Source organism: Bidens hawaiensis, unplaced genomic scaffold, assembly GCF_021521415.1.
Source record: "Bidens hawaiensis isolate Kalapana, Puna unplaced genomic scaffold, B.hawaiensis_p1.1 tig00001440_1, whole genome shotgun sequence".
Taxonomy (NCBI): Eukaryota; Viridiplantae; Streptophyta; class Magnoliopsida; order Asterales; family Asteraceae; genus Bidens; species Bidens hawaiensis.
Window position 1 is genome coordinate 976,442 of NW_027491081.1, and position 144,179 is coordinate 1,120,620.

A 144,179-nucleotide genomic window follows, 5' to 3' on the forward strand; every position below is an offset into this window, starting at 1 on the left:
AACTTGGTATCAGAGCCATTGGTTTTAAATGAATTAGGATGTCTTTAAAAGATACATAAAATATAATCGGTAGCTCAAGTATTATAGGATCTGAATATCAACTAATAATATATAGTGACGAGATCTGGATGAACTTGGATGGACAAGTGAGTTATTATGGTCCGGAACATAATAACAGACTTGTCCACACGAGGGAATTCAGGGGAAGTCACGGGGAACATTAATAGGTAAAATCGGCAACATATGTGTAAGTATATGATAATATTTTTATGTGACAAGGTTGTATAAATGTGTGTATATTAATTTAATTATGATTTACATTATGAAAGGAACTATATGTTTGCTAACTTGTGTACAGGTAAGGATGTCAAGATCACGAAGTTTATCAGTAGAGGAGGACCCGGAGGAGGCCAGTTCCGGGGACTCTAGGAGTTTACGCTTAGCTTCCAGCACCGAGCCTACTGAGACTAGCCATAGGAGTGCTAGCTTGTCCTCCCCTGCTAGGGTTACCAGATCCCCCACCCCACCCGCACCACAGGTTACCCTTACCCCTCCCAGACCCGGTCCCTGCCTCACGGCGCGTATCAGTGTCCCTTATGTCCCACCTAACTTTACCCCACCCAGTTCCACTTACCACAAGGGCGAGTCCTCCCGCCCCCAGCCCGGGCCTGTGCCTCCACCCGTGTGGGGTACCCCCAGGCCGGTGAGGGATGAGCGTCCCTCCGCTGAGGCTGCATGGCTCCGAGTGCTCACCGAGCAGATGAATGAGCACACCACCGTCTTGACAGTGGGTATTCAGAGGAGGAATCACTTGGCGGACTGCATACTGGACACCCAGCATGCGATCTCTCAGCTGAGGAGGGAGGACGCCTACTCCCAGTGGATGATTGACCGGATGGAAACACGGATCCGGGGTTTGATGGCAGTGTTAGTGGGGATGGTGGCAGTGTTGGTGTGGTTGGTATACCACCGTGTTTAGATCATGTTAGGGTGGTAGTAGTCAGGGTCCGCTTTTTGATACTCTGTGTTAGCAGTTAGTGACGATGCTAACATAGAGTGAATATTTGGTAGTTATAGTATAGTCACTAGCCCATAGGGGGTCTTTTTTTTGGGGACACCATTGTAGTGGTCAAATTTGCTACCAGTATGTTTCTAGACCAAGCGCTGATGTGGTGGAACACGGTAGTCCAAATAAGGGGACAAGATGCTATTAATCGTATGTCATGGACTGAATTAAAAACCCTCATGCTAGAGCATTTTTGTCCTAAAAGTGAGATTCAAAGGTTGGAACACGAGTTATGGAATCTGGAAATGAAAGGAGCGGACCATGTGGGATACACGAATCATTTTAACGAACTGTCCCGCTTAGTTCCGTGGTTAGTTACACCGGAAGCGAAGCGAATTGAACATTATATCTGGGGACTGACCCCTGCTATGAGAAGTATAGTGAATTCAGTAGCCCACCCAACATTAGAAAGTGTTGTATCTCAAACGGGTGTCGTTACTTTTGATCTGATGAGAAGTGGAGTGATAAGGATGCCAGGTGAAACAACAAGTTTAAAACGAACTGATTATGGGACAAGAATGCAAGGAAACCCTCAAAGCAAACGGGCCCGTCCGAATACCCGAAGTTATGTCATGACCAGTTCTAATGTAAAACAAGAGACCTATAAAGGGACGTTACCGAAGTGCAGAAGATGTAACTTTCATCATGTGGGTGATTGCAAACCGATCATTTGTCAGAAGTGTGTAAGAACGGGACACTATGCCCCTAACTGTAGAACCCCCACCAACACTGTTAACCGTCCACCGCAATCAACTCAAGTACCTCGACCTCAACCAACCCGCCCACAACTCAACCAATAAACCCCACCTACCACGAACCTCCGTGCCTGCTATGAATGTGGCAGTACGGAACACTTTCGGAGATACTGACCCAATCTGAACCAGGGTGCAGTGAGAAGGCAAAACCAAGCACAAGCATCAACCTCCAACGCAGCTAGGGGACGCGCGTTTGTATTAGGACCGGGTGAAGCGCGTCATGATCCGAATGTGGTGACAGGTACATTCTTAGTTTCGGGTCAGTATGCTTCAGTTTTGTTTGATACGGGTGCCGATAGAAGTTTCATATCTGTTAACTTCTTACCTTTAGAAAATATGCCGGTGAGTGAACTAACAAAACCATATACTATAGAACTCGCTAACGGTAAGTCTATACTTGTTAAGCGAATAGTCCGAAACAGTTCCCTTATCCTAAACGACCACCCATTCCTTATTGATTTACTTCCAGTGGAATTGGGAAGTTTCGATGTTATAGTCGGTATGGACTGGCTATCTAAGTATAAAGCTGAAATTGTCTGTAAGGATAAGACTGTTAGAATACCTCTTCCGAATGATGAGGCTATGATTGTTCAAGGTGAGAAATCTGGTACGGTATTGCCTCTCGTATCCCAATTTAAGGCATTAAAGTACTTGCGCCAAGGTTGTACATTATACTTGGCGAGCGTAACAGTTAAGGAACCCGAGGAAAAACGAATGGAAGACATCCCAGTGGTACACGAGTATTCAGATGTATTCCCCGATGAGTTGCCTGGTTTACCACCGACTCGACAAGTTGAATTCCGTATTGACTTGATACCGGGAGCAGCACCCATTGCTAAGGCACCTTATCGACTTGCACCTTCTGAAATGCAAGAACTGTCCAACCAGTTACAAGAATTACTGGACAGGGGTTTTATCCGACCTAGTTACTCACCGTGGGGAGCACCAGTGTTATTTGTAAAGAAGAAAGATGGGAGTTTTCGAATGTGTATTTATTACCGGGAATTGAATAAAGTGACTATAAAGAATAGATACCCCTTACCTCGAATTGATGACTTGTTTGATCAGCTCCAGGGTGCGAAGTATTTATCAAAAATTGATCTTAGATCTGGCTATCATCAAGTAAGAATTCAGGAAGAAGATGTACCAAAAACAGCTTTCCGAACTCGGTATGGTCACTATGAATTTTTGGTTATGCCGTTTGGGTTGACAAATGCACCTGCAGTGTTTATGGACCTCATGAACCGAGTTTGCAAACCTTACCTTGACATGTTCGTGATAGTGTTTATCGATGACATTTTGATATATTCGAGAGGTAAGGAGGAACACGAACAACATTTGCGGGAAATCTTAGAATTATTGAGGCAAGAGAAGTTATACGCAAAGTTGTCCAAATGTGAATTTTGGCTACAAAAAGTACAGTTTTTGGGACACATTGTGAACCAACAAGGAATCCAAGTCGACCCCGGTAAAATTGAGGCCATTAAGAATTGGCAAGTGCCTAAGTCACCAAGAGAAATTCGCCAATTCTTAGGACTAGCCGGGTATTATAGAAGATTCATTTAAAACTTTTCAAGTATTGCCCAACCTCTAACTCTCCTAACCCAAAAAGATCGAGCGTATGAATGGGGAGAAGAACAAGAAATGGCCTTCCAAACGTTAAAACAGAAGTTATGTGAGGCTCCAATATTAAGCCTTCCAGATGGAACTGATGAATTGGTGGTATATTGTGACGCATCTCGTAAAGGTTTAGGATGCGTACTGATGCAAAGAAAGAAAGTAATAGCATATGCTTCCCGACAATTAAAAGTACATGAAAAGAATTATATGACCCACGATTTGGAATTGGGAGAAGTTATCTTTGCATTGAAGATTTGGAGACATTACTTGTATGGCACCAAATGTACCATCTATACTGATCACAAAAGCCTACAACACATATTTGATCAGAAAGAGCTAAACATGAGACAAAGGAGATGGGTAGAACTGTTAAATGATTATGATTGTGAGATTAAATACCATCCGGGTAAGGCCAACGTAGTAGCTGATGCTTTAAGCCGAAAAGACAGAGTCAAACCATTAAGGGTACGAGCACTCGGAATGATTGTTCAAAGTAGCCTAACCGAACAAGTTCGTGTTGCACAAGACGAAGCCGTAAAAGCAGATCAGTTAGAGAAGGAAGAACTACATGGGAACGAAAGGAATTTTGAGAAGAAAATTGATGAAATATTCTATTATAAAAACCGGGTGTGGATTCCTACACTTCATAAACTCTGCGAGCTTATTCTTGATGAAGCACACAAATCCAAATATTCTATTCATCCAGGTACTGATAAGATGTATAAAGATGTTAAAGAATTTTACTGGTGGCCTGGCATGAAAAAGGATATAGCCGTGCATGTAAGTAAATGTGCAACATGTGCAAGGGTGAAGGCGGAATATCAAAAACCTTCGGGAATGTTACAACAACCTGAAATCCCACAATGGAAATGGGAACAAATTACCATGGACTTTGTGACGCACCTTCCTAAAACCTCCCGAGGACACAATGCTATCTGGGTAATTGTTGACCGATTAACCAAATCCGCACACTTTATTCCCATCCGTAACAACTACACCACCGAAAAACTCGCTCAAATTTACATCGATGAAATTGTATCCCGACATGGAGTACCTCTTTCGATTATTTCAGATCTAGACAGTCACTTTACTTCACATTTCTGGCAAGCAGTACAAGAAGCCTTGGGAACCCGAATCGACCTAAGTACGGCTTACCATCCCCAAACCGATGGTCAATCCGAACGAACCATCCAACCCTTAGAATATTTACTTCGTGCTTGTGTACTGGACTTCAAAGGGAATTGGGATCAACACCTCCCGCTCATTGAATTCTCTTACAATAACAGTTATCACAGTAGTATACAAGCAGCACCTTATGAAGCTCTATACGGGCGAAAATGTAGATCACCACTATGTTGGACGGAAGTGGGTGATACCCAAATTTCAAGGTCAGATTTAATTCAGGAAACCACCGATAAGATTCACCAGATTAAGCAAAAATTGAAAGCTGCCCGCGACCGACAAAAGAGTTATGCCGATGTTCGCAGAAAACCGTTATCCTTTTAAATAGGTGATCAGGTGTTTTTAAAAGTATCGCCATGGAAGGGTGTTATAAGATTTGGAAAGACTGGTAAACTAGCCCCGAGATACATCGGACCTTTTGAGATTATTTCAAAAATTGGTCCCGTAGCTTACCGATTAAAACTACCCTTAGAACTGAGCACTATTCATGACGTGTTTCATGTATCGAATCTGAAAAAGTGTTTGACTGATGAAACGACAATAGTACCACTGGAAGATGTTCATATCAACGAAAAGCTCAACTTCGTAGAGGAACCAGTAGAAATTGTAGACGGGAAAACCAAACAGTTACGACACAACAAAATTTCATTGGTAAAAGTTCGGTGGAATTCAAAACAAGGACCCGAATATACTTGGGAACGAAAGGACGAATTCCGAAAGAAATACCCACACCTGTTCCCTAAAAAGAAAACCGATGACACATTAAATTTCGAGGACGAAATTTCTTAACGGGGGGAGAATGTGACATTCGTGACAAAACGAGGTATACTATATTCATTACGTAACAAGTAAACGATAAATCGGTTAATTCGTAGTGCTTAAACGAGTAACCGACCGATACTAATTATGACTCGTATACATACTGAGGGGTCATATACGAGTTATATATATATTATAGAGGCTAACATATTGATATTTAGGCCCCAGTACGTTTAAAACTCCTTAAACGCAAAAAGGTTTCGTTTATCGATATGCTATAAGCTTAAACGCAATCGTTAATATCAAAACGAGCATTGTAGCATCCGATAAGCCGAAAAAGATTTATAAAACACTTATATGACATGTTCTAAGCAATCCGTGAAAATATTTGGAATTTTACAATGAGTCAGTACGTTTTTCTTATTTTACAAAACTAGGCTGAAAAACACTCGTTTTCGCGCTGGTTTTCGCACTCGAACTAGTTTTCTTGCAAAAAACCGAACCTGAACTAAATTTTGGACCGAATTTTACGTGTGACACGGAAACCTAGGCACCATTGGGCCAAAAGGAGGCCCAATGGGCCCTTATAAGCTTGCGGCCGCAAAAGGGGACAGCCCACCCCTTTCTAGTATCTTTTATATATAAAAATATTAAGAAGATATTTATAAAGAAAAATTTCCAGAAATCAGCAGACATATTCTTCTTCATCAAGTTTCATCAAAACCCTAAGGTAATTAGTGATTTTTCCTTGATTTTTAACCATGATTAACATTGTTTAACCATGAAAAATTAATCCTTGATTAGTTTTAAACATGTTTAACCATCCAAAAACCATAAAAATCAAGTAAAACCATGTTTTGATGTTAAACATGTTTACAAACCAGGAACATATATTTTTTTGGTCAAAAACGCGGATTAGAACATGAATACAACGTTTTTACGGTTAGAAAGTTCGGTTTGAACCCAAAACCGAAACCCTAATTATCAAGGCTGTCACATGGATGATTTATGCTTGGTTTTAACCTATATGATATGTAGATACACTGAGTTTGCAACCCGAGACCCGGAGAGTCGTTTAAGCTAGCAAAACTCATCGAAAACCGACAAGGTAAACCCGTAACACTCGTTTAAGGGCTGTTTAGTATTAGGTTGTGACATGCTTGTTGTTAGCTTGTGAAAATTTTCAGGGACATTAGGGATCTTTTAAGTGAGTCCCTGTTCAAATTTGGTAATATTTCAATAAACGGAGAATATTTGGTGAATTTATTTCCTTTTATGAGCGTTTATTTGGGAAAAATAGCTAAACATATTGAAAAATTATGAAACTTGGTTTTGGAGTTTAATATGTGATGGTAAGATCACTGGTAAAGTTTGGGGATAATTGGAAATGCCTATGTATGGTTTGTGCAATTATGATTTAACCGAATCTTAACAGCCGAAAAACGCACAAAAAGGCATTTTGTCAAAAGAGTTAGGTTCTGGAGATTTTGAAAGGGCTATGTAATAACATTGAGGCCATTTGTAAAAATTATCGGATTTTTAGGAGGTCGTTTGATATAAACGGGCCATTTATTACACGATTATAACCTATTAAATGAATTTTTATAAGTAAATAATTAATCATAAAATTTCTGAAAATATTTTTAAAAAATTCTCCATGTCTTAATGTATTTATAAAAAAATTTACATAATTTATGTATAAGTACATATTTAGTAATGATTAATCAAATATTTAAATTATAATTGTTTTAACGAAACCGGCAGTTTTGTGTTTAACGGACTGACTGGTATGTCAAAATGTCAAAAGTGGTCAAATATCATATTTTTGAATGATATTGATATAAACGAACTTTCTACGAGAATTCCGGACAATTCGGGTGGATTGTACGCGTTTTGTATAATCAAACCCGTGTGAAAACGGAAACGAACCCTGCGATCAAACCAGATACCAAAACATTAAAATTCTTTAATAAATCAAATCATTTTATCAATCAATATATTTACTTAAGTTTATGTGATCTTACCTAATCCCGAAACGCATAAACAATCAACTTGGCTAGGCTCGGGAAACGGTGAAACTGAGCCAAATCCAGTTTTTAACATTTCATAGTATATAACGTCACAATCTAAGACTATGGTCATGTTTTGGGCCTAACAGCTATGACCAGACTAGTTATACAGCCCGATTTGGTTTAAACGTTGTACTAGTATTAACAGTACGATACCGGTTATAGGATTCAAGCTATAATCGAGACATTCTAGTTACCGATACGTACCACCAGCTCGAACAACATTAAGGTGAGTTTCACGACCCCCGCTTTCTAAACTGTTTTACGAACTTTTGGGGTGAAAAGCATGTTTACATATACTTATATACTTGAAAACGTGTGATGATGTGGATTATCTAAGTACTAACACTTGACAAGTCCCCACAAACACAAGTGATTAACTTCGTGCCGGTGACGTGTGGATAGTACTATCGGTTTGACAAACCCAACTGACAGAGCCGGTGGGGTATGCCGGAACATGTTAACCCAGTTGCACATTGTCATTTAAACTTCTTACATACTGCTATGTGGTGTTAGACATAGTACATACTTGGGGCAAAGTGGCTGTTAAATGCCAACGGGAGTGCATGGGCAGGGGTGGCCATGTGTTTTAGCTCGTTTTGGTTTCACTTGTGGCTTAGGATAATACATCATACACATACATGTATACATACACACTGTAAATTTTACGAACTCGTATACTGATTTCGTTGATACTCATGAAACTTGAAACTCACCAACTAGACGTAGTTGACCCGTTTTAACATGCTTTTCAGGTAAAGCGAAAGTGGAATGAATTGCTTACATGCTTGGTGTTAGAAGGAGAGTTGAATAGCTGTGACTAGACGCATAAATATAATATTAAATAAAAAGCTCGTAAACCGGTTTTGTGATTCTCTTCTAGTTTGTAAACATAGTACCAACCCATGTAATATGATGTAAATTAGTTGTTGAATTTCTTTATAAACAATGTTGTTGATACCAGTGTTATCTGTTACATTCCCGTATTACGCTTCCGCAACTACCTAGTCGGGTTGTGACAAAATTTCAATCATTTCTTCATTTTCCCATGGAATTATTGGCTCATCAACTGGTTCAGGTTTTACTTCCACATGGGTTGGTGTATCATCAGCTGTTTGCTCAACCTGCTCCTTTAGTTTCTCTCTCAAGTTTCTGATTCTTCTTTTCTTAGCAGGAGGTTCATCTTGATTTCCTCTTTCTTGCACAATGGATGGCTCAGGTTGCAGTCTCTTCATTTGATCTTTCTTTTGGAGTTTATTATAGAGTGACTCAACAGCAGCCTCATTCAGGCTATCCACTGTCACTTATGCCATTTCCTTGTCTAACAAATAACCACACTTCCCAGCATACCTTTTTCTCAAATTATTAAGTTTCTCAGCTAGTCTATCTTCTTTTACAAATTCTTCTTTGATTTCTCCTGTGTTGTTGTATGCATCTCTGAGTTGTTCAAATTTGAAGTGGGTCAAATCTTTTTCTGAATAGCCATGTTTTCTCAGATAGTCTCTATACTTCTGGCCATCTCTGTTCTTTTGTTGTCATAGTTTCTCAATAGTGTCCCTTTGTTTGTTCAATCTTCTTTGTAATTCATCATCATTCAATGAAGATATGCTTTCAAAACTTATTCCAAGACCCATCAGCTTGATAACTAGAGAATTTCTCCTTTTAGCTTCAATCAAGCTCTGCTCAATGCTTCTCCTTTGATCTTCAGTTACTGTCACTTCAGGAGCCACAACATTAGCACTTTCAACATTAACCTGGTCCCTTTCATTGTCATCATCATTATCATTATCAGATTTATCAGATTCATCCTCCTCCTTTGTTGTTTCATTGACTGCATCAATTTTTGTTCATATGGAGTTGGATTATCAGGGACTGGAACATTTGGTACTCCTTAAACAAATTCTTCAGGCCTCAATGTTTGTATTGGAACTGGCCTTAGTGGATTTGTTTCATCATCATGTGTTTCCACGAAATATCTATTCTTTTCATCCCATCTCCTCTTTGTTCTTAATTCATCCCCTTCAGCCTGATTATCGGCTTTTCTTTTCCTTGAGTAAGTCTTTTCAAATCTGCCAACATTCTCATGAATCTTTGATGCTTTAGCCATCATCTCCTCAATTTTTTCTTCAGTTGGTTTTTCAGGTTCCTTTTCAGGTTCCTGTTGAGGTTGGCTTGTGGATTGTTCAAACATACTCACTACCAAGGCTAAAGAGTTATCAAATTCGTCAGTTCTCTTTAGATTTATCAAAGCTTCAATTACAATTTGATCATTAGCCTCCTCTTCATCAATCACTTTGTTAACATTGGCTTGATCAATTAGAGCTTCCTGCTCTGCTAGTTCTTCAGGATTTCAAGATCTGGGCAATTATTTCCCTTTCTCTTTTTTCTGTCACAACATTTTCAAACTCTTTCCTGGCAGCAGCAGAAGCTTCATCTTCTTCCTCATTCAACCCTTTTTTTAACAAGATTTGCCTTAACAGGCTCTTCTTCATAGGCTTTTTCTTTCCCTTTATCCATTCTTCTTTTTATGTCTTCCTCAGTTTCAGGTGGGAAGTCATCAATATCCCTATCTAACTCGTCCATCTCTTCATCATGCTCTGCCCTCTTGGAGCTTTCAGGTTGTTCAATTTCAGTTTCAGTAAGTGTAGGCTCCTCAATAGCAACATTATCATTAATAATTACTTCAGTTTGTCCTTCAGTTAAAACATCAGTGGCCACATCAGTGGTAGCCACATTTTCATCAACATTCATCATTTCATCTTCAACCTCAGTCTCCTTCTCACTTCTTTCCTCATTATCATATCTGTTTAACACATTCAAAATTTCATTATCAACATCATAGTTCTGCTCATCTCCCTCAGACTTGTCAGCCTCATACTCTTCATCAATTATCCTCCTTTGTTCACTATCCTCATCATCATCATAGGCATTCAACAAACAAGTCAACCTATCAGCATCTTTATCATTTGCATCCTCCATCACAACATCATCAGCATTGACAATAGCATTAATTGGCTCAATTATATTCTCCCCCTGTTTTGGCTCAATTGAATTCGTTCAAGAGCAACAGCCAACTGATCCTTCAGCTCATCATTTTCTTTTCTTAACTCAGAGTTCTCTCCCTTCAGATCAATGTTTTGGCAAATAATGTCAAAATTTCTTTGTAGTATGGAGGCATTTGATGGAGGGGTATTGGGTGGTGAAGTTTGTAAAGATTCTGGTATAGGAATTGAGGTTTGGGTTTGTGGTGGGGATTGTGTTGTGGTTTGAGGTGTTGTTTGGGATTTGGTTTGAGGTGGGGATTGATATAATGGTTCAGTTTGGGTTAGGGTTAGGATGGGAATTTGAATGGGTGGGGTTTGGGAAGTTTGATCTTGTTGTGGTGATGAAAAAGGTGGTGTTTGTGGTGGAGTTTGGTAGGTTTGATTAATGGGTGACGGTGGGTAGGGTGGTGTTTGTGGTGGTGTGCCAAATGGTGTTGATGGTTGTTCCGGTATAATTTGATACTCCCTCTGAGGTTGTGCAATTACCTCAAAGTTTGCATCACCCCCTTCCATATTGACAGCATCATCATTATCATCTCCATCACTATTAGAATCATCTCCTACTACACCAACTTCTTCATTTTCTGACAATAGCTCATGTAAGCGAGCAATTCGAATATTCTCAACAAACAACCAAGGTAAATCTTCATACACCTCTTTTGGATTGAATCTACTCGAACTTGCCTGCTTTTCAATTCTTTTATAAGTATCAGGGTCTTGCAGAGCATGAGTTGTTCCAACAGTTGGTAATCCTTCCAATTCTTGATTAAAAATGATATGTAGGAACCTTGGATATGCCAAAAACTTTTGCTTGTTTTTCTTATTCATGTTCTGAACCATTCCATCAAAGATCATTATTGAAAAATTGAATGGTAGATTGAAAAGCACAGCCACAGTTGCATTGGCTAAATCCCTGCTCATCAGGGTCCATGATCCCTTCCGTGGAGCAAATCCATGGATGATATGGTGGATTAAAAACTTGTAAATGATCGGGAACATCCCCTTTTGAAATTGCCCATCATGAATATTTCCTTGTTAGCCCATGGTTTTAACAAACACCTTCAATAATTTTGCAGTTGTAAGACGGATTGGGATAGGGTTATCATCATTCAAGAGCAAACATCTTCGAATCATTGCTTCAGTCACCCGAATTTCTTGGTTTGAAACTGTTGCTTCAATCCTTCTTCCATTTATATCATCAAGAAACCTCGCTGACCTCCAAAAATCTAGCGAGTGGTTTCTGTAGATAATCGGATTCTCCGTTAAAGCAAATCAGATGTTCGATCGTTGCAACCATCGTATAATCGGTGCCTCGTCTTCATTATCAGGCATAAATTCCAGTAGAGCGCACATATTGTGCTTATGCTCAAATGGATATGTCGGTTGATCTTCGTTTGCCATATCTGTAAAACATAATCAAACATATCCTAAAGTTCATTACTTTAAGAAATTTCAAGTTATAAAACTGAAGAAAAAAGAAAGAAATGTCATTAAGAACCTGTTCTTCGACAAATTTATAACCTACACACAAAATAGAGAGTTAGCAAACATACATAATCAAAGCCCATTATCATCTAATCGTGGTCGGAAAACATATAATTACTGCTTACCGAGTCGGAATTAGAGGGCTGATAAGTTAGGGTTTGGATTAATCGTGAATGCGATGAGTCGGTTTGGGTTTCTCAGCGGAAGGAGAGAGAGAGGGAAAATAATGTTAAAAAATTTTCTCTCACTCCCTCTCATATACCTTTTGAAAGTGATTTTTAAATGTCTTTTGTTGTTTAGTGAGCTATTAGCTGTCAAATAGTAATCTTATCCATTTAACATTTTACACATTTAAAAATATCCAACTCTAAGAGTAAAATATAGCAAACCTTGCTCAGAAAAGTCAAGTGATTCTTGCAAATCATGCTCGGTATATTCCACTTGCTCAAAGCTTAATCGGTTATATGTTGGTACAAATTAGAAGTTAAAGTGAAGGAAGCTTACTTGAAATACAGGATTGCTTGAGAACTAAATCACAAGTTAAAATAATTAAGTATTAAACATCAAGCAGGCAACCTTGCTAGGAATCAACTAAGATACCCAATAACATTCTTCTAATTACTTACCTTGCTATTATCACCAACCTTACCCGAAAAAGTAAACAATTCACACATAATCAGTCGAGTATACTTTGATGCAAAGTATGCCCGAAAAACTTTCAATAATACAAAGTGTGCTAGAAGTGAATTCATAACACAAAGTGTACTCGGAAAGTTAGATTGAAATTACCCAAGTATATTAGGGGAACATTTGAAAATTCAAGGTGTGCCCGAAATATAAAGTGTGTTCGGAAATCAAGGTTTGTCCGAAAACACTTGTAATTTCAAATAAACATATTCACACTAGTCATTAAGTGTGCTAGAATTTGAAATTTACTAGATTCAAGCATACACTTAAAATTACAAAGCTTGCTAGAATTCATTTAAACAATAAAATCACAAGTGTGCTAGATAGTCTAAAACATTAAAGCTTGCTCTGTCATTCATTCACACAGCTTGCTCGGTTGACTAAAGGTGATAAAGCTAAGTTCACAAAGCTTGCTAGTGAATAGTAACATATTAAATAGCTTGCTAGTAAATAGTTGTGCAGTCAAACAAAACATCAAGCAAGTTCAAAAATCTTAACTAAATAAAAGCTTGCTAGAATTATCATATACAACATATAAGATGCAAAGCTTGCTAGAAACAAGAAATATCTCATAGTTAAGTGTGCCCGAAAAATTTATACTTGTTAAAAGATTGCTAGATCACATACTCACATGTTCAGACATCAAGCATGCTCGGGAAGTTAGAATTTTAAGTATACTCTACCCGAAAAGTATAAACACTTCAGAGCATGCCCGAAAATCATAAACTTGGACCAAAGTGGCTAAGCTTGCTCGGAAAGGTTATAAAACATCAAACCTTGCCCGAAAATACATATTCAACTGTTTTGTGTTCGGGAACGCTAAAAAACATCAAACCTTGACCGAAAATACATATTCATCTGTTTTGTGCTCGGGAAAGCTAGAAAACCTCAAACCTTGCCCGAAAATACATATTCAACCTTTTGAAGGCAAAATGAAAATCTCTTTTTTTTTTTACTTAAACCAATAATCAACTATATTTTTTTCATTAAAGATCATAATTTAAGAGCAAATGGTGCATTTAGAGATCAAATTTCAGTCATGTTTCCTTTCAAAACAATTTCTTTCTTTTACTGAAAAGATCTCAAGTATGGGATCATATTGACTAAGTAGCTTTTTCAATACTTCATTCTTAGCATTATTATGACAACATAGACAGGTTAACAACAGGTCTATACTTAGCATGAATTTCATTTCCTTGGTGATATGATTAATGTTCAATTAAGATGCATAATACTTAATGGATAACACATATTGTTTTCTGATGCTCCATATCTATTCTCAAGAATTATTTGGCTTTTTCCAGATCACCCCGATTTGACTTTGACCCCCTGATTTTGGTTTAAAGGAAAAATTTTAATGACAAAACTTATTAGTTTTATTTTTCTTTTCAAATTTGCAAACATATTTGAGGTTGAACGTTGGACTTACTGTTTAGAATAACAAGCCTTTAATTTGGGATGTTAAAGGACTTATATTATTGCCTCACCCCTGTAGTTCTATTATTAACCCTCATGTTTGTGTTTTTCTCAAAAACTTGTGAACATTTATCAACTTTTGGTTGATTAAAAATTTAAAATAACTTGTTCACTTTTGTTCTTTGTCATTCTCAATAAGATATTTCATTTTGGGGACCAAATACCAACAGGCTCGTGTATGACTGGATATTCACTTTTCTGCCTATCATTTGGAAAGATTTATCTTGGAACATGCATAGAAAACAATGTAACTCCACATGAATCTTAGTAGTTTCTTTCTGTTTATATCACCTTAGATTTTACACATCATGAGAAAGCAACCATACATGTTAATGACTGTACTAAGTGCCCTTTCAGTCTATTAAATCCATATGATTGGCTTAAGTAGTCAATGTACTATCATTTCCCAATTTAACAGATTCAATCACCCCACTTACTCTTAGCTTCCAGGTTAATGGCTATCCTGACAGTCTACAAGTAGTCAGCAGGACCAAACACACACATAAGTATATGTCCCTTAGGCTTAAAGTCAATGGCATAGTTTTAAGTTGAAGAATAAATTACAATTGCCCCACTTGCCTTCAGTCTTTGGACTAATGGCTATCCTTTTAAGTCTACAAGTAGATGATAGGACCAAACACATACACGTATATGCTCCTTAGACTTTGTCAAATGACATAATTTTCAGCAAAAGTAATTCTTTTGAGACTTTTCTTTTAAAAACCTTCTTTTAAGCTTCTTTAAAGCTTGAACTGAATAGTTTGATCATATCTCTACACCATAAAAAACTTGCTCATGTTTTGACCAAAATAATGTGATTATGCAAAATACATTGGAAAATTCATTTGATCATTTAATTTTAACATAAAAACTCATTTTGACACAAAAAGTTGTAACCTATTCAAATCTTAATCATACATAACATCATAAAGACAAGCAGACAATACTAATATTCAAAGTCTAGCTTATCCAAATAACATCATATGATCAGATAATACACATATTCAAGCAATTAACCAAGGATATCAGATAAGCATACACATTCAAGTAGTTCAAATCAAGAGCACTCATCATGACATCACAAGCACACATCAACTGATAAACATGCTAATGTATGAAGGATAAAAAATTTTGCACACATAATCAAATAAAGCACATACCAGTTAATCATGAAAAACATCATATTCAAACACATACACATAGACAACATTCAACAAAACTTTGAAAAGATTGTCAGTTTGCACAGTTAAGCACACATCATAAATCAGACTTCATCAGAGTTGATCATTCCCAGGGCTTTCAGAAGAAAGTTGAATCTGGTTCTATCAAGTGGTTTTGTGAATATGTCAGCCAAATTCTCACTTATATCAACTCTGGTTACTTCAATTAAACCTTTTTCACTACAATCTCTTATGAAGTGATGTCTGATTTCAATGTGCTTGGTATTGAAATGTTGCACAGGATTCTTAACAATAAAAGATGCAACATTGTTATTAATATAAATAGGGGTGTTTAGAAAGTTCAAACCATAGTCCAGCATCTGATTTTGGATCCAGAGGACTTGTGCACAGTAGGCAGATGCAGCACTGTATTCAGCTTCTGCAGTTGAGATTGAGACAGTTGTCTGCTTCTTGCATTGCCATGACACCAATTTGTCACCTAAAAGTTGACATCCTCCTGAAGTTGACTTTCTGCTTATATTGCGGCCATCATAGTCACTGTCTGTGTAGGCTGTCAGATCAAAAGACTGGTTCTTTGGGTACCAAATTCCCAAGTCAGGTCTTCACTTCAAATATTTAAAGATCCTCTTGACAACATTCATGTGAGAGACCTTAGGGCTTGACTGGAATCTAGCGCAAACACATACTGCAAACATGATATCAGGCCTTGAAGCAGTTAGATACATCAGTGAACCAATTTTTGCTTTGTATTCATGTTCAACCACGGGCTCCCCCTTTTCATCAGCTACCATCTTTTCTTTTGAATCCATGGGAGTTGAAGCTGTCTTCAAATCATTGCACTTGAATTTGTCAAGAATGTCTTGTACATACTTAGACTGGTAAATGAATATCCCATCAGCCTTTTGTTGAACATGTAAACCAAGGAAGAAGTTCATTTCTCCCATTGAACTCATGCTATACTTGGATTTCATCACCTCTTCAAACTCCATACACATCTTTTCATTGGTTGACCCAAATATAATGTCATCCACATAGACTTGTAATAAGAGCAAATCTCTTCCTTTCTTCTTGTAAAAGTGGGTCTTGTCAATAGCTCCCCTTTGGAAACCATTTTCAAGTAGGTAATTTGACAGTTCATCATACCAAACTCTAGGAGCCTGATGTAGTCCATACAAGGCTTTGTTCAATTTATACACCATGTTAGGATAGATAGGATCCTCAAATCCTAGTGTTGAGAAACATACACATCCTCTTCTATCTTTCCATTCAGGAATGCAGATTTGACATCAAGTTGAAATACCCTGATATTCTTCGAGGCAACATAAGAAGATTCTTATTGCTTCAAGTCTTGCAACTGGTGCAAAGACCTCTTCAAAGTCAATCCCTTCTTCTTGTAGGCATCCCAAAGCTACAAGTCTAGCTTTGTTCTTGATCACAATACCCCTTTCATCTCTTTTATTTCTGAACACCTATTTTGTTCCAATTGCATGTCTGTTTCTTGGCCTATCTACAAGTTCCCAAACCTTTAGATCTCTAAATTGAGCCAACTCCTCTTGCATTGCTTGAACAATGTTCTTTGGTTCTGTTTGAGATAGGAAGCATGAGTACAAGCAAATATTTGCAGTTTCAGAGTGACTTTTTGTAACTCTTTCATATATATTGCCAATGATATGTTCAGAGGGATGATTCTTTTCAACATAAGGGGTTTGAATTAAAACATCAGTTGACACAGTTGTGCCAAGATTTGATTCATTGAGTTCTGGTTCTTCCATGCTCAAATCAGGTGATGAATCATCAACTTCAGGTGTCTCTTCATTGATCTGGCCTAAGGTGGATGCACCATTGTTTCTCAATCTTATTCTCTCAAACAGATCTTGAAACCCTGAACCTGTAGCAGTTGCTTCTTCAGTTTGATTGTTTAGATGCTCCTCATTTTTTACTTGATCATTTTGCACTTCTTGATTGTCTTCGTCATCATTTGCTTCATCTTGTACTGGACTTTCATTATTTTCTTGATTGTCATCTTGAACTTGATCAACATCTGTCCTAGAGGAGTCCTTTATGAATGTATATTCCTTTTCTTTTCTTGTGTTGGTACATGATGTCAGTAGTTCAGTATCTAGTGTCTGTAATCGTGTTATTTGGATTTGTATTGATGTTTAAGCGAACTTGTGAGCGAACTTGTGAGCGAACTTGTCTCACAAGTTCGCCTGATATAGGCGAACTTGTGGAACAAGCGAAGTTAGTGACAACTTCGCCTAAACATGTTAGGCGAAGTTGTCGTATGATATATAGGTTAGCCTACCGGTTATTTGAAAATCAAGTTTTCAGTACGTGTAATCGGTGATTGTATATCACGTGTTATTAGTTGCAATACAACGTGTTTTTTGAGTATTGTAACGTGTGTTTGCTTGTGTTTAACGTTTATCGATTCTACGCTCGTATCGTCTTACGTAGGGATTCCGCACCTACGTAGAACGAGATATTTCCTTGTAGATTCGGCTGGGAACCTACAATAGGTATCAGAGCTTTTGCTCGTGATTGTGTGGTTCGGGATTATCACACGGGTGTAGAAATCGTTCCGTTCGACTATTCGCGGGACGAGTTTACGTTGGAATACCGAGTTTTTGTGTACTACTCACCTCACTCCACCAAAAACAACCCATTACACCTTCTCATACCTCGCAAAATGTCAAAATCAAACCTGCAAAAACGTTGTGTTAATCAGGCGAAGTTGCCGCCACTGTTTGTACGGTTTAGGCGAAGATTTAAGTTTAAGCGAAGTTATTAACAACTTCGCCTACCTCACAAGTTCGCTTAACTTAAGCGAAGTTATCTGCAACTTCGCCTAATCAGGCGAAGTTAAGAAGAAGCGAAGTTAAGAATTCAAGCGAAGTTAAGTTTAACTTCGCCTATTGGTACTGTTCTGAATAATTGAACATTTTTTGTTTGTTTCTTTGAGTGTTCGTTCGTATATCCTCCAAAGATGACTTCTATAAATATTACGGAACTGGTGAAAATGGAGGTGGAAGCAGGTTCAGCTACTAAGGCACCGAAAATGCTTAAGGGTACCGATTTCGTGGCTTGGAAAGATCGGTTTGAGCAGTATGTTAAATATCAAGATGCTAAGATGTGGGTGTGCATTCAAGATGGATACATTCCACCAACGGCTTTGTATGAGGGTCGTGAACAAATTAAGAAATACAATAAGATGGAAGAGGAAGAAAAGAAGATGTATGAGGCTGAAAGCAAAGCTCATGCTGCGATAACAATGGCTCTTCCACAAGAGATTCTTCACACCTTCAGGAAATATAAAACCGCCAGAGAGCTATGGGAAGCGCTTGAAAACCGATATGAAGGTAATATGGGGATACGTGCATCCAAAATTAAGCTACTCAAAACCCAATTCTCGGTGTTCAAGCATTTGAAGAATGAGTCACTTGATGATATCATCACAAGGTATTAACACTTAATGACCGAACTCAGGAACTATTCAATTGACTATAAAGAAGAAGAGATTGTGGAAAAACTTCTTGATGCTCTCCCACCGAAATGGGAGATGTACACTGTCTTGATGAGAGAAGATAAAGAGTTTGCCAACATTGACTTGGAAACAGCAGTCAATAAACTACGAACTTTTGAACTTAACATGGTTCGAAAAAAGACATCAACTGATCAGGTTCAGGATCCGGGAATGTATGGTGCGAAAGTTAATTCAAGTTCAAGTTCGAAGTCAGAATCATCTGCTTACTACTCAAAGGGAGACTCGAGCTCTAACTCAACTCATGATGGTCATGTAACTCTCAACATGGATGGTGATGTGTGTTTCGTAGCTGGTGGAACAAATGCTTCTAAACCTCAAACAACAAAGGGTAGTTTTTCCTCAAGTGTTCCGAACAACAACTACTCTCAGATGCCCATGAGTGTTAAATCTGCTGAACAACAGTTTGCTCTCAATGCATCTTTCATTGCTTCTTACGAAAATTACATTAAAGGTAAAATTGTTGACCCTGCAACTTTAGACGAAGACTATGATCAGATCGATGCTGATGATCTGGAGGAGATGGATCTGCAGTGGCAGATGGCGATGATAGTAAGAAGAGTCAAAAGGTTTATGAAGAAAACTGGTAGAAAGTTTGTTGGCGAAAGACCAGGGTTTGATAAGTCAAAGGTTCGGTGTTATAACTGTCAACAGAATGGACACTTTGCTAAAGAATGCACAAATGAACGAGTAGAACGTAGTCAGAACAGGCCAACACAACCGAATGGGGGAAGTAACGAGAATAGGGCGATGATATCCAGACAGAACGGGGAATACAATTGGAATCTGCAAGTTGAGGAAGTGTTCGAACATGCCAATTTGGTTAACATCGAAAATGAAGGAAAAAACAGAGAGACAAGAGAAGATCAAGCTTATATGGTAGAGGTGAATGATCAACTCTCTGAGGTAAGTTCTAAACTCCCTTGTACGAAATGTGAAAATCTGTCTGAACAATTGAAAACAATAACTGATCAGTTTGTTAGTTTGGATGCTCAATTTAAAACAGTAAAAGAAGATCATTATTACACTAAAACTAGAGAAAACAGTTACACGGTAAAAATAAAAGCTAGTGAGAAAGATATCAGAAGTCTTAAAGCCAGTCTAGCTGAAAAAATACAAGTAATTGATCTTAGCTATGAAGTGTTAGAAGAGAAAACCAAACTAATTGCTGAAAGAGATAAACAGATAGCTGATTACCAGGTGAAAGTGGTGGAACTAAACAGAAAGCTTGAGCAATTTAGAAATTCCTCCGCAATACTTGATCACCTCGTAAGTGATCAACGTTCCCCAGTTAAAAGGGGAGGAATTGGATATTCTGAAGTTCCACCACCTTATAATCATAACTATACTTATGATCCTAGTAATCAGAAATCTGTTGATGTTGAAATTGGTCAGACAGTTCCTGTTAAAATTACGATTAAAGATCCAGAAGTTAGTAAAAGCGAAACGAGTAAGCCTGTTTCGAATGTTAAGATTTCTGTTCCTAGTTCTGTCTCATCAAATTCGGACAAGACATCCGAGTCTAGTGAGACAAAAGAAGAGGCAGTGTTACTAAAACGTGGAGAGGAACATAAACCAACTGAAAAGAATTCTCCACTAAACCCGTATGTCCCACCATATGTTAGACAAACGGGCAGGAATGCAACCTCAACATCTAAAACAACTGTTGAGACGAAAGTTGAACACAGGAGTTGTTTCAGATGCAATCAAATAGGACACCTGATTGCTGATTGCCCTCTGAATCAGAGATTCATAGGTATGAGGCCTTCGAAAACTGAGAATAGAGCTAACAGTAATTACTATAATGGTAAGAATGCAAACTAATCAAAGTTCAGATATTGGACTAATCCAGGTTTTCAAAGAAATCGATCTCAGTTTTTCCCTGTTAACAACCAAATCATTAGTTATAATTCATTTAATTCACGAAGGTTTGGATGGCCTCATAGTCAATCTACAAGAAGGTATCCTTTTAGGACTTACAGAAATCATTCTAATACTAACTTTGGACAGCCAAAGTACGGGATGCCTTTTAACAGATTTAATCGACCCAAGACCAATAGGTCTTGGGTCCCCAGATTTTAATCCTTTACTTTAATTGTGCAGGAACAGTTGACGGGTAACAAGAATTTGTTACACGAATGGAAACCTGTTCATGGAGGTAGTGTAAGTTTTGCTGGAGAGAGTGGTGGTAGAATTACTGGAATGGGGACGGTGACAAATGGTAAAATGAAGCTAGAAAAGGTGAATTTCATTGAAGAGCTGAAGCATAATTTGCTGAGTGTGTCTCAGATCTGTGACAAAGATTACACTGTGCACTTTACCAAAAATGAAGCGATTGTACTGTATCCTGGTTTCAAGATACCAGAGGCATGGATAGTAATGAAGGCTCCAAGGGAAAAGAATACATATGTTATGGACATGAGGTCGACTGAGATGGCAACAGAAGAATCATGTCTTCTGTCAAAAGCAACTGAATCGGAGTCCGAGTTATGGCATCGAAGAATGGGGCATATACATCTTCGAAAAATGAACTACATTGTCAAGAATGGGCTGGTGCTGGGTGTTCCCTTGAAAAATTTCAACTTTGAAAACCAATGTCTATCGTGCAAGAAGGGAAAGCAACACAAGAAATCTCATCACACCAAGAAGGTTAATTCAATAGTCAGTACCCTAGACCTACTTCACATGGATCTCTTCGGTCCCGTGAATGTAAAAAGCCTAGGTGGAACATCATACTGCTTGGTGATAACTGATGATTTCTCTCGATATTCTTGGGTATATTTCCTAAAGACATGAAACGGTTCAGTTGGTAATTAACTTGATTACCAAGGTTGAGAATATTATGGGGAGAAAGGTTAAATACATCAGGAGTGACAATGGGACAGAGTTCAAAAACTATCCGATGGAGATATTCTGCTTACAGAAAGGGATAGACCACCAGTACAGCGCTCCGTATACTCCGCAACAAAATGGGGTGGCTGAGAGGAAGAACAGAACGCTAATTGAAGGAGCCAGAACCATGCTGGCTGATTCTAAACTTCCTGTGGTGTTCTGGGCTGAAGCTGTTGCAACAGCCTGTTATATCCTTAATCGAGTTTTAACTGTTAAAAGATTGAATAAAACATGTTATGAACTTATGCATGGTAGAAAGCCTAACTTGAATGGTCTCGAACCATTCGGGTCCCCATGTTCGATATTAAAGACGAACTCAAAATTTGGTGAGATAGCCGATGAAGGTATGTTGTTGGGACACCCAACAGACGAGTCTTTAATCTATTGACCATCAAGGTTGAGGTGGTGTGTAACACTGACATCACAAGTTACAAATCACCAAAACCAAGCACGGGACCCGCTGGGGCTTTCGACTATGATAAGCTTTTTAAATCTTTTAATTTGCCTTACTTGGATTGTGCAGAAGTTGATGAGAGAATAGCTACGAAGATTCTTTATGATGAGGAAGAAAGTGTTGTGCAACTACCGCAGTACGATGAATGTCAACCTTCCTCGTCAAATGCTGTTGATACCCCTGCTGCCTCTACAGAAGAGGAATTCTTCAATCCTTTTCACTCTCAACAACAATCACCCATTGATGAACTATCTTCGAACCTGGAAGACAATCTGCAAGTCAGTTCGGTTCCGACTACGAGTGTTCACAAAAATCACCCTTTGGAGAACGTGATAGGTGATCTGTCCGACGGTGTACAAACAAGACGAAGCTTGAATGAGCACACTTGTGTAAACACAAGCATTAAAGATACAGGCATCATTAACGAATGCTTGTACACCTGCTTCATTAGCCAGATTGAACCAAAGAACTATCAAATGGCTCTCAAGGATAGCTCGTGGGTCGAAGCCATGCAAGAAGAGTTAGCCCAGTTCAAGAAGATGGAGGTATGGAATTTGGTTGCAAAACCGAAGAATGTGCATGCGATTGGCACTAAATGGGTTTTCAAATGTAAGAGAGATGAGAAAGGAATAATCATAAGGAACAAGGCAAGGCTGGTTGTAAAAGGTTTTAATCAGCAAGAGGGGATCGACTACAATGAAGTGTTTGCGCCCGTGGCAAGATTGGAAGCGATTCGACTGTTTTTGGCATTTCCTGCACACAAGGAGATGAAGGTGTTCCAATTAGACGTGAAAAGTGCATTTCTTAACGGTAAGGTCGATGAGGTTGTGTACGTTGAGCAGCCTCCTGGTTTTCCTGACCCAGACTTTCCTGATCACGTGTACAAGCTAAGTAAAGCGCTATATGGGCTACATCAAGCCCCTCGTGCCTGGTATGCAACTCTATCCGATTACTTGCTTGAGAATGAGTTTGAAAGGGGAAAGATCGATAGCACACTGTTCGTGAAGAGAAAAGGAAGAGACCTTCTTCTGGTTCAAGTCTACGTGGACGACATCATCTTTGCTGCGTCAAAAGTCGCCATGTGTCAGGAGTTTGAAGCCGTCATGAAAAAGAGGTTTGAAATGAGTGCTATGGGTGAACTAACTTTCTTTTTAGGATTGCAGGTTGATCAGAAGAAAGATGGGATGTTCATTCATCAGACTAAATATGTCAAAGACGTTCTCAAACGCTTCAAGATGGAGGACAGCACTCCATTTGATACTCCAGTTTGCGTCAACCATAAATTGGGTGCTGATTCAGACAGTGATGCAGACGTGGACCCCACCCCATATCGGGCAATAATAGGTTCTTTAATGTATTTAACTGCATCTAGACCTGATATTATGTTTGCAGTTTGTCTTTGTGCTCTTTTTCAGGCAAACCCAAAGGAATCTCACATGAAAGGTGTGAAGAGGATATTGCGTTATCTCAAAGGCAAGCCTAAGCTAGGGTTGTGGTACACGAAAGGGGGAGACATGGAGTTAGTCGCCTACACGGATTCTGATTATGGAGGATGCAATCAGAATCGGAAGTCGACAACAGGTGGATGTCAGTTTCTTGGAGGCAGATTAGTGTCATGGCAGTGCAAGAAGCAGACCTCAGTCACCATTTCTACCTGTGAAGCAGAATACATGGCAGCATCGAACTGCTGCTCCCAGGTTCTTTGGATACAACAGCAATTGCGCGATTACGGTCTGAATTTCACTCATACTCCTATTTGCATAGATAACACTGCTGCTATGTCAGTAACTAACAATCCCGTAAAGCATAGCAAAACTAAACACATTGACATCCGTCATCATTTTATACGGGATTGTGCTGAGAAGAAATTGATAGTGCTTGAAAAGGTTGATTCGTTAACTAATTTCGCTGATTTGTTTACTAAAGCGTTTGACAAAACTCGTTTTCAAAACCTTGTTGAGCTAAATGGGATGATCAATCCTGAGTAACCGTGTTTTTCGTTTTTACTTACAAAAAAAAAAAAAAAAAAACGTCGCTATCGCTTAGAATTATGTCGGTTGCTTCAGTTTGAAGGACATATCTTCGGATATGTTTGGTCCTCATTTCTGCCTGTAGAGTATGAGGATAGCCATTAACCAGATGACTGAAAGTGACCGGGGCGGTTTATGATGTGTTTTTATTCTTTCGCTGAAAATTAGTCGTTCATACTTAGTTAGAAGGACACATACTCGTATGTGGTCGGTCCAGCTGATCCATTGGATCTTCAGGATAGCCGTTTACCTGAAGACTTCGACTTGATCGGGGCGATAGAAGTTAATTTTTTTTTATTTGGGAGATGAAATAATTTTTCAAGTCTACTACTTCGTAAGAAGTGAATATACAATGTTTAAAAGAAAATTGATCCAACCTTGGAAAGTGATGGACAAACTGATTCTGTGTGCTTAACTAGTGAAGTTATTAGGCCTAAAAGACTTTAGAACAGTCATTGTATGTCATGGTAGCTTTTTATGGTGCGTAAAAGTAGAAGTGATACTAACTAAATCTCCTCGATCTTACGTGGAAACTCTTTAAGAGTTGTGCATGTCTCCATATATATCTTTCCGAATGATAGGCAGAAAAGCGATTACCCAATCATACACGAGCCCGTGAGTGTTCTGATTCCCGAGAAGATGGTGTGTCAAGAAACTGCAGTGATCCAGATTCGGGACTTGCAGTAGTTTACTTGAAGCTGTGTAAATCTTATTATTTAAAAAAAAAAAATTATTTAAGCCTTCTAAAGCTTATAATGTAATACTTATCAATCATGAGGCAAGAAAGAGAACGGGAAGAAGAGTCTAAAGATCAAAGAGTACTTACTATTTAATCAGACACTACGGGTCGAGGTCAACTCGGGGTGACTTGGGGAATGCCAAATAAGCTTTGAGAATAGATAGGAGGCATCACAATCTTTGATGTGTTGCCCATTTAAGTTTTGAGCTTAATTGAACCTAACCCGTATCACAGAAGCGATGAAAACCATACTAAGTTATTTACCTACTTACAACCTGTCTCTTTATGTCATAATACAGCTGAACATGGATCTATGTGACAGTCACTTAATTAGTATGATTCCTGTTTGGATCTTTTCTAAAACATGTTGGTCCCCCGTCAAGACTGAAATTTGATCCCGTGTACTTTATTTCTAAAATTTATTCTACTTATGTCGTTTTATGATTTTATACCTGGTTACTTGGTAGTTGATCGTAACATTTTACTCTTTAAAGGAAGTTTTAAAAGTTAATTGCAAAATGTTCAAAGTATGAGGGTTTGTTTTGTAAAGTTTAATATAGGCGAAGTTGTTTAAACAGGCGAACTTATAGGATAGGCGAAGTTGTTTAAACAGACGAAGTTATGGGATAGGCGAAGTTAACCCTAACTTCGCATGTATAACTTTGACCCTATATAAAGATATTTTTGGTCAAATTCTTCATTATTTTCATAAACCAGCGAAGTTAGCTTTTTAACCATCAAGCGAAGTTCACTGTAAGGGTGACGAGCTGAGGACAAAAAAGAGCAACGATCGAGACGATGATCCCAATGCATCGAAAGGTGCAGGTGGTGAGTTGCCAAGAACTGAACAAGCTCTTGGGACTTCCACATCTCAGGGGGAGTCAACGAGTGCAGCTGGCGGTTTAGGGGGTGATGATGTGGTGGTTGTGGATGCTGAGGAGGTGTTAGATGATGATGTTATGTGTGATGATGATGTGTTACCAATGGAAGAGATTGAGAAGATAGGGGCTGAGATCGTGATTGACGATGAAGCTGAAGAAGGAGAGATTGTGGAGGAGAATGTTGAACATGAAATTCTGGCAGTTGAAAAGTCAGATCTGGGTCAAGATACGGGATGTGATGAGACAAAATGGGAGGAGCAGCCAAGATGGAAAGAAGGCTACGCTCAGTGGTTCGTAAAGACTAAGAAACCGGCGGTCCCTACAATGTTCAAGAAAAGATACAACATCAAGGGTTATGCTGAATCGAAAAAGGGGATTATATGCTGGTTATATGATGAGCAGTTGAGGCTTTTTGTGATTAAACGGTATGATGGGGTTCAGTATTTCAAGATGTTGTTGAGATCGTTGAATACGTTGCCTGAATGTGAAGTGAAGGACTTAGCCAGGTTGGGGTTGATAAACAGGAGTGACGATAATATGGCTAGGATTATTGGGAAGATAGTTTGGAAAGAAAGCATAAAAGAGAAAAAGTTCGAGTTATTAAAGCCGCAGAAGGGAAAGCTAGTTGAAGATAAAGACAGAGGTATGAGAGCTGATGGCAAGCCTTGGATGATAATGAAGTATAAGCCGATCCGGTGTCTAAAAGAAGTGCCGATGAAACAAATGCCCAAGGATGTGCTCAAAGATCTGAAATGGTGGTACGTTGATAGTGAAACAGCTGAAGCAGTGATGGAGGATGAAGATGAACAAGAGCTGATGAAAGTGTATGATCCAATGCACTTAGTGAATTTGTCTCAAGCTGATCTGCAGGTGCTGAACGAGAAAAAGATATTTTACATTCCTGCTTGGAAAGAAGAAGCAAAGAAATATCAAAGAGTAGTTTCAGTTTGTGTACGAGAAGGCGTTCATGCTTGAAGATGGAAGATACAAGATTTTTGAGATTACAAGACACGTGATTGAAGATAGAGATATGAAGCTACTGCCAAGGGGGAGTCTGTTGGTACATGATGTCAGTAGTTCAGTATCTAGTGTCTGTAATCGTGTTATTTGGATTTGTATTGATGTTTAAGCGAACTTGTCTCACAAGTTCGCCTGATATAGGTGAACTTGTGGAACAAGCGAAGTTAGTGACAACTTCGCCTAAACATGTTAGGCGAAGTTGTCGTATGATATATAGGTTAGCCTACGGGTTATTTTAAAATCAAGTTTTCAGTACGTGTAATCGGTGATTGTATATCACATGTTATTAGTTGCAATACAACGTGTTTTTTGAGTATTGTAACGTGTGTTTGCTTGTGTTTAACGTATATCGATTCTACGCTCGTATCGTCTTACGTAGGGATTCCGCACCTACGTAGAACGAGATATTTCCGTGTAGATTCGGCTGGGAACCTACATCTTGCAACCTTTTTCCATAGCTTTTCCAAATCCAATGTCTTTTGTTTTGACTCTTCAAACACACTGGTTTTCAAAAAGGTTTCATCATAATCTTCAGGATAGATCTTAAACGATTTTATTAATTTCTCTAAATCAAATAACCATGATGCACCATCAACTGTGTTGAATTGGTTTTCATTGAAAACTACATCTGAGGATTCAATTACAACCAAAGGATCTTTCACATACACTCTGTAGGCCTTAGAGTGTGTAGAGTAGCCTATAGAGAAATAGTCTAAGGATTTAGCTTGAAACTTGTTCAAGTAATCCTTTGTGTTTAACAGAGAACATTTGCATCCAAAAGCTTTGAAGAACTTGATATAGGGTTTTCTTTTATAGAAAATTTCATATGGAGTCTTGTTGTGACTTTTGTTTATTAGTACCCTGTTCTGAACATAGCATGCTGTGTTAATAGCTTCTGCCCAAAATGTGATAGGTAGATTAGCATCAGCAAGCATGGTTCTTACTGCTTGAATGAGTGTTCTATTTCTTCTCTCAGCAACACCATTTTGTTTAGGAGTTCTAGGAGCTGAGAATTGTTTTGCAAAATTCTTCAATAACACCATTTTTGAACTCGGTACCATTATCACTTCTCATCACCTTAACCCTTTTATCCAATTGATTCTCAACTCTATTAACACAGTTCATAATGAATTCAGCAGCCTCATCCTTTGTACTTAGGAAATAAACCCAAGTATATCTTGAATAATCATCAATGATCACAAGACAGTATCTTTTCTTCCCAATGCTTGGCACACTCACAGGACCCAAGAGATCCATGTGAAGCATTTCAAGCACTTGATCAATTGAGTTGATGAGTTTAGTCTTGTGAGAAGACTTATGTTGCTTTCCTTTCTGACATGAGAAACAGTTGTCATCCAATTTAAACTCTCTTGTAGGTAAGTCAATGATATGCTCACCTTTGACTAACTTGTTCATGTTCTTCAGACTGACATGACATAGTTTCCTATGCCACAATTTTGACTCATTTTCAGTGGCTTTAGAAACAAAGCATGCGCCACCCCTAGAAACAGCATCCTTCATGTTAAGTTCATACAAATTTCCATTCCTTGGGGCCATCATCATGATCATGTCAAGTGGAATAACATACTCAGGCCTTAAGATAAAACAGTGTGAATCATCAAAGCCAACTTTGTAACCTTTATCACACATCTGAGTTATGCTTAAAAGATTGTACTGAAGTCCTTCAACATAGAAAACATTGTCAAAAGTAACTTTGCCATTTGTCAAAATACCTTTTCCAACAATCTTTCCTCCATTCTCATCACTGCCAAATGCCACTGGTCCCTCAAACTTCTCGTCATAGTCGACAAGTGACCTCTTGTTTCAAGTCATGTGCCTAGAACATCCACTGTCCAAATACCATACTTCATTCAGTGTAGTGGACTTTTCCTGCACAATACAGAGAAAGTGATTAGTTAGATGATGATTACAGGGTTTCATACCCTAATAATATATGCGAAGGTTACAGGGTTACAGACCCTAATAATATCTGCGAATGTTATAGGGTGAAACGCACTTTAGAACTTAGAGGTAATTACGTATGTAAGTAAGCTGAAACAAGAAATAATGAAAGTATGAAAGAAAGAAACTATGTACGTACGAATGAAAGCAAGGTAACATGCTAAGTATGTAATTGGTGTCTTCGGATACATATATATGCAAGAATGTGAATGTATTGTATGTTGCCTGATTAACTATAAGTAGCCGATTTTTAGTATCCACGCGGGTTAATTGACTGAAGCAGTTAGCTTGAGGGGGACACATGGCAGGATTGAAAAGGCTGGCATCTGAAGATTTGTCATTATGTTTTGATACTATGTTTATGTTATGTTTTAAAAGACAAGTGATGAATGTTTGTAATGAATGGTTGACCTTTATTATTATTCCGTGAAATTTTTAATTAACTATGATATTTAGAACTTGTTTATGAGTAAATCCAACACCAAAGTAGGGCACCGGGAGTGGGGCCTTACAAGTTGGTATCAGAGCATATGTTCGAGAGAATTAAGCATCCTACATGCTTATACTAGAACAGAGAATGAGGTTTAAGTAAGAAAATAAAGAACATGCCAGTTAAAGAAAGCCATGTGTCACTCAAGCAAGCTAAGTAAAGGTAAAGTATGTGATTAATTTCACATGTAATGTAAGACTGTGTAAGGAAGTTTGCTTAAATGCTAGAGATAGGAGTATATGATTATATGAACTATTTGATTGTCTAACTGTTAAAAGTAAAACCAACACAAGTGGACTCACAAAGGGAAGTGTATTGGACACAATGAGTAACGTGATCAGCTAATCACAACTGGCCACTATTATTACCTGTTAGCCTTACTATCCTTATACTAAATAGTTCCTTGAATGATGACGTTTGTGTTTCCTTATAGAATACGAATGGCTGGAGCAAGAAAGGTCATCATTCGAGGAGGTCGTATTGGATGTCGTGGTAGGCCACATGCTTTCCGAGAACCTTCTGTAGATCCAGTTACAAACACCAGAGAGGAAGGAAGTGCAACTGGACAGAATCTGAGCAACAACGAAGGGTATCAACTTGACCCTACGATTTAGGCCACCATTGCTCAAGTTGTAGCTGCTGCAGTAAAGTAACCTGCAACCTGAAAAGTCTGCTGGAAGCCATGTGAAGACCGCTGAGAGGGCAGGGGAAACAGTAAGAAGGCTGAGGATGGGGAAGGTGATTCGAGCGAAGTTTGATCAGTGAAAGTCGATGAGAGGAAGAGAGGGCGAGGTGGGTGTAACTACAAGTCGTTCAAAGATTGCGACCCACCATAGCTGACAAGGTGGGGGATGCAATCGCTACTCTCCAATGGATAACCGCAAGGACAAGGTTATCCGAATTAGCGAGTTTCGTCCTGACCAAGCAGTGGGTTATGCCACCCAATCGTTCGGAGATGTAGCTATGTACTGGTGGGAGTCGGTGGAGCAGATAAATACTCGAGAAGAAATTAAGGCCATGATATGGGATGACCTGAAGGAGATGGTCAAGTAACGTTTCTGTGCTGATGATGAGGTTGAGAGGGCTGAGATGAAGTTTCTGAACTTGAAGGCGGGTAAGATGACACACCACGAGTATACTACCGAATTCAACCGCATGTCTAGGTTGGTGTCTGACATGGTGAATACCGAAGCTAAAAGAATTAAGTGCTACATCAGAGGACTTCCACAAAACGTCCGCACCTTAGTCAAGGAAAGTAAACCCGCTACCTTTGACTCTGCTGTCGCACTCGCAGAGATGGTTTACGACAACCTGGCTGTGGACGATGTGGTGGTGGAGGAGAAGAAGGATAAGAAATGGGTCGCTCCTGTCAAACGACCTGGTACTCAGTTGTGGAACCCTAGGGACAAGAGGCAGAAGGTATGGGAAAAGAGGTCATGTAAGACTTGTGGTAAGATGCATGCTGGCGAGTGCAAGTGGGGTGTGGGAACTGATTTATGTTACAAATGTGGAAAGGAGCATGGAGAAGAGTGCAGAGTTGGATCAAACGCCTGCTACAAGTGCGGGAAGGTGGGGCACTATGCTCGTGAGTGCATTGAGAAACTAGCATGTTTCCGGTGTGGCAAGACGGGCCACATGGCCAGGGAATGCACTGAAGTTGGAGGAAGCAGAAAGAAAGTTGCTGAACCATCAAGACCAAAGACCATAGCCTACATGCTGACTCAAGAACATGCCAAGCAGATCCCTGATGTCGTGACAGGTACGTTTCTAGTGAACGGTACTTCTGCTTCAGAATTATTTGATTGAGGTGCAAATAAAAGTTTTGTGGCTACGACATTTAGTACGTTAGCAAAAATGAAATGTTTTCGTGTGCCTGAAACCTTTACAGTAGAAACTTCTAATGAAACCTCGGCTAGGATACTAAGAATGGTTAAGGATTGTAAGATAGAGTTAGAGGGACATGAGTTCCCTGTTACCCTGTATGTTATGACCTTAGGAGGGTTCGATGTAGTTTTGGAAATGGATTGGCTATCTGAGTTTGAAGCACAGATAGTGTGTAAGAGTAGGTTAATAAGGTTAAAGTCCTTTGATGGTGGTACGGTGATGGTTTATGGTGATAAAGAAAGTTCAGGGCTTAATGTCATTTCCATGATAAAAGCCGAAGGTTTGTTAAGGCGAGGGTGTGGTGCCTACTTGGCGTATGTTGTCAAAGTTACGGCCGAGACGAAAGAAGTAAAAGATGTTCCTGTTGTGCGTGACTACACAGAAGTGTTCCCTGAGGACCTTTCGTGGTTGCCACCGGAGCGAGAGGTAGAATTCCAAATAGACTTAATACCAGGAGCACAGCCCGTCGCGAACGCACCTTAACGTCTGACGCCATCTGAAATGAAAGAAATAATGTTCCAACTACGAGAACTCCTCGATAAAGGTTTTATAAGACCGAGTGTTTCCACATGAGGCGCACCGGTGTTGTTTGTTTAGAAGAAGAATACAAGTATGAGAATATGTATAGACTATCGTGAGTTGAACAAGCTTACGGTGAACGGATTGATGATTTGTTTGATAAACTACAAGGTTCTAGTTGGTTCTCATGAATAGACCTTACATCAGGCTATCATTAGCTGAAGGTGAAAGAGGCAGACATCCCTAAAACAACATTTCTGACGTGGTATGGACACCAAGAGTTCCTCGTGATGTCATTCGGTCTAATGAATGCTCCAGCACCATTTATGGATATGATGAATAGGGTATGTCGGCCGATGTTAGATAAGTCAACCATCGTTTTAATTGACGATATATTGATTTATTCTAAGAGCAAGTTTGACCATGTTGAACATCTATGAGAAGTATTAGAGAAGCCGAAAGAAGAGAATTTGTATGCTAAGTTTTTGAAGTGCGCATTTTGGTTGCGCGAAGTGCAGTTTTTAGGTCACGTAATCAATCCAGAAGAGATTACTGTGAACCCGGCCAAGATTGAGGAAATAATAAATTAGAAGACTCCGTAGAACCCAACTGATATACGTAGCTTCTTAGGGTTGACTGGCTATTACAGGAGATTCATTGAAGGCTTCACCAAGATAGCCGCACCGTTGACCCGAATGACTCGGAAGTCTGTAGTATTCAGTTGGGGTAAGTTTCAAGAGGAGGCTTTCGAGGAATTGAAGAAGAGACTCACACAAGCTCCAATCCTTGCTCTACCCGATGGTGATGAGGATTTGGTTGTTTGTACTGATGCCCCACATCGTGGGTTAGGTTGCGTTCTAATGCAACAAGGAAAGGTTATAGGTTATGCGTCTAGACAGTTAAAGGTTCATGAGACTACCTACCCGACGCATGATATAGAGCTAGCAACAGTAGTGCATGCTCTCAATATATGGAGACACTATCTGTATGGTACTAAGTGTACCATTTATACAAGAGTTTAAAGTACTTCTTCGAGCAGAAAGAGTTGAACATGAGATAAAGAAGATGGTTAGAGTTGATAAAGGACTACGATTGTGATATTAAATACTATCCTGGTAAGGCAAATGTGGTTGCTGACGCGCTAAGCCGTAAGAACGAAGAAGTCATTACAACAGTGAAGTCTTATAAGTTGATCATTAACTTAGATTTCTTTGGAGAATCATCAAGGTGCAATCTTAGGTACTTGCAGATGAAGGGCTAATGAAGAAAGAGAGAATTTTCGGGCAACAAGACGAGTTGATAGATAACACTCTTGGTGTAAAGACTAGGTTTGACCGTATGTGGATTCCACGCCATGGAATTCTTAGAGGCCGAATCCTAGATGAAGCTCACAAGTCGATATACTCGATCCATCTAGGATCTACCAAGATGTATCAAGACCTAAAGAGAGACTATTGGTGACCGGGTATGAAGAATGATGGGTATGAAGAATGATGTAGTGGATTATGTTAGTAGGTGCTTAACTTGTTTGCAATTCAAAGCTTAACACCAGAAACCCTATGGGAAGATGCAGCCATTAGAAATACCAGAATGGAAATGTGAACACATCGCTATGTATTTTGATGTGTGAAAAACGTATATAATAATAAAAACCAAATTTTACCGAATTCACCTAAAAAACCACACACAATCGGCAAGTGTACCGGTCGTAATGTAACTAGCAAGTAAGAACGGATATAACGAAACTACGATACTATGGGTAAACTCTAATTATTAAACCTAAATGATTACTAACCTAAACTTTCTTTTGATTTTTATATTTTTTATATTACTTAAACTATTAATACTTAACTAATTAAAAATTAACAAAAAATAAAACTTTATAAAAATTCGGGATTAGAACATATATGAGAAACGACTACCTAGGTAATGGAATCCTACTAGTTAAATTAATAGTTAACGAACTTGACTTGGTTGAAAAACAATATCTTAAAAATATGACACTAAAGACCACTAAAGTACGCTAGATCGCCTCCCGTCCTAACCGACGACACCCTAGAACTCTAATGACATGTGAAGCTCAACTATTAAAGGTTTGGATCACCTCCCGGTCTCTCCTTACCTAATAATACTATGGTACCCCAAAATCCAAATCACCTCCCGGTCTCTTCAAATACAATATATATATTAATATAAAGAAGGTATTTTAATTAACTGGAGCACAACTTGTATCACAATAATCTAAGGGACCTAGGATAACCCACTCCCGTGCAATTATTACTCAAACCTGCAAAAGACAAAGATGACACAACACTAAATTGCCTCCCGGTCTCTCTAGTGAAAGAACAATAAAATCTAATAAACTTTTATAAATTATATCTACGGTGATTTCGATCATAAACCGCAAACAAGTTGAAAACACAAAGAAAAAACCTAATCATGTGTCTAACAATCACCAAAAAACTATTAAACACAAGTGAAATAATTATTAAAATAATAAACTAGATGAAATTACTCAACAATACCATAACCAAACCAATTAAAAACCTTTACCATAGCATCAAATCAACCAACAATCAATAGTAGTTCGTCAAACCATTAATCTAACATAGTACTAAACCAAAACCTAGGTAGTATAAAAGTTTTGTTACTCATAAACAAGTATGAAACAAAAGAAAAATAAATATTTAAGTTCATCGAAAAAGAAATAGTAATAATAATTAACGTGCCTGCTTATCTTCTTGTCTTCACGTTAACTTATTTTTTCCACAACAGCATTAAAAAAAACAAATTGCAAGCTTCCTTGACTTCTACTCCTCCTCATGTAGCTTTCTTTCCAATTACGTATATTAATTTCCTTTTTCTGCTTTGTTGATTTCTCCCTCGCACCGTAGCCACACCAACTCACGAAAATAATAATAATATATACTTCTGCTTCTCTTTCACGTAGCTTTCTAGTAGCCGCCAACAACCAAAACCCTTCAATCTTATTATAATATAATGTGTTTAATGTTTCCAAGTAATAGCCTCATAGCAACGCGCTCTCACCATTAATCTCTTGGCCCGAATCGATATTTCTCTTTACTTTGAAAGTCCATGTGACCAAACATAAGCCCAACCTTCCTTGATTTTGTGGGCCCCCAACACAATAAAAAGTCGATCGTTTCCTTTGTAGCTCAAGTCCATGAATCTGTCACCTATATCAAAGGTGACATAAATAATAATTCAATTAGTATGATTTAAATTAGGATTAGAATAAACTATTAAATAAAAATTAACGTGAATCATTTTATATATTAAAAGTAATAATATTCGTTCATCGGACTCAAAGTTAGTAAAAATGTCTCTTTTAGCTTGTTGTCTCATGAACTCTTTAAAATTAAAAATATGAGCCACCAACGAATATATTGATAAAAAACACCCAAAAGCTACTCAAAGTGTAAGAAATATTAAAATAAAAATACGTATAACAAAACCATATCAAATATCCCCACACTTAAATCTTTTTCGTCCCTGAAAAAGTAGTCTGCACAGGATCATAACCGAGATTCAAAATATAAACCCACAACTCTTGAATTTTTTTTTATATATTTTTATTTTATATTCAATATTCAAAACCATCAAACACATTAATCACGATTACCGACCACTTATCCACTTTAAATCCTGACAACCAAATAGTTGTCCACTTATGCAAATTCGCCTAATCAGATAAATCCGGTTGATTGTCAGTATTGTTGTCCACCTAAACCCATGCCCTTTAATACTTACCGAGATGCGACAAGTTTATTAGTTTATATGATCTAGTGGGACCCACAACTGAAATAATTTTATATGGTATTACCGGAACCGAGCCACCCCAACTTGACCTAAACCTTATATGTAGTTGATCAAAACATGTTATACCATTTTTTTTAAGAATAGCTAAAGACGATCAAGGATATTGTTTATCCACCTAAGCTTAAGCATCAAGGTCTACCAGGCATTCGTTAGATATAATTAAGGTATGTATTAAGTAACTAACTAGTAAGTGTTCCCTACTACATGACATACCTCCGTTATCAAGCAACACCCCAAAGTCCATCACCATAGGTGAATATGCACGAATTCATCTGTAGGCTTACATGTAACGATTCCGACGAAACCAGGTATACTCTAACCGGTAGACAATAGTTACGTTATATTTAATGTCGGGTACATGAATTACCATAGTAATTATACGAGAGTACAAGGTTCACTGTATTGATTGTATGTGAATATAAAATTCATCGTATTGAATATGCGATTAGTCGATCAATAGTTATTGAAACCCGAACGAATCGAGGATTACATTATAGACGATATCTATAATATTTAGTGATTTTACGAAGCACTAATGTTTCGGGATAAGTAAAAGATTTTTATCTCAAAACATCATCATTTTGATCCCATTCCCAATCAACACAAAATCTACTTATTGTACAAACCCAACCACCATATCCTTCCTAGTTCGGTCAACCCATACCCCCACCACTAGATTTTTGATATTGGTTATATCTTCACTCAACCTACAAGTCCCTGACTTTAGATCTTTTTATACTCTCAACTCTACACCATCTTTTCTACATAAGATTTTCCTAGTGCAAAGACAAACCACAAAGCAAACAACAAACATGCCATATCTTTTTACTCTACCTATCAACCCTCGATTTCTCCCTCTTTTAGTTGAGCTACCATCAAACACACCCCCACCCTTTTTCGTTGCAGCTCAAGGCCCTACGCACACTATTCGGTTCTCTTTAAAAGCCGGGCGTGTATTCCGTTCCGAGCAACATGGTTCAAGCATACATTCGGAGCTCCTAGTTGGTGGAGTTTAGCTAAAGATTTTGAAATTCATCTCAATTCTTAGAACTAAGTTCTGTATTTAGTGGTAGATAAGGCGGAAACACGAGTGTGTAGCTTGTAGTGGCGGAAAACAAAAGTTATATTCGGTTTATGTTCAGTTATGAGTGTTTTGGGACAGATTGCGGTGCGCTTAGAGTTAGGTCATGAAATTTTACAGAGGTGTTAAATACATGAAAATATGAGTTCTGTGAAATTTTGGTAATTTTTGGACAAAGGATGAATATTTGGTGAATTAAATGCTCGGTTTTGGCTAAAAATGGTGAAAAATAGTTAAATATCATGAAAAATTCTGGAAAATTTCAGATAAGCTTTTTATATCATGTAAAAGTGACACACAAAATTTTAGGTCCGTTGGAGAAGTCTAAGTAGGCTTTTCGGTTAAACGAGTTCTAGGGTTTTCTAGCTCGGTTTTAGTGAAAATGGCATGTAAAAAGAGATTTTGGTTCTGGAAAAATTACAGGGGACTATTTAGATGGCAGGGGTCATCCAGGAAAAAATTGGGATTTTTCTAAGATTGTTTGGTATTTACGACATATTTAGTGTTTAAATGGTGTTTAAAAATAGATAAATAAATTTTAAATATAAAAATTAATTCTGGAAATATTTTTATAAAATTCCCCACTGTCAAAAAGTGATTTGTGCAAAATTTCAAGATCCGAGACTAAACGGATAATTATTTGTGCTAAAAAGAAAATAAAAACAAACTTTTAAAGCTAAAAACGCGTAAACCGGTAAAATTCGCCTAAACGAGCTGACTGGTGTATAAAAACCCTAAAAATGAACTATTTTCATATAACTGAGTTAAACAAGTAAGAATAAATCATCCGAAAATAATTCGGATGATTTGGGTAATTTTAAACGATTTAACAGTTTCCGGTGTACTAAAGACGGAAACGGGTCCCGCGGCCATTCGGGGCGTCTAAACCGAGCTCTAATTTCACATCTTTAATTAAATTATCAGTCAACCACTATTTTCGGGTCGTGTGTTGTAACATCCCGAAATTTTTATATTGATAAATAAAAGAAAGTTATGTTTAGTAATTTCACGTTTTAGTTATTTAATGTCGAGTAAGGAACGGGTCTTGGGCTTAGTTATTTTATGAACTCGGCCTGTCTCGACCCGTAGGAAGCCAACCCGAGCCTAACCAAACCCGTAGTATATAAACGAAAGTTCTTGACACTCCCACCATTTTCACCATCTTCCTTCACTTACACCCACCCAAACACTCTCAATTCTAGAGAGAGAAACTAGAGAGAGAAAGTTCTCAAATCGCCGATCCGAGTTCACAATCTTGTTCCTAATCGTTTTTGGTAAGTCCCTCTCGAGAATCATCCGTTTTCATAACCATTTTCGACCTCAAATCGAGCAAAAACTCCCATTTTCGTAACTTGAGTTTTCGGGTCAAAAACCGCCTTGTTTTGGTGTCAAAATGCAAGCTTTTGTGTTTAAAAGTACTAGGAATCGATAGCCCTTTCAATCCCGAGCATTTCCATGTCAAAAACTTCGATTTTGGGTCGAAATCTGGAAAATCCGGAAAAACCCGTAGGTTTCTCCGTCGCCCAGCTTGAAGGAGTCGAATCAGTCCATTCGATCGAATGAGTCAATCGAACCAGTCCATTCGATCGAATGAGTCAGTCGAACCAGTCCATTCGATCGAATAAGAAAGCAACCGAATGGTCTCCGCCTCATTCGACCGAATGAGATCCGTATTCGATCGAACGAGTATCTATCCGATCGAACGAGTGCCATGTTCGATCGAACGAGTTTTCCCAGCTGGTTCGATCGAGTGTGTGTCTAGTTCGATCGAGTGTGCCTCAGATTCGATCGAATATGTCCCTATTCGATCGAATCAAGCCAGAACCAAGTTGTTTCCAAGTTCGCCTAAGGTTTAACTTCGCCTGAAGTGAAGTTCGTTTATAAAATGAATTAAAAACCTAATGGAAAATGTGTTAAGGCAGTTATCGAAAACGAGTAGTAGTAGTTAATTGATATGTGTAAATATTATACAGTTAGCCGAGCCCAGTTAAAGAAAGGAATTACAATCAACGGAGAACGTAACCGTGTTCAGGTGAGTTTCTAGCCCCATTTATGTGTTATGTTTTCGGGGCTGTGTGCATACTCGATATGTTTGTTAATACGCTTATCCTAAGAGATAAGTGTATGCCTTATGTGAATGATATGATATATAGGAATGATTGCTTGATGGTACGTGAACGATCTTCGGATATTGCACGTACTGTCAGGTTGTAACACTATGTGTAAGGTAAGTATGATATGTATGTTTATGTGTATGAACATGATAGAGATAATAGAAGAAAGAAATGATAATGTATGGTTACGAAAAGGGTACCGAGCCCTACTAATACTCGAGGTATGATGTATGGTTGTATGGTGACGAAGAGGGAATCGAACCCTTCTAATATTCGAAAACAAGGGACCAGACCCTTATAATATCTGTGATGTTAGGGACCAGACCCTTATAATATCTGTGATGTTAGGGACCAGACCCTTATAATATCTGTGATGTTAGGGACCAGACCCTTATAATATCTGCGATGTTAGGGACCAGACCCTTATAATATCTGTGATGTTAGGGACCAGACCCTTATAATATCTGTGATGTTAGGGACCAGACCCTTATAATATCTGTGATGATAGGGACCAGACCCTTATAATATCTGTGATGATAGGGACCAGACCCTTATAATATCTGTGATGTTAGGGAATCGAACCCTTCTAATATTCGAAAACTAGGGACCAGACCCTTATAATATCTGTGAGGTTATAGGGCGAAAGGCTCTTTAAAACGTATGATTATGAATGTAAAGAAAGTATGTAAGTAAGAAAGAAAGTATGTAAGTAAGAATGAAGGTATGAGTACTTATGTGTGTATGAAAGAAAGTTATGAGGTTAAGTACGAATGTATGTAAGAAGGTATTGTATGATATTGTATGATTAACTAGAACTCACTCAGCGTAGCTGACTTTTAGTATGCACGCAGGTGAGCTGATTATAGAGCTAGCATGAGGATGACACACGGCATGGATTGAACGGCTGGCATCTGAAGAAAGAAGTAAAGATGTTTTAAATATAAAGTTTTGTGTTATGGTATCAAAGAAAAGATTTAATGCTTTGTAACAAATGATTGACGTTTTATATTCCGCGAAAAGTTTTTAATAAACTCTGATTTGAAGGACTGTGTTTATGAGTAAATCCGACGTTAAAGTAGGGCTACCGGGTTCGGGGCCTTACAAGTTGGTATCAGAGCATAAGTTCGAGAGATTTAAGCATCCTACATGCTTAGACTCGAACAGAAAATGGGATTTAAGTAAGAAAGGAAAGAAGATGCCAGTTCAAGAATGCCATGTGTCGCTCAAGCAAGATCAGTAAAGGTAAGGTGTATGATTAAATGATATATGTTAATGAGAAAAGAAAGATATGTGAACGTTAGGGATAGGAATAATTGATTGTTTGATTTGACAAACTGCTTATGTAGAACCAGCACAAATGGACTCATAAAGGGAAGTGTATAGGACACGGAAAGTAACGTGATCAGCTAATCACAACTGGCCACTGTTATTACCTGTTAGCCTTACTATCCTTGTACTAGATAGATCCTTGAGTGATGATGTTTGTGTTTTCCCTTTTAGATTACGATGGCTGGAGCTGGAGAATTTGTTGAAACTGGGGGTCGCACTGGGCGTCGTGGCAGGCCTCGTCTTGTCCGGCAACCCTCGGTGGAAGAAGCTTCCCACACCGAAGATGAAGGAAGCGCAGCTGGAGGAGACCAGAACAACAACGAAGAAGTTCAACTTAGCCCTGCAGTTCAAGCAGCCATTGTTCAAGCTGTAGTTGCTGCTGTGAAGAACCTGAATCCCGAAGGGTCTGCTGGAAGCCGTGAACGAACTGCTGAAGGGGCGGGTGGTGATGGTAGAAAGGATGGGGGAGGTGAAAGAGGGGCCTCGAGTGGGGATAAGTCTGTGAAAGTCGATGATAGGAGAGGAGGACAAGGTGGGTGCAGCTATAAGTCCTTCAAGGGTTGTGACCCGCCTAAGCTGACTGGTTTAGGTGACGCAATCGCTACTCTCCAGTGGATAACCGCTATGGACAAGGTTATCCGCATTAGCGAATGCCGTCCCGACCAAGCAGTGGGTTATGCCACTCAGTCATTTGAAGATGAGGCCATGCACTGGTGGGAAACGGTCGAACAAAGGAAGACCCGAGAGGAGATTAAGGCCATGAGGTGGGATGACCTTAAGGAGTTAGTGATGAAAAGGTTCTGTGCTGATGCTGAGGTTGAGAGGGCCGAGATGAAGTTTCTGAATCTAAAGGCGGACAAGATGACACATCGTGAGTACACCACTGAATTCAACCGCATGTCTAGGTTGGTACCTGACATGGTGAACACCGAGGCGAAACGGATCAAGTGCTACGTTAGAGGACTTCCCCAGAAGGTCCGCATGTTGGTCAGGGCCAACAAACCTGTTACCTTTGAGTCTGCGGTCGAGTTGGCGGAGATAGTCTATGATGATCTGGCGGCGGATGATGTGGGAGTGGAAGATGAGGGAAAAGGGAAAGGAACTAAAAGAGCTGGGGATATCGTGGAACATGCAGGGAGAAGGACACAGAAGATGGCAGGGAGTGGAGCATGTAAGGTGTGTGGAAAGATGCACTTGGGGGAATGCAAGGCTGGTCCAAACCAGTGCTACCGATGTGGGAGGGAGGGGCACCACTCCCGTGAATGCACCGAGGACCAGAAGTGTTATAAGTGTGGTAAGTCAGGTCACATAGCTAGGGAGTGTAGAGAAGCCGTGGCAGTGAGGGAAGGAAGAGGAAACGCGTGAAGGGATGGTCTATTAGCTGCTGAGGAGGTTGCAGGAGAATAAGTGGCATGTCACAGTTGTTTTATGTTTAGTAGTTAAAGAGCGTTTTATGTTACAGTTGAACCTATGTTGTTTAGCGAGCTTGAATGATTTCCTTTTATGTTATGAAGTACTTGTGACTTCTTGTGCTTTAGTATGAACGATCTATGAATTTAACTTGAATGCATGTTGGTTATAATAAATAGTTGTGTGATGGTAAAGCGTGTAAATATAAGAAGTTTTCCGTTTATAGGGAATAAGTTAGGTTTCGGGGACGAAACCTCTTTAAGGAGGGAAGACTTGTAACATCCCGAAATTTTTATATTGATAAATAAAAGAAAGTTATGTTTAGTAATTTCACGTTTTAGTTATTTAATGTCGAGTAAGGAACGGGTCTTGGGCTTAGTTATTTTATGAACTCGGCCTGTCTCGACCCGTAGGAAGCCAACCCGAGCCTAACCAAACCCGTAGTATATAAACGAAAGTTCTTGACACTCCCACCATTTTCACCATCTTCCTTCACTTACACCCACCCAAACACTCTCAATTCTAGAGAGAGAAACTAGAGAGAGAAAGTTCTCAAATCGCCGATCCGAGTTCACAATCTTGTTCCTAATCGTTTTTGGTAAGTCCCTCTCGAGAATCATCCGTTTTCATAACCATTTTCGACCTCAAATCGAGCAAAAACTCCCATTTTCGTAACTTGAGTTTTCGGGTCAAAAACCGCCTTGTTTTGGTGTCAAAATGCAAGCTTTTGTGTTTAAAAGTACTAGGAATCGATAGCCCTTTCAATCCCGAGCATTTCCATGTCAAAAACTTCGATTTTGGGTCGAAATCTGGAAAATCCGGAAAAACCCGTAGGTTTCTCCGTCGCCCAGCTTGAAGGAGTCGAATCAGTCCATTCGATCGAATGAGTCAATCGAACCAGTCCATTCGATCGAATGAGTCAGTCGAACCAGTCCATTCGATCGAATAAGAAAGCAACCGAATGGTCTCCGCCTCATTCGACCGAATGAGATCCGTATTCGATCGAACGAGTATCTATCCGATCGAACGAGTGCCATGTTCGATCGAACGAGTTTTCCCAGCTGGTTCGATCGAGTGTGTGTCTAGTTCGATCGAGTGTGCCTCAGATTCGATCGAATATGTCCCTATTCGATCGAATCAAGCCAGAACCAAGTTGTTTCCAAGTTCGCCTAAGGTTTAACTTCGCCTGAAGTGAAGTTCGTTTATAAAATGAATTAAAAACCTAATGGAAAATGTGTTAAGGCAGTTATCGAAAACGAGTAGTAGTAGTTAATTGATATGTGTAAATATTATACAGTTAGCCGAGCCCAGTTAAAGAAAGGAATTACAATCAACGGAGAACGTAACCGTGTTCAGGTGAGTTTCTAGCCCCATTTATGTGTTATGTTTTCGGGGCTGTGTGCATACTCGATATGTTTGTTAATACGCTTATCCTAAGAGATAAGTGTATGCCTTATGTGAATGATATGATATATAGGAATGATTGCTTGATGGTACGTGAACGATCTTCGGATATTGCACGTACTGTCAGGTTGTAACACTATGTGTAAGGTAAGTATGATATGTATGTTTATGTGTATGAACATGATAGAGATAATAGAAGAAAGAAATGATAATGTATGGTTACGAAAAGGGTACCGAGCCCTACTAATACTCGAGGTATGATGTATGGTTGTATGGTGACGAAGAGGGAATCGAACCCTTCTAATATTCGAAAACAAGGGACCAGACCCTTATAATATCTGTGATGTTAGGGACCAGACCCTTATAATATCTGTGATGTTAGGGACCAGACCCTTATAATATCTGTGATGTTAGGGACCAGACCCTTATAATATCTGCGATGTTAGGGACCAGACCCTTATAATATCTGTGATGTTAGGGACCAGACCCTTATAATATCTGTGATGTTAGGGACCAGACCCTTATAATATCTGTGATGATAGGGACCAGACCCTTATAATATCTGTGATGATAGGGACCAGACCCTTATAATATCTGTGATGTTAGGGAATCGAACCCTTCTAATATTCGAAAACTAGGGACCAGACCCTTATAATATCTGTGAGGTTATAGGGCGAAAGGCTCTTTAAAACGTATGATTATGAATGTAAAGAAAGTATGTAAGTAAGAAAGAAAGTATGTAAGTAAGAATGAAGGTATGAGTACTTATGTGTGTATGAAAGAAAGTTATGAGGTTAAGTACGAATGTATGTAAGAAGGTATTGTATGATATTGTATGATTAACTAGAACTCACTCAGCGTAGCTGACTTTTAGTATGCACGCAGGTGAGCTGATTATAGAGCTAGCATGAGGATGACACACGGCATGGATTGAACGGCTGGCATCTGAAGAAAGAAGTAAAGATGTTTTAAATATAAAGTTTTGTGTTATGGTATCAAAGAAAAGATTTAATGCTTTGTAACAAATGATTGACGTTTTATATTCCGCGAAAAGTTTTTAATAAACTCTGATTTGAAGGACTGTGTTTATGAGTAAATCCGACGTTAAAGTAGGGCTACCGGGTTCGGGGCCTTACAAGTGTGACCAAACTCATTTTTGAAACGTAAAAACGGATAACCATGCTAGGCACGCAAAACGGGAAAAACGACTAATAGTAATTTTGACTAGTAAACTCTAAACGATATCACAATCTGAGTCCGGAGAAGTGTTTCTGGGTTAACATTGCCCCCGGAACGGGTACAGTACTGGGTTAACAGTGTCCCCAGATGTACTTGTTAACACGGTTAAAGTTATATTAATAATGAGTGTATAGTAACGTTCGTAGGGATCATATTACAGATTGGACGTGTTAACTGATAATGATTGTTGTTACCTGCTTGCATGTGCTAAAGTGAGTTTCACGAGCCCCTTTTTCTGAATTGTTTTTAAATATTTTCCCGGGGCGGAAAGTATGTTACTATTGAAATGTTTAAGTACATACTGAACGCATGGATTTGCTTGTATTTATAAATATTTGATTGTACGGGAATCGTACGGAATGGGTACAATACTGGGTTAACAGTGTCCCCAGATGTCCCTAGAAGTGTTATTGGGTTAACATTGCCCCCGGAATGGGTACTGTACTGGGTTAACAGTGTCCCCAGAGGTCCCTAGAAGTGTTTCCGGGTTAACATTGCCCCCGGAATGGGTACTGTACTGGGTTAACAGTGTCCCCAGATGTCCCTAGAAGTGTTTCTGGGTTAACATTGCCCCCGGAACGGGTACAGTACTGGGTTAACAGAGGTTTCACTTGTAGGCTCAGCATAATTACATCGATAATATTATATTTTGATATGGATTTATCATGGTTTACTCAAACTGTGAAACTCACCAACTATTCGTAGTTGACCCGTTTTCTCACATGCTTTTCAGGTACAATTAAGATGAAGTGATTGCTTACGTGCTAAGTGCTTGATGTGTGTAAGATTTGCGTGCAGGATGTTATGATACGTTAGATTAAATAGAATTATGTATCGTATTGTATGATGTGTGTATCACCTAGACGGTAATGAAATATGAGATAATGTAATTTGAAGTATATTAAAGTATTCAGTTTTCTTTATAAACAATGTGGTTGATATCAGAGGTGTCTGTTGCATCCCGTTTACGTTTCCGCTGCGGTTTCGGGGTGTTACAGAAGTTGGTATCAGAGCCATTGGTTATAAAGAATTAGGATGTCTTTAAAAGATACCTAAAATATAACCAGTAGCTCAAGTATTATAGGATCTGAATATCAACTAATAATTTATAGTGACGAGATCTGGATGAACTTAGATGGACAAGTGAGTTATTATGGTCCGGAACATAATAACAGACTTGTCCGCATGGGGGAATTCAGGGGAAGTCACGGGGAACATTAATAGGTAAAAATGGCAACATATGTGTAAAGTATATAATATTATTTATGTGTGCTAATGTGTATATATATATATGTACGTATCTTGTGGGTACATGTATTGAGAAATAGGACCCGGATAAGGAACCGGGGGATGAATAAATAAAAGTACCGAGGATGCTGAAATTTCTAGAGCATCGGTTGATGATTAGTCTGACTTATCGGGTCATAGTTATGATAGTACCAAGTTAGATCTCCCGTTTGACATTAACCAGAAATATCTATTAACCGTCACTCCCAACCAAAATTGATAAATCCCTTACCCTACCAACACCGGTACCGTATATCCTAATAGCCCCCTATGTTCACCTGAACCGCCGATCCTCACGTACGGACGGACCTGTACCTGAACCCATTCTTATTCCATTAAGGTAAATAAATAAATAAATAAAATAAAATAAAATAAAATAAGAAAATAATAATAATAAATGAGCAGATAAAATAATATATAGAAATATATATGTGTATTTCTCACTCTTAAACATATGAGACATACCACCTCCAGATCGAGAATTACAGATTTTAGTGAACCTAGAACGCCTGAGAACATTGACTGAGCAAGTGATAGAGTTTCCCATAATAGTAATTGATAATATTTGAAGGTGTAAGGCCCCGAACCCGGTGACCCTACTTTAGCGTCGGATTTACTCATAAACACAGTTCTTCAAATCAGAGTTTATTAAAACTTTTCGCGGAATATAAAACATCAATCATTTGTTACAAAACATTAAATCTTTTCTTTGATACCATAACACAAAACTTTATATTTAAAACATCTTTACTTCTTTCTTCAGATGCCAGCCGTTCAGTCCATGCCGTGTGTCATCCTCATGCTAACTCTATAATCAGCTCACCTGCGTGCATACTAAAAGTCAGCTATGCTGAGTGAGTTCTAGTTAATCAGGCAACATACAATTTTATTCTCATATATTTCTTAACGTATCCGAAGACACATATTTCTACCTTAACCTCGTATAAATATCCATAGGAGGATCATCACGTAATATCTATTAAAAGAACCTTTACCATTACCATACTATATAGAATTTTCATAGGAGGAACTCTCTGTATACTTTCCATAGAAGGAACACTTTACTATCCATAGAAGGAACCTTATACTTTCCATAGAAGGAACCCTATACCTTCCATAGAAGGAACACTATACTTTCCATAGAAGGAACACTATACTTTCCATAGAAGGAACATTATACTTTCCATAGAAGGAACTCTATATATATATCCATATAAGGAACACTATCTATAAGTTATTATTTAATATCCATGTAAGGAGCTAATCACTTCCCTTGACGATACGTGCAATATCCGAAGATCGTTCACGTACCGACAAGCTTTCATTCATAATGTTTATACATCATCCTCACATTACATACCATATTAATATCTTTATTTACATCCTGACAGTACATGCAATATCCGAAGATCGTTCACGTACCGTCATGCAATCAATCATATCTATCACATATATCATACACGGCATACACTTACCATTTAAGGTAAGTGTATTAACTATCACATTGAGTATGCACACAGCCCCGAAAACGTAACACATAAATGGGGCTAGAAACTCACCTGAACTCTGCTTCCTTCTTCTGATAGCTGTAAATTCCGTCTCTATCTGAGCTCGGCTGACTGTACAAGTTACACGTATCAATACTCGCCTGATCTAATCTGGTGGCCTAGTATTAGCTTACTTTAACTTATCGCTTTATAATTTATTTTCTAATCAAACTTGGCTTTAGGCGAAGTTAACCCTCGGGCGAACTTAGCTCTAGGCGAAGTTAAACCTCGGGCGAACTTAGCTCTAGGCGAAGTTAAACCTCAGGCGAACTTGGCTTTAGGCGAAGTTAAACCTCAGGCGAACTTGGCTTCAGGCGAAGTTATCCTTAGGCGAACTTGGCTTCAGGCGAAGTTATCCTTAGGCGAACTTGGCTTCAGGCGAAGTTATCCTTATGCGAACTTGGCCGTAGGCGAAGTTATCCTTAGGCGAAGTTACGCTTGAAGGCGAAGTTACGCTTGAAGGCGAAGTTCATCAGGCGAACTTAATCTTGCAGGCGAAGTTGTCGCGCTGCAGATCTGTTTGCCCATAAATCCTTCGTTTCTTAGCCAAATAACTGGATTTTGGTACCCACGGAATCGTATGATCGGCGCCTACAAATCCCAACCATCAAATCGGCCTAAAATCGACGTTTTAGGGGTCCGATTTGGACAGTTTGGGTTTCGGGTCCGGTTAACCCATCCAATCCTAACCATTTTCAGTGATATTAGCTTTGTTGGATTTGTTCTTACCTTACCAACTCAGATCTATCAACAAAATCTCGGGTCTCGGCATCGAATCTTGATCGGTTAGAATGTGTGTGTTTTGAGTGTGTGAAGAAATAGATATAAAATGAAGATATTTTGGGGTTTTGGGGGTATTTATATCCCTGAAATCCCATTCTCATTTAACCCATCCCAATTAATCCAAATCCATAACCAACGTCCATTACCCGACACTAGCCCGACCCATACCAACCTCTATTCTTTTATTTATTTCCTGATAACCCGAGTAAACTTTCCCTCTATTATTAAGTAATATAATTAATATTATCTTGAAATTTCGGGATGTTACAAGTCTTCCCTCCTTAAAGAGGTTTCGTCCCCGAAACCTAACTCATTCCCTATAAAAGGAAAACTTCTCATATTTACACGCTTTATTGAATCGCCTTCGTTTTCTGAGTTATCCTTCTTACTCCCGACCTTGCAGCCATCGAATGGTGGTCATGTGTTTTAGCTATTTAAGGTAGCTTGTCCATGAGGCCCTCGATGTACCAAGTCTCGTTTCGATCTTTAAGAGGCTTCGTCTTATATCATATTAATGCTAAATCCTAAGTCGACACTCTATCACAACACGTCAATTTATCATGACTAACATGCATTCAGACAATTTGTACCATAATTAATAAACACCAGTCTAAATTTCAACATAAAACAACACGCATCGAGTCATTAATAAGTTACACATAGATTTAATACTTATGGCTAGCATCTAGCCTTCTTGAATGTCTTTTCTAATCATTCGGAGGAATCTGTTAAACCTCAAGCACTCTTCTCTCCTTCATGCCCTCCTTTTGGCCTCCTGCAATCCCTTGCCCGGTGCCCACGTCCTCCACAGTTGTGACACCTATGGTAATCATCACATTCCCAAGAGGAATGTCCTGCTCTTCCACACCTGTAGCAAACACCTAATCCCTTTCTGCACTCTCCGGGGTGTCTCTTCCCACATTTCTCACAAGCAGTGAACCCCTCTTGCCTTGCCTTCTTTTTGCGTGGATCCACTTCATTGGCTTCCTCTGGTTCTGGGGTTGGGTTCTTTTTCTTCGGTTCCATCTTCTCCCCTTCACAGTTGGCAAGGTCCTCATAAATCATCTCGGCCAATTCCACGGCCGAGTCAAATGTTGCGGGCTTACTAGACTTAACCAAAGTGCGAACATTCCAAGGAAGTCCCCTTACGTAACACTTGATCCTTTTAGCTTCAGTGTTCACCATGTCAGGTACCAACCTAGACATGCGGTTGAATTCAGTAGTATACTCCCGTTGTGTCATCTCTCCCGCTTTCAAATTTAGAAACTTCATCTCCACTCTTTCAACTTCTGTATCAGCGCAGAACCTCTTCATCACCATGTCCTTTAGGTCATTCCAACTCGTCGCCTTGATCTCTTCACGGGTCTTCCTCTGCTCCACACTCTCCCACCAATACATAGCCTCATCTTCAAAAGATTGAGTGGCATAACCGACAGCTTGGTTAAACCCTCGGGCGAACTTAGCTCTAGGCGAAGTTAAACCTGAGGCGAACTTGGCTTTAGGCGAAGTTAAACCTCAGGCGAACTTGGCTTCAGGCGAAGTTATCCTTAGGCGAACTTGGCTTCAGGCGAAGTTATCCTTATGCGAACTTGGCCGTAGGCGAAGTTATCCTTAGGCGAAGTTACGCTTGAAGGCGAAGTTACGCTTGAAGGCGAAGTTCATCAGGCGAACTTAATCTTGCAGGCGAAGTTGTCGATCTGCAGATCTGTTTGCCCATAAATCCTTCGTTTCTTAGCCAAATAACTGGATTTTGGTACCCACGGAATCGTATGATCGGCGCCTACAAATCCCAACCATCAAATCGGCCTAAAATCGACGTTTTAGGGGTCCGATTTGGACAGTTTGGGTTTCGGGTCCGGTTAACCCATCCAATCATAACCAATTTTAGTGATATTAGCTTTGTTGGATTTGTTCTTACCTTACCAACTCAGATCTATCAACAAAATCTCGGGTCTCGGCATCGAATCTTGATCGGTTAGAATGTGTGTGTTTTGAGTGTGTGAATAAATAGATATAAAATGAAGATATTTTGGGGTTTTGGGGGTATTTATATCCCTGAAATCCCATTCTCATTTAACCCATCCCAATTAATCCAAATCCATAACCAACGTCCATTAACCGACACTAGCCCGACCCATACCAACCTCTATTCTTTTATTTATTTCCTGATAACCCGAGTAAACTTTCCCTCTATTATTAAGTAATATAATTAATATTATCTTGAAATTTCGGGATGTTACAGAAGGCAACCCATGTTGCGCGATTACCTTGAACCTTGCAACTCCCTATGTTATCCTTACATCCGTTAGATGCCTATACCTATGTATACTCGAAGAGAATGATTACCAATACACAAAGAGGTGTTGGAATCATTATGACATAGTTGGTTGTTCGTTCGTAGGTGGTATACCGTGTATGCCGGATATACAAATAGACACGGATATTATAACTCCGTGGTACGTAATCGTTTGGTGCTCACGGTGAGCATGTATCGGTTATGTTGTCATGCAGAAGGATATTGAAATCAAGTATATTAAACATTAATCTTTGTTGAGAAAGATCTATATGTCAGTTGGTGACAAGAATTATGAAACATACTTAAACGTTAACCGACGTTAGGTTAAGTCCATATGCTATTATATTTGTGGGACATATATACTAGATACTGGTATGTGTAATATGTATGATAATATTTGGTGTGCATGTGTACCTGTTGTTATGATTGAGCTGGCAACGAGTTATACGGTGAGATTAATATTGATTACTGCGTACGGGATGAGTACGGCAGAATGACATAAAAAGAGTAACTCCAATGATGGAGATTGATATGATTCAGTTGATTGCTCAAAGATAGCAGATGATGATACCGAATGTCGTATCACAGATCACTGCTAGTGTTGATGCAAATGTGATCGCAGAATTATTGATCGAGCAATCACATGAATATGAATATTTCAATTCTTAGTGGTATTACTAAGAGTGATAATGTCCCACCGAATACTATTATGACTACAAGTATTAGTTATAAACTAAACATGAATATTAGTCGTAATGAATTAGATCCGGTATGAAGGATATGTTTGTTGATTGTGTTAAGGAAATTATTAATAGTTGCTGATGGTAAATGGAGGAATAGATTAGCGAGTGGATAGAGAAGATCGAAACGGTTAAGGATATTGGTAAGAGTCTAGAACATTGTGTAGTGAAATATGCTACAGATATGTTGGTAGATTATGTTGTATCGTGATGGAACACGATGGTATAAAATTATAGTTAGAAAATCTTTACTCAGATGATATGGTCAGAATTTAAAATTCTTGTGCTAGAGCACTTTTATTCGAGTAATTAAGTTCAGAGATTGGAAACTGAGCTATGGAAGATAGAAATGTTGCGTGCTGATCACTTAGGACACGCTAATCGTTTGAAGGAGTTGTCATGTCTGGTAACATGGCTAATTACTCCTGAAACTAAGCGAAGTGAGCGCTATGTTGGGGATTAACTCCATCGATAAGGAGTATAGTCAATCCTGTAAAATATACAACCTTTGGAAGGGTTGTATCACAGGCCAGCATTAATATATTTGACTCTATGGGAAGCGGACTGGAAGGACGTTAGGTGAGACGTCGAGTGTTAAAGAAGAGAAATGATAAAGGTATAGTGCAAGATAGACTTGTGAATAAGTGGGTATATCCTACAACCCAGAATTATACTAAGACTAGTTCTGGTGTGAAAACATGAACCGCATGAAGGGTCCTTCCCTAAATGTGGAAAATATGGTTATCGGCAGGAAGAAGAATGTCGAGTGATAGTAGGCCACAGGTGTGGTAAAGATGGACGTAATGCCCCAATTGTAGAACCAATTGAAGCCGTGTGAACCGGCAACCCCAACCCATTTGTGTGCAACCACTCCGAACCCAACAGCTTCAATAACAATCCATCCAAAGAATCAAATTATGCCAAACAGTTGTACTTGCTATGAATGTGGCAGTACAGCACATTTCAAGAGAAATTGCCCAAAGTTGAACCAAGTTGTCGTTGGAAGACGAACCTCATGACAAGCATCAACCTTTGATCAAGCAAGGAGCCGTGCTTTTGTGAGTAATTCGAATAAAGCACGTCATGATCCAAAGGCGTTATTAAGTATGTTGTAGTTTTAAATCAATAGGCTTCAGTGATATTTTTTACGGTCGTCGATAGAAGTTAGTTCCTGTTAACCTCCTATCATTGGAAAGATACCGATTAGTGAAACTATAGAACCCTATACTGTAGAATCGCTAACGGTAAACCCCTAATGGTTAACTAAATTGTTCGGAATTGTCCTATTGTTCTGCACGATTAACCTTTCCTTATTGACCTACGACCATTAAAGTTAAGAGGTTTTGACGTAATAGTTAACATGGATTGGCTAACTCAACATGAAGATGAAATCAAATATGAAAAGTAGATGCTTAGAAGCTCTCTTTCGGACGATGAAGCGATTAGATACAGAGAAAAGTGTACGATTTAAAAGAAAACATACAAAAGATATCCCGGTGGTACGCGAATTTCCACAAGTTTTCCCAGAAGAACTTCCTGGATTACCGCCAACCCGACAGGTCGAATTCAGGATCGATTTAATACCTCAAGCTGGCCCTGTTGCTAAAACACCCTACCGACTTGCACTGTCCGAGATGCAAGAATTATCCAATCAGTTGCAAGAATTGTTGGATAAAGGATTCATACGACCTAGTTAGTCACCATGGGGTGCGCCAGTGTTATTTGTGAAATGAAGGACGGAAGTGTTAGGATATGTATTGATTAGGGAGAATTGAATAAAGTGACGATCAAGAATAGGTATTCACTTCTTCGAAGTAAATGATCTGTTTAACTAACTGCAAGGGACGATTATTTTTTTTTAGAAAATTGATCATAGATATAGTTATCACCAAATGAGAAATCCAAGAGGAGGACGTTGCAACAACAGCGTTTCGGACTCGTTACGGCCAATATGAATTCTTATTTATGCCGTTCGGGCTAACTAAAGCGCAAGCAGTGTTCATGGAACTCAAGAACCGAGTCTGTAAACTTTATTTTGACAAATTTGTCATAGCATTCGTTGATGATATTTTGATATATTTGCAACGTAAAAAAGAGCACGAACGACGGTTAAGGAAAATTGTGGAAGTGTTAAAGCAAGAGGAGATGTACGCGAAGTTCTCGAAATGTGATTTTGAATACAGAAAGCATAATCCCTTGGTCATGCTGTAAAGCAACAAGGATTTCACATAGATCCAAATAAGGTAGAAACCATTAAAATTGGCAGTCACCCAAGACGCTAAAGGAAATGCGCCAATTTTTAGGACTAGCCGGAGACTATCAGCGGGTTATTGAAGAATTTTTAGCATTACCCAACTCATAATCCTTGTACGACGCAAATGTAAAAATTTTATAGATGATAAGAGACCGCAGTCTCATATTCAACGAAAATGGGTCGAGTTGTTAAGCGATTATGACTGTGACATCCGTTATCACCCCGGCAAGGCTAACGTCGTAGCCGATGCCTTGAGTAGGAATGATCGGTTAAGCTATTGTGAGTGCGAGCACTGGGGATGATAGTCCAGTCAAACCTTTCGGACCTGATTCGAGTCGCTCAACGTGAGGCGTTGAAAGAGGAACAATTGGAAAAGGAGGGACTTTACGGCGATGAGAAGAATTTCGAACAGCGCGTGGACGAAATTCTCTATTTCAAAAATTGGGTTTGGATCCCGACCCTCCATGACCTTCGTGAATTAATCATGGACGAAACGCATAGATCGAAATATTCCATACATCCGGGATCGGATTAGAATATTGATGATACGAATATCTGAAAGGATTTTATTAATGGCCGAGTTTGGAGAAATATATGGTTACGTATGTTGTTGAATATTTAAGTTATGCAAGAGATAAGGTGCACACCGAAAACCCTAGGGAACGCCACAACGACAGAAAATTCGCCAATGATAGTGGGAATAAATTACAATGGATTTCGGGAAGCAAATTCCCAAGATATATCAAAGGCATGAGATAAATTGGGTAATCGCGGATCGATTAACCAATCCTCGCATTTCATCCCAATCCATGACGATTACCACAATGAATTCTCGCCCAAATTCATGATGGTGAAATGGTATCTCGTCGTGGAGTACCATTTCCAATTATCTCAGATCGAAATAGTCGTCCTACTTCCATTATTGGAAGGCGGGAAAGAAGCATCGGGAGCTTGAAGCTTTCTATGGGTGATGTAATTATCACCAATTTGTTAAATTGAAAATGAGCGTCAATCAAGCCATAAGATTTGAATTGATTCGAGAAACAGCCAATCGGATTTATAATAGTTAAGAGAAGTTGAAAGCAGCGCGAGATTGGCAAAGGATTTATGCCAACATTCAAAGGAAACCATTGTCACCGGAAAGAGGTGACAAGGCATTTTTAAGGCATCACCTTAGAGATGTGATATGAGGTTTGGCAAAACCGAAAATAGCTCCTTAATATATTGGACCTAAGGACTATCTCCATGATTGGTCATTTAGTTTATCGATTAAAGTACTCCAGGGGCTAAGTACTATACATGATGTTTTGCCATGTATATGGATTGAAGAGTACCTAAGCGATGAGGCAACGAGAGTACTAGTAATGGAGGTACTCATAGAAGACATGCTTGATACCATAAATAATTCCGTAGAGTTGGTAGACGGGAAAACTAAACAGTTTGGACATACCAAGCTTTATTGATTAAGATTAAGTGGAATTCACAGCAAGGACCAGATTATACCTGGTAACGCGAGGGTGAATACTGAAGGAAAAACCCCCACCAGTCTCTCGGAAGGGGATAGTGGGCGTGTAAAATTTCGAGGACGAAATTTCTTAACGGGGGGAGAATGTAACGATTCCGACGAAACCAGGTATACTCTAACCGGTAGACAATAGTTACGTTATATTTAATGTCGGGAACATGAATTACCATAGTAATTATACGAGAGTACAAGGTTCACTGTATTGATTGTATGTGAATATAAAATTCATCGTATTGAATATGCGATTAATCGATCAATAGTTATTGAAACCCGAACGAATCGAGGATTACATTATAGACGATATCTATAATATTTAGTGATTTTACGAAGCACTAATGTTTCGGGATAAGTAAAAGAGTTTTATCTCAAAACATCATCATTTTGATCCCATTCCCAATCAACACAAAATCTACTTATTGTACATACCCAACCACCATATCCTTCCTAGTTCGGTCAACCCATACCCCACCACTAGATTTTTGATATTGGTTATATCTTCACTCAACCTACAAGTCCCTGACTTTAGATCTTTTTATACTCTCAACTCTACACCATCTTTTCTACATAAGATTTTCCTAGTGCAAAGACAAACCACAAAGCAAACAACAAACATGCCATATCTTTTTACTCTACCTATCAACCCTCGATTTCTCCCTCTTTTAGTTGAGCTACCATCAAACACACCCCCACCCTTTTTCGTTGCAGCTCAAGGCCCTACGCACACCATTCGGTTCTCTTTAAAAGCCGGGCGTGTATTCCGTTCCGAGCAACATGGTTCAAGCATACATTGGGAGCTCCAAGTTGGTGGAGTTTAGCTAAAGATTTTGAAATTCATCTCAATCTCAATTCTTAGAACTAAGTTCTGTATTTAGTGGTAGATAAGGCGGAAAGACGAGTGTGTAGCTTGTAGTGGCGGAAAACAAAAGGTATATTCGGTTTATGTTCAGTTATGAGTGTTTTGGGACAGATTGTGGTGCGCTTAGAGTTAGGTCATGAAATTTTACAGAGGTGTTAAATACATGAAAATATGAGTTCTGTGAAATTTTGGTAATTTTTGGACAAAGGATGAATATTTGGTGAATTTAATGCTCGGTTTAGCTGAAAATGGTGAAAAATAGTTAAATATCATGAAAAATTCTGTAAAATTTCAGATAAGCTTTTTATATCATGTAAAAGTCACACACAAAATTTTAGGTCCGTTGGAGAAGTCTAAGTAGGCTTTTCGGTTAAACAAGTTCTAGGGTTTTCTAGCTCGGTTTTAGTGAAAATGGCATGTAAAATGAGATTTTGGTTCTGGAAAAATTACAGGGGACTATTTGGATGGCAGGGGTCATCCAAGAAAAAATTGGGATTTTTCTAAGATCGTTTGGTATTTACGACATATTTAGTGTTTAAATGGTGTTTAAAAATAGATAAATAAATTTTAAATATAAAAATTAATTCTAGAAATATTTTTATAAAATTCCCCACTGTCAAAAAGTGATTTGTGCAAAATTTCAAGATCCGAGACTAAATGGATAATTATTTGTGCTAAAAAGAAAATAAAAACAAACTTTTAAAGCTTAAAACGAGTAAACCGGTAAAATTCGCCTAAACGAGCTGACTGGTGTATAAAAACCCTAAAAATGAACTATTTTCATATAACTGAGTTAAACAAGTAAAAATAAATCATCCGAAAATAATTCGGATGATTTGGGTAATTTTAAACGATTTAACAGTTTCCGGTGTACTAAAGACGGAAACGGGTCCCGCGGCCAATCCGGGCGTCTAAACCGAGCTCTAATTTAACATCTTTAATTAAATTATCAGTCAACCACTATTTTCGGGTCGTGTGTGACCAAACTCATTTTTGAAACGTAAAAACTGATAACCGTGCTATGCACGCAAAACGGGAAAAACGACTAATAGTAATTTTGACTAGTAAACTCTAAACGATATCACAATCTGAGTCCGGAGAAGTGTTTCTGGGTTAACATTGCCCCCGGAACGGGTACAGTACTGGGTTAACAGTGTCCCCAGATGTACCGGTTAACACGGTTAAAGTTATATTAATAATGAGTGTATAGTAACGATCGTAGGGATCATATTACAGATTGGACGTGTTAACTGATAATGATTGTTGTTACCTGCTTGCATGTGCTAAAGTGAGTTTCACGAGCCCCTTTTTCTGAATTGTTTTTAAATATTTTCCCGGGGCGGAAAGTATGTTACTATTGAAATGTTTAAGTACATACTGAACGCATGGATTTGCGTGTATTTATAAATATTTGATTGTACGGGAATCGTACGGAATGGGTACAATACTGGGTTAACAGTGTCCCAATATGTCCCTAGAAGTGTTATTGGGTTAACATTGCCCCCGGAATGGGTACTGTACTGGGTTAACAGTGTACCCAGAGGTCCCTAGAAGTGTTTCTGGGTTAACATTGCCCCCGGAATGGGTACTGTACTGGGTTAACAGTGTCCCCAGATGTCCCTAGAAATGTTTCTGGGTTAACATTGCCCCCGGAACGGGTACAGTACTGGGTTAACAGTGTCCCCAGATGTACCGGTTAACACGGTTAAAGTTATATTAATAATGAGTGTATAGTAACGATCGTAGGCATCATATTACAGATTGGACGTGTTAACTGATAATGATTGTTGTTACCTGCTTGCATGTGCTAAAGTGAGTTTCACGAGCCCCTTTTTCTGAATTGTTTTTAAATATTTTCCCGGGGCGGAAAGTATGTTACTATTGAAATGTTTAAGTACATACTGAACGCATGGATTTGCTTGTATTTATAAATATTTGATTGTACGGGAATCGTACGGAATGGGTACAATACTGGGTTAACAGTGTCCCCAGATGTCCCTAGAAGTGTTATTGGGTTAACATTGCCCCCGGAATGGGTACTGTACTGGGTTAACAGTGTCCCCAGAGGTCCCTAGAAGTGTTTCTGGGTTAACATTGCCCCCGGAATGGGTACTGTACTGGGTTAACAGTGTCCCCAGATGTCCCTAGAAGTGTTTCTGGGTTAACATTGCCCCCGGAACGGGTACAGTACTGGGTTAACAGAGGTTTCACTTGTAGGCTCAGCATAATTACATCGATAATATTATATTTTGATATGGATTTATCATGGTTTACTCAAACTGTGAAACTCACCAACTATTCGTAGTTGACCCGTTTTCTCACATGCTTTTCAGGTACAATTAAGATGAAGTGATTGCTTACGTGCTAAGTGCTTGATGTGTGTAAGATTTGCGTGCAGGATGTTATGATACGTTAGATTAAATAGAATTATGTATCGTATTGTATGATGTGTGTATCACCTAGACGGTAATGAAATATGAGATAATGTAATTTGAAGTATATTAAAGTATTCAGTTTTCTTTATAAACAATGTGGTTGATATCAGAGGTGTCTGTTGCATCCCGTTTACGTTTCCGCTGCGGTTTCGAGGTGTTACATTACATATGGAGTGCCCCTTGTGGTCCGTTTCTTAATGGTAATGAGACGCGAGCAATGGGACCTCATATGACTAACAGCGTGGATGATCAAGTCAGTAGTGTATTTTGTACTTTGAAGTACTAGATGATCAATTTTAATGACTTATGTTTGGCAGAAAACTGCGGGTTTGCTCTTTGAGCCCTTTTTAATATTCATAAATCCACTTAGGAGATATGAATACCCAGATGATATACTGCATATAGACCCATGGTCTCCGAACCCTGAGGCATCCCATCAATACATGATTTAAGGTTATAAAACCATACGCCTATGAAGTGTTAACCACTAAAACTAAAAGTATGAAAGTTATGTTTATATCACAGGCTACGTAGGCACACCCTAACGTTAAACCTACCCAAGCATCGTATGATTAGTCTATTTAGATTTCTATAAAATTATAATTTTTACGATCAAACTAAACATAAGCCTTGAGTATGACCCGACCTTTCATCCCATCTGTTTTACATATATCCCACTAAAATCAAACAATTTAAGTTCAATTAAGTTAGCAATCATACTGTCCTTTCATTCTTAATGGGCTGAGCATACTGACACATCAATTACGGAGTCTACCCTTTCAGTCACATCCCATTATATATGTTGATTTAAAATCTATTTTTTTCTTTTAAAATTTCTTAAAAACTTTCAAGAGTGTTGTTAAAATCATCGGTAATAATATCATCTCCTGTTTAATGCAGAAAAAAAACAATTTCAATGGACATTTTTTTCTTTAATCCTTTTTTTTTTGAAATTATTTATTTATTTATTTTAATTTTTATATTTTTTTAACTTTTTTTTAAAAAATTCGTTTTTTTTCTTTTTTTAATAAAATTTGAAATTATTTTTTTTTAAATTTTTTATCAATAGAAAACGTCAGTTCCCATCCCACACTTAAAATCTACATTTTCCCCAATGTAGGAATAGAAAAAGACAGAAAATAAAGCAGAATAAAAAAAATTAAGCAAATAAAACAATAAAGTGGAACAGACTCCCCTGATAATAAAGCAGTTATCTATAAAAGTCTCGTTCTAAGACGAACGTATAGCATTTCATTCGCGGTCGCAGCTTCTGGGTGTCCTCTACAATATGATAGGCTCAGAAAAATCCTCGTCTGAATGTAGATTAAGTACGAACGAAAATATCCAATCCTGCAAAATAAAACTCAAAACAACCCAAAGCAGACATCAAACAGACTCTAAGGACTAAAAAAACTCAAAGAAAAATAAAAATAAAGCAGAATAAAAACAAATGAAAATAATGCAACTGAATTCTATACAAACTCTACAGCTCGGGCAAGGTCCCGAGTATGCTCTACTCTCCAAGCGGATCAAGGTAGATCGCCTTCTCCTCGCGATCACCAAGTGGACCTCCCACATAATACTTCAGTCTATGCCCATTCACTTTCCAAGAATGTCCATCATCAGCCTCTATCTCAACTGTTCCATAAGTAAATGCCTCTTTCACAACGAACGGACCAACCCATCGGGATTTTAGTTTACCCGGAAACAACTTCAATTAGGAATTATACAGAAGCACTTTATCTCCACACTTAAACTCTTTGGGCCCCTTAATATGTTTATCATGACGTTCCTTCGTTCGCTCCTTATATCCCCAACTTCTTTCATACGCCTCATTCCGTAGCTCCTCAACCTCATGAATCTGAATAAAACGACTCTTTCCCGCCACAGATAAATCTAGATTTACGTCTTTTAAAGCCCAATATGTATGATGTTCTAACTCAATGAGGAGATAACAAGCCTTTAGATAATCTAGCCGAAAGAGAGTGGTTCCGATAGGCGTTTTGAATGAAGTACAGAAGGCCCATAGTGCATCATCTAGCTTTTCAGCCCAGTCCCCCCAACTGTTCCCTACTGTTTTCTCTAAGATCCTCTTAATACCATGATTGGTGTTTTCCACTTGACCGTTAGTCTGAGGATAGTAGGCCGTAGAAAGTCGATGGGTAACCCCAAAAAGTTTCAGAACCTTATCCATCTGAGCATTACAAAAGTGGGTACCCCGATCACTGATCAGTGCCTTAGGAGTACTAAATCGAGCAAAGAGTTTTCGAAGGAATCCCACTACAAGTCGCGCTTCATTTCTATGTAAGGCTTGAGCCTCCACCCATTTGGACACGTAGTCAACAACAACGAGGATGTATCTGTTCCCTCTAGACATAGGAAACGGACCCATATAATCAATGCCCCATATATCAAAGATCTCAACCACCTGGATGGGGTTTTGGGTAATCTGATTTCGGGATAAGATGTTACCAGCTCTCTAACGCGCATCACACGAACGAACAAACTCATGCGCATCAAGAAAAATAGTCGGCCAATAGAATCCCGCATCAAACACGCGTTTGGCGGTATAAGTTGCACCAAAATGGCCACCAGTCGAGCCCTTATGACAATGTCGAAGAATACTACGAGCTTCATCACCAAAAAAACATCTTCGAATTACCTTATCCAAGCCAATACGGAATAGGTACGGATCCTCCAAAATGTAGAACTTGATATCTGCAAAGAACTTCTTCTTTTGCTGATATGTTAGTCCGGGCACTAACTCACAAAAGGATAAATAAATATCAAGATCAGCAAACCATGGAAACCCCTCTTCACTCTCCTTCAAATACAGTAGAGTTTCACCCGGGAAATCATCACCAATTCACTGTTCCTGTTGTTTGTCAATGTCAGAATTTTCCAGCCGTGACATGTGGTCGGCGGCGACATTTTCAGCTCCTCTTTTATCTTTAATTATTAAATCGAACTCCTGAAGTAAAAGGATCCAAAGAAGGAGTCGAGGCTTCGCATATTTCTTAGCGAACAGGTACCGCAGAGCCCCATGATTAGAGAAATGATAGTCTTAGAAAGCACGAGATAGGAACGAAATTTTTCGCACGCGAAAACAACTGCAAGAAGTTCCTTCTCTATCGTGGTGTAATTCTCCTGAGCATCGTTAAGGGTCTTGCTTGCATAATAGATGGGATGAAAATGTTTCTCTCGACGCTGCCGTAACACGGCTCCAACAGCAAAATCGCTCGCATCACACATGATCTCAAACGAAAGAGTCCAATCGGGAGCAACAAGAATATGAGCACTCACTAACCTCTCCTTAATCAACTCAAAAGCCCTCAAACACCCCTCACTAAAATCGAACGGCCTATCTTTCTCTAGAAGCTGGGCCATCGGACGAGAGATTTTCGATAAATCGTTAATAAATCGGCGATAGAATCCCGCATGACCTAAGAAACTACAGTAGACTTCACGGAAGTGGGCTGTGGAAGTTTAAAAATGGTGTCTACCTTAGTGGGCTGTGGAAGTGGGCTGTGGAAGAAACTAATTCTATCTACCTCAATCCCCGCACTAGAAATCTTATGACCTAAAACAATACCCTCATGAGCCATAAAATGACATTTCTCCCAATTAGGCATAAGGTTCGTCTCTTCACATCTAGAGAACACTCAATCTAAGTTACGCAGACAATCATCGAAGGAATTCCCAAAGACGGAAAAATCATCCGTAAAGACATCCATGGAATCCTCGATTAACTCATGAAAAATGGCCACCATGCACCGCTTAATGTGGCTAGAGCGTTACATAATCCAAATGGCATGCGTCGGTACGCGAATGTGCCAAAAGGACATGTAAATGTGGTATTCTCCTGATCACCCGGGGTGATGGGGATCTGGAAATAACCTGAAAATCTATCAAGAAATCAATAGAATTGTTGTCCTGACAAACACTCAAGCCTCTGATCGATGAATGGAAGCGGGATGTGGTCCTTTCGTGTGGCCTCATTAAGTCTGCGGTAGTCGATGCAAACTCACCACCCTGTCACAGTCCGTGTCGGTATGAGCTCATTCTTTTCATTCGTGATAACTTTCATACCACCATTTTTAGGGACCACCTGGACTGGGCTAACCCACGCGGAGTCAAAGATCGGAAAAATCAAACCAACATAGAGCAACTTAATAACCTCTTTCTTTACAACCTCTTGCATGTTCAGGTTAAGCCTCCTCTGCACCACATGTTTAAACTCGTCCTCCAAAAAGATTTTATGCGTGCAGAATAACAGGTTTATACCTTTGATATCCATAAGCTTCCATGTGATGGCATGCTTATGAGATTTCAGAACAACCAACAACTTCTCTTTCTCCCCCGTCTCCAAAATCGAATAGATGATGATGGGAAGTTGAGACCCCTCCCCTAAAAATGCATACTCAAGGTGAGATGGTAAATCTTTCAGCTCTAAAGATGGGGGGTTCTCAACAGATGGTTTTTCGATAGGAAACTCTCGCTCTTCAACCGCAAGGACGTTAGAAAAGATTTGGGAACACATGATCGGCTCGTGTCCTCCTGTCTCAGGTAATTGCTCATCCTCCTTCTCCTACCACTCAAAATCAAATACAGTCATCTCGAATGACTTATTCTCCACATTGATGATTTAAGTGTCGGACGTATCTCTCTCGCAGATCTTCATAAAATAGTCACCTACATGCATCATGAAATTGTCGATGAAGTAGAGAATGTCATCATGCTACTGAGTATGCCTCATGGATTTCTGCACGTCAAATGTGACCGTGTCATCATGAACTCGAAGGGTCAATTTGCCATCGGCAACATCGATGAGAGCGCGTGCGGTGGCTAAGAAAGGACAACCGAGGATGAGTGGAACGTTCGAGTCCTCATCCATATCTAGGATGATAAAGTCGACCGGAAAGATGAATTTTCCCACCTGCACCAACATGTTCTCCACAATGCCCCTTGGGAACTTCACAGATCGTTCTGCCAGCAGGATACTCATCGGGTGGGAAGCAGCTCTCCCACGTTAAGTTTGGCAAACATAGAATAGGGCATGAGGTTAATGCTTGCACCGAGGTCGGCCAAAGCATTGCTAACATGAAGATTACCAATCAAGCAAGGAATGGTAAAACTGCCCGGATCTGTCATCTTCCTAGGAAGCTTGTTCTGTACGGCGGCAGAACACTCCTCACTAAGAGTAACATTCGAAATCTCCTCAAGTTTCTTTTTATTAGTGAGCAAATCTTTCAGAAACTTGGCGTGTTTTGGCATGTTTGTGAGAGCTTCAATAAACGGAATGTTCACATGGAGCTTCTTAAGCATGTCGAGAAATCTAGAATACTTCTCCGAATCATTCTTCTTCATCAGACGACCGAGATATGGCGGTTTTCGCTTATAGACTCGCACTGGTTCCTGCTCAATCTGCTTCTCGGCTTCTCCTTCTCAACTAACACACCGCCTGACCGTGAGGTACTTGCTGAGCCTCACCTCGCCTCTGGTTCACCTTGTCAGGCGGTGTCTCTAACTCCAACTCCTCATCAACTTCCTTCTCCTCTCTTGGTGTACCGCTAACGACACCTCGCCCACTTCGGGTGGTCATTGCCTTGACCTGATCATTTTGAAATGGTTTAGAATTGGTGGGGCCGGGATTAGGGACGGTGTTTCTTGGAAGACTACCCGAGGGTCGTTGATCAATCTTTGCGGACAACTCACCAAACTTGGCCTCGAGATTCTGAAATGCAACCTGTTGTCCCTTCATAAACGTCTCATGATGCAAAAGAGTGGATTTGGTGTTGGCATCATTTTGTAAGAGTTGATTTAATAATTGAGATTGGTTAGCCAACATCTCCTCACTCTTGGAAGTACTATTTGGTACAGGAGTAGGTTCGAGGGCGGCTTGGAACAGATTCTGGTGTTGCTGATAACCGGAGTTACCTGCCCACCAATTAGAGTTAGAATTATTGTTTAGCCACCCTGAATTGAAGGAATGGTTTTGATTAGCAAGAAAATCTACCTCCTCCTGAGAATCAATGGGATAATCGGCTGTCTCGTGATTTCCACGACATATCTCGCACTTACGAGCTTGAAACTTAAGCTCTCTAACTTCCATCTTCAGTGCCTCGTATTCTGATCAAGATGATGCACTCCACGTGATGCTAAGATGGTTGTGGCCTTGGCAGCTGAAACAGACCTTCTACTTGGTGTATGATGATCCCCTAACGCTATGCTCTCGAACATTTCTTCAGCCTCCTCTATGGTGAGTTTGTCGAGCATGTTTCCTCCGGCGACGGTATTGAACCGCTGTCGGGTTTCAGGAGTAAAACCGTTGTAGAGTTTTTCAAACACAATCCTATTGTTTAGGCCATGTTGAGGACAACGACTTATAAGAGTTTGGAAATGCTCCCACGCAGAATAATAGGACTCATCGGGGTCCATATGAAAAGAACGGATTTTCTCCCATAGACGCCCGACCTTCGATGGAGGGAAAAACTTCCTAAGGAACTTGGATTGCAAGTCAACCCATTTTGTGATTGAAGCATTTGGAAGAGAGTCAAACCATGAAGCAGCACGACCGGAAAGTGAGAATGGGAATAACTTAAGATGAATGATGTCGGACGAGATATTATTAATAATAAAGTTTCGCAGATCCGCACGAATCAGGATAGGTGTCCTGGAGTATCTTCGTTATCCATGCCGTGGAACTGAGCAGAATTGGTGATATAATTCATGTAGTGAGAAGGAATTTGCCAGTTTTGGGTATTAGTCGCAGCAGGTCGGACAATTGCAGATCGACCTCCCACGATGCCATCATTGGCTTTAACATGAATGGTTTGTCTCGGTGGTGGAACGGCATCGCCCATATCTATTCTAGGAGTAGAGACGTGTACCTGGATGTCGGGTGAATCGCTCTTGCTATATGCAGGCTCTTTAAGTCGCTCGTGAAACTCTCTCTCAGGCTCTTTTGATTCAGTGAATAAAGGTGAGCCTTGAGAACGGGTATTATGCATAAACTAAAACAAAAAGTTTTTTGGGAAACACTTTTTTATGGCTAATTAATTATATTAAATCAATAAACAATATTATAAATATCATGGAATTAATAATTAATTGATGTTTTATTAAAACCGACAAGTTAACATGTTATTTCCCCTTGTACTTTCATAAAAATATGTACGTATATGTATTTATAATTACAGTAAACTTTTTATTAGTTTAAAAATAAACATGTTAAACAAATCTCTCTATATAATCCGTCAAAAATTATGAATATTTATTTAAGTATTTTATTTATGATTATAACTTTATATATAATTAAAAACATACTATTTGTTAGAAACTTGATAGATAAAGGTAATGATACAAAATAATAAAGTAATAATAAATTTAAGTAATAAATAATTTTCGCAACAACCCACCCGATCATCAAAGTCCCGAATCTCTATCGAGTTAAAGATTCGTTATTTAATTCATATTTATTTCCACAATTATTTTTAATTAGGATTTTTCGTTAGTAATCCCCGAAGAGTGTGACGTTTATTTAATACCACTCTTACCGTACTCATTTCGCTTATTGATAAGGTGAGTATTCACTCCTCTTTTTACTTATTTTCAAATGCTTTGGGGGCATATGCGTATCGTATTATATTTATCTATTACTTACTATTCACGTTAGCAAACTATTAACCTTGTGTGCATATCAATTATTTGCCTAACTTGCTATATGTTTATTTGATTAATTGTCCGCATTCGGAGGGATCCATCATAATCATATTAATGGTATGATCATACGACCGTCGTAGTAGCTAATTCCACTACGCAAGGAAACGGTTTTACCGACACTCATTATTAGCTCATTGGCTTAATTGTTTATCTCACAGGAACAATTTTTGCGTTTTTTATTATATTGTGTCTTAAATTAACTGGTGTTTTACTCACTCAACCTTGTGTTGACAAAAGTATTTTATTTTATACGCATATGCAGGTTATCGTTTGAATTAATTCATGATTGGTGAAGATTTAGGATTGCTTATGTTAGAAGAAACATTATCAAGACAATGAATCAAACTTAGTTTAATTTTTGAAAGTTGGAATTATCTTGTTGCTTTTATTTTAATTTGAGGTACTTGGTTGTTTGGATTTATTTGAATAATTAATTAAATTTAATAGATATTGTCGCTTTTTAATTATTGCATGATAGTACCTTGAGAGCTGTGAACAATCAACTCATGCCCCAACATTTCCACCTTAGGTTGGGGTTTGGCATTAGTCTTGACCCTCTCCCCATTGGTGAAGCTATTGCCCTTGCTGCTACCCTTTCCGATAATCATGTTAGGGATGGGACCTTGACCGGAAAACATTCCAAACCTACCCCTGACAAAACCAAAGCCGAGTCTTCAAACGATGCTAAAGTTGAACCAAAACCTGATCAAAACAACATCAACTCTCACCGTTACAACAACAACAAAAGTAAATCCAACCATCAAAACTATGTCATTAACCAATCCAACCACCAACCTCAACAAAGCCAGAATTCCCCGAACAAGAGACCCTACACCAGACCTCACCCATTATGCTTCCTATGTAATCGTTATCATCCTGCCCAATCCCTGTGACGTCTTTGCACCCAATGCCATTGTTACGGTCACCTTGATAATGCTTTCCGTACTCCACCTGGTGCGCAAGCTGTCTCTCAAAACCCTGTGCCGCCTGCTCCTAGACCCGCTACTACCCAATATACGCAACCTGGTGCACCTATCGCCCGTGCTTGCTACAATTATGGAGACCCTAACCATCTCCGTAATATGTGCCCATAGCTCACCCATGCTCATCAAGCCAAGTTATGTATGCACCCTACTATGCCACCATACTCACCAAGCTCAAGTGATAGCCACACCTAACTACACTACTCAAGCTTATCTAGTTTAAACCTATCAACCCGAAGCCTGATGTGCTAAAAGTAGTCAAGTAATTATTAACTAAATTACACTAATCTAGACACTAAGTAATACTCTAGACTCTTTAAACTCGACTAAACTATTGATCGGCAAGTGAACTGATCGACTCTATAAAGCTAAGTAAGTCTGGATATCGAACCCACGAGACTCTTTAATTATGAAATTTAACTAATTATACTTAACAAAAAGGCACAACTATTTATTTTATAATTATTAAAAGGGGGTTTTGAATTCCTAAATATTAAACTAATAAATTAACTAATTAAGAAAAGACAGGTAATAAAACACAAGACGAATTAACTTGACTATTTCAGATAATAAAGAAAACCACATAGGCTTGAATCCCCCAAGTTGCAGTTATCAATTAATTGGAAAATACTTGTTATGAAACTGAGATCGTAAAATCGACACATAGAAGAAAACCCGAACTGGAGCCCTGAACCTTCTCAAGAAGACACCTATGGGTTTCTAATAACTTTTAAGACGCTCCATTTTATATATTATACTCCCTTACAGTTATTTAATAATTATGAACGAGTAACTTTATAATGAAATCATACCTTACAGAGCGGAAATCAAAGGTTTAATAAACTTTATTGACTCGATATACAATGTTAATTAATCAAACCTAGACGAACTTCTTACGAAGAATTAAATCTAGCAATTTTAATCAACAAATATCTAACAATATAATATCACCTTACAGCTTTAGGTTAGCATCACACATTTATTTGTTTAACTAATAATATTATTCATATGGTTTAATTGCAAATCAACCACAAAGTAGTTAAAAACACACAGTAGATAACCTAACTAAATCCTATTATATGAAAGACAATCACCAAGGATAATGTGGAATAACAAAATTCATCAAACAAAACCAAGCACACATATGCATCAATCAAATAAAATCAAACAGTTTACTGATTCATAAAGCCATAACGAAAAGCAAAATCCAAACAAAATCCAACTTTAACAGAGGTTAATCGATAGCCTGGCAGTCTATAATGTTTAGCCTAGTAGCTTAAAATCAAACAAAATAGTAATAAAAAAATCATGGTAAAAGTCAGTAGAAACGAAAGATTAAAGGTGATTAAACCTGTAGTCTTCACTGTTGATCATGTAACGCTTCACCGGGTGATTCCTTGCCTTCAAAACCGCCAAATATTGCAATATTATGCTCCAAGAAACTCCAAATTCGCCTCTGGTTCGTAGGGTTTTTTTTCAGGTTAAGGTTAATGGTGTATTTATAGTGAATTGTGCCCAAAACCTTGCAAAAAACGAAAACTTTCTGGAAAAATAGGTTAATCGCGCCACGAGACTAGCTATTGAGTTTCTGGTCGCGCGTGGTGGCATGCCCCAATGGGGGCTCCGGTCTCACCAGCCGGTCCGACCGGTTTCCTTTCCAGTTCATTTACTGATGCATTCCAACTTCTCGTTTAGGCTTATTTTGACCCATTTTTCGCCATTTTCAACTACGATCAACTTTCGGAAACTACCAAACACAAATATGTTAGTAGTATACAAATCATAAATAAAAACGAACAAAAACTAATAAAATATTATATAAAATTTAGAAGGGAAATATACATACATATATATATATATATATATATATATATATATTTGTCATTATATCAAAGCCCCTCAAGGTTTTGAACCTCAAGTCTATGTTCCTCAAGTTCCTCAGCTCATGGTTCCTCCAATTGCACCAGTTCAAGCCCCTTATATCCAAGCTTCTCCATCAAATCAAGTTGCTCAAGAATCCCAAAGGGCTAACGAGAGTGTTTTTATGATAAATGTTAAGCGAAGCTCAAAACACCAACGATGTGGTGAATGGTGTACTGGTGCCAATAAGAGTTTTAGTTCCTTGGATTTTGCGTATATTATTGATAAGCCTCAGAATTAGTTATCTAAGAATTTTTCCGCAGAAGTAGCGAATGGGAAATCTATTGTTACTGATTCGGTTACTCGGGATTGTGTTTTAACTCTTAATAAAGTCAAGTTCCATATCGACCTTATTCCTATGCAAATGGGTAGTTTCGACGTAATTGTTGGAATGGATTGGCTCACATTAAATCATGCCGAAGTTGTAGGTTTCGAGAAATTTCTTCGTATACCTCTCAAAGATGGTTGTACTCTTAATGTTTTTGGTAACGCGCCTACCTCTAAGCATAACCTCATCTCGTGTTTTGAAGCTTAACATTATTTGTATAAGAAGTGTGTCGCTTTCTTAGCTCTCGTGGTGGAAAAAGATCATAATGAGAAGAAGATTCAAGATATCCTGGTTGTGCGTAATTTTTCTGACATCTTTCCTGGTGACATTTATGGCCTTCCTTCTCTTCGCCAAGTCGAATTTCCTATCGATCCTGTACCTGGAGAGGATCCCATTGCCAAAGCACCTTATCATCTTGCACCTTCCTAAAGGCAAGAACTCTTGAATTAGTTACAAGAACTCTCAAAAAAAGGGTTTTAGTCGCCCAAGTTCTCCTCCTTGGGGTGCACCAATACTATTTATGAAGAAGAAAGATGGTGCATTACACATGTGCATTGATTATCGTGAGCTTAATAAACTCAGCGTCAAGAACCGTTATTCGCTTCCTCGCATCGATAAAATTTTCGATCAACTTCAAGGAGCCGATGCTCCTCGATGATCGATCTTCGTTTGGGTTATCATAAACTTCACGTTAATGAAGATGAAATGCTTAAAACCGCATTTCGTACTTGATATGGGCATTAGGAAGTCCGTGTTATGCCTTTTGGGCTAACAAATGCACTCGCGGTTTTCATGGATCTTATGAACCGTGTGTGTAAACCCTACTTGGATAAATTCGTAGTTGTTTCCATCGATGAGATTTTGATCTACTCTAAAACCGAAAGTGATCAAAATGAGCACCTATATGTTATCCTTGATCTCGTACCAAAAGAACAGATGTATGCTAAGTTTTCAAAATGCGAGTTTTGGCGTAAAGAAGTTCAATTCTTGGGTCATATCGTCAACGAAAGAGATATCCATGTCGATCCCACAAAAAATCGAAGCCTTGAAAAACTGGAAGTCACCAACTTCTCCCACCGAAGTATGTTCTTTTCTTGGTTTGGCGGGATATTACCATCGTTTCATCCAGAATTTTTCAAACATTGTGTTACCCCTCACCGCTTTAACACACAAGTGTAAACCTTATGTGTGGGGGGTCAAAGAAAAAAAGATGACTTTCAAACCCAAAGGAAATGCTTTGAAATGCTCCCATTCTTGCTCTTCCCAAAAAGAATGAAGACTTCATCATGTTCTGTGATGCTTGTAACCAAGGTCATGGTTGTGTCTTCATGCGAAGAGGCAAGGTTTTTTTTGCATATGCTTCAAGACAAATCAAGGTACATGAAAATAATTATAAGACGCACAATCTAGAACTTGGTTCCATCTTATTCGCCATGAATATTTGGAAGCATTATCTCTATGGTACCAGATGTATAGAGTTTACCGACCATAAGAGTCTCCAATACATCATTGATAAACAAAGAACTCAATATGAGACAATGTCGAACGGCCGAGTTTCTTAGAAACTATGATTGCGAAATTCGCTACCATCCCGAGAAAGTGAATGTCGTTGCCAACTCTCTCAGTCGTAAGAGTCAAGAAAAATTTGTTCTTCTTACTTGTGTTTTTATCTAAAATGATCTCGAAAAGCATAGTCTTAACGCCCAATACGAATCCGTCACCGAAGGCAATATGAGTTAAGAGATATCGTGTGGTGCAGAAACTCAAGTGGAATCTATGCCCAATGGTTTGCTCTACTTTCTTACCAGTTATGGATTCCCGATTGTGACAATCTTCGCACATTCATTATGGACGAAGGTCATACTTCACGGTGTTCTATACATCTTAGTATTGATAAAATGTATGTTGATCTTCATTGCATCTATTGGTGGCCCAAAATGAAGAAAGGAATTGCTCTGTATACTCAAAGTGTCTCACGTGTTCTAAAGTAAAAGCCAAGCATAATCGACCCTTTCGTTTACTAGAACAACCTCCTATTCTCGAGTGGAAGTGGGAAGTTATTGCTATGGATCATATCATTAAGCTTCCGTCAACTCAAAAACAACATGATAGTATTTGGGTGATCATCGATCATTTGACTAAATCTACTCATCTCATACCCATAAAAAGACACGTATTCAGTTGATCAATTGGCATGAATTTATGTGGAAAAGATTGTTTGTCATCATGTAACTCTTTTAACCATTATCTCCGATAGAGATGGCCGTTTTAACTCTCATTTTTTGGAAGTCACTCCAATCAAATTTGGGAACTTGTTTGGATCTCAGTACTACCTATCATCTGTAATCCAGTCAATTTGAGCATACGATTCAAACTCTAAAAGACATGCTTCGCTCATGTATCCTCGATTTTGGAGACAATTGGGCTTCTCATTTACCACTCATTGATTTCTTGTATAATAACAGTTTTCATTCGAGCATTTGAATAGCACCTTTCCAAGCCCTCTATGATCGTAAATGTCGTTCCCTGATTGGTTGGAATGAAGTTAGGGAATCTCAAATCACATGTCCGAAATTAGTTCATGAAACGACCGACTGTATTGCTCACATCCTTCAAAATCTTCTCACCACTTGTAAACGTCGAAAGAGTTATGCGGATAAAAGAAGGAAACCTCTTGAATTCAATATTGGTGATCGAGTGTTGCACAAGATATCTCCATGGAAGGGAGTGGTTAGATTTGGAAAAAAGGAAAGTTATCTCCTCGTTTTGTTGGTCCATTTTAAATCCTCGATAGAGTTGGTCCCATTGCTTATAGGCATAAACTCCCTCTTGAACTCTTAAATTTTCATCTGGTGTTTCATGTATTGAATCTTAAGAAATTTTTGGCCGAGGGTAATCTTCAAATACCTCTCGATGAAGTTCGTATCGATAAAACCATGCATTTTGTTGAAGACATGTTGAAATCATGGACGATAAAGACAAAGCACCAAACAAAGTCGAATACCGTTGGTTAAGGCTCGTTAGGAATCTAAACAAGGTCTAGAGTTTACTTTGGAGTGTGAATATCAAATGAAGTCGAAGTATTCTCATCTTTTCGCTACAGATTGTGAAGATCAAATGAAGTCGAAGTATCCTCATCTTTTCGCAACATCTAATTCTCTAATTTCGGGATGAAATTCCCAAAAGTAGGGGATATTGTAACATTTTGGATCTTTCGTATTCATATTCGTATTTGTTTACCCGATGGAGGAATGTAATTCAGATCTTTCATATCAATAAAATCGTGCATTTATTAGTATTTAATTGTGTTAAACTTAGTTTATGATTTCATGACTTTCAATCATGCCAAATAGTCCTTAGAAACTCTTAAAATCGCTTAAAATTGCTAAAAATGCATTTTTGGAACTTCATGGACTATAATTGTCAAAATCGAAATCCGATAGAAACCTACCCTTAGCGTAGTACGATGGGGTTTTCCTTAACCCATCACGTAGTGCTGTTGATGCGCAGGCCATCAATTGCTTATTTTTGGTTCGTTTAATGCTAAATCCTTGCTTAAACGACCCCAAATAATGACAAATGAGGTCCAGGATAACTAATCTACTATTGTAACATGTCTATGTCCATTTCTTGTTGATTACACCGAAATCTTGGAGTTAAAAGACCCAGTTTTAGTCATCAATAGGTTATTCTCTTTCCTAATCGAGTTGATTTCTAAACTAACAAGATTTACCTCTGTTTACTTAACCAAAACACATTATCAAACCCTAAACCTTCTACAACTCAGTTGTCACCATCAAATCTCATGAATTTCCCATCTCTCATTATCATATTCTTCAAGATTAATCGAGTTCTTTCAAGACTAGTTGACTTTGGTATTCAAGACCTCTTTGACCATGATTTTTTCGGATCCTCGTTTGGGTAAATTGTCTACTGCTTTTTCATAGGTTTTTATCTCATAAACAAAAGCCCTAAATCAATTTCTCATAGTGAGGGAGTCTCGGTAGTCAATTTGATCCTAACCATTTAAAGGCACAATAGTCAACTATTTTGACTTATTAGTTTCTCTATCTTCTGGTCGGAACTAGCATTTGGGCCAGAAGACTGTTTTATTCATCATTAAATTTTAAGTGTACTGGTCAGAACCTGACTCTTGACTCGAAGTTCGGATTCTGAACAAGTCTCATTTAAATGTTAAAAACCTCATAACTTGAGTTTTATATATCCATTTAAGACTTGATTCCAGTTGTGTTGATCTCTGTTTTAGTTCTAGTATATTGTCTCCAAGTTTCAGGTTCATTCGGGTTAACTCAGTCTGCACATTAAAAGTTTGGTTTCTTGTTTTTTTTTCTTATTATCTTTCAAACTCACCTAATTAATAAGGTGATAAATCATTCCCCTATTTTTCTACTATTTTTGTCAACTGTTTTGGGACTTATGCGTATTTACTCATACTTTATATATTACATACTATACACAAATAGCAAATTGTGAATATTGTGTGTTGATCGATTAAATGATTCATTGCTACTTGTCTAGTTGTTTTACTTTATCTCATTTGGAGACATCCGTCGTATCACATTATAGTATGATCATACGACTATCATAGTACCCAAAGCCCGATTCGCAAGACAATGGTCAACTGACACCAAATATTTGCTCATGGTTTGATTGATTTATACACAAAGTATTTGTTTGCTCATTTATTCACATATTATTATATTATCAAAACTGATGATTTCCTCACTCAACCTGGTGTTGACAAACTATATTATTTTGTACGCATATTGCAGGTTACCATCTAGTTTGAAGCTAGGGTGAAGAATCATTTAGAGACACCTTAAGTTATTTTAATAAAAGACAATTATGTTTATGCATCCATCTTATTCGATACTGGTGCCGATAAGAGTTTTGAGTCTCTCAATTTGGTATGCATTGAGTTTATTCTCTCAATGTCGGTGGCTGATCCATCTTATTTGATGCTCAAGAGACTAAAAGGGATAAACAAAAAGTTTTTGAAGTGAAGACCACCGTGGCCGACGGTCACACAAAGTTTTTGGCTTAATATGCAACAACCTTTTGTGATAGTCCTATGCCAAAAAATGACAAACACCCCCTCCCACACACACACTCACTCACATAATATATTATGAAATAATTGATAAACTAATAGAAATCAAGTATCGCTTTGTATATTGTCTCCCTCGCCGCAACACGCGAGCTTCTACTAGAATATATATATATATATATATATATATATATATATATATATATATATATATATATATATATGTATATACAAATATATATATATATAACTTATGTATTGTCACCAACATTCATGTTGACAAATTCTATTATTATAGCTATAGGTACAAGTAATTGATATTGCTCAAGATCGAAGAAATTAGTTTTACCATAGAATATTTATTCCAAATACAAATGTATGATGTATTTGATTTGTTTATTAAACTTGTGTGCTTGTTAATATCAATGAAATTAAATAATTATAATCATTTTAATTAGAGTCTTTAATTAGTTTCGGGAGTGACACTTTGTTTCATTGTTTCATTTGTTAAGACAATAACAAATGGAATGACTTCCATTCGTTATCTCTTTTAACGAATGAGCCTCATTCGTTAATTTTATTAGCGAATGAGGATCATACTCTAATTATTTTTAGCGAATGTGAGAAATCTTTAGCGAATGAGATCATTCGGTAGTTTACTTTAGCAAATGTTACCATTCGTTAAGATATATGTGTTTAAACGAATGAGGATAATTTTATCATTTTCAAACATATTTCAATATCTTAACATGTTTGTTTTCCACAGAAATGGCAGACCAAGAACAGGTTAATCTTCCCGAGGGTCAGCAAAAGTATCCTATTATTGGTTGATATTAATCAAGAGCAACAAATAGAGCAACCTATTAACCCGGAGGTTCTCGTTGGGTGGCTAACAAAAGTCATAACATTGTTTCTTTTCTAAGGAAAAATTTCTTCGCTTGGGATATGTTTGGTGATGTGATTACATTTTTACGCCTATCAAGAATCTATCAAGTTATATTCAAAAATCTCCCGGTTTACTACAACATTGTTAGACCGTTTTGGGAGACTACAAAGTATGTGGCTGGTAAAAATCATATAGCAGCTGAGGTTCAAGGAAAGAAACTACTTATCACTTTTCAGCTTATTTGTCATGTCTTGGGTTTTGGTGATACATATGATGATGTATATAAGTTTGATAAGGAGCTTGTCAAACAGTTGTTTAGATGGTTGAAGTAGAATGGGAACCTCAATGCCTCTCAATACAACAAGGTACATCTTTGCGAGCAATACAAGTGTTAGGCTATATTTAGTGGTTTACGCTTTTGTAATTGGGCTTAGATTTGGGCTACTCTATGTAAACCAAAATAGTGGATTTCGATGGGCTAAATATGTATTTGGGCTTAGGGTTAGCTTTAACCATATATATGGCGTATGTATTTTGTTTTGGTGTTGGTTGGTTAGACAAAAACATATATATATATATATATATATATATATATATATATATATATAGAGAGAGAGAGAGAGAGAGAGAGACGAGATAGTGATCCTTGTAATTATTATCAAAGGGCTTAAGCACCCGACATTATAAAACGTGTGTTTTGAAACATAATTTTGTTTTATTGTGTTTGTTTGCATTATCTTAAATCCGGTTCATTGTTAGATACCGCCAAACAACGAATACACTTGATATCACATTGATAGATCCTTCCACTGGACTTACAATTGGTATCAGAACCTATAGACCTATTTTAGGCTCGGTGAAGGTGATATCATTGATTCAAAGGGTAATATTTGGTTGAAAATTACTTGGGATTTCTGGAAGTTGAAGAACAGTCGTTTCTCGTGTTCATCGGGGTTGTTGAGATAATTTTGGGAAGGATTTGATTATTTCTTTTAGTTCAAATCCCATTACTCTCGGGATTTAACTTAATCATCAAGTCAAGTTTTTTTTTTGGTTCTGGGGAAGCTTTTGATTGTTTCGGTTGCTTTGGTGTGTTCTCGGGCATCTTTGATTGTTCTCGAGGATTTTAGTGAGTTCTCGGGCATCATTGTTTGTTCTCGGTGACTTTAGTGTTCTTACGGCTTATTTTCATAGTTTTCGGCCATTTTAGTGTGTTTTCGGGCACATTTGGTCGTTCTCGGGAAACAAGTATATGCTCTCGGTCAACATTTAGTGTTCTCGAGGAGTTTTGGGTGTTCTTAATTACTCTCGGTTACTGTTCAGGCGTTCTCGGTTAAGTTTCAGGGTTCTTGGGCCTCTGGTATTAGTTGGGGCCAGTTTGTTGGGCTTTGGGTTCTTTGTTTAGTGTTCTGTTCTTGGGCCTCTGTTTCATTAGGCCATAATGTCTACATGGAATTTTCACTTGGACTATTTACTTGGACTATAATTTAAAATGGACCAATTAACAACATCATCAAATGTAACTTTACATCAAGAGTTGGACTCTATCATGGGAACTGATACTCGTGTACCCCGTTTACTGTCTCATGAGGGGTTCGCCGAGTGGACGTTCAAATTTGATAAAAATGTGAAAATGAAATATGCAAAGATTTGGAGGAGCATCATCCGAGGTCCTCAAATTCTTACTTATCAAAGAGAAATTACGGATGAGGTGGTTGTAAAGCCTGTCAAAATGTATACCAACGCAGATTTTGAAAAGATTGAAGAGGATGAGAAGGCTCTTGCTAATTTAACAATGACACTTTCACCTGAAATTGCCTTGGGATTCAGAGAGATACAATCTGCAAAGATGTTATGGGAAGCCTTTATTGAGGTGTATGTGGGAAATGAGGATATGAGAAGAAGCCAACAAGATCTGTTATGACAAAAGTTTAACATGTTTAATCATGTGTTGGGATAGCCTTTGGAGACACATCTTCAAAGATTTATATCATTGGTCACTGAAATGCCATCTGTAACTTAAACTTGACTTATGTTGAAACTAACAGCAAGCTAATCAACTCCTTGACACAAAATTGGGACATGAATGTTGTTGTGATCAAGAGACAAAGGATCTGGCCAAGCTAAATTTATCAGAGGTGATGGCAATCATTAAATCCTATGACATGGATGATAAGCAGCGTGCCATAAATCATGCAAATTCCTACAATGCGGCTGGCTGCAAAGTTGCTTCTAATAATGCCCTCATCTCACAAGATAACTTCCATGTGTTCAAGTCCTCTCAGGGTCAGTATACTCAGCCATGGCAATCTCATAACAATTTCTCAATGTTTAAGTCTGCTCAAGGTCAATTCACTCAGCCACCACCATAACTTACTCATGTGTTCTTTCAACAACCTGCAACCAAGCCTCAATCAACTACTGCATCCTCCAGTCAGTATCCCACTCACATTCCAACTATTTCAAAGGAGACTCAAGAAAACATTGCATTGATGGCAGGTTTCATGAATTTCTATAATTCTTTTCTTGCTAGAGATCTGGTTTAACCAGTTGTAGCTGCTGAGCTGGATCAAATTCATTTTGATGATGTGGAGGAAAAGGATATCTCTTGGCAAATAGCCATGACAGTGTTTAGAGTGAAGAAGCTTACCAAGAGAACAAGCAGAAATAAATGGAACGTGCCAGCTAACCAGAAGGCGGGATTTAACAAAGATACTCTAAGGTGCTATAACTGTCATGAACCGGGTCACTTTCCTCGTGAATGCATCAATCCAACCAAGGAGGGAAACAGAGAAGGGCATTGGTTCAAGTTGGTAATGCAAGAGGAGAAAATGCCGCTGTCTCAAATGAGAGTGAGCGGGGATTGGTAGCTCAACACTTTGAATGACCAGATGACAGCTCTTAACATCATCAAGCAGACTACTAATTTTGCCCGAATTGAGGTTACTGAAGAAGAAAATGATGCTGAGGAACAAGTTAAGGATCTTCAGTTTTCCTTCATGGCCTTCACTTCTTCTAGCTCATCTGAGGTAAGTTCCAAATTATGTTCTACATCTTGTGTTAATAAGGTTGATTTATATAAGTCTCACAATAGTAATCTGATTAGAGAAATGGAGGGAATAAAATATGAAAACTTCACTCTTAAGAAACTCGAAAAAGCTTTAAAAGAAAATCTAGAGGCACAACAAAAGGATTTGTCAAAACATAAATCCGATTTTAGCATAAAATGTTGTCACAACTTAGATGCTAAACTGAAAATTGACGAGCAAACCGCCGAGTTAGAAGCCTCTAAGTTGGAGATGGCTAAGTTAACCAATAATTTTGAAACTACTGAATTTAATTTTATGAAATTCTATGTTTCTTGTGTTGTTGTTGAGTTAATGATTGAAAAGAAATTAAAATGGAAAGAAAGCAAGGGTGAGGGTATTGAGTACAATGTGGTTCCCCCACCATGTAAGGACAACTACACTGGACTTCCTCTAACCAAATAAGAGGAAGAAATGGAATAGTTTATGCGGTAGGTAAGCCGAATGAAAATGGAAAAAGTGCTCTAGGTTCAGTCAAAGCTACTAAACCAACCTCAAGGGTGAATGATACTAATGTGTTTGCTTCACATGCAGATGAAGCAAGTGTTGAAGATTGGAATGATGAGGATGATGATTTATATGCTTTGAATAATAAAGACAATATTTCTAATGTTTCATTAAATTTCATGTTTTGAACTCTGTTACTACTAATTTTTTTGTGGGCTCTCTTTTTAAGAGCAAAGACAATTGTGTAGTTGATTTTGTTAAAACTTTTAAAAAGGGTGGTGTGATTTCGAATAAATCTGATAAAAATAAAAGTTCAAAGCGGGACAAACCGGCTCACACAACAGAACAAGACCAAGAACTGACCATAATAACTTTTATGCTAAAAGTAAAACGTATTTTAATTGTGGCATTTCTTGTCACATTGCTAGAAATTATCCACGCCGTCCCTTTGTCCCATACTATGGATATCATCAGAGGAATATGCCTCGAGATACCGTATATAAATTTAATTTTACTAAATCAAGGTATTATAAGGCAAATCCCTCTGATGGTGATTGGAAAAGAAACATGGTTGGCAGGTTAAACTCCCATCAGACCAAACCTACCATGTTTCAAAAACGTGATGGAAACTCGATTTCGATCCCGAGACCCAAGTGGGCCTCTGGATCGAAATCATTCTGGAAGTCAAAGTCCAATGTGTCTTTCGTCCGAAAAAACCGGAGACAAAGTCAACGTTTATGTTAACAAAATTTTAAAACCTGAATATAAATGGTTGCCAAGTCTCCGACTTCTAAGTCATCAAAAACTTCCTGCTCAATCTTAGAAAATCAGGAAGACATGTCAAGGCAACCTGTAACATGTTATGGACTGGGTACCAAAAACTTGATAAATCAGGCTTACCCAACACTACTATGGACTGGGTACCAAAAACTAACTAATCTCGCACATCGTGTAGGAACAACTATGGAGGAACATTATCATACCATGGTATTTTGATAGTGGCTATTCCAGACACATGACAGGAGACATCTCCCAACTGCACGGCATTCAAATATTTAATGGAGGGTATGTTTCCTTTGCAGGAGGAGAAAAGGGAAAGATTACACAGAAGGGTACTGTAAGTAATAGTGTTCTTAAATTTAAGAATGTTAACTTTGTTCTGGAATTGACGTGGATATGTGATAATGGTTTTTCAATTCATTCACTAACAAAGAGTGTCTTATTTTAAAACCTGGTATCAGTATACCAGAAGATCGGGTTCTTGTTCGATCACAAAGAAAAGATAATGCCTACGTGATCGACATGAACAAAAATGTTCCAAATGAGATTACTTGTCTATTTTCAAAAGTGTCGCAATACCATGCTCTGGCATCGTCATCTTGGTCATTAAAATGTCAAAACTTTAAACTGTCTTGCTAAAAACGACTTAGTCTGTGGTTTTCCTGTTAAAGATTTTTTAACAATTGAAAAATGTGTAGCTTGTGTTTTAGGCATACATCATAGTAAATCTCACAAGCCAAAACTAGTCAATACGATTTCCTCAGTTTTTCAATCACTCCATGTGGACCTGTTTGGTCCGGTTCACGTATTGAGTCTTTCTCACAGTTCTTCTTGTCTGGTTATTACTGATGACTACTCACGTTCTTTTCAAATAAGAGTGAAACTATAGAACTGATAAAATGCTTTCTGGTGCTTATGGAGAATCAACTAAATCTGAAGCTAAAAGGAATTCGTTGTGATAACGGCACGGAGTTCAAGAACTCAACGTTAAAATATTTTTGTGTTGAAATGGGAGTACTTCGACAATACAGCTCAGCTCGTACACCGCAACAAAATGGTGTTGTTGAGAGAAGGAACAGAACTCTAATCGAGGCTGCAAGAACTAGGTTGTGTGATTCGAAGCTACCTCTATTCTTCAGGGCTGAAGTGGTTAACACTGCTTGTTACGTTCAAAATCGGGTGTTGATCAATAAATCACAGATGAAGACTCCCTATGAAATTGTTTACAATCACAAGCCTACTGTAGCACACTTTTGAGTTTTTGATGTCCGTGTACTCTACTAAATTTTGAATCGACTCCAAAGTTTGGAGCTAAGATTGATGATTGCTACTTTGTTGGATATGCTGGTCGCAGTGCCTATGGAGTCTACAACAAGGAAACGAAGCAGATAGTGGAATCTTATGGTGTGCACAGGTTAGAGGAGAATGAAACTGATGCTCGTGTTGGTCTTGACTGGTTATTTAATTATAATGAACTGTTTAAGTCATTTAATGTTTCTAATTGTTGATGCAGAAAATTCAGGTGCAGGGACTTCAAATGTTGTTGATGAGGAAGACAACATATCTACTATTTTCAAAAATCTCCAGTGCTGAGTATAGACCTGTCGGAATCATTGGATAGTGCCTAGCCGTTATCTACAAGTCAATTGGAAAGCAATACTGAGACTGTCTTCACAAGAATATCCTGAAGTTTGTGAACTGCACATGATGGAGACTTCTGCGGCCGATGTTTCATCAGTTGAGGGGGAGAGTGCCATTTGTCAAATCTTTGGTAGCACTCTATTCGTACAGTACTGCGGCATCTGGATGGAAGAACCCCCTCTCTGAAATCCTTGAAGATCCGACCAATTTACCAACTAGCAGTTCTATTCCTGATCATTCCATTCCGACAAGAATTCAACGGGACCATCCAATCAAAAATGTCATAGGTCCCCTTGAAACAGGTGTCTCAACCAAAAGTCAAAGAGGACACATTAGAAGTTGCTTATTTTCTTGTTTCATCTCTCAAATTGAACCTAAGTCTGTTGAAATGGCTTTGCAAGAACCAAGTTGGGTGGACGCTATGCATGAAGAATTGAATCAGTTTGAGAAACTCAAGGTCTGGAGACTGGTTGAGTTGCCCGTTGGGAAGAAAGCTTTAGATACAAGATGGGTTTTTCGTAACAAGAAAATTGATACTGGGATTATCATTCGGAACAAAGCGCGGCTTGTGTTTTGTGGTTTTCGTCAGGTTGAAGGTTTATATTACACTGAAGTGTATGCTCCAGTGGCTTGTCTTGAGGCCATTCATATTTTCTTGGCATATGCTTCCTACATGGGATTCACGGTTTTTGAAATGGATGTCAAAACAGTGTTTCTTTATGGAGAAGTAAAGGAGGAAATTTATGTGGACCAGCCACCCGGTTTTGTTGACTCAAAGCATCCTACTTACGTCTACAAATTAGATAAAGCTCGATATGGTCTTCATCAAGCTCCTAGGGCATGGTATGCAAATTTGACGGCTCATCTGCTGGGGCATGTGTACAAGCTAGGTACCATCGATCAGACTTTATTCCTTAAAACTATTGGGAAAGGTCTGATCTTGGTTCAGCTTTATGTCGACGACATCATTTTCGGCTCCACCAGTACTGCTCTTGATGTGCTGTGCATGGGGTGTAAAATATAAAAGGATGGGATGAGTTGCTTTTGCACAAGATCGTGTTTTAAATTTATAAAAGTGATTTCTACAAAGACTAAACAAACATAAAATAGGCAAGTGTACCTATCGTATATGTAGAATAGTATTGATAAGAACCAAGTATCGATCCGTGGACACAAATGTTTCTAATAATAAATCGTTGTTTTACTTTAATCGGAGGTTTTAATCATTTTGGGGTTAATTTTTGAACTTTTTATAAAATATAAATACTTATATATAATATATAGGTGACCAAGACAAGAAATTCTAAACGAACTTTTCATTAATGCGAAGGTTACCGTCTAAGATCAAGAATCCACTCCATTTTAACAATATATGATAGATAGCTCCTTAAACCTTAAGTGAGCATCTTTGGCACTAAGGAGACATCATTAGTATTTTAAAGTCCACCCTTTCCTAATGTCATACCATCTCAATGATGTCAATTTAAGTTGGCAAGTAGTTTCGTAAAGTAGAAAGATTAGGATTGACTTCGATTTCTCAAATACCAATTCTAACAACTTCGGGTGCTTGTAGTTCATCACACAACCTCCCCTTCGTTAATTTATATACGTTATAATTACACATTCCGTTAGCATATAATTTCTTTAACTAATTTGATATCCTAAGCAAAGCCATTTTCGGATTACCAAGGTTTAGAAAAATACATCTTAACTTATATCTCATCATTTCTAAGTACAATATAAGGATCCATGTTTCGATGATGTATCAAAGTATTTCTATCTTTCAAGAACATGAATCGATCATGAACGATTGCCAATGGAATTGACAACCACCATCTTTGAATTAGTGATTTAAGATGGTGAAACATTTCTCATCAAAAGATAATTGTAATATAACCATGTACTTTACTAGACTACATCACATGTCTTGATTAATTATCAAGTAAAACAAAGCTTCTTCATAGATTTTAGATGGTAAAAGAAGTTTAGCTAATAATGAGCATGATGATAAACATTAAGATTAATGATGATAACAAATACATGATTAAACTTGGAACAATCTAACCAATTGTAGATGAATCTTCCTTCTTAATGATGGTAATGATGGTTGATGATGATGGTTTATGGTAATGACCTCCAAGCCATCAAACTCTTCACTAGATCTTCAATGTGAGTGTTAGTGTGTGTTTTTATAAGAGAGAATCAAATAGAAATCTTTTCAAGGCACACCAAATGAGTGCAACATGAGCCACTATTTATAGGCAATATGGATAGTGAGGCACGACCCCGTGCTTGATGAGCACTGCCCCGTGCATTAATATGACGTGTGCCATATTTGTTTTGTCTTTTCTGTGAGGTGGCAACGGCCCCGTGGTTGATTGGCACGGCCCCGTGGTTGATTGGCACGGCCCCGTGTTTTTTAGTGACATGTGCTCAATTCTTCTTTGTCTTTTCTGTGTTCTCGTCCACGGCCCTGTGCTTGATAATCATGGCCCCGTGCTTTTGCTTCCATATTTTGTCTTTTCTTGTGTTAGAAGCATGGAGGCGTGTTTCTTTGTTTTCTTGTGTTTTCTTGTGTTTTCTTCTGTTTTTCTTCGTGTTTTTGCTTGTTTCTTCGTGTAGGGCTTGGTTTCACCTGGAATTATGTTTTATTATGATAAGTAGCCTTTTATGCTCTGTTATTAGATAGAAATTACAGTTTTTAGAGATTATTTGATGCCGAAAAGATGTATATTTCTATGTACATCAAACATCCCCACACTTGAAAATTGCTTGTCCTCAAGCAATCTTTTTATAAATATCCTCTAAAAACAGCAAGCTTAGATTATAACCATCCCTTAAGTGAGCTCCAAGAAGATGAAACAAAAATAACCAAAACTTTTTAGTGATAAATAAGAGGGAACTTTTTTTTATGAGCTTCCATTTATGAAAAACGTCACGTTCTCACAATGTTCACTCACACTCTGTTTTATATCTGATCATACCTGTGGTGTATGTATGTGAACACTCTTAGTCAAAATGAGACCTGTGATAAATAAGCCTGTAACAAGTTCAAATCTCCACCTTTTAAAGGGTTGCATAGATCAGAAGGTAAAAAGGGTTTTGATTTTGTGTGAGTAAGTTTTTGGTATTGTGTGGCGGTTAGAGGGTTAATGAGGATGGTAATTACAACTTCTACTGATTGTTGGGAGTCTTGAGATGTTTTCAATAGTTAGCTCCTTTTCTCCGAGTTTTATTTTTTTTTTACACCTAATGACTCTTTTAAGGTCAAATCGTCAAGACCAGTTTTATCAAGGATGTAGATCAATTCTTCCTCAATCTTGCTCTGAATATAACTTCCAACTCTAATGGATCGTTCGGCTTTGAGCCTAATAGCCCCCACCCTCATTAGTTCGGTATATTCATGCTGAGACTGAGTTTGACTTTTTCTACATCTTCCTTCGTGGGACCAGTTTCCGCAACCTAAGCATCGTTCATATCTTTTTGCTCTTCTCTTCATTGCGTTTTTGGAAATTCCACATAATGGTGGCCTTTGTTTGTCTTGGCGCCACTTTTTCTTCACCTCATTGCTAAAGAGAAAGATTCTCTCTGTAAGTTCTGGAGGCAACCTAGGTTTTGTGAAGTGTATGCAACAAAGGAAATTGAAATCGAAAGAATGCATTTCCAGTTCTTTAGGGACTGCCGGTAAAAGACTAGTGTTGTATTTTACCGGTGAAAATCGATAAAGTGATCGGGTTTTAAGGTTTTTGGGTTTTGTAACTTGGTGATGGGTTTGATGGAATTGTGTAAATATTACATTTTTTCTTATACAACGCTTCGTGCGGCCTTGAAATGAATAATTGCGACAAGTTCAAAATCACACGAAACATATGACTCTCTCAAAGCTTCCGAAAAAAATATCTATATGGCATGAGGTTTATCTCACAGTAACGGAGGAATTGGGTATTAACGCCATATTTTGCATAAATTTATTCTCAATATTACAAAACTTCTTTTTACTTTTTTTCACTTAATGATTGGTTATTTGCAAAAAATTTTCTTGGTTTTCTTTTTAGGTTTAGAATAATCTTTGTTTGTTGCAAAAATATTTGTTGTTTTAGAGAATTTTTATAATTAGTTGGGCAAACAATTTGTCAAGTAATTTCCCTCCCCACACTTGAAACTCACATTGTCCTCAATGTGACAAGATTCATGAAAATATAAAAATTCTAATTGAGTATTATGGGTTAAAATGGAGAGTTACTTCCCTACGGGTTAACGAAATTTCGACAGAGCGTTCCCTGTTTTTCATCTGTTTTCCTGTTTTTGTACCTGTATAATATAACTGCAAACACCCACAAACAACCAAGCATAAACTGCTAAAAATTGGGTATGGAAACATCCATCCCTTGCCCTATCAGGCTAAATTAGTACCTAGCATAATGTCTTTGGCACCCACGGCCATAAAAATATCCAAACCAACATAAAAACAACCAAACAAGTACGACGGAAAGTAAATTGTTTAAAAACACACACATAATAAGTTCATAAATTACCACCAACCCATGCCCGTGCCCGACCTACCAGTGCCGCTAATCATCAGTTACCCGTGTCCGGGTCAGATGGTCCCCACTGTCTGTCCATGCGATAACCCAAACAATCAATCTCTCGCCTCGTCTCTGCATATTCGGCTGCTCGTTGTGCATTTAAGGCAAGCACCTTCTCTGTAATCCTGTTAAATGAGGCAGTAGTGTTAGCTGAGAATTGATCAATAAGTCCATAATACCCTAGAAAGAGTATCGCCTGTCGTGTGACAAACTGGGGTCGGCCCCTGATGAAGATGGGCCTCCTCTCTGATGGTAAGTTTGGCGCCGGCTCTGTCTGGGTGGTGATTGTCGTCTCTCATACACATCATGTATCATCATCTCTGCCGGGTCTTCCGAGTCCCAAACTTGGTTGCTCTTATCACAAAACCTCCACACATTCGGGGTGATTTGATGGATCATCTGCATGCTTTCACAGTAATCAAGGTTGAGAGCTATCGGGTCTGGGCTTTGAATTCCTTTTGTATCTGCACCATATGCCATGTAGAGGTTCTAGATCCAAGGACCACCGAAGATCGGGGTATTTCCTCGGGCACTAGCATTCGTCATGAAAAGTTTGCAGAATAGCATTGTGATATTGCATGGTAGGTCGTTTTTCATGCAGTATAATGCCCAAAGATCCCTCAGGTTGACAACCCCTTCACTCTGCCCTTGAGCTGTGACGGTGTGACTGAGAAAACGCATGAGCGGGCCACACAGTGTTGTGCTTTTTGTAACGCTCGGTCTATACTCTGTTGTTCCATAACTCAACTGTTCCCAAGCTTCCTCCCTTATGGCACCTGCTTCAGCTTCATCATCATCACCCTCATCGGTAAATGTTGTTTTAGCTTCGAACCAGATGTCCGAGTCGGTTTCCTCGGTCGTGTAAATTCCTAAATCAACTCCTAGTTGGGTGAGAAAAGTTTTACGCCATATACCCCCACATCGGAACTCGATTGCCTCTTCGTCCCACATATCAAACTTTTTCTTTTTCATAGTGAACGAGGCCAGGAATTCCTTTGTAAGTTCCGTCACTGCTTCCCCCATTTGCCCCAAACCCCGTCTCCAGGGTCCCTTTACAATGTTCTGATAACGGTCCCATTGGTTGACGTGTCTCAAAGTGTCTTCACAAGCATGGAAGTTGGCTTCTGGATACCTGTTGTTGAGATAAGTTAATCTCATATTTGCTTGTCGGTCCTTTGCTTTTCGGTTTGGGAAGACTAGACATGCGTGAACTTCTTCTCCATACTCGGCATCTTCAATTTACAACCAAATTAGTCAAAATTCGTGAAAAATTTTCAATTTGCTGAAACAGAGAGCAAAGCACGGCGGCGTGCTAAATTACATGCCTTAGGTTTTGAATTGAAGATTTGATGAAGAAATTAGCAAAATATTGGATGGTCAGCGGTTTTCCGGTTCAGAACGCAGTGAATTAACAGGGTTGGTGGTTGGACAAAGTTATTTTATTAAGTTAAAAACTCGTAACTGCTCTGTGACCAAAAACACGGCCCCGTGCTGTTAGAAGCACGGTACCGTGCTGCTTAGTGCAGACAATATTGTTTTAAATGTTTGTTTTATTTGTCGAGCTGGTTTGTTTTTAACTGGGTTTTTATTTTCTGGTTACTTTAACATGGTAATTAAAAATCCTAGATTTCATTAAAACATAAAACTAAAGACATAATTAAAGATAGATGAAATTAAAAGTACAACAACTCTCGGATCCTAACACATAGTACTAGCGGGAACAACTTCAACACGAAACAAAGTCAGAACTTCAACGGCCACCATTTCCGAACAAGTCCTGGATGTGTGGTGGTGCTCGTTTGGTTTCCAAAAGTTCATCAAGCTTTTTATTGAGCGTAACGATTTCTCGGTTGAGAAAGTTAAGTTTGGAAGTCACATCTTTCTGGTGGCCATCCGCAACATGGAAGTTCTCGAACCTTAGCAGGTCGACCTTGTTAATTAACTCGACTACTCGAGCCTCGGTTTGCATGTTGCTCTAAACTTGATCTCTTATGATACATTGGAGTCTCATGAGTTCCTCCTCAAGGTAGGAGGATTAATGTTGTTTCCCCTTTTTCACTGGCCTCCATTCAACCCTTTTTCCTTCCATTTAGGTAAGTTGTGTTTGGTGTGAATGGAATAGTGAGTTTATGCATGCATTATATAGAGTCTGGAAAGTTGAACACGGCACCGTGCTTTCAAAAGCACGGCCCCGTGCTGCTAGAGGAATAAATGTTTCTGAGTCATAGAATTGTACGGAGTCAGCGCGTATCATGTTGAAGATTCTTGGGTGACCACGGCCTCGTGCTTAGGAAAGCACGGCCCGTGCTTTTGTCACGTTAAATTTCTTTGAAATTTTCAACACGATGCAAGATCTGGAATTATTATAATGACGTTTATTATGATAATTTGGAAGTTTGGTCATCTAAAAATTACTTTTCATTAAATAAAGGTCCTAGAACAATTACGGGATAAGCCCGGGGTTTCCTAAGAAAAGAAAATATTCGGGTTAAGCCCGAAGTCCTAACACATTGTGCTTAATGCACTTGTTTACACATAAAAACAGAAAGTTAAGTTTCCTAGAGTTCCCCGAAAGGCTCTCCCCCTCCGTATAGTCCTGGTGGTGTAAAATACGTGAAACCGAGAACTTGAAACTGGAGTTGTTCGTTGATGTCTCGGAGTTCCATTTTCATGTTTTCCACTGATTCGGTGAGTTGCACGAGACGCATCTCAGCAAGGAGATTCATTTCGGTGAGTTCTTTCACGAGTTCTTGAAGTTTCAAGAGAAACTCGGTTTTGGAAACATGGCGGGCATCGTTTCTCGGATGTCAGGAAATAGGGATTGCTTCACTCATCTCAGTTGGCATGTTGAATTTTCAGAGGTTTTTAGGTTTTGGTTTTGGTTTGTGCAAAGAATGCAATGACACAAGGTGCCTTTATAACCAACCAGTAAGCTGAGCACGGTACCGTGCTTTTGGAAGCACGCCCCTGTGTTTTTACTCTGACAATTCTGTTACAAGCCAGTCTGACTGAGATTTTTGCAGCGAAGATGCCGGCCCGCATTTTTAGGCATGGTACCGTGCTTTTGAAAGCACGCCCCCGTGTTTTTCAATTTTATTATTATTATTATTATATTATTATTTTTAACATTTATTTACAAGCCTTAGTTTTGTGAAGGTCTTGGCCAGACCCTGTTTCCTTAATTTCTTATTTTAAAAAGTTTGGAGGGTTAATACCTCCAAAACTTCTTTAAGTAGCCCGTCGATGTATGGCTTTAATCGATGTCCATTTACCTTGAACTTTTGGCCGTTTGAATTTGAAATTTCGATTGTCCCATAGTCAAAAACTGATTCAACTACGTATGGACCTGTCCATCGGGATTTCAATTTTCCTGGGAAAAGACGTAAACGAGCATTGTATAACAGTACACGATCGCCAGTTTGAAATTTTTTGTTTCCGTATAAATGAGCGTCGTGTATGCGTCTAGTCTTTTCCTTGTAGGACCAGGAATTTTCGTAGGCCAATGTTCTCAGTTCCTCGAGCTCACGAATTTGATCTTCCCGGTTTATTCCGGCGGACGTTAGATTAGAATTCACTGTTCTGAGGGCCTAGTAGGCTTTGTGTTTTAACTCTACTGGCAAATGACATGCCTTCCCGTAAACGAGCTTGAAGGGTGTCGTTCCTACGGGAGTTTTGTAGGCCGTCCTGAATGCCCATAACGCGTCATCTAACTTTTCTGCCCAATTTTTGCGATTCATCCCCACACTTCTTTCCAAAATTCTCTTAATTCCTCGATTCGAGACCTCTACCTGCCCACTGGTCTGAGGGTGACATGGTGTTGCCATTCGGTGATGGACCCCATACCGTGCTAAGACCTTGTCCACCAGGGTGTTACAAAAGTTGGTACCTCTGTCGTTGATTAGAGCTTGTGCTTCTACCCATTTAGACACGTAGTCGACTGCTACAAGGATGTACTTATTTTCGAATGAGTTAGGAAACGGGCCCATGAAATCTATTCCCCATACATCAAAGATCTCACAAATTTGAATGCCCTTTTGAGCCATCTCATTTTTCGATGAGATGTTCCCGGCTCTTTGACAAGCATCGCATGCTTGGATCAAAGTATGTGTATCTTTGTATATAGTGGGCCAGAAAAATCCTGCATTAAACACTTTCCTGACCGTAGTGGCGGTACCATGGTGTCCACCTGTTGGTCCTTCATGGCAGTGTTTGAGAGTGTCTAAGGCCTCCTTGCCTGCTACGCACCTACGAATGACTTGATCCGCACCTATTCTAAATACGTATGGATCTTCCCAGAAGTAAAACTTAAGATCGGAAAAGAATTTCTTCCGCTGTTGATGGGTAAGTCCTTTTCTTAGGATTCTACAGGCTAAGTAATTTGCGAAGTCGGCATACCAAGGACTTTCGTCTTTTTCTTCTATGACTTCTTGAATGCGCATGAGGATTTCATGTGGGAATTTATCATTGATAATTTATTTGTGAAGTTCTTCAGGAGTTGGACATTCTAAGCGTGAAAGAGGGTTTGCGGCTACATTATCTGTTCCTTTTTGTCCTTAACCTCGATGTCAAATTCTTGGAGTAGCAGGATCCATCGGATGAGTCTGGGTTTGGCATCTTGTTTGTTGAATAGGTAACGTATTGCGGCATGATTGGTGTAAACTATGGTTTTGGAATGAACTAGGTATGATCTAAATTTTTCAAAGGCAAATACTACTGCTAGTAATTCTTTTTCTGTTGTGGTGTAATTTTCTTGTGCATCGTTAAGAGTTTTACTGGCATAGTAAATTGGGTGAAAGTATTTTTCTTTGCGTTGTCCGAGTACGGCTCCAACTGCTAAGTCACTTGCATCGCACAAGATTTCGAATGGAAGGGTCCAATCGGGTGTGGTCATGATTGGTGCGTTGACAAGTTTGTCTTTTAATGTATTGAATGATTCAACACATTCCTTAGAGAAGACGAATGGTGCTTCTCCAGAAGTTTGGTCATAGGTCTTGAGATTTTTGATAAGTCTTTTATGAAGCGGCGGTAGAAACCTGCGTGACCTAGAAAACTTCTAATGGCTTTGACTGAAGTTGGTGGCGGAAGTTTGGATATGGTTTCTATTTTGGCCCTATCAACTTCTAGTCCGTCCTGAGAAATATTGTGACCGAGAACAATGCCTTCCTTTACCATAAAGTGACACTTTTCCCAGTTGAGAACTAGATTTACTTCTTCACACCTAGCTAACATTTTGTCTAGGTTTTTCAGACAATGATTGAAGGAGTCTCCAAAGACTGAGAAGTCGTTCATGAAAACTGTCATAGAGTTTTCGATCATTTCATGAAAGATGGCCACCATGCAACGCTGGAAGGTGGCTGGAGCATTACATAGTCCAAATGACATTCTTCGGTAGGCGAAGGTTCCGTATGGACATGTAAAAGTAGTATTCTCCTGATCCTCAGGAGCAATGGGAATCTGAAAGTATCCGAAGAATCAATCAAAAAAACAGTAGAACATTTTTTCCAGATAATCGCTCAAGCATTTGATCTATGAAAGGAAGTGGAAAATGATCTTTTCTTTTGGCATCATTAAGCTTCCGGTAGTCAATGCAAACTCGCCAGCCTGTGATGGTTCTCATTGGTATTAATTCGTCCTTTTCGTTCATTACGACCGTCATTCCTCCCTTCTTGGGTACTACTTGAACGGGACTAACCCAAGGTGAATCCGAGATCGGGTAGATTAATTCGGCATCAAGAAGTTTTATTACTTCCTTCTTCACCACATCTTGCATGTTGGGATTGAGACGGCTTTGATGTTGGACCACGGGTTTGTATTCTTCCTCCATGAGGATTTTGTGAGTACAGAAAGAAGGACTGATGCCCTTGATATCCATGATCTTCCATGAGATAGCCTTCTTATGGTTTTTAAGAACCTTAAGAAGTTCGTCTTTCAATTCTTTAGAAAAGTGAGATGAAATAATTACTGGGAGTTGAGAATCTTTTTCTAGAAAGGCGTATTCGAGATGTTTTGGTAGTTCTTTTAATTCTAAGGCTGGTGGTTCTTCGATTGATGGTTTTGATTTTTCATTATTTTCAATGATTTCGTATATCATTTCTGATTCTTCGTGGTAGTTATTGTTGAGATTTTCGTTTTCTAAAATGGGTTTGTTGAGTGTTTTGTCTAAGACTTGTGTTTCTAAGGGAGTATTGATGGAGGGATATCGCATATAGCAACTTACGATGGAGTCTATGATGTCAACACAGTATAAGGTGTCATCGTGCTGTTGCGGATATTGCATAGATTTTCATGTGTCAAAAGTGATTGCCTCGTCAATGACCCTGAGAGTGAGTTTGCCGGTGCAAACATCAATGATAGCCTTTGCGGTGGCTAAAAAGGGTCACCCTAAAATTAGAGGTACACTTTTGTCTTCCTCCATGTCTAGAATTACAAAATCTACCGGGAAAACAAACCTGTCAATTTTGACAAGCATGTTTTCAACAATGCCCCGAGGATATTTAACAGATCGGTCAGCTAACTGAATGCTCATGCGGGTGGGTTTTGGTTCTCCTATCCCTAGTTTTGCAAAAACCGCATAAGGCATTAAATTAATACTAGATCCTAGGTAAGCTAGGGCATTGCTAACAGATAAATTTCCTATGAGACAAGGGATAGTAAAACTCCCTGGATCGGTCATCTTTGTCGGTAGCTTCCTTTGGATGACGGCTGAACATTCTTCACTTAGGGTGACATGCGAGAGCTCCTCCAGCTTCCATTTGTTTGTCAGCACTTCTTTGAGAAACTTGGCGTATTTTGGCATCTGAGCAATAGCCTCGACAAAGGGATGTTTATATGGAGCTTCTTAATGAGTTCTAGAAACTTCCCATATTGAGCTTCCAATCACTCCTGCTTCAGTCTTCCGGGGTATGGAATAGGCGGAACATAAGTTCGGACTGGCTCCTTAGGCTATACTGTGCTTGTTGGGGTCAGCCTCTCCTGTGTTTCATAAGGAGATTTCTTCTCCATAACTGGTTCTAAAGTTGGTGAGACAAGAGTGGTTGTACCGCTCCTGAGTGTAACGGCGTTAGCTGTTGCATTCGGGTTGGTGATTGTGTTGCTTGGAAGAGTACCAGGTGGTCTTTCGGATAGTTGTCGGGCAATTTATCCGATTTGGGTTCCTAGGTTCTGAAATGATGCTTGTTGACTTTTGAGATCGGCTTCATGTTTTAATAATACTCCGCTGATATCAACAGCTCTTGATTCGGCCTTATTCTCTGCTTCATTTGTTTTGGTCATGAGTTGGATTAGCATTTCTTCGATCTTCGAGTAGCTTGGGTTTTGATGGCTACTAGAACTTTGATCTTGAAATTGAGGTTTAGGCTGGAAGGAGTGATTCATCGGTCGCTTTTCGAACCCAGGTAAAGGTTGAGTGTTAGCTCCGTCTTTCCAATTGAAATTCGGGTGGTTTCTCCATCCTGGATTGTAGTTGTTGTTGAAAGCGTTGTTTTGTCTAGTGATGAAATCGACTTCTTCCATGGCCATGATGGCTTGTTTACAGTCACTTGTCTTATGATTTCCTCCACAAGTGTCGCATGCGAGTCTGGTTTTTGATATCTCGGCTTGAAGTTGTTCGAATTATTTTGAAAGGGTTTCAAGCTATGTTTTTCCAAGAGTGTTGGAATCGACGTGGTGTATTCCTTTATGGTTAGGTGTAGATCTTGGTGGGTTGTAAGAAAAACTCTTCTTTGCGGTCTTCTCCAGGACTTCAAATACTTCGTTAGGTGATTTGGATCCCAGGTCTCCACCAGCGATCTGGTCGATGGCCTGTTTGTTTTGACTGGATTGTGCGTCAAAGAAAGTTTGAACTTGTAACCATACGCTCAGTCCATGATGTGGGCATCTTCTTAGGAGACTTTTGTATCTTTCCCATGCTACGTGTAACGACTCATCATCATTGGTCTGGAATCCGGTAATGCTGGCTTGGTATTCGGCAGTTTTATCGGGCGGAAAATATTTGAGGAGAAACTGTTCAACCATCTGGTCCCAAGTGGTGATGGAACCAGAGGTTATAGATTCTATCCATTCTAGGGCTTGACCCCTTAGAGAGAAAGGAAAGATTTTAAGCTTGATTTGATCGTCTGAACAGTTTTGGATTTTAAAGGTTCCGCAGATTCATAAGAATCGAGATATGTGAGAAAGAGGGTCTTCGTCGAGGAGACCATGAAATTGAACTGAATTTTCTACCATATGAATGGTGCTTGATTGGATTTCGAAATTTTCGATGATTTCGGGTGGAGCCCCTCCATTGTCATAGCCTTCGAGTGTTGGCTTGGCATACTGGCTCATGTTCGGCTCATTATTCTGGGCCGCCATCATATCTTTGGTTTAATTTTCTCCTGATGTGGTGGCGTCTACTGATTCGTCTTTGATTGCTTCGGCGGTTTCTGTAGTCCGTTTACGAGTTCGTCGACGAAAGGGTCGTTCCGGTTCAGAAATTGGAGAAACAAGCTCGGGCCCAAAAGTAGAGGACATACATGGGACTAAATCAAAATTAAACACTAAAGTAAAAGTTAGCTAAATTTAGACTAAATTAAACTATGAGTTAGGCTAAGTTATTTTAACTAAACTAAGGTCTAAATTAATTAAGCTAGAGTAAAGTAAGGTAAATAAAGGTAAAAAGTAGGCTAGCCGTAAAATTATATATTTTAGTATTTAGTAAAAAAATAAAGATAAAATAAAATAGAAGTTAAAAATTTGTTCAATTATAGACAATGATTAAATTAAAACTTGGATCGTTTTTAGAAACGTACCGTGTCCCCGGAAACGGCGCCAAAAACTTGATGTGATGTGCGTGGGGTGTAAAATATAAAAGGATGCGATGACTTGCTTTTGCACAAGATCGTGTTTTAAATTTATAAAAGTGATTTCTACAAAGACTAAACACACACAAAATAGGCAAGTGTACCTATCGTATATGCATGGTTGTAAAAATCGCTCCTAGGCGCTGAGTACTCAACGAGTAATCCTCGAGTAATCCCCCCCTAGGCCGAGTTCTCGGTGAGCCATCCACGGGTACTCTCCGACTAAGGCCGAGTACTCACCTACTAAGGCGGAGTATTCCCAACTCCCCAGTCGGCCGCCTACGGTCCGCCTAGCGACTTTTGCAGCCTTGCGTATATGTAGAATAGTATTGGTAAGAACCAAGTATCGATCCGTGGACACAAATATTTCTAATAATAAATCGTTGTTTTTCTTTAATCGGAGGTTTAATCATTTCGGGTTTAATTTTTGAACCTTTTATTAAATATAAATACTTATATATAATATATAGGTGACCAAGACAAGAAATTCTAAACGAAATTTTCAATTATGCGAAGGTTACCATCTAAGATCAAGAATCCACTCCATTTTAACATTGATAATTAATATTTGGACATGTGATAAACTTGCCATAGCAATATATGATAGATAGCTCCTTAAACCTTAAGTGAGCATCTTTGGCACTAAGGAGATAGGATGCGCATTTTAAAGTCCACCCTTTCCTAATGTCATACTATCTCAATGATGTCAATTTAAGTTGGCAAGTAGTTTCGTAAAGTAGAAAGATTAGGATTGACTTCGATTTCTCAAATACCAATTCTAACCAACCTCCCCTTGGCTGATTTATGTAGGTTATAATTACACATTTCGTTAACATATGATTTCTTTAACTAATTTGATATCCTAAGCAAAGCCATTTTCGGATTACCAAGGTTTAGAAAAATACATCATAACTTATATCTCATCATTTCTAAGTACAATATAAGGATCCATGTTTCGATAATGCATCAAAGTATTTCTATCTTTCAATAACATGAATCGATCATGAACGATTGCCAATAGAATTGACAACCACCAACTTTGAATTAGTGATTTAAGATTGTGAAACATTTCTCATCAAAAGATAATTGTAATATTACCATGTACTTTACTAGACTAGATCACATGTCTTGATTAATTATCAAGTAAAATAAAGCTTCTTCATAGATTTTAGATGGTAAAAGGAGTTTAGCTCATAATGAGCGTGATGATAAAAATTAAGATGAATGATGATAACAAATACATGATTAAACTTGGAACAATCTAACCAATTGTAGATGAATCTTCCTTCTTAATGATGGTGATGATGGTTGATGATGATGGTTGATGGTAATGACCTCTAAGCCTTCAAACTCTTCACTAGATCTTCAATGTGAGTGTTAGTGTGTTTTTTTATAAGAGATAATCGGATAGAAATCTTTTCAAGGCACACCAAATTAGTGCAACATAAGCCACTATATATAGGCAATCTGGATAGTGAGGCATGGCCCCGTGCTTGATGAGCATGGCCCCGTGCATTAATATGACATTTTCTAGATTTGTTTTGTCTTTTCTGTGAGGTGGCAACGGCCCAGTGGTTGATAGGCATGGCCCCATGTTTTTTAGTGACATGTGCTCAATTCATCTTTGTCATTCATGTGTTCTCGTCCACGGCCACGTGCTTGATAAGCACGGCCCCGTGCTTTTGCTTCCAGATTTTGTCTTTTCTTGTGTTAGAAGCATGAGGGCGTGTTTCTTGAGGCATGGGGGCGTGTTTCTTTGTTTTCTTGTGTTTTCTTCTGTTTTATTCGTCTTTTTGCTTGTTTCTTCGTTTGGGGCTTGGTTTCACATGAAATTATGTTTTATTAAGATAAGTAGCCTTTTATGCTATGTTATTAGATAGAAATTGCAGTTTTTAGAGATTATTTGAAGCCGAAAAATGTATATTTCTATGTACATCAGCTCTATGTTCTGATTTTTAAGAAGTAATGAAGAAGAGATTCGAGATGAGTGCGTTGGGGGAGATGACAACATTTCTAGGATTACAAGTTCGTCAGAGTTCAATAGGAATTTTGCTACAACAAGGAAAATACTTCGAGGACATGTTGGAAAAATTTGAGTTCCAAGATTCTAAGAGTGCGCCGACTCAAATGGCGGAAAGACCTCTTCTTTGATCTAATCCTGAAGGGAACTCTGTATATCAAACGTACTATCAATCGATGATCGGATCCCTGATGTATCACACCGCCAGTCGTCCAGACATCATGTTTGCAGTCTGTCAATGTGTGCATTTCCAGGGTAATCCTAAACTCTCTCACTTGACTACTATTAAACGTATTTTTTGATATCTGAAAGGGAAACCGAAGCTAGGTCTTTGGTTTCCTTAAAACTCATACTTTGATTTATATGCTTTTGATTACAGCAATAATGGAGGTGATGATATTGACAGGAAATCTACGTCTGCTGGATGTCAATTCTTGGGTGATCGACTCATTTTCTGGCAATGCAAGAAAAAACAAGCGGTGTCCACATCCACTACTGAGGCTGAGTACGTTGCTGCTTCTTCCTGCTTCTCACAGGTTATCTGGATGCAACACCAATTGCTGGATTACGGTTTGGATTTTCTTGACACTCCTATCTTTTGTGATAATGATGTTGCTATTTCTATTGTTAAAAATACAGTTCAGCATTTTAAAGCCAAGCACATTGACATAGAAATTCATTTCATTCGTGACTATTACGATTGGAAATTGATTTATATTGAACAAGTTCACACTGAGAACAATATGGCAGACTTATTACAAAATCGGTCAGAAAAGCCATATTTAATGTGCTTGTAGGGTTTCTTAAAATGTTACGTTTCGACGATTAAATCTCTTTTAGGTTAAATTTGTACATAAAAGTGTTTCTTTGTGTTTAAATTTTTTCACAAATTTAGGGAGAGAATATTAAAAAAAAATTAAAAAGAGTGTGTGTGTGTGTTCTTATATATAAAAAAAATCATTGATTGCACTCTTTCACTTAAATATGCCAGTTACTTAAGTTTGAGGGACATATACTTGTATATGTTTGGTCCTGTTATCTACTTTTAGACATACGGGATAGCCATTCACCTGAATACTGAAAGTGACTAGGGCGACTGTTGTGTTCTTTGTTTAATTCTTTCGCTTAATATGTGTCGGTTACTTATGTTCGAGGGACTTGTATTTTTATATGTTTGGTCCTGTTGTCTACTTGTAGACATACGGGATAGCCATTTATCTAAAGACTGAGAGTGACTGGGGCGACTGAATTAAAAAATGTTTTCTAATTAACTATCTTGGAAGTGATATGATTATTCAGTTGAAAGCTTTATAGAAGCTCAAAATATTTTCAAATGAAAATTTGATCCAACCTTTGGAAAATGATAGATAGATTGATTGTGTGTGCCTAACGTGTGAAGTTACTAGGCTAAAAAGGCTTTTGAACAGTCATTGATTTGTATGGTAGCTTTCCATTATGCGTAAAAGTTGAAGTGATATAAACTAAATCTGATAAGCTTACTGTGGAGAGTAATTTTGAAGATGTGTACATGTCTCTAGATACATCTCTCCGAATAATAGGCAGAAAAGCAATTACCCGGTCATACACGAGCCCGTTAGTGTCTTGATCGCCAAAAATATTATGTTTTCAATTATCATTAAAAAAATTATATATTATTATTATAATATTATATATTATATAAGTTTTATCATAAAATTGTTTTAAAAGCATAAAGGGTCAAACTAGAACTACAGGGGTGGGGCATTCAAGTAAATCCTAACACTCCGAATGAAAGGCGTGTAAGTCCGGACATCATGTAAGTCCAACGTTCAATCTTAAAGCTTAAAATTTTTATATGTATAGAGAAAATATTTTGATTAAGCACTAGGGCGTTGGAGCCAAATTGGGGTGATCTGGGGAAAGCCAAATACGCTTTGAGAAGAGATAAGAGCCATCATAGGTCCATAAGTGATGTCCAGCTAAGCTTTATGTTTAATGAACCTAATACGTATCACTGATGCAATGAAAATCATGCTAAGTATCTTAATACTTGCTATCAACATGTTTCTCTATGTCATAATAATGTTGAAATGAATCATTGTGAAAGCATCTTAATCAATATGATTCCATGTTCAGATCTTTTCATAAAAGTTTGCTCGTTTATCGAAACTGAAATTTGATCCCGAAATATGTTACTGAAGGCCAGGTGGTTAAATTACTTTGTTTTGGTTTATTTTCTTCTCTATTTTATTGTTAGTTTTATTTTATTCATCTTATTTTTACCTCATGTTTACTCTTGTCGAAACAAATGTGATAAGAAATCATTTTAAACATGGATCAGCCTTATGCTCTCAGCCCATGAAATCTTATATCTGCTAATTGTGTTCTTGGCCTAGTCAGATTGGCCCAAAGTGTTTATGCTAATCGTGTTCTCGGCCCATCAGGGTTTTCGACCCAGATCAATTATCTTTGAAAGATTAAAAGGAATCTTATATTTCGTGTATGTAGTATTGTTCATCAATTTCAAATCTGCAAAACCTCTAATCCACTTATCTTCCTAACCCGAAAACTCTAATCCCTTGGTCACCAAAGTTACTTCGATCTTTTTAAATCTTAAAAGGTAAATAGACTTAAATTAAATGTGTTTTCGGATCATTGGTGGAAATCAGTTTTGTTTTAGGTTAAAGTAATAATTGGATTGTGATATGTAATTTAGAAAATTTTTTGTGATGAATAATTATTGTGAGTTTGGGTTTGTTATTAGTTTTCTAGAGGTTGCAGGTTTGCTCATCCATGAAGGTTGGCTTGAATGGGAAGATGGAATTGTTTTCTATATTGAACCCAAGGGTTTTCGGTGATGGTTGACCGAACCAGAGAACCATTTTGATCAACTAAGATCTCAAGGGTTCTCGGTCAAAATTTGACCGAGAACGTATCTGATTACCCGAGAACTCGTGTTCTATGTTGTCTAGAGTTGTTTATGAACAGTCTTGGACCGAAAACAATAAATATAGACCGAAAACTCCTTATGTTGACTGAAAACTCTCAACTTGGACAGAAAACTCTTATACATAGACCGAAAACTCATTTATTGGACCGAAAACGTTTTAGTCAGATTATCATTAATGTTATTTGGCCTAATTTACAAAAGAGGGCTCATATTGTCAATTTTTATGTTTGGTCCCTGTAGTTTTGGTCCCTATATTATGATCATGTTGTCCATTCTACAATGTATGAATTCTAAGATAACTGATTATGTATTTAGGTGAATATATCACTAACTTGACTCATTTTTGCAGTCAGGTTGATCAAGAACCTTAGAAGTTTGTAGCTCACAATATTGTTGGATGCTTCTTTGATCCTTCTCTAGCTCACAAGGAGTTCAAATCAATGATAGTCGGGCTAAACAAGTGCATGATTTCTCATGCTTTACTAGAAACTCCTATTATCTGTAAGAAGATGGTGACGAATTTCTGGAATCATGCTTCCATTAATCAAATAGGTGCTGAGGGAGTTGTTGTTATTGAGTAAAAGATCCAGAAGAAGCCTATTATCATTTTTGAGGCTATCATCCGTGAGGTGTTACTGTTTGGTGATCAACTTGATTACCCTACAGGGTACTCTACTGAAGCCGTTGTTGAGATTGTACAAAAAATGGGATACGAGAGAACCTACCCTCCAGCCATCAAGAAGATGTTCCATCCATACTGGAGGTTCTTGATTCACACATTCTTTACGTGTGTCTCAGAACGAAAAGGGGGTTCTAATGAGATTAGCCACACCCAGATGTCGATTGTGGTTACTTTAGTCATGGATTGGAACTACAACTATTCCAAGTTCATGTTCGATGAAATGATAAGCAATCTAAAAGGAATGAAGAAGGAGATGTCTTTAATGTACCCGAGATTTCTACAGATGATTTTCGACTCTCATTATCCTCACCTGATTAAATATGTAGAGACTCTCGACTTGAAGTCTATGGGGCCCAATACTTTTGGGTTGATGAAACAATCAAGAAAAGGGGCTAAATTGATCTATTAGGGACTTCATCAGCTGGTTAAGTTAGGAAGATTTGTTGAGACAAAGGTTGATGTTGCTGCTGCTAGTGCCTCTATTGCTGAGGAACATGTGATTCCTACTCAAAGGCCCATAACTGCCTTTGAGACAATTTCTAATGATGATGAGCCTGATAGTTCTCCACCACAACATGTGGAGACTGAACACCAAGTACAACAGTATGTGCCTACTACTAAACAAGCTAAAGAATTTTAAGCCTTTAAAGAGAATCTCTAATCGACTGCATTGATACCTCCTCAATCAGTCACTATGACACATAATGAAGATGATACTGAAGAAGAGACGGCCACCGATCTCATTCCACGTAAATGACGAAAGAAAGATCCGAGACCGGGTGTGCTGGCTAATGATCTTACACCAACCATTCAACCAACAATTACTGAGCCTGTTACAGTTGAAGCTCAACCTGATCAAGGTCTATCTATTGCTGCTCAACCAACTCAAGATCATATCTTTGATGATATCACGCAAGAGTTTGAGTTCGAGGCACACATTCAGTCCACCAATGAACATCGGGATCGTCTGACCCGATTGGTCAAGAAAGTTAAAGTGCAGCTGACAAGATTTCCCATATCTTAGCTATGCAAGAAACATTCCTACAAGACAAGGGCAAGGGGATTGCTCTAGAAGCTGAACCAGATGACGTACAATCCTTAAAACGCCGAGTTTTTGATCTTGAGCAAGACCCGGTGGTGAAAGACATACCAATTCAAGAACTTGAAGCTAGTAACTCTGACAAAGATTCAAAGATTGAGGAGCTTCAGGCAAGCAAGAGTGGGCTTACTGCATTATACTTGGACCTCCAACAAAAGCTTATTCAAATGTTTGGGGATGAATTTAAAAGTGTTTATGACAGTGGTGAAAAGACAGCTGGTGATCATCCTGATGTACCTACAGATAGTGGTTCTAGCAGGCGTCCTGCTTCAAACAGTGATACCTCTGTGCCACTGGAACAATACTTGGCCGCTCCACCAAAGACAGATGAGCAAGTAGAAATCATAAAGAGGAAACTGTTGATTCGAAAGTACTCCAATCAACACGTAGTATCTTCTGATCACCCTGAAAAATTCGTTATGGACAATCAAAAGGGTTTCTTTGACAAGTATGGAGATCGCTCAGTGGTTGTCTCATGGGGTTATGATATTGATAAGGAAATGTGGTAGGTCAAGCGAACGAGGATTTTCCAACATGCCTACTGCCGAGTCATTTTTCAAGAAAGCAAAGGGGGTACGTGAGCCTCATACTAACAAGACCATGATGAACGTGATGTGGCCTCCAACTGATAAAGTGACGTCCATTCCGATCACCAAGAGATTTCCTGAGGGTGCTCTTGATGAAATGAAGTCTTGGACATATGATGGTGAAATGGCTACTGTCATTATAAGGCAAAAAAAAGGAAAATATCGTATTGTTGATCCAAGGGATTTATTGAAGTTTGGTGAAAAGGACCAAAAGACCCTTAGCGGCTTCTAAATTATGGCTGAACCACTTTACGAACCAGCTGCAAAGGATTATACAAGCATGGTAGGGTCGATCATATGAACAAGGTATGCATGCGCTTACAAAGAAGCTAATGCTGACATACTTGAGCATGATTGATGGTCAGCGGTAAACCAGGGGGGAATGTTAGGCTATATTTAGTGGTTTACGCTTTTGTAATTGGGCTTAGATTTGGGCTACTGTGTGTAAACCGAAATAGTGGATTTCGATGGGCTTGATATGTATTCGGGCTTAGGGTTAGCTTTGACTATATATATGGTGTATGTATTTTGTTTTGTTGTTGGTTGGTGTGACGAGAACATAGAGAGAGAGAGAGACGAGAAAGAGAGATAGTGATCACTTGTAATTGTTATCAAATGGCTTAAGCACCCGACGTTATAAACATGTGTTTTGAAACATTATTGTGTTTTATTGTGTCTGTTTCCATTATCTTGAATCGGTTCATTGTTAGATTCTGTCTAACGACGAATACACTTGATATCACACTGAAAGATCCTTCCACAACACTTACAACAAGTATGTGTTGCATGTATTGATTCATTGCTTAAGAGGACGACGAGGTGGCTTTGACAAGTGTAGGATTATGATACAGTCTGCAATGGTGGCTTTGGTGCTCAACAAGCCATTCAACTTCTCTGAAATGATAATCTATCACTTGAAAGAGAATTGCACCATGAAAACCCACAAGTTTCTTATATATCTGAGGTTTCTCCATATGTTGATTGATCATTTAGAGCTGAACTTGCCTAAAGATCCAATTACGACCACTGATCGTATTATCTTAGAGAATATGAATGAAGATACAATGAGAAGACTTCTGACTTATAGAGGTCAAACTGAGAAGAAAAGGCCAAAGTTCAGAGATTGATTGGACACTTTGCAAGTGAAGTACATCAAGCTCCACCTAATGATCATTGGACTGACAATGATTTAGATTCAGAATGTGAAGGTAAGGGTCATGGTGGTGATGGTAATGATGATGGTGTTAGGGATCGAAAACTCAAAGCAGAGGGTAAAGGGGTCGCAATTGATAAGCCTAAGCCGAAAAGACCCAGAAGGTGTTCGGGTGTATATATACAAGATATAGAACATGTGGTGTCAAGTTCTGCTCCTGTTGTTATTCCAGTTTCTGCTACAATACTGTTTCTCCTATAGTAGTGTCTGCTCCTTCCACGGCTGTTCTATTACTCCAAGTACACTTGTGGTAACCTTGGTGACAACTGCTACATCAGATCCCCGATTTGGATTCATTCCGAGATAAATGCTACATTCTGTTCAATCAGTATCTTCTCCAAAACAAGTAGTTTCTACTACTAGCCTGACTGTGTCTGGTAGAACGGTACAGGGGCATATATTACCGTTCATGTCGTTTAACCGACCACGGGTTCCGATGATGCCTATACATCATAGGTTCTACAACTTATCATTAGAGCATTAGATGTATCATTTAATGAATCTGATTCATTTATAAGAGAATCGGATGTATGTTGATCATCAGTTTCAAGAATCAATGCGAGCTGATCAGAGGCAAATGATGAAGGGCTACAGTTATTAAATAGGGAGAATCATGAGCTGAGAGCCCTGGTGGATGCTCAGGGGGGAGAAGATATCCAAGCAAGACGATTTGATCCTGCAGCTTCAATACAAAGACGATATGTTAAATAAGCTTAAGGATCGGGATCACAATAATTATCCTGAAGTGGGAGGTTTTGATCAGAAACTAGATGCCTCGAAATCTGGTACAGTGCACATAGAGGGGGAGTCGAGTGGTAAGGAGTTGGTGGTGTACCATGACCCGACTGAAGTTCAACTCATCAACACATCGAAAGTAAATATTATTTTGTTCGTTGACATGACCGGGGTTGTGATGAGCATGTTGGATGTTGATAAGAATGAGGAAGGCAAGTTTGTTGACCATCATCTTGCCAAGGAACAAATCGATAAGTTGTTGAACTTGAACAAAGAAGACGTAGATGAATTGGAAAATCGAGTGGATGTGGAAGTCGAGGATGCTGATGATGTGCGGGGTTATCCAAGTGTTCCATCTAGGAATACTTGTTTTGACGATGTGGAGATGGAGGATGTGACAGCCGAGGAGTACCTTGATATGTATACACTTTTTAACAATGATGAAGGGATTCCGTTTTTCACTACCGAGCATTATCTAAAGGCGGAGGAGTGTTTGAGGAAAGAGAAAGAGAAGCGTAAAGAGCCAGAGACGGCTAAGACAAGACAAGCTTTGGATGAAATGATCCAGTATAACGCAAAGAATATGAACAAGTGGATAGAAACTTTAACATACGTACAAAATGATGATTATCTGTAGTCAAAGGCTAGGTTGTTTGTGTATTAGATGAAGAATTTTGTTATAATGAAGACCGTAAGGGGGATATTGTGTCGTGGATGTACAAGCTCGATATAAAGGTTTGTATTGTCAAATGGGAGAACGACAATCAATATTTTGGGCATTTCACTGATATTCTCTCGAGGCCGCGTTGGGATGTTTGTATGTTGGCGTATAGACCTTTCATGAATCGTGGGGATAATCAACTGATTGATTATTTCTATTGTCATCTGGTCCACGAAGTCAATCATGGTTTCAAGTTTTTTTAGCCCAGGTGCCGACACGAAACACGAAACACGAAATAGATCCTCGCACGTTGAATAAAGTTAGCTCTATAGGGTAAAGCCACCTCGCACGTTGAATAAAGTTCCATTAAAGACTTTACCCCAAAGTATTTATAAGAGCTTTAATAGGTGGCACTATGATGAGAAGACTAAGAAGCCGTGATTGTACTGGGAGCTGGAAGTAAGTGAGAGTTTATTCGAATATTGGATCCGATTTGGCTGGTCAACCTGTCTGAGTCTAACAAGAATGTGCTATTTAACAATCAGATCAGATGGGTACACAACAAAGATAATTTGATGGCTATGGAGTTCCAACATGTTGTTCATGTTTGTCATGCTTTTGGAATTCATAGTTCTGCCAATTGGAAGACCAAGCGGTTAAATGACAAAGCTCGAGACGAGGGGGAGTTTGTTGATACATCAGAAGTCGTATCGTTCTTTGTTTATCTTATTTTGTAATTGAAATAATGTATATGGGCTGGTTTTGTAAATATGTATTGCACATTTGTTATGTATGTATAGAGAATGCGAACAGTTTTGTTGCCTCGTTCGTTAGAAGATGTTAACAAATGAGAGGCTTAAAGTATGAGGCCATTCAATAAGAGATGTTTAGCGAATGGCATAGAGAATGTGGTGATGTACATAGAAATATAAATCTTTTCAGCATCAAATAATCTCTAAAAACTGCAATTTCTATCTAATAACATAGCATAAAAGACTACTTATCATAATAAAACATAATTTCAGGTGAGACCAAGCCCCAAACGAAGAAACAAGCAAAAAGACGAAGAAAAACACAAGAAAACACAAGAAAACAAAGAAACACACCCCCGTGCCTCAAGAAACACTCCCCCATGCTTTTAAAACAAGAAAAGACAAAATCTGGAAGCAAAAGCACGGGGCCGTGCTCATCACGCACGTCGCCGTGGAGGAGAATGCAGAAAAGACAAAGAAGAATTGAGCACATGTCACTAAAAACAACGGGGTCATGCCTACCAACCACGTGGCCGTTGCCACCTCACAGAAAAGACAAAACAAATCTGGCACATGTTATAAAAATGCAAGGGGCGTGCTTATCAAGCACGGGGCCGTGCCTCACCATCCAGATTGCCTTTAAATAGTAGTTCATGTTGCACTCATTTGGTGTGCCTTGAAAAGAATTATCTCCGGTTTTCACTTAAAAAAACACACGCTAACACTAACTTTGAAGATCTAGTGAAGAGTTTGAAGGCTTGGAGGTCATCACCATTAACCATCATCATTACCATCATTAAGAAGAAAGATTCATCTACATTTGGTTAGATTGTTCCAAGTTTAATCATGTATTTGTTATTATCAATCATCTTAATGTTTACCATTATGCTCATTATATGCTAAACTCCTTTTACCATCTAAAATCTATGAAGATGCTTTGATTTGCTTGATAATTAATCAAGACATGTGATGTAGTCTAGCAAAGTACATGGTTATATTACAATTATCTTTTGATGAGAAATATTTCACCATATTAAATTACTAATTCAAAGTTGGTGGTTGTCAATCTTATTGGCAATCTTTCATGATCGATTCATGTTCTTGAAAGATAGAAATACTTTGATACATTATCGAAACATGGATCCTTATATTGTACTTAGAAATGATGAGATATAAGTTATGGTGTATTTTTCTAAACCTTGGTAATCAGAAAATGGCTTTGCTTAGGAATCAAATTAGTTAAAGAAACCATATGTTAACGGAATGTGTAATCATAATCTACATAAATCAACCAAGGGGAGGTTGTGTGATGAACTACAACCACCCGAAGTTGTTAGAATTGGTATTCAAGAAATTGAAGTCAATCCTAATCTTTCTACTTTACGAAACTACTTGCCAACTTAAATTGACATCATTGAGATGGTATGACATTAGGAAAGGGTGGACTTTAAAATGCGCATATTATCTCCTTAGTGCCAAAGATGCTCACTTAAGGTTTAAGGAGCTATCTATCATATATTGTTACGTACGGCAAGTTTATCACATGTCTACATGTTAATTATCAATGCTAAAATGGAGTGGATTCTTGATCTTAGATGGTAACCTTCGCATAATTGAATAACTCGTTTAGAATTTCTTATCTTGGTCACCTATATATTATATATATATATATATAAGTATTTACATTTTATAAAAAGTTCAAAAATTAACCCCAAAAATGATTAAAACCTTTGATTAAAATAAAACAGCGATTTATTATTAGAAACATTTATGTCCACGGATCGATACTTGGTTCTTACCAATACTATTCTACATATACGATAGGTACACTTGTCTATTTTGTGTGTGTTTAGTCTTTGTGAAATCACTTTTATAAATTTAAAACACGATCTTGTGCAAAAGCTAAATATCCAATATATCATATTTTATACAAGCTACGCAGCACACATCAAGTTTTTGGCGCCGTTGCCGGGGACACGGTACGTTTCTAAGAACGATCCAAGAATTTAATCATTGTTTATAGTTGTACAAATTTTTAACTTCTATTTCACTTTATTTTTAATTTTTACTAAATACTAAAATATATATAATTTTACGGCTAGCCTACTTTTTATCTTTATTTACCTTACTTTACTTTATCTTAATTAATTTAAACCTTAGTTTAGTTTAAAATAGTTTAGCGTAACTTATAGTTTAACTTAGACTAATCTTAGCCAACTTTCACTTTAGTTTAACTTTGATTTAGTCCCATGTATGTCCTCTACTTTTAAGCCTGAGCTTGTTTCTCCACTTTCTGAACCGGAACGACTCTTCCGTCGACGAACTCGTAAACAAACTACAGAAACCGCAGAAGCAATCAAAGACAAATCAGTAGACGCCACTACATCAGGAGAAAATCAAACCGAAAAAATGATGGCAGCCAAGAACAATGAGCCGAACATGAGCCAATATGCCAAGCCCTCTCTTGAAGGCTATGGCAATGGAGTGGCTCCACCCAAAATCACTGAAAACTTCAAAATCAAATCAAGCACCACTCATATGGTAGAAAATTCAGTTCAATTTCATGGTCTCCTCGATGAAGACCCTCTTTCTCACGTATCTAGATTCTTACGAATTTGCGGAACCTTTAAAATCCAAAACTGTTCAGAAGATCAAATCAAACTCAAACTTTTTCCTTTCTCTCTAAGGGGCCATGCCCTAGAATGGATAGAATCTCTTTCCTCTGGTTCCATCACCACTTGGGACCAGATGGTTGAACAGTTTCTCCTCAAATATTTTCTGCCTGACAAAACTGCCAAATACCGAGCCAACATTACCGGATTCCGGACCGATGATGATGAATCGTTACACGCAACATAGGAAAGATACAAAAGTCTTCTAAAAAGATGCCCACATCATGGACTGAGCGTATGGTTACAAGTTCAAACTTTCTTTGACGCACAATCCAGTCAAAACAAGCAGGCCATCGACCAGATCGCTGGTGGAGACCTAGGATCCAAATCACCTAAAGAAGCATTTGAAGTCTTGGAGAAGGCCGCAAAGAAAATTTTCGCTTACAACCCACCAAGATCCACACCTACCCATAAAGGAATACACCACGTTGATTCCAACACTCTTGTCACAGCACAGCTTGAAGCACTTTCTAAAAAATTCAAACAACTTCAAGCCGTGATATCAAAAACCAGACTCACCTGTGACACTTGTGGAAGAAATTATAAGACAAGTGGCTTTAAAACAAGTCATTATGGCCATGGAAGAAGTCGATTTCATCGCTCGACAGAACAACGCTTTCAGCAATAACTACAATCCAGGGTGGAGAAACCACCCGAATTTCAGCTGTAAAGACGGAGGTAACACTCAACCTTTACCCGGATTCGAAAAAAGACCAATGAACCAACCCTTCCAGCCTAAACCTCAATTTCAATATCAAAGTTCTAGTAGCCATCAAAACCCAAGCTACTCGAAGATCTAAGAAATGCTAATCAAACTCATGACCAAAACAAATGAAGCAGAGAAGAAGGCCGACTCAAGAGCTGTTGATATCAGCGGAGTATTATTAAAACATGAAGCCGATCTCAAAAGTCAACAAGCATCACTTCAGAACCTAGAAACCAAATCGGACAAATTGCCGGAAACCTATCCGAAAGACCACCTGGTACTCTTCCAAGCAACACAATCACCAACCCGAATGCAACAGCTAACGCCGTTACACTCAGGAGCGGTACAACCACTGTTGTCTCACCAACTTTAGATTCAGTTATGGAGAAAAAGTATCCTGATGAAACACTGGAAAGGCTGACCCCAACAAGCACAATAAAGCCTAAGGAGCCAGTCCGAACCTATGTTCCGCCTATCCCATACCCTGGAAGACTGAAGCAGGAGCGATTGGAAGCCCAGTATGGGAAATTTCTAGAACTCTTTAAACAACTCCACATCAACATCCCTTTTGTCGAAGCTATTGCTCAGATGCCAAAATATGCCAAGTTTCTCAAAGAAGTGCTGACAAACAAAAGGAAGCTGGAGGAGCTCTCGCATGTCACCCTGAGTAAAGAATGTTCAGCCGTCCTCCAAAGCAAGCTACCGACAAAGATGACCGATCCAGGGAGCTTTACTATCCGTTGTCTCATAGGAAATTTATCTGTTAGCAATGCCCTGGCTGACCTAGGAGCTAGTATTAATTTAATGCCTTATGCGGTTTTTGCAAAACTAGAAACACAAGTCTTAGACAAAACACTCAACAAACCCATTTTAGAAAACGAAAATCTCAACAATAACTACCACGAAGAATCAGAAACGATATGCGAAATCATTGAAAACAATGAAAAATCAAAACCATCAATTGAAGAACCACCAGCCTTAGAATTAAAAGAACTACCAAAACATCTCGAATACGCCTTTCTAGAAAAAGACTCTCAACTCCCGGTAATTATTTCATCTCACCTTTCCATAGAAGAGAAAGATAAAGTTCTTAAGGTTCTCAAAAACCATAAGAAGGCTATCGCATGGAAGATCATGGATATCAAGGGCATCAGTCCTTCTTTTTGTACTCACAAAATCCTCATGGAGGAGGAATACAAACCCGTGGTCCAACATCAGAGACTTCTCAATCCCAACATGCAAGATGTGGTGAAGAAGGAAGTAATCAAACTACTTGATGCCGGATTAATCTACCCGATCTCAGATTCACCTTGGGTTAGTCTCGTTCAAGTAGTACCCAAGAATGGAGGAATGACGGTCGTAATGAACGAGAAGGGCGAACTAATACCAATGAGAACCATCACAGGCTGGCGAGTTTGCATTGATTACCGGAAGCTTAACGATGCCACAAGAAAAGATCATTTTCCACTTCCTTTCATAGACCAAATGCTCGAACGATTATCTGGAAAAATGTTCAACTGTTTTCTTGATGGATTTCCGGATACTTTCAGATTCCCATTGCTCCTGAAGATCAGGAGAAAACTACTTTTACATGTCCGTATGGAACCTTCTCCTATCGAAGAATGCCGTTTGGACTATGTAATGCTCCAGCCACCTTCCAACGTTGCATGGTGGCCATCTTTCATGAAATGATTGAAAACTCTATGGAAGTTTTCATGGATGATTTCTCAGTCTTTGGAGACTCCTTCGATCATTGCCTGAAAAACCTAGACAAAATGTTAGCTAGATGTGAAGAAGTAAATCTGGTGCTCAACTGGGAAAAATTGCCACTTTATGGTAAAGGAAGGCATTGTTCTAGGTCACAAGATTTCTCAAAACGGACTAGAAGTTGATAGGGCCAAAATAGAAACCATATCCAAACTTCCGCCACCAACTTCAGTCAAATCCATTAGAAGTTTTCTAGGTCACGCAGGTTTCTACCGCCGCTTCATAAAAGACTTCTCAAAAATCTCAAGACCTATGACCAAACTTCTGAAAAAAGACGCACCATTCGTCTTCTCTGAGGAGTGTGTTGAGTCATTCAATACACTAAAAGATAAACTTGTCAACGCACCAATCATGACCACACCCGATTGGACCCTTCCATTCGAAATCATGTGCTATGCAAGTGACTTTGCAGTTGGAGCCATACTCGGACAACGCAAAGAAAAACACTTTCACCCAATCTACTATGCCAGTAAAACTCTTAATGATGCACAAGAAAATTATACCACAACATAAAAAGAGTTACTAGAAGTAGTATTTTCCTTTGAAAGATTTAGATCATACCTAGTTCTTTCCAAAACCATAGTTTATACCGATCATGCCGCAATACGGTACCTATTCAACAAACAAGATGCCAAACCCAGACTCATCCGATGGATCCTACTACTCCAAGAATTTGACATCGAGGTTAAGGACAAGAAGGGAGCAGAAAATGTAGCAGCAGACCATCTTTCACGTTTAGAATGTCCAACTCCCGAGGAACTTCATGAAGAAATTATCAACGATAATTTCCCACATGAGATCCTCATGCACATTCAAGGAGTCATAGAAGAAAAAGACGAAAGTCCTTGGTATGCCGACTTGGCAAACTACTTAGCTTACGGGATCCTTAGAAAAGGGCTTAGCCACCAACAGCGGAGGAAATTCTTCTCCGATCTTAAGTTTTACTTCTGGGAAGATCCATACGTATTTAGAATAGGTGCGGATCAAGTCATTCGTAGGTGCGTAGCAGGCAAGGAGGCCTTAGACATTCTCAAACACTGCCATGAAGGATCGACAGGAGGACACCTTGGTACCCCCACCACGGTCAGGAAAGTGTTTGATACAGGATTTTTCTAGCCCACTATATACAAAGATACACATACTTTGATCCAAGCATACGATGCTTGTCAAAGAGCTGGGAACATCTCATCAAAAAATGAGATGGCTCAAAAGGGCATTCAAATTTGTGAAATCTTTGACATATGGGGGATAGATTTCATGGGGCCGTTTCCTAACTCATTCGAAAATAAATACATCCTTGTAGCAGTCAACTACGTATCAAAATGGGTAGAAGCACAAGCTCTTCCCACTAACGATGCTCGAGTGGTTATACGATGTCTAAAAAAATTATTCTCAAAGTTCGGTACTCCGAAAGCCCTAATCAGCGACAGAGGTACCCACTTCTGTAACGCTCTGATGAACAAAGTCTTAGCACGATATGGGGTCCATCATCGACTAGCAACACCATATCACCCTCAGACCAGTGGGCAGGTAGAGGTCTCGAATCGAAGAATCAAAAGAATTTTGGAAAGAAGTATGGGGATAAATCGCAAAAATTGGGCAGAAAAGTTAGATGACGCATTGTGGGCCCTTAGGACGGCCTACAAAACTCCCATAGGAACGACACCCTTCAAACTCATTTAAGGGAAGGCATGTCATCTACCAGTAGAATTAAAACACAAAGCCTACCGGGCCCTCAGAGCAGTGAATGTTGATCTAACATCTGCCGGAGCAAACCGAGAAGATCAAATTCGTGAGCTCGAGGAACTGAGAACACTGGCCTACGAAAATTCCTGGTCCTACAAAGAAAAGACTAAACGCATACACGACGCTCATTTAAAAGGAAACAAAAAATTTCAAACTGGCGACCGTGTACTATTATACAACGCTCGTTTACGTCTTTTCCCAGGAAAACTAAAATCCCGATGGACAGGTCCATACATAGTTGAATCAGTTTTTGACTATGGGACAATCGAAATTTCAAATTTAAATGGTCAGAAGTTCAAAGTAAATGGACATCGATTAAAACCATACATCAACGGTCCACTTAAAGAAGTGTTGGAGGTAGTAACCCTCCAAACTTTTTAATTAAGATATTAAGGAAACAAGGTCTGGCCCAGACCTTCTCAAAACTAGGCCTTGTAAATAATTGTTTTACTTGATAATATATATATATATATATATATATATATATATATATATATATATAATCACGGGGGCATGCTCTCAAAAGCACAGTCCCGTGCCTAAAAATGCAGGTCGGCATCTTTGCTGCAAAAATCTCAGTCAGACTGGCTTGTAACAGAATTTTCAAAACAAAAACACGGGGGCGTGCTTCTAAAAGCCCGGTACCGTGCTTGGTTTCCTGTTTGGTTATAAAAGGCACCTTGTGTCATTGCATTTCTTGCACAAACCAAAACCAAAAACCTCTGAAAATTCAGCATGCCAACTGAGATGAGTGAAGCAATTCCCGTTTCTAGACAACCGAGAAACGATGCCCGCCATGTTTCCAAAACCGAGCTTCTCTTGAAACTTCAAGAACTCGTGAAAGAACTCACCGAAATGAATATCCTTGCTGAAATGCGTCTCGTGCAACTCACCGAATCAGTGGAAAACATGAAAATGGAACTCTGAGACATCAACGAGCAACTCAAGTTTCAAGTTCTCGGTTTCACGTATTTTCCACCACCAGGACCATTCGGAGTAGGAGAGCCTTTCGGGGAACTCTAGGAAACTCAACTTTCTGCTTTTATGTGTAAACAAGTTCATTAAGCACAATGTGTAAGGACTTTGGGCTTAACCCGATTATTTTCTTTTCTTAGGAAACCCGGGCTTATCCCGTAATTGTTCTAGGATCTTTATTTAATGAAAAGTAATATTTTAGATGACCAAACTTCCAAATTATCTCAATAAACGTCATTCTACAAATTCAGGATCATGAATCATGTTGAAAACTAAAAGGAAATTCACTGTGACGGAAAGCAAGGGCCGTGTTTTCCTAAGCACGGTACCGTGGTCACCCTAGAATCTTCAGCATGATACGCGCTGACTCTGTACAATTCTCTGACTCAGGAACATTTATTCCTCTAGCACCACGGGGCTGTGTTTTTAAAAGCACGGGACCGTGTTCAACTTTCCACTCTCTATATAATGCATGCATAAATTCACTATTCCATTCACACCAAACACAAACTACCTAAATGGAAGGAAAACGGGTTGAATGGAGGCCAGTGAAGAAGGGGAAACAACATGAATCTTCCTTCCTTGAGGAACAAATCATGAGACTCCAATGCATCGTAAGAGATCAAGTTGAGAGCAACATGCAAACCGAGGCTCGAGTAGTTGAGTTAATTATCAAAGTCGACCTGCTTAGGTTCGAAAACATCCATGTTGTGGATGGCCACCATAAAGACGTGACTTCCAAACTTAACTTTCTCAACCGAGAAATCGTCACACTTAACAAGAAACCTGACGAACTTTTGGAAGCCAAACGAGCACCACCACACATCCAGGACTTGTTCGGGAGTAGTGGCCGTTGAAGTTCTGACTTTGTTTCATGTTTAACTTGTTTCCGCTAGTACTATGTGTTAGGACCCGAGAATTGTTGTTGTACTTTTCATTTCATCTATCTTTAATTAAGTCTTTAGTTTTATATTTTTAATGAAATCTAGGATGTTTAATTTCTGTGTTAAAATAACCAGAAAATAAAAACCCAGTTAAAAACAAACCACTCGACAAATAAACAAAATAAACAAAACAGTACTGTCTGCACTATGCAGCACGGTACCGTGCTCCAAACGCACGGGGCCGTGTTTTTGGTCCAAGAACAGTTACGAGTTTTAAACTTAATAAAATAACTTTCTCCAACCACCAACCTTAATACCACTGCATTCTGAACCGAAAATCGCCGACCTTCAAACATTTTGCGAATTTCCTCATCAAATCCTCGATTCTAAACCTAGGGTATGTTAATCTAACAATTGTATTGTCCAAATTCATCATTTTAGGTTTAGTTTAACCCTAAAATCGCTCAAATCGACCGAATCGGGTCAAAACCGAAAATAGTATGGGTTAATTTGCTTGCATTTGATGAATAGATTGTTAAATGTTTAATGGTTAGGGTGTAATTGAAAGAAACAATTCGGGTTTGGGGTGTTAGCATAAATACCCGACCCACCATTAAACCAGTTTGATATACCCGGTTAGGAACGAGGGTTCAAGTCTGAGTAAGTTAGAAATCGATATTAAAAACACGAGCTGTGCCCAAAACAACACGAGTCGTGGTCGACCAAAAGTCAAAGGAACTGAACCAGAACCAGCAGCACGGGGCCGTGCTTCTGAAAGCACGCCGCCGTGCTTTGCTCTCTTTTTCAGCAAAATGAAAATTTTTCATGAAGTTTTGACTAATTTAAGTGTAAATTGCAGATGGCTGAGTATGGGGAAGATTTTCATGCATTCCTAGTCTTCGGAAACCGCAAGACAAAGGACTGATCGGTAAACGAAAGTTTAACGTATCTCAACAACAGATATCCAGAAGCCCACTCCCGTGCATGTGAAGACACCCTAAGAAACGTAAACCAATGGGACCGCTATCAAAACATTGTAGAGGGACCTTGGAGACGGGTTTTTAACCAAACAGGGGATTCAGTGACGGAACTCACAAAAGAATTCCTAGCCTCGTTCAACATAAAGAAGAAAAAGTTTGACATGTGGGATTCCAAGGCAATCGAGTTCCGATGTGGAGGTGTTTGGCATACAACTTCTGTCTCTCAACTGGGAATTGATTTGGGTATTTACACGGCCGAGGAAACTGACACCAATATCTGGTTCGAAGCGAAAACAACATTTACATATGAAGGTGAGGATGATGAAGCCGCAGCAGGTCTCATAAAGGAAGCAGCTTGGGAAAAATTAAGTTATGGAACAACAACGTATAGACCAAGCGTCTCTAAAAGCACAGCACTGCGTGACCCGCTGATGTGGTACATCCACCGTTTGCTAAGTCATACCGTCACAGCTCTAGGTCAGAGCGAAGGAGTTGTCAACCTAAAGGATCTTTAGGTATTGTACTGCATGAAAAACAAAATACCGTGCAATATCACAATGCTATTTTGCAAACTTTTCATGTCAAATGCTACTGCCCGAGGGAATTCCCCGATCTTCGGTGGTCCCTGGATCTACAACCTCTACAGGGCCTATGGTGCAGACACAGAAGGAACTCCAAGCCCAGACATGATCGCTCTCAACCTTGATTACTGTGAAAGCATGCAGATGGTTCAGCAAATCTGCCCGGGTGTGTGGAGATTTTGTGACAAGAACAACCAAGTTTGGGACCCAGAAGACCCGTCAGAGATGATGATACAGGATGTGCATGAGAGACGACAATCACCGGCCAGACAATACCGCCGCCGAACTTACCATCAGAGAGGGGGCCCATCTTCATCAGGGGCCGGCCCCAGTTCGTCACACGATAGCCGATACTCTTTAGAGGATATATTTGGACTTATTGATCAATTCTCAGCTAACACTACCGCCTCATTTAACAGGATTACAGAGCAGATGGCTGCCTCGGATGCACAGCGAGCAGACGAATATACAGAGACGAGGCGAGAGATTGATCGTTTGGGCTATCGCATGGACAAGCAGTTGGGACCATTTGAACCGGATGCGGGTAACTGATGACTGGCGGCACTGGTAGGTCGGGCACGGGCATGGGCACGGGTTGGTAGTATTTTATGAACTTATATGTGTGTTTTGAACAATTTACTTTTGTCATACTTGTTTGTTTGTTTTTATGTTGGTTTGGATACTTTTATGGCCGTGGGTGCCAAAGACATTATGTTAAGTACTAATTTAGCCCAATAGGGCAAGGGATGGATGATTCCATACCCAATTTTCAGCAGTTTATGCTTGGTTGTTTGTGGATGTTTGCAGTTTTGTATTATACAGGTACAAAAACAGGAAAACGGACGAAAAACAGGGGACGCTCTGTCGAAATTTCGTTGACCCGTAGGGAAGTAACTCTCCATTTTTACCCAGAATACTCAATTGGAATTTTTATATTTTCATGACTCTTGTCACATTGAGGACAATGTGAGATTCAAGTGTGGGGAGGGGAATTACTTGACAGGAATTACTTGACCAATTGTTTGTCGAACTAATTATAAAAATTCTTTTGCAGCAAAGAAAGATTACTTAAAAACTTAAAGAGAAAACCAAGAAAAATTTTTTTGCAAATAACCAATCATTACATAAAAGTGAAAAAGTAAGAAGAAGTTTTGTAATATTGAGAATAAGTTTATGCAAAATATGGCGTTAATACCCAATTCCTCCGTTACTGTGAGATAAACCTCATGCCATATAAATAAATTTTTCGGAAGCTTTGAGTAAGTCATATGTTTCGTGTGATTTAGAACTTGTCGCAATTATTCATTTCGAGACTACACGAAGCGTTGTATAAAGAAGAAGGTAATATTTACACAATTCCATCAAACCCATTAACCAAAACTACAAAACCCAAAAACCCGATCACTTTATCCAATTTCACCGATAAAATACAACACTGGTCTTTTACCGGCAGACCCTAAAGAACTGAAAATGCATTCTTTTGATTTCAATTTCCTTTGCTGCATACATTTCACAAAACCTAGGTTGACTCCAGAACTTAGGGAGAGAATCTTTCTTTTAGCAATGAGGTGAGGAAAAAGTGGCGCCAAAACGAACAAAGTCCACCATTCTGTGGAATTTCCAAGAACGCAATGAAGAGAAGAGCAAAAAGATATGAACGATGTTTAGGTTGCGGAAACTGGTCCCACGAAGGAAGATGTAGAAAAAGTCAAACTCAGTCTCAGTATTAATATACCGAACTAATGAGGGTGGGGGCTATTAGGCTCAAAGCCGAACGATCCATTAGAGTTGGAAGTTATCTTCAAAATAGGATTGAGGAAGAATTGATCCAAATCCTCGATAAAACCGGTCTTGACGATCTGACCTTAAAAGAGTCATTAGGTATATAATATTTACTCAAAAAAAAAAAACTCTCAGAGAAAAGGAGCTAACCAATGAAGACATCTCAAACTCCCGAGAATCAGTTGAAGTTGTATTTACCATTAACCCTTGAACCGCCACAAAATACCAATTCCTACTCACACTAAACCAAAACCCTTTTTACCTTCTGATCTATGCAACGCTTCAAAAGGTAGAGATTTGAACTTGTTACAAGCTTATTTGTCACAGGTTGCATTTTGACTAAGAGTGTTCACATACATACATCACAGGTATGATCAGATATAAAAACCGAGTGTGAGTGAACGTTGTGAGAATGTGACGTTTTGCATAAACAGAAGCTCATAAAAACAAAAGTTCTCTCTTATTTATCACTAACATAGAGATTGGTTATTTTGCTTCATCTTCTTGGAGCTCACTTAAGGAATAGCGATAATCTAAATTTGCTGTTTTTAGAGGATATTTATAAGAAGATTGCTTGAGGACAAGCAATGTTCAAGTGTGGGGATGTTTTATGTACATAGAAACATACATCTTTTCGGCATCAAATAATCTCTAAAAACTGCAATTTCTATCTAATAACATAGCATAAAAGACTACTTATCATATTAAAACATGATTTCAGGTGAGACCAAGCCCCAAACGAAGAAACAAGCGAAAAGACGAAGAAAAACAGAAGAAAACACAAGAAAACAAAGAAACACGCCCCCATGCCTCAAGAAACACGCCCCCATGCTTTTAAAACAAGAAAAGACAAAATCTGGAAGCCAAAGCACGAGGCCGTGCACATCACGCACGGGGATGTGGACGAGAATGCAGAAAAGAAAACGAAGAATTGAGCACATGTCACTAAAAACCACGGGGCCGTGCCTACCAACCAAGGGGCCGTTGCCACCTCACAGAAAAGACAAAACAAATCTGGCACATGTCATAAAAATGCACGGGGGTGTGCTTATCAAGCACAGGGTCATGCCTCACCATCCATATTGCCTATAAATAGTAGCTCATGTTGCACTCATTTGGTCTGTCTTGAAAAGAATTATCTCTGGTTTTCACTCATAAAAACACACACTAACACTCACTTTGAAGATCTAGTGAAGAGTTTGAAGGCTTGGAGGTCATCACCATTAACCATTACCATCATTAAGAAGAAAGATTCATCTACATTTGGTTAGATTGTTCCAAGTTTAATCATGTATTTGTTATTATCAATCATCTTAATGTTTACCATTATGCTCATTATGAGCTAACCTCCTTTTACCATCTAAAATCTATGAAGATGCTTTGTTTTGCTTGATAATTAATCAAGACATGTGATGTAGTCTAGTAAAGTACATGGTTATTTTACAATTATCTTTTGATGAGAAATGTTTCACCATCTTAAATTACTAATTCAAAGTTGGTGGTTGTCAATCTTATTGGCAATCGTTCATGATCGATTCATGTTCTTGAAATATAGAAATACTTTGATACATTATCGAAACATGGTCCTTATATTGTACTTAGAAATGATGAGATATAAGTTATAGTGTATTTTTCTAAACCTTGGTAATCCGAAAATGGCTTTGCTTAGGATATCAAATTAGTTAAAGAAACCATATGTTAACGAAATGTGTAATTATAATCTACATAAATCAACCAAGGGGAGGTTGTGTGATGAACTACAACCATCCGAAGTTGTTAGAATTGGTATTCGAGAAATTGAAGTCAATCCTAATCTTTCTACTTTACGAAACTACTGGCCAATTTAAATCGACATCATTGAGATGGTATGACATTAGGAAAGGGTGGACTTAAAATGCGCATATTATCTCCTTAGTGCCAAAGATTCTCACTTAAGGTTTAAGGAGCTATCTATCATATATTGTTACGGCATGTTTATCACATGTCTACATGTTAATTATCAATGCTAAAATGGAGTGGATTCTTGATTTTAGATGGTAACCTTCGCATAATTGAATAACTCGTTTAGAATTTCTTATCTTGGTCACCTATATATTATATATATAAGTATTTACATTTTATAAAAAGTTCAAAAATTAAACCCAAAAATGATTAAAACCTCTGATTAAAATAAAACAACGATTTATTATTAGAAACATTTGTGTCCACGGATCGATACTTGGTTCTTACCAATACTATTCTACATAAACGATAGGTACACTTGCCTATTTTGTGTGTGTTTAGTCTTTGTAGAAATCACTTTTATAAATTTAAAACATGATCTTGTGCAAAAGCTAAATATCCAATCTATCATATTTTATACAAGCTACGCAGCACACATCATGTGGCTCATTCGCTACGCATGTATTTTAAATGAGCTCGTCTCCTCTATATATACCCCTTGTAATTATTTCTAATTATCAGTCACATATTATTATTGAAATTCTCTCGTTACTCTGTCCAATTTTACTCTCAACACACGCGGTGTCACACACTTATTCTAATCATATACAAATCGATTATATCTTAAGACTAGATCCATTATTAATGAATCAAGATGAACATTATCATGCATTATCAGCTTTAAAAAGTATATTCGGATTCCGCTTTAAAGACGATCAAATTTTGCGTATCTTTTGGCAAAAGGTCCTCCAAATGGCTCAAGATTATATCGTGTACCCAAGCACAAATACTTATGTAAAAATATTTTGGAGTTCCTTGCCAACGTCGTGGAAAAGAAACAAGAAAAGAAAACAATAAAAGACACTCTAGTGGTCCGTGATTTTCCCAAAGTTTTCCCTAATGACATTTTAAGTTTGCCTCCTCGTACGAAGTTGAGTTTTGTATCGATCTCGTGCCTGATGTGAATCCCGTTGCCAAAGCTTCTTATCGTCTTGCACCTTCAGAAACACAAGAACTAGCGAGTCAAATCCAAAAACTCTTCAGCAAGGGTTTTATTCGTCCTAGTTTGTCCCCTTGGGGCGCACCTGTTCTTTTAGTTAAAAAGAAGGATGGTTCTTTTCGGATATACATAAACTATTGTGAACTCAACAAACTCATGATTAAGAACCGATACCTTTTGCCTAGGATTGACGAACTTTTAAATTAACTCCATGGCCTATCTTATTTTTTCCAAAATCGATCTTTGTTCGGGTTATCAACAATTGTGCGCCCTTGAGGAGGATATACCTAAAACCACTCTATGAACTTGTAACAGTCATTATGAATTTATGGTTATGCCTTTCGACTTGACCAAGGCACCTGGGATATTTATGGACATCAGGAACCGCGTATGCAAGCCTTATCTTGATAAGTTTGTGATCGTATTCATCGACGACATTCTCATTTACTCAAAACCAAACATTTTCATGATATTGTTGATTTGTTGAGGGAAGAGCATCTTTTCTCCAAGCTTTCCAAGTGTGAATTTTGGTTAAATGAAGTACAATTTCTTGGCCACATTGTTAACGAAAATGGTATTCATGTCGACCCTGTTAAGATCGAAGCTGTTAAAAACTGGAAGACCCCGACTTTACCCACTGAAGTTTGATCCTTTCTTGGTCTTGCTGGTTATTACCATCATTTCATCCTATATTTTTTCAAGATTGCTTTGCCTCTCACTGCCTTAACTCATAAGGGTAAACCTTATGAGTTGGGGGCTAAGCAAGATGAAGCTTTTCAAACCTTATGCTTTACGACGCTCCTATTCTGGCCCTTCCCAAAAGAAACAAGGATTTTGTTGTCAATTGTGATGCCTCAAATCAAGGTCTTTGTTGCATTCTCATGCAATGAGGAAAGATTATCACCTACACATCACGACAACATAAGGTTCATGTAAATAATTATACGACGCACGACCTCGAGCTTGATTTTGTTGTATTCGCGTTAAAAATTTGGAGACGCTATTTGTATGGCAAGAAATGCATGGTGTTCATTGACCACAAAAGTCTCCAACATATTTCCGACCAAAACAATCTAAACATGAGGCAACGTTGATGGGCCGAACTCCTTAAAGACTACAATTGCGAAATATGTTACCATCCCGGTAAAGCAAACGTAGTATCCGATAAAAGAATTCTTCTCCAGAGAGTTGTAATCCAAATCAATCTTCAACTCCATATTTTTGAGCCCCGGCAAATCTTCGTCACTAAAGACAATAGAGAAATTTTGAACTCCAACTCAAAACCAAGAGAGAAATTTTGTTGTATTTCCTTAATCGCTTATGAGTCCTAGATCGTGACAATCTTTGCACATTTGTAATGGACGAAGCTCACAAGTCATGATATTCTATCCACCCCAATGCAGATATAACGTATTTAGACCATCAAACTATTTCTTGGTGGCCCGACATGAAGAAAAATATCGCTATCTATATCAGAAAATGTCATAACATATGCTAAGGTAAAAGTCGAGCATCAAAAACCTTATGGTTTGCTTGTGCAACCTTTTATTCCAGTTTGGAAGTGGTAGAACATTACAATGGAATTCATTACAAAACTTCTGATGTGGTGTGAGATATATATATATTTTTATTAAAGATTTATCACACTTTTTCGGGTTTTAAAAATGGTTTTCACCTAGACTTAACCACACACACAAAAGGCGAGTGTACCCGTCGTGTTGTAATATAGTAACGGCGAGAACCGGGTATCAGTCCATGGACACGTAAATTTAATATTAAATTTTACAAATATAATAACCGTGAGAAATGAGCTTAACTGATTTGTTTTTAAGATTAATTTTTAGAAAAACTTGTAACGATAATTTAAAACAAGTAACACGATAATGGAGATAAACAATAATTAAGAAACAATCACCTTAACTTAGAATCGACTTGACTCCTAATTATGGTAAATTTAAATATATGATAATTTCACTATTTTGTTTTAAAAAGAATAGTTTCTAGTTACAGATAACCATCCAAATGATTTTTGGGAAAATTTGTATGAATTATAAAAACTAATCACCTCAAATCATACTATAATGTAAGTGAACCTTTATGTTAAAATTTAAAGATATAGCTTATCATTCAATTACGAAATTCAAATCTAACAACCGGTCGGAAAGATTACATGAACAACACATAATCCACCTATGGTTGATTAAATTAGACTAAGTTCAAGTATTCCCTTGATTTATGAATTTTCAACCCAAGTGTAATATTAGAATAGTTGTGTTAACAGATTATTTATAATATTACATAACAAGAATATCAATTCGTAACAAATGTTCAATCTTTTCAAATCTAAACATGAGGATATGTGTTTAACCAATTTTAAATTATTCTAACTATTTCTAGATTAAAAGTTATAAAGTTGCATGAACAACATTTATAAATAAATGATAAAATCAAGAGTCTTTCAACATAACAAGATGTACCATTTATTATTCTTGTATATTGCTTTCAATTGTTTAAACACAATGTTTCATCAAAAGATAATCAAGAACTAGTCATTATTTTAACATAAAATTACCATATATTAATTCCAACCATTAAAAGTTGTCAAGTTTCATCATGAGTTAAGGTGATATAAAGAGTTTTAGCTCATGATATTTTTATAATAGATACACCAAAATAGAAGAATACATCATTCATGTTTAATATTGATGATAATCTAACCAAGAAACCAAGCTAGATAATTATGATGATGCTAAGACTTCTTCTTGATGTTGTATGAGGGTTCAAGAGCTTCTCCTTCTTTAATTCTATGGATTATGGGAGTGAAAAGGTGTAGGATCCTAGCCGGATCTTCACAGGAGTATCTCGTAACACGAGGGTGCGGAATCCCCACGTATACGATACGAGTGTCAAGACGATTAATACGTTGAATATATATGAACACACGAGAATATCATATAATACTCGCTATATTGCAATGCTTAATAATCAAGTTAACAAACACGTGACTCAGAGAATCACAAAAACCAAATCGTCAAAAGTCTATCTAAAACAGCCGAAGTTATGGGTTTATAACACTCGACAACTTCGCCTAACATACTAGGCGAAGTTTTCATAACTTCGCTGACCTTCAAGTTCGCTTAAGACACAGCGAACATATAAAAAACAATATTTAACACAAAACAAACAATCTAAACGATTACAGACACAAATCAACACGAGATACTGAACTACTGACATCATGCATCAACAGACTCCCCCTTGGCAGTAGCTTCATATCTCTATCTTCTTTCTCGTGTTTGGTAATCCAAAGATCACGTACCCACCGTCTTCAAGCATGAACGCCCTGTCTCACCCAGACAGAGACTACCCTCTGGTACTTCTTAGGATCATCCTTCCACGCAGGAATGTAGAAAATCTTCTTATCATTTAGTACCTGCAAATCAGCTTGAGACAAATTAACCAAGTGCATGAGATCATACACTCTCAGAATCTCCTGTTCATCCTCATCTTCCATAACAGCTTCAGCAGTCTGGCAATCAACGTACCACCACTTGAGATCCTTCAACACATCCTTGGGCATCATCTTCATCGGAACCTCTTTCAAGCATCGAATCGGCTTGTATTTCATCACCATCCAAGGCTTACCGTCATCCCTCATTCCTCTTTCCTTGTCTTCGACTAACTTCCCTTTCTGTGGCTTTAACAACTCAAACTTTTTCTCTTTCACACTTTCTTTCCACACAATCCTTCCAACCCACCTTGCAAAGTTTTCATCGCTTCGATTAATCAATCTCAAATGTGCCAAACTTTCACCTCACACTCAGGCAAGGTGTTAAGCGATCTCAAGACCTTCTTAAAATACTGAATCCCATCATAACGCTTTATCACAAGCAACTTCAACTATTCGTCATACAACCAGCAAATGATACCTTTCTTTGACTCAGCGTAGCCCTTGATATTGTAACTCTTCTTAAACATTGTTGGTACCGCAGGCTTCTTTGTCTTGAAGAACCACTGAGCACAGCCTTCTCTCCATCTTGGTTGTTCTTCCCACTCAGACTCATCCGACACATTTTCATCTTGACTCAGCTTTACCTCATTAATACTTGGGATATCATGCTCTACACCATCATCAACTATCTCCCCTTCTTCCAACTCACTATCAATCTCTATCTATTCCCCAATCTTTTCAATCTCATTAACCGTTAGCACATCATCAACAAACTCCTCATCATCATTTCCCAAAAACCCTTCATCGTCTACAACCACCACTGTCTCACGACCTGTACTGCTTGACTGACCAGCAGACTCCCCCTGAGATGTGGAAGTCCCAAGATTCTATTCAGTTCTTGGCAACTCACCACCTGCATCTTTCGACGCATTGGGATCATCGTCTTTGTCTTGCCTCTTCTTAGTTCTCAATTCATCACTCTTGCAGCTCGTCTCCCCCTGAGATGCTAAGAACTGTTTAAGAACATCAAAGAGTTTACCGTGTTCAACAAGGAGTGATGATTGTATCTGATTTTCTGCCACCAGCCTCTGAATAGCTTGTGTCTGGATGAGGTTGATCCGTGATTGCTCAGCAACTACCCGCTCAAGAGCCGCAATTCTCTCAGAGTCAGATAATGTGGCATCAAAATCAAACCGCATATGGGAAATATCTTGAGCATACGGCGGTGGAATTCCCAAACTAGCTGGAACATCAGAGGTAGGCTGAAAAGTAACCATGGGTGGTATGGAGACAGGTAACCCCGCAGTAGCAACCAACGTCGACTCAACAAATCTAGCAACAACCTCCGATGGAGTAAGAGTAGGAGGTGGCAAGGAAACTATCTCCGGTGCTGTAATTGAAACGTGGTTGGAGGAGTACCAAATGATGACGACGTGGTCACCAAAGGAACACTTGTAGTTATCGGCGGTGTGACAGTAGAAGCAGCAGGTAACATAGTCATACCGGACAACAATGGTGGGGAAAAACGAACAACCCTTGAACTTTCACCAACTCTAGAACTTTCACCAACCCTTTCCTTCTTTGATCGTCGTACCAGACAATATAGATCCTCCTCATAATCTAATTCACTGCCATCTGAGTCTTTCTTTCGCTTTCCAGGAATCCTTTCTTGTCTGGCAAGGATTTGTTGTGCTTCAACGATATCGTCAGTAGAGGAGTCAGAGTCAGTTCTCTCAGAATCCGCCACAGATGTAGCGACCATGGAGACATTTACACCAGACACCTCAGCTACTGAGGCTTGAACATCAGCACCTGGATCAATCCGTTCCATATAAAAGAATCCTTGCCCTCCAAAGGCAACTTCTAGATCAACCTGTTCTTCTGGAGATGCAACAGGATCAGCAGGCGGTGCTTGCTGTACCACGGGTGGTGGTTGAACCACAGGAGGTGGTTGAGGGATATTAGCCTGTTGCGGTGGAGGATCCAAAAACTCATCTTCCGAAGGAGCAACATATGCAGGGTTCACTAAATAACCAAACAAGGCAGTATGCCTCGGACGAAGTTCAGGTCTTCTACAAGCACTTGATGACTTACATTGCACAAAGATTCTCTTTGACACACTTTCCACATACGAAATAGGACGTCGTTGTGGCAGATTAGGAGCTACATGATTCATAATCATCTGTAGGAATCTCGGATACATCAAAAATCTTTCCCGCGCAACTGCACGTCTCTGACGATCAATCTCATAAAAAATCATTTGGCTGAAACTATAGGGCTTGTTGTAGGTTAAATCAGTCATAGCCGATTGCATCGTCGCACCTATACCATCCGTACCAGCTTTGCGACCGGACATACAGACAATCATCACATGCATCAGAAATCTCCACTGATCTAACAGAAACCCCTTTCGTCTCTAAGAATCTTCCAAAGGACCCGAATACCCCATACGAACAAAGGCACCATTTCGGAAAGTGGCCGAAAAGTCAGTGGGGTCATTGGTAGTCTCAACCCCAAACTGTAAAGCTACCCTTATTTGATCGGCCGAGAACTGTACCACTTGATTTTTAACTGTAGCACGGATCACGGGTGGGTCAACACGACAGTCATACTCTACCATATTCCAGAAATCTTCAATGTTCGGTAGTGAGATCGGTAGAGTAGTAGTAATAGCATGAAAGATGCGTGAACGTATGAGAAACGAAATGATCTCACGGTAATCGTCAATTCCTCGAGCATCCGGATCTAAGGTGATATACATATTGTGACCCAGAAAAAACTGTCTCTTGTCACCTCCACCTTAGTCACCACCAGTTCCGCCAGCACCAGCCACAGCAGCCATATCTGCAAAACAAACGAGCCAAGTCAGATCTTCGCATCAACTGGCTACAACTTCGCCCTGCATGGTACAGGAAAAGTTATAGCTTCGGCGATGTTAAATGACTGGAAAAGTTACATTAACTTCGCCATATACAGCGGCGCAAGATTTACACCCAATTATTGCAACGAATGGCCGATCAGATAGTAGAAATAGGACAAAGGTAAAGCGATTAAGGTATAAACTAACTTAATATCACCAAAAAGTGTATCCAAATTGGACCGACATTGTGAGAATGGTTTCGTACAAGAAGAAGATCATAACAGACAATTTAGAAACCGATTAACCTTATACATTATGGATTATGTGTTTCTCCAATCGGACCAACCTGTTTTATGGATCAAAATTGATAAACAAGATGTTCGATTCAACAAGTAAGTTCGCCGAGGGTTTAGAAGTTTAAAGGTTTGACATGTTTTGACCACCGTTTTCCCTTATATAGATCGAAAACCCAGCAGCGAAGTTATTGTAACTTCGCCCTTTTTTACAACTTCGGTATGGTCAACCTATTGGTCAACTTCGCTATTTTGATAACTTCGCCCAGAGTCAACTTCTTTTAAAAATAAATTCGCCCATTGAGATGTTGACTAAAGTAAAGAAAATGTGATCAACACCAACTAACCAAGTGTTTATGAAAACATACCAAAATATATAATACATAAGAAAATAAGGATAAATAAACGGGATCAAATTTCAGTCTTGACGAGAACCTGCATGTTTTAGAAAAGATCCGAACAGGAATCATACTGATTAAGTGGCTGTCACATAGATCCATTTTCAGCGGTATTATAACATAGAGAAACAGGTTGTAGGTAGTTATAAGACTTAGTTTGGTTTTCATCGCTTCTGTGATACGGATTAGGTTCAATTAAGCTCAAAATATAGATGGACATCACATGAGAGATTGTGATGCCTCCAATCTATTCTCAAAGCGTATTTGGCTTTCCCCAAGTCACCCCAAGTTGACTTTGACCCGTAGTGTCTAAGTAATCAATGATCACACGTCGATCTTCTGAGTCGTCTTCCCGATCTTTCTTATACTTTGAAATTTCTTTCTTGCCTCTTTCTTGATATTTGTAACAAGATTAGCTTCATGAGGCTTAAAGATAATAACTAGAGTTTTTTTGTCAACTGCAAATCTAAGACAACTGCAAGTCCCGAATCTGGATCACTGCAGATACTAAACACTATATTTGCGGGAATCAGAACACTCAAGGGCTCGTGTATGACTGGGTAATCGCCTTTTTGCCTATCATTCGGAAAGATGTATGTGGAGACATGCACAACTCAGAATGACTCTCCACAGTAAATCGAGAAGATTTAGTTTGTATCACTTCTACTTTTACGCACCATAGAAAGCTACCATAACATACAATGACTGTTCTAGAGTCTTTTAGGCCTAATTACTTCACCAGTTAAGCACACAAAATCAGTTTATGTATCACTTTCCAAGGTTGGATCAATTTTTATTTTAACACCGTATTGAAACTTCTTGCGAAGTTATAGACTGAAAAATTATATCATCTCCCCTAAAAAAATTTAAATTCAAACGCCCCGATCAATTCAAAGTCTTTAGGTAAACGGCTATCCTGAAGATCCAGTGAATCAGCCAGATTTACCACATACGAGTATGTGTCCCTCTGACTAAGTATGAACGACTAATTTTAAGCGAAAGAATAAAACCCATCATAAACCGCTCCGGTCGCTTTCAGTCATCCAGTTAATGGCTATCCTTATAATCTACGCGTAGATGTAAGGACCAAACATATCCTTGGGATATGTCCTTCAAACTTAAGCAACCAACATAATTTTAAGTGATAGTGATGTTTTTTTTTTTAATAATAGAGAAATCAAGGTTACTCGGGATTGATCATCCCATTAAGCTCAACAAGGTTTTGAAAACGGGATCGGTCAAAAGCTTTAGTAAAAAGATCGGCAAAATTATCCAGTGAATCAATCTTTTCAAGCAAAATTAATTTCTTCTCAGCACAATCCCGTATAAAATGATGACGAATGTCAATATGTTTAGTTTTACTGTGTTTAATGGGATTGTTAGTTACTGAGATAGCAGCAGTGTTATGAATGCAAATAGGAGTTTGAGTGAAATTCAGACCATAATCGCGCATTTGTTGTTGTATCCATAAAACCTGGGAGCAGCAGTTCAATGCTGCCATATATTCTGCTTCGCAGGTGGAAATGGCTACAGAGGTCTGCTTCTTGCACTGCCACGACACCAAACTTCCTCCGAGAAACTGACATCCACCGGTTGTTGGCTTCCTATTTTGATTGCATCCTCCATAGTCAGAATCGATGTATGCTACCAAATCCAGTTCTCCCCCTTTCGAGTACCATAGTCCCAACTTAGGCTTTCCTTTAAGATACCGCAAGATTCTTTTCACTCCCTTCATATGCGATTCCTTCGGGTTTGCCTGAAAACGAGCACAAAGACAAACTGCAAACACAATGTCAGGTCTAGATGCAGTTAGATACATTAAAGAACCTATGATTGCCCGATATTGAGTGGGATCCGCATTTTCATCACTGTCGAAATCAGCACCCAGTTTGTGGTTGACGCAGATTGGAGTGTCAAATGGGGTACTATCATCCATATTAAAGCGTTTAAGCACATCATGAACGTACTTAGTTTGATGAATAAACATGCCATCTTTCTTTTGATCTACCTGCAATCCCAAAAAGAAAGCTAATTCGCCCATGGCGCTCATCTCAAACCTTTTCTTCATGACTGCTTCAAACTCCTGACACATAGTAACTCTTGAGGCAGCAAAGATGATATCGTCCACATAAACCTGAACGAGTAGAAAATCATCCCCTTTCCTTTTGGCGAACAAGGTACTGTCGATCTTCCCTCTCTCATACCCATTCTCTAGCAAGTAATCTGACAAAGTTGCATACCAGGCGCGAGGTGCCTGATGTAGCCCATATAATGCTTTGCTTAGTTTGTACACATGATTAAGAAAATCTGGGTCAGGAAAACCCAGAGGTTGTTCTACGTATACCACTTCATCGACTTTTCCGTTAAGAAACGCACTCTTTACATCCAACTGTAACACTTTCATCTCTTTGTGTGCAGCAAATGCCAGAAATAGTCGAATTGCCTCCAGTCTGGCCACATGAGCAAACACTTCGTTGTAATCTATTCCTTCCTGTTGATTAAACCCTTTAACTAACAATCTTGCCTTGTTGCATATGAATATACCCTTCTCATCTCTCTTGCATTTAAACACCCACTTTGTACCGATAGCGTTCACCTCTTGTGGTTTTTCAACTAACTGACATACTTCCATCTTCTCAAACTGTGCCAGTTCTTCCTGCATGGCTTCAACCCATGAGCTATCCTTCAGTGCCATTTGATAATTCTTTGGTTCAATCTGACTGATGAAGCAGGTGTACAAGCACTCATTTATAATGCCTGTGTCTTTAATGCTTGCATACACACATGTGTGTTCATCCAAACTTCTTCTAGTACGTACACCATCAGAAGGATTACCAATCACATTCTCCAAAGGATGATTCTTGTGAACTTTGGTGGTCTGTATCGGACCGACTTCCAGATCATTCTCAAGATTTGAATAGAGTTCATCAGAGTGAGACTGAGGTTGAGTGTGAAATGGATTGTAGAATTCTTCTTCATTCGAGACAGCTGGAGTTTCAACCACATTTGACTAGGTCGGTTGATTTTCATTATATTGCGGACGTTGTATAATGTCCTCCTCTTCGTCATACAGCATCTGTGAGGCTATTTTCTCATCAATGTCTGCAAAATCCAAGTAAGGTACAGTAAAAGATTTGAAAAGCTTATCATAGTCGAAGGCCTCTGTCGGTCCCATGCTAGGCCTTGGTGATTTGTAACTAGTAATGTCAGTGTTACAGACCACCTCAACCTTACTGTTTGATAGATTAAAGACTCTTCTGTTGGGTTTCCCAACAACATAGCCAACTAAGATACCTTCGTCGGCTTTCTCACCAAATTTAGAGTTAGTCTTTAATATCGAACAAGGGGACCCGAAAGGTTCAAGACCCTTCAAATTTGGCTTTCGACCATGCATAAGTTCATAACAGGTTTTATTTAATCTTTTAACAGTTAAAACACGATTAAGGATATAACAGGTTGTAGCAACAGCCTCAGCCCAGAACACCACGGGAAGTTTAGCATCCGCCAGCATGGTCCTGGCGCCTTCGATTAAAGTTCTATTCTTCCTCTCAGCCACTCCATTTTGTTGCAGAGTATATGGGGCGCTGTACTGATGCTCTATCCCTTTCTGTAAACAGAACATCTCCATCTGATAGTTCTTGAACTCTGTACCATTATCACTCCTGATGTACTTAACCTTCCTCCCAACAATATTTTCCACCTTGGTAATCAAGTTAATTACCAACTGAACTGTCTCATCTTTTGCCCTTAGAAAATAGACCCAAGAGTATCGTGAGTAATCATCGGTTACCACCAAACAGTATCAAGTTCCTCCTAGACTCTTTACATTCACAGGACCAAAGAGATCCATGTGAAGCAGATCCAAGGTGCTGACAATTGAGTTAACCTTCTTGGAGTGATGAGGTTTCTTGTGCTGTTTTCCTTTCTTGCAAGATACACATTGTTCTTCAAAATTGGAGTTTTTCAAAGGAACCCCTAGTACCAGCCCGTTCTTGACAATGTAACTCATCTTGCGAAGATGAATATGACCCATTCTTCGGTGCCACAATTCTGACTCAGATTCTGTTGCTTTTGACAGAGGACATGACTCTTCTGTTGTCATCTCGGTTGATCTCATATCCATTACATACGTGTTCTTTTCTCTTGGAGCTTTCATCACAACCCAGGCCTCTGGTATCTTGAAACCAGCAAAAATACGAGTGCCTCATCTTTAGTAAAATGAACGGTGTATTCTTTATCACAAATCTGAGAGACACTCAACAAGTTATGCTTCAACTCTTCCACAAAATTCACTTTTTCCAACTTTATTCTGCCATTAGTCACAGTCCCAATACCACTAATTCTTCCTCCACTCTCTCCTGCGAAACTGACTGTAACACCCCGTAACCGCAGCGGAAACGTAAACGGGATGCAACAGACACCTCTGATATCAACCACATTGTTTATAAAGAAAACTGAATACATTAATATACTTCAAATTACATTATCTCGTATTTCATTACCGTCTAGGTGATACACACATCATACAATACGATACATAATTCTATTTATTATAATGTATCCTAACATCCCGCACGCAAATCTTACACACATCAAGCACTTAGCACATAAGCAATCACTTCATCTTAATTGTACCTGAAAAGCATGTGAGAAAACGGGTCAACTACGAATAGTTGGTGAGTTTCACAATTCGAGTAAACCATGATAAATCAATATCAAAATATAATATTATCGATGTTATTATGCTGAGCCCACAAGTGAAACCTCTGACTATCCACACACAACCCCGTGGCATACTCCGCCCACGGACCTGCCCCAAACCGCTATGCCTAACATTACATAGCAAAATATATATAACAACAAAATAGACATGTGCAACTGGCTGGGAAACATCAGCAAATCCATACCGGACCAGTTGGGTTTGTCAGACCAATAGTACTATCCACACTCTACCGGCTTTCAGTTAATCACTCGTGTTCCGGGGCCTTAGAATGTTAGCAACTCAGACAATTACCATCTTAGTACATTTCCGTACGATTCCCGTACAATAAAATATATATAAATACACGCAAATCCATGCGTTCAGTATGTACTTAAACATTTCAGTAGTAACATGCTTCCGCCCCGGGAAAATATTTAAAAACAATTCAGAAAAAGGGGCTCGTGAAACTCACCTTAGCACATGCAAGCAGGTAACAACAATCATTATCAGTTAACACGTCCAATCTGTAATATGATCCCTACGATCGTTACTATACACTCATTATTAATATAACTTTAACCGTGTTAACCGGTACATCTGGGGACACTGTTAACCCAGTACAGTACCCATTCCGGGGGCAATGTTAACCCAGAAACACTTCTCCGGACTCAGATTGTGATATCGTTTAGAGTTCCATGGTCACAATTACTATCAGTCGTTTTTCTCGTTTTGCGTGCCTAGCATGGTTATCCGTTTTTACGTTTCAAAAATGAGCTTAGTCACACACGACCCGAAAATAGTGGTTGACTGATAATTTAATTAAAGATGTGAAATTAGAGCTCGGTTTAGACGCCCCGATTGGCCGCCGGACCCGTTTCCGTCTTTAGCGTACCGGAAACTATTAAATCGGTTAAAATTACTCAAATCATCCGAATTATTTTCGGATGATTTACATTTAGCTCAGTTATATGAAAATAGTTCATTTTTAGGGTTTTTATACACCAGTCAGTTCGTTTAAGCGAACTTTACCGGTTTACGCGTTTTAAGCTTTAAAAGTTTGTTTTTATTTTCTATTTAGCACAAATAATTATCCGTTTAACCTCGGATCTTGAAATTTTGCATAAATAACTTTTTGACAGTGGGGAATTTAATAAAAATATTTCCAGAATTAACTTTCTATATTTAAAATTTATTTATCTATTTTTAAACACCATTTAAACACTAAATATGTCGTAAATACCAAACGGTCTTAGAAAAATCCCAAATTTTTCCTGGATGTCCCCTGCCTTCCCCATAGTCCCCTGTAATTTTTTCCAGAAACAAAATCTTCTTTTACATGCCATTTTCACTAAAACCGAGCTAGAAAACCCTAGAACTCGTTTAACCGAAAAGCCTACATAGACTTCTCCAACTGACCTAAAATTTCGTGTGTGACTTAAACATGTTATAAAAAGCTTATCTGCAATTTTCCAGAATTTTTCATTATATTTAACTATTTTTCACCGTTTTTAGCCAAAACCGAGCATTAAATTCACCAAATATTCATCCTTTATCCAAAAATTACCAAAATTTCAAAGAACTCTTATTTTCATGTGTAAAACATCCCTGTAAAATTTCATGACCCAACTCTAAACCATCAACAATATTTCCAAAAACTCCAAAACCGAACATAAACCAAATATACCTTTCGATCTCCGCCACTACAAGCTACAAACTCGTTTTTCCGCCTTATCTACCACTAAATACAGAACCTACAACCAACATACCACAATACCAAGCAAGTTACACTCACGATCAAGCCTCTTACACTCTAGTTTCGGTTATTGTTTCAAAACTAAAGTTTAAACCGTAAAAATCCGTTTTTGGTCCGTTTAACTCCTTTCTTGGACCAAGATCCCTTGTATAACCCGTATACATCACTTGATCATGCAAGAATCGGTTTTCATCTTTGAAACCTCATTTTCTTGCAAATAAACTCAAGAAACGAAGATGGAAACGTATATAACTCGATTTTTACCTTGTTTCTCTTGCTAAAATTCCGGGTTTTTGGATGATCTTGTGGAGAGAATTGATGATCATGGAGAGTTTGATGTAAAAAAAAGAAATGAGCAATGGGGTAACACCCCTTGAGTCCGATCGGTTTAGTTAGGGGGGTGGGGTGGGACCCACCTCTCCATTCTAGGCCACATGTTTGGATTTCGGATATCTGGATAATGTTTTGGATAATCTGGTTCAATTCGTTTTTCGGTTAAATGTCTAATTCGGCTTAAAACGAGGTTAAAACGGTCGTTTTCGGCTTAAAAAAAAAGAATTTATATAAAATCGATTTAAAAACTTTAAAAACTTAAACCATGACATTTATTAACTTAAAACATCTTATTATTAATAATTGCGCATCTTTTTCGGCTAGATCGATCGTCTCTTGTTTGGTTTGGTATTAAAGGTTTCGTTTAACGCACCGACGTACCATTAACTCGAGATTCTTTTTCTGTGCTTTAATTCACTTATCCCGAAGCTTAAATACTTCGTAACATCACTAAATATCATAGATATCGTCTATAATTGAACCCTCGATTCGTTCGGGTTTCAATAACTATCGATCGATTAATCGCATATTCAATACGATGAATTATATATTCACGTACAATCAATACAGTGAACCATGTATTCTCGTATAATTACTATGGTAATTCATGTACCCGACAATAAACATAACGTAACTACCGTCTACCGGTTAGGGTATCCCTGGTTTCGTCGGAATCGTTACATTCTCCCCCCGTTAAGAAATTTCGTCCTCGAAATTTTACACGCCCACTATCCCCTTCCGAGAGAAAGGTGGGGGTTTTTCCTTCAGAATTCACCCTCGCGTTAGCAGGTATAATCTGGTCCTCGCTATGAATTCCACTTAATCTTAATCAATAAAGCTTGGTGTGTCCAAACTGTTTAGTTTTCCCGTCTACTATCTCTACGGAATTATTTATGATATCAAGTATGTCTTCTATGAGTACCTCCATTACTAGTACTTTCGTTGCCTCATCGCTTAGGTAATTTTCAATCCGTATACATGGCAAAACATCATGTATAGTACTTAGCCCCTGGAGTACTTTAATCGATAAACTAAATGACCAAACATGGAGATAGTCTCATGAGGTCCAATATATTAAGGAGCTATTTTCGGTTTTGCCAAACCTCATATCACCTCTCTAAGGTGATGCCTTAAAAATACCTTGTCACCTCTTTCCAGCGACAATGGTTTCCTTTGAATGTTGGCATAAATCATTTGCCAATCTCGCGCTGCTTTCCAACTTATCTTAAATATTATAAATCCGATTGGTTGTTTCTCGAATCAATTCAAATCTTATGGCTTGATTGACGCTCATTTTCAATTTAACAAATTGATGTTAATTACTTCACCCATAGAAAGCTTCAAGCTCTCGATGCTTCCTTCCCCTCCTTCCAATAATGGAAGTAGGATGACTATTTCGATCTGAGATCATTGAAAATGGTACTCCACGACGAGATACCATTTCACCATCAGGAATTTGGGCGAGAATTCATTGTGGTAATCGTCATGGATTGGGATGAAATGCGAAGATTGGTTAATCGATCCGCGATTACCCAATTTACATCATGCCTTTGATATATCTTGGGAATTTGCGTCCCGAAATCCATTGTAATTTATTCCCACTATCATTGGCGAATTTTCTGTCGTTGTGGCGTTCCCTAGGGTTTTCGGCATGCAGCCTTATGTCCTGCATAACTTAAATATTCACCAACATACGTAACCATATCTTTCTCTAAACTCGGCCATTAATCAAATCCTTTAAGATATTCGTATCATCAATAGTCTAATCTGATCCCGGATGTATGGAGTATTTCGATCTATGCGCTTCGTCCATGATTAATTCACGAAGGTCATGGAGGGTCGGGATCCAAACCCGATTTTTGAAATAGAGAATTTCGTCCACGCGCCGTTCGAAATTCTTCTCATTGCTGTAAAGTCCCTCCTTTTCCAATTGTTCCTATTTCAACGACTCTAGTTGAGCGACTCGAGTCAGGTCTGAAAGGTTCGACTGGACTATCATCACCAGCGCTCGCACTCGCAATGGCTTAACACGACCTTTCCTACTCAAGGCATCGACTACGACGTTAGCCTTGCCGGGGTGAAAACGGATGTCACAGTCATAATCGTTTAACAACTCGACCCATCTTCGTTGCCTCACATTCAGTTCTTTCTGATCGAATATGTGCTGCAAACTTTCACGATCGGTGAAGATGGTGCGAAGATAACCGCTCCCAGTTCTAAGTCATGAGTAGTATAACTTTTCTCGTGTACTTTTAACTGTCGGGAAGCATAGGCTTTAACCTTATTATTCTGCATCAACACGCATCCTAACCCTCTACGCGATGCGTCACAATACGCGACAAAATCATCGTCTCCATCGGGGAGACTTAAAATCGGCTCTTGGCACAATTTTTGTTTTAGCGTTTGAAACGCCGTTTCTTGCTCTTCTCCCCATTCATACCTTCGATCCTTTTGAGTCAGGAGAGTTAAAGGTTGGGCGATGCTGGAAAAGTTCTCTATAAATCGACGATAATATCCAGCTAAGCCTAAGAATTGGCGGATTTCCTTTGGCGATTTAGGCGCTTGCCAATTCTTAATTGCTTCAACCTTACTCGGATCAACGTGTATTCCTTGATGGTTTACAACGTGACCGAGGAATTGCACTCATTGCAACCAGAAGTTACACTTAGAGAATTTTGCATACAACTTTTCCTGATTCAGAAGCTCTAAAATTATTCTTAAGTGTTGCTCGTGCTCTTCTTTACCTTTCGAGTAGATCAAAATATCGTCAATAAACACGATGACGAATTTGTCGAGGTAGGGTTTACAGACTCGATTCATGAGGTCCATGAACACTGTCGGCGCATTTGCTAGCCCGAAAGGCATAACTAAGAATTCATAACGGTCGTAACGAGTCCGAAACGTTGTTGTTGCAACGTCCTCCTCTTGGATTTTCATTTGGTGATAACTATACCTAAGATCAATTTTCTAAAAATAAATCGCCCCTTGCAGTTGGTTAAACAGATCATTTACTTCGAAGAAGTAAATAACACCGGTGCACCTTATTCAATTCTCTTGATCGTCACTTTATTCAATTCTCTCTAATCAATACATATCCTAACACTTCCGTCCTTCATTTCCCAAATAACACCGGTGCACCCCATGGTGACTAACTAGGTCGTATAAATCCTTTATCCAACAATTCTTGCAACTGATTGGATAATTCTTGCATCTCGAACGGTGCAAGTCGGTAGGGTGCTTTAGCAACAGGGCCAGCTTGAGGTATTAAATCGATTCTGAATTCGACCTGTCGGGTTGGCGGTAATCCAGGAAGTTCTTCTGGGAAAACTTGTGGAAATTCGCGTACCACCGGGATATCATCCACCCGTTTCTCCTCCGAATCTGTGGTCGTCAAGCTCGCTAGATACGCCACGCATCTCTGGCGTAAATATTTTAACACCTTGAGGTGGGACATAAAAGGTATCATTGTACCCGACTTCTCTCCTCGCACTAACACCTATTCGTCATCCGACAACCGGATCTTGACGATTTTCTTTTCACAGTTTATTTCCATTTCGTTACGTGCTAACCAATCCATTCCCACTATTACGTCAAAACTTCTTAAATTTACTGGTCGTAGGTCAATAAGGAAAGGTTAATCGTTCAGAATAATAGGACAATTCCGAACAATTTAGTTAACCATTAGGGGTTTACCGTTAGTGATTCTACAGTATAGGGTTCTGTAGTTTCACTAATCGGTATCTTTCCAAATGATAGGAGGTCAGCAGGAACTAACTTCTATCGACGACCGTAAAAATATCACTGAAGCCTATTGATTTAAAACTACAACATACTTAATACCACCTTTGGATCATGACGTGCTTTATTCGAATTATCGGCTCCTTGCTTGATCAGAGGTTGATGCTTGTCATGAGGTTCATCTTCCAACGACACCTTGGTTCAACTTTGGGCAATTTCTCTTGAAACGTTCTGTACTGCCACATTCATAGCAAGTACAACTGTTTGGCATAATTTGATTTCTTTGGATGGATTGTTATTGAAGTTGTTGGGTTCGGAGTGGTTGTACAAGAATGGGTTGGGGTTGCCGGTTCACATGGCTTCAATTGGTTCTACAAATGGGGCATTACGTCCATCTTTACCACTCCTGTGGCCTACTATCACTCGACATTCTTCTTCCTACCGATAACTATATTTTCCACATTTAGGGAAGGACCCTTCATGCAGTTCATGTTTTCACACCAGAACTAGTCTTAGTATAATTCTGGGTTATAGGACATACCTACTTATTCAAAAGCCCATCTTGCCCTATACCTTTATCATTTCTTTTCTTTAACACTCGACGTCTCACCTAACGTCCTTCCAGTCCGCTCCCCATAGAGTCAAATATATCAATGCTGGCTTGTGACACAACCCTTCCAAAGGTTGTATATTTTACAGGATTGACTATACTCCTTATCAATGGAGTTAGTCCCCAATATAGCGCTCACTTCGCTTAGTTTCAGGAGTAATTAGCCATGTTACCAGACATGGCAATTCCTTCAAACGATTAGCGCGTTCTGAGTGATCAGCACACAATATTTCTATCTTCCATAGCTCAGTTTCCAATCTCTGAACTTAATTACTTGAATAAAAGTGTTCTAGCCCAAGAATTTTAAATTCCGACCATATCATCTGAGTAATAATTTTCTAACTATAATTTTGTACCATCGTGTTCCCTAACGATACAACATAATCTACCAACATATCTGTAGCGTATTTCACTACACAATGTTCTAGACTCTTGCCAATATCCTTAACCATTTCGATCTTTTCTATCCACTCGCTAATCTATTCCTCCCTTTACCATCAGTAAACATTAATTATTTCCTTAACACAACTAACAAACATATCCTTCATACCGGATCTAATTCATTACGACTACTATTCATGTTTAGTTTATAACTAATACTTGTAGTCATAATAGTATTCGGTGGGACATTATCACTCTTAGTAATACCACTAAGAATTGAAATATTTCTATTCATGTGATTGCTCGATCCATAATTCTGCGGTCACATTTGCATCAACACTAGCAGTGATCTGTGATACGTCATTCGCTATTATCATCTGCTATCTTTGAGCAATCAACTGACTCATATCAATCTCCATCATTGGAGTTATTCTTTTATGTCATTCTGCCGTACTCATCCCGTACGCAGTAATCAATACTAATCTCACCGTATAACTCGTTACCAGCTCAATCATAACAGCAGTTACACATACACACCAAATATTATCATACATATTACACATACCGGTATCTAGTATATATGTCCCACAAATATAATATCATAAGAACTTAACCTGACGTCGGTTAACGTTTAAATATGTTTCATAACCCTTGTCACCAACTGACATATAGATCTTTCTCAACAAAGATTAATGCTTAATACGTTTGATTTCAATATCCTTCTGCATGTCAGCATAACCGATACATGCTCACCGTGAGCACCAAACGATTACGTACCACGGAGATATAATATCCGTGTCTATTTATATATCCGGCATGCACGGTATACCACCTACGAACGAACAACCAACTATGCTGTAATGACTCCAACACCCCTTTGTGTATGGGTAATCATTCTATTCGAGTATACATGGGTATAGGCATCTAACGGATGTAAGGATAACATAGGGAGTTGCAAGGTTCAAGGTAATCGCGCAACATGGGTTGCCTTCAAATATTATCAATTACTATTATGGGAAACTCTATCACTTGCTCAGTCAATGTCCTCAGGCGTTCTAGGTTCGCTAAAATCGGTAATTCTCGATCTGGAGGTGGTGTGTCTCATATGTTTGTGTTGGAATTACGTATGCCCGAGACACATACTTATACTAATGTGGCTAACTGTGTTTGATCCAAGTCGGGTCATACCCAATAACAAGCTAGACAACACCAAATGTATTCTTTAATGATTTGATCATTTAAACGAATACCGAACACTACGTGTTTAGAAAATTGGTTTTCTAAACAAACACACTTGATAATTTAAATAAATTATCTGGATAATTTATTTATATAAATTAATTATTTAATTGGTTAAATAATTAAGATAGCATGCATGATTTATAAAATTATTTTTATAAAGTATAAGATGGAGATGGAGATGTTTTAATTGTTAAAACAAAAACAAAAAAAAAAAAAAAAAAAACAACAAAACCGGCCACCCATGTGGGTGGTGGTTTTACCCAATCAAATGCCTTGTCTCCATGTGATGACAAGTTGATTTATCTCCACATCCAAGACATGCAATTGTATCTTTAATTTTTGAATTTTTCAAGTGTTGAATTAAGTTCATACTCTCTCTCTCCCTCTCAAAACTCACGGCCCCTTTTGGGCAGAAAATTGGGAGTCTTTGGGAGCTCATATAGTGTTCATAAATCCTAGCAATTACTTGGTGTTGTCACAAATAGCTTGGGGTATCACACTCTTGAGGTCTTCTTCTTTGGAGGCTTGTCATTCATCCACCATCTCCTTCAACAAATCACTTGTTCTTCTAAAGGTAGAAGAAGGTACAATTTACATTTGTGAGCATCTTGTTCTTGTAATTTTGATCCTTGTTCTTTGGGTTTTAGTTTTAACATAATGGTATGTTCATAACAAGTTTTAAAATCTAAGCTTCCGTTGCGTTTTCATGTTAAATATGGTTAACTTGAACTTTGATAATCTTGTATCAAAACAACAATGGTATCAGAGCCGGTTACAAGGACTTATGCTTCTTACATGTTCATAGATTTCGGGTTTTTCATGGGTGAAAAAGGGGTCCGAAATTTTGGTGGATTTTACCCCTCATGGATTTGTAAGATCTTGACATGCATGGAAAGATCTTAGGAAACCATTATTAACATTTGGATGTTGAAAATAAAAAAAAAATAATAAAAAAATTTTGGGCCGTAGCCTCTTGGGGGGGGGGGGGCCGATTTTATTTGGTGATTTTGGGCATTGGTTGCTTAGGTTGCATGCTTAGAACATTTGGTATGTTTGGATGTGTCATAACCGAAACCTAGACCTTGGATGTGTTGATTGTTGTTTGTGTATGTTGATTATGTTTATTATTCAATATGGTTGTAATAATTCATAATCTTAGGCTTGTGTAATTTATTTATTCATAAGTTGGTTTGTAATAAATAGATTAGTTGCATTTTCTTTTTTTAGAAAAATATGTATTAGGATACATTTTGTAAAAATTGAAGATGCAAGAATTGGTGGATTTGGGCCTTGGACCGAAATTTTGGGCTTGTTGGGCCTCACCGGCCCATCATGGGATTCAAGCCCATTAGGCCCATAAATTTCACTCTTGGGCCCAAGAAGACTTTTGGAAGTTTGGAGCCCATTAACAAGCCCAACAAGAACACAACAACTTGGAAAGGATACTTGAAGCATTTGGATGCAAGGTCAAGTGGGAGTCAACATTCCATCCTTGTGTCATGTTTTGTCCCTTAGGTGTGACTTATGACCTATACTTGTTTCGGCTAACAAGTATGGTCAAACTTAGCGGTTCTCGGTTATGACTATATTTTGCATATGTATGCTTGGTTGTTTGTTTTACTTTATGTAATGTGTGGTTGATAGATATTAGGATATCCAAACCGTCACATAGGAACGACAACAAGCATGAAACGGGTTCTAATATATATTTGGTAATATCGCGTCAATTAGTTTAATTAAATGGGTTTATTAAAACTAAGCGATTACTCACATATAATAAAATTGGTTTTATTATAACTTGAACCTTGAAAATTGGTTTTCAAAATCGCCATATTACTAAATGCATGTTAGGATATGGCATAATGTTTTTCAAACTAGAATATTGGAAAACTTAAAAATCCCTTTTTCATAATTACCAAGGAAACAAGTCTAACACCATCCTTTTGTATGACACTTAACGTATTAGGGAACTTTAAATGGGATAAAGGTCACCTAACCATTTTGAGCAAACTAATATACTTAGGGTAATATTAACATATTTGTGGGATAAAGGTCACCTAACCACTTGTATGTTAATCTTACATGTTTATACAAGTAGGACGACTTGAATTGGAAACCATGTGATAAAGGTCACCTAAGCATGGGGTCCAATGGTGTTGATGGGATAAACATGCCAACACGAAATAAGGATTTCGAATGGTCCCATACCTCTAGAAGTTGCAAAGGGTTGCAATTGTCAAGATTGACTACCTTGTTAAATCAAATAACGGGATAAAGGTCACCTAACCGAAATTTGATTTATCGTTGGATTCTAGAATTTAATTATTATTTTAAAATTTGGAATAAAAGGGTATTAATAATTAAATTGTTTATAATACTAAAATAAAACTTTGTTAAATTTTGTAGATGGCCGCTAACAATGCTAACACCTCTACCCATAACACCCGTAACCTATCCTTAAGAACCATCCTTGAAAAGGATCGTCTAAACCATAATAACTTTATGGATTGGTATCGCAACTTGAGAATAGTTCTCAAACAAGAAGAGATATCATATGTCTTAGACGATCCCATTCCCGACGAGCCTAACGTGGAAGATGAGGAGGCTTATAACGATTGGGTCAACTACACCAAAGATTCGGTGCAAGCCTCTTGCCTCATGTTAGCGACTATGATTCCCGAAATCCAAAAGGATTTCGAGCATCATGGGGCATACGACATGATAACTCAATTGAAGGAAATGTTCCTTCAACAAGCTAGAGCCGAACGTTTCGAAACGGTTCGAGCGTTTCATGCATGTCGTATGGAGGAAACCCAAAGCGTCTCATCTTATGTCCTAAAGATGAAAAGCTACATCGAAAAGCTTCGTAGGTTGAATTGTCCCGTGTCTAATGAGTTGGCTACGGATTTGATCCTCAACTCTTTGACCAAAAGGTTTGAAACCTTTGTCATGAATTATAACATGAATGGATGGGACAAAAGCATTGGTGAGCTTCACGCAATGCTAAGAACGGCCGAAGCGGGAATGGGTAAAAAGGTTTTACCCGTTCTAACAATCGATGAAGGGAAAAGGGGACATAACTCCAAACCCAAAGCAAGTGTTGCTAAGGGCAAGGGCCACGTCCAAGGAAAGGGAAAGAGGAAAGCCATCACGCCCTACAAACCGAAGGAAAAGAAGCAAAAGGTTGCGACGCAAGATCCATGCTTTGAGTGTGGAGAGATAGGTCATTGGAAAAGGAATTGTCCGACCTATCTCAATGCATTAAAAGATAAGAGGGATGCGGGGCATACCTCAGGTATTATCTTTACTATATATGTTGAACTGAATGTTATTTCTTCAAATACATGGGTACTTGATACCGGATGTGGAACTCACATTTGCAATTTGTTGCAGGGGTTCAAAAGAAGTAAACAACTCAACAAAGGGGACATTAGTCTCTTTATGGGCAATGGAGCAAAAGTTGAAGTCCAAGCTCAAGGAGACTACATGTTAAAACTTCCAAGTGGTTTGGAAGTAATTTTGAAGAATGTTTTGTATGCTCCTAAGTTAAGGAGAAACATTATTTCCGTGTCCCTTTTAAAACAATGTGGCTTTGATTTTAAATTTATGGATTATGATATTCATGTTTTGATGAATGGCATATTTTATTTTAAAGCTATACCCATGAATGGTATATATGAAATAGATCAAAGTGGTATGTCATATAGTAGTTCAATGTACAATGTCAACACCAAGAAACTCAAGAAGGACTTGGGTGATCCCTATCTTTGGCATTGTCGCCTTGGACATATAAGCAAGAATCGCATGCAAACTCTTCGCAAGAGTGGTATTCTAGAAACAAATGAGTATGATTCATTTGATGTATGTGAATCTTGTTTACAAGGCAAAATGACAAAGCAACCCTTTAATAAAACTTTTGAAAGGTCAAAAGAATTATTGGGTATCATACATTCGGATGTATGTGGTCCTTTTAGACCAATGACTAGGAATGGTGAAAGATACTTCATTACCTTTATTGACGATTATAGTCGATATGGTTATGTGTACTTAATGAAACACAAAGATGAAGCTTTTGAAATGTTCAAAGACTTCAAAGCTGAAGTAGAAAGACAACTCAAGACCACAATCAAAGTACTTCGTAGTGACAGAGGAGGTGAATACCTAAGTGATGTTTTTCAAGATCATCTTAAGAGTTGTGGAATTATTTCACAACTTACTCCACCTGGAACACCACAACATAATGGTGTGTCTGAAAGGAGAAATCGTACCCTATTAGATATGGTTCGATCGATGATGGCTAGAAGCAGTTTACCTCTATCATTTTGGGGCTATGCTTTACTTTCCGCTGTTCGCATATTGAATATGGCTCCAACCAAGAAAGTGGAGAAGACACCTTTTGAAATATGGCATGGAAAGGCTCCATCGCTATCATTCTTAAGAGTTTGGGGTTGTGAAACTTATGTAAAGCAATACACCCCAAACAAATTAGAAGTCCGATCCACTAAATGTATCTTTATAGGTTATCCTAAAGATGATATAGGATATT